At 40.7% G+C, this 121,625-nt stretch overlaps 1 protein-coding gene across 20 annotated transcripts; it reads right to left on the bottom strand.

Moving 5' to 3' along the window:
* Positions 1–5,549: 5,549 nt before the first annotated feature.
* On the bottom strand, positions 5,550–107,305 carry CDC42BPB (CDC42 binding protein kinase beta). 20 transcript variants are annotated; one of them, XM_041122051.1, is made up of 39 exons: positions 106,784–107,303; positions 77,498–77,589; positions 64,097–64,180; positions 60,512–60,607; positions 55,905–56,053; positions 52,004–52,097; positions 48,626–48,826; positions 46,548–46,796; positions 45,481–45,560; positions 44,329–44,495; positions 44,110–44,229; positions 42,117–42,250; positions 38,533–38,775; positions 36,749–36,859; positions 36,058–36,302; positions 35,773–35,878; positions 35,069–35,193; positions 34,187–34,292; positions 32,410–32,558; positions 31,696–31,790; positions 31,529–31,608; positions 30,066–30,116; positions 28,843–28,932; positions 28,327–28,416; positions 27,815–27,920; positions 25,202–25,338; positions 24,479–24,618; positions 23,265–23,288; positions 22,838–22,919; positions 18,724–18,940; positions 18,267–18,329; positions 14,142–14,738; positions 11,400–11,497; positions 11,206–11,290; positions 10,933–11,050; positions 10,724–10,841; positions 9,528–9,639; positions 9,365–9,435; positions 5,550–7,306 (listed from the first exon to the last, which is right to left on the bottom strand). In XM_041122051.1, exons 1-39 carry the CDS (start codon positions 106,959–106,961, stop codon positions 7,175–7,177), a joined length of 5,235 nt encoding a protein of 1,744 aa, XP_040977985.1. In that variant the 5' UTR covers positions 106,962–107,303; the 3' UTR covers positions 5,550–7,174. The 20 variants fall into 20 exon arrangements, 18 of the variants coding, with proteins under 18 accessions (XP_040977985.1, XP_040977991.1, XP_040977984.1 ...); XM_041122057.1 differs by lacking the exon at positions 23,265–23,288 and adding an exon at positions 9,771–9,809 and having other exon boundaries at positions 10,933–11,053; XM_041122050.1 differs by having other exon boundaries at positions 10,933–11,053; positions 106,784–107,042.
* Positions 107,306–121,625: the final 14,320 nt, after the last annotated feature.

The raw sequence follows: 121,625 nt of genomic DNA, 5'->3' as shown, positions 1-121,625 counted from the left end.
TCCCCATGGCGAGAGAGCGCATCTTCTCATGGTACAAGGGGAAAGAGGTTGGGTGCTGGTGGCAGGGGTCCCCGGGGAGGGATGCAGGCAGGAACCCGACGGCTGGGGACAGTCATGCTGGCCCATCTCTAACGAGAGTTGGTGTAGCGGCACCGAGGGGCCTTGTAAGCTGTGGCATTTGTGGCCTGGCGTGTGTCAAATACCATCAGCTGCCCGCAATGTCAGGCAGCGCTTCATTACGGGAGCAGGTCTGATGGGTGAGGCTGAAATTATGGAGATGTATGCAAATTTATGCAAATTTACACTCTACTGGGTTTCCAGTAGGGCTTGTTGGCATATTCCATAAGGAAGAAGCTATTTTAAGTTTATTATATTTTGTTCTAGTCTCTGGAAGACATAATCCCTTCTCAAAGGCCTGGGAATTCATCATTAGGTGCATCAGAGCCCTGATGAAGGGTGACGGGCAGCATGCGGCAGTGAGTCCGGCCCTGCTACCCCCCTGCCCTCAGAGAGACCTGAGGACACAAAACACGAGCCAGGCAGGGAACAAGACCACCTCCACGGCCCTGGTTGCTGCCATCGCTTTGCAAGCGGGACAGAGCCGGGGCTGGGAGGAGGTCTGTGCTCGGGGGTGCGCCGCTGGGATTTCACCACTCGCATCTCTCCTGAGGGTGTCCCTCCGGCAGGACTGGGATGAAAAGCCACTTGTCCGGGCAGGAGCTTCTGCTGTGGCTGTCAGGCATTTGGTGTTCAATGAACTGGTCATCAGGCGGGTCAAAAAGCAGAAGAAGCCATCGGCTGCTGCAGGCAGTGGCTGACACCGGCAGGTTGGGAATACCCAAGTCCCACCACCCCATGGTCCTGCAACAAGTGCATCTCTGTGGAGAGCAGTGACCCAGGGCCAGGTCCCCAAAACTCATCCCACAGCACACAGTCACCCCCATGACATAAACCCAAGGGAGACCCCAGCCCCCCCCCCCCACCCCAAGGCCTCATCCGGACCTCATGAGGCCGGACAATACCCTACGGCCGGGGGGGTCGGTGCAGAGACGGAGGAGCACGGTCAGCCCGTGCGTTGCTTGCGGGTGAGGTGCTGGCGCAGCGATGTTACCATGGTGCCTGCGAGAGCAGCCGCGGCATCCGCCGGCCCTGCACCGCAGCTGGGTCTCGCTGCGAGGGGGAGGCGTTCGTATCTGTACAGGTGTTGTACTTGCTGCCTGTGAGAGTCTTTTTCGCTCTTTTCCCCCTTCAGATCAGTTCATCGCCAAGTGACTGAATCTCCTCCAGCTTACAAGCCTTTGAATACACATATACACATGATTTATTTTTCCATGGCTGAGGCCAATGCGGTGCTGCACGCTGGAGGCCATTGCACCAGGCAGTCCATCACCCCAGAGCTGCCCCGCACAAGAGGAGGGCTCAGGGCCATCCCCCAACGACCCCCTTGCCGCTCGTCCCGGAGCGAATCGCTTCCCTCCCTGTGCTATTTTTGGGCTCCACGCTCCAGGATCACGAGGGGTCTCGGTGGCTGCAACCCTGCGACGTGTGCTAAAGGCGAGAGGCAAGAGCATCCCGCGGCCACGTGCTAGGGGAGGGAAAAGACAGCCCGCTGGCAACAGGCGCCATTGCACAAGATGGTGGCAGGATGGTCTCCTTCCCCTGCGAGCAGGCAAGGACCTCAGCTCTGCGTCCCGCCTGGGCACGGGGGGGGTTCAGGCGTGTGCCCGTGCGGTGGGACAGCCTCCGGGGACGCGCAGCTGGCTGCAGAGCCGGCAGGGAGGGAGGCAGGCCGCCCTGCAGCACGGCTCACCGCCTGGTCACCCCTCCGTATTGGGGTGTATGGATTTGCTGCTGGCGAGGCTTCATTTTTAAAATGCATTAGCAGCTCGAGGTCACTTACAATAGAGGCTTTAATTAAAGTAGAGATCAATTTTTGTCAGCGTGCTAGCAGAGCACAGTCTGTACTTTTCCTTCAGGAGCCACGTTCGCTTGCTCGTACAGAAAGCATTGCAGGGAGGGGGGAGCTCTGCAGAAAAAACTGAAGCACCAGAGTCAGTTTGCGACGTCGGGGGCCGACAGCTGCTGGAAAAACAGCTGTATCGCTACCCTGCGCACCGACACATGCAGACAGCCCGCGGTGCAGGCAGGGTAACGCAATGGGTTTCAGTACGTAAGGGTCTCTCCTGGGATCCTGCCTAACCAAGGACTTTAATTCGCAGACATCTTTGGTAAGCGGTGCATTAGATGGGTGGTTTATACTGCCGAGGCTGTTCGCGGCACGGCTGGGCACCTGATGGCTTTGTTTTGCTCTTGGTCCTGAGAGTCAAGGGTCCCCCGCTGCGGCAGACTAATGCAAAATGCATTAGTGTTAATGGCAAGATCTTAGGAGTCATTGCCTCCCAGGGTCTTAAAAGAAAAGGCAGCCTGCACACTATTAATGGACACCAACTCGTGTCATTGTGCCTTCCCTCCACATGTGACAGCCGCCCACAGAAGTTGTGCAAAGCCGGATTCAGACAGTGCAGCAGGCAGCAGTGCTCAAAATACCGCTGAGCCTACAGACAGACTTGGGCCACTGCATTTTTTAATTTTTTTATTTCTTTTTAGCAGGAGGTAGCAGCAGCGAAAGGGAGGAGATTTGGCAGCGACTGGCACCACTGGAGTGCGGGAGGTGGCCAAGACGCTGCGGGATGGCAGCGGAGCTGTGGCCATCTCCTCCATCAGCACGCAGGGCTCCGCACTGCTCTTCCTCACGGGACCGCAGAGCAGGGACTGCGTAAGAAACTGGAAAGCAGGCGATGCTGCGAAAAGTCTGAGGGTTTTATCTATGAGAAAACAACCAATAAAGCTGCATAAACCTGTGTAGTCAGGTGACAAAAAAGCGCTGCAGCTTACTGGGGAGCAGGGAAAATATTTGCTGCAAGGACGGGGAACCGGCTGATTCCTGAGTTCATGTTCCTCCTCTGGCTGGAGCGCAGCATTGCAGCTCTCGCTTGCTGGGCACGTCCTGCTGTCTTCGGCTCCTGTCCTCAGCTAACCCTGCCGGCAACGCCAGTCTGAGCATCATTCGCCACTGGGACATGCTCTGCCAACGTTTGGCTTTCCCTGGCATCCCGCAAGAGGCGTGCAGCTGAGGTCCGGTCTCGCCATCACCTCACGACCCCAGAAACACGTTTAGAAGGGCTTTGCAAGGGAGCGCCGAGATCGCACTGGCTCTTTCCAACCACCGTGCCTTCCCTCCTGCCTCCCCGGTGCGGTTCCTGCGCCCATGGCACCCCTTCCCCTGAACCAGAGCCCCCCCGACCCCGCGCTGCTGCAGTGCCCTGCCGGCGGGGCGCTGAGCCCAGGCCACGGGGCAGCAGCTCTCGAGCCCAAGGCTGCCGAGGGGGGATGTAAGGGGAAATCGAGAGGGGATCCACAGTTACAGGAGTGCAAGCAGACAGGAGAAGGCGGTCCAGACCTGCTCCCACCCTAACAGAAGGCAAGGGCTGGGCAGGTGAATGCTACTTTTTGGTATGTCCCCCTCACTTCTGCCTGCCGGAGCTGCTTCGTACAGAGCAGGCAGAGCGTAGACTGGAACATGAGTTGCTCCAGGAGCCCGGCATGCAAGAATACCATCTCTTTTTTTTTCCCTTTTCCTTTTAAAATAGGCTAAACTCAGCAGCAAGACAAGGTTTGTGGTCGTGATGTGACACCTTCCTTTGACCGTTCCTTTGCTTAACTGCCCCTAATGGTGCAGTTCAGTTCCCGCAGTCACATCTCCCTCAAAGGCTTCCCTGCTTCTCAGTGCTTTAGACTCCTGTGCCAGCTCTTAAGATGTGTATGCATCTGCTTTCTCCCAGGGCTGCCTAATCTGGTGTTGTGCAGAACAAGGGTGCCTGGACCTTCAGCATGTCCACCCTGAAGACCCCTCTCTGTGACTGAGCTGTGTTAAGCACTCACCCTGCAAACACAAAGTGAGTGTTTACGCACCCCCCCAGCAGATGGCACCCATTTAGGAAGCTGTTTATTTTCAGCACATGTGCTGTAGGCAGAGGTGTTGGCAGATGTGTTTAGTTCTTGCATAGCAAGTGACACCAGGATGTATTCCAAAATATGCAGCCTTTTGGGGCAAAGATCTGTGCTAGAAGTGACCAAATTCTGGTGAGTATACCCATCGCCCCAGCTTTGGGACCTGATGTAATGCCTCCATGAAAATGGAACGGGCAGAGGAACGCAGAGACCAAATTATCCTCATTCCTTGCAAAACTCAATTCCTCACTTGTGATACTAGACTGGTAGCCTCCAGGGAGAAGAAAGTGCACCGTCAGAAGAATATTTCACATCGAGTCTTGAATTTCTGCATTTCTGAAAGTTCTCCTGAGGGCTTAGGAGGACTCTTTAGGTAACCGGAATCGGAAGCCTTAAGGGAAGAGGTTTGCAAAGGGCTGTGGTACAGGACTTGAGGAGGAATTCTGCTTGGCCAGACTTGAGGGGGGAAAAAAAAGAAAAAAAGAATAATGTATTCATACTAAGCAATTAATTTATTTTTCTAGAAATGTTCTCCTGCTTAAATTATAACCTAGCACTGGCACTGCTGAGTGCTATGATTTAATACCCCCATAATTAAAGACTTTGTTGTCATACGAAGTCCTCACTGCACAGAGAAAAATCAGCTCAAGAGCAGTAGAAATGTTTTTTAAAAGTCAAAGGCTGATTAGCATGAACACTTGTGAGAAGGCTTCCAGCACACAGCCCTCAAACCTCCTGTCAGCTATCACCCCAATCCCCAGGGCAGAGTGTGGGTGCACTTTCCCAGCCCGCCCCACTTCAGCCTGCTGGCCTTGCCCAGGTGGGTTTGGTTGGTCAAGCGAGGAACAACAGCGTCCATGCCTTTCGACATGCGCCTAGGCCTTCCCCATTTAAATAACCTGGAGTAGGATGGGCAAGACAAAGCAAGAAGTAATCCAGGAGCACTTAGGCACTCCATAAGGCATGAGGGACGCTTACCCAGGACACACTAGAGATGTTGGCTCTGTTCTGGTACAGTGAGCTCTGCGGTGCTCAAATACTGGAGCATGAGGGGAGCTTTAAAAAAATCCCCTCTATCAGGGGCTGCACCATTCACACATCAGTCCTTGAAATGTTCCTAAGTGTTTCTTTGAGACTACTGCTTTGACGAGAAGTCAAAAGTCTTTATTGTTTTATCACACTTAAGTTGCTGGAATAGATCCTGCAGCGTCCTTACTATGCTTTGGCCATAAGGAAATAGTCACATAAATAATTTGAAAATGAATTAATGGGGCCAGCGACTCGATGAAATGACAACTCTAACACAAACCGAGGGCACAAAATTTCAACACTGTATTCCACCAAAAGGACTTCCATCACTCCTGAACATGCATTTACGTGCAGAAACACACACCTTTCTCATAGCATTCAGGTATGGAGCTTCAAAGTATCTTTCAGTTTATGTAAACTGTCCATGTGAACAAAGTGAATCTACCATGAAACTAAAGCAAGTGTCACCGGTGGACTGTTTTCACATGTCAAAAGAGACGACTATGAACTTTAAAACCTCCCTCTTCTGCTTTATTGACAGGTAAATTGTTCAAAAATGTTCTCACAATTCAATAATTACAAAGACTTAGACTTACATTAAAAAAGTAAAAACCAGAAAACCCCCAAAGCAGTAGTGTCCAGCTCTAACTGAGCCCCTTTATCAAGAATCTGAGAAAAAGAGCAAGTACTGTCGAACACTTAACATAACAGGATTAAATGTTGACTAGAACACTCAGTTTAAACTAAAGATAAGTGCACGTCCTATACAGTGTTTCAGAAAAGAACATTAGCCATTGGTATATCATTAGCCCATTTAAACCAAATTTTAAATAAGTGACATCCAACTGTCATAAAATTGGCACAGAAGGCACACTAGTGTGACAATGACAAACTGGATATGCCAGCCACTGAATTAATTACAAGCTTTTAATGAAACATGGTCACAAATCTTTGATTACTAAATGTATAATACATGGAAGCATGAGATTAAATATACACGCAAAACATCACCACTGCACGTGGGCCATAGCAAAATATACAGGAGTGTGTTGTGCATTTTTCTACATGATCAATACTTGATTAATAATCATGGGGTCTTCATGCAGGTGAGGATACAATTAATGAGAAAAGCAGCACCCCCAGTTACACATCCTTCACGTTCCACTTTGGTAACCAATACAACAGACTGATGTTTTAGTGCGATACAGTCCCTTAGATCAAGCAGACTTCGAGGGCAACGCGTCCATGGGAAGGCTTGCTAGCTAAACAATGTAGTGTGTCCTTACACCAAAAAACCCAGGAGAAACAGCTTCTCAGAAGGAGATAGGCAGGAACTAGAAGTAAAATTTTTTTCACAGCAGTATTTACCAATATTTTGAAAGCCCTGACTAATGACTGATTGATGAGGACTAAAAAGCAGGGTATGGGTAAAAGATAACTGGCAGTAGTCCTATGTACAAGACTAAAAAGTTGGTAGAAAGATAGAAAGACAGTTATGCAGCTGTATATGTAATGGCTAAATGAATTAAAAGGCCACAAAACTATAACCAACTTTTTTTTTTTTTTACTTCCTGGTGATTCTATTGATGTTGGAAACGACCTACAGCTTCCTAGCATTCTCCTTAAGATTTAGGAAACAAACAGTTATGGGAAAAAGGGAGAAGTGTATTCATCTGAGGATGTAACTAGACCTGCTCGCATTTCCTATTTAGAGGTCCAAATTGTGTCTAAAAGGATTTCCTGCTAATGAGACATTACATCATTCTATAGAAAAATAATATTCCTGATATTGTAGCAACATTATCAGTATCTCTCTCTATTTCTTCTTCAGCATAAGAATAAGACTATTTACTGGTGGCCTTAAATGCTCCTATGCAATAAAACTGTCACAGCTGTGCAGAAAGGAATCAACCGTAACTGAGCAGTGAACAATTCTGCATAAAAAGCTCAATCGCTATTTAGTAAAGAATTTTCTTCAATAGTTGTATCTACAATCTGGATATATAATTATTCTTGTACAACACTAGAGATTCAGTGTCAGTCTTGGCACTAGCATCTGAGACAGCTTTGCCCTGCTCTTGAATACTCCAGGGAGTAGTGGATGATCGAAGCCAGAACGGTGAAAGCGGTAGTGTTATGCGTCACAGGTTGACTGGTCCAGTCCATCTAGTGTAAGCTGATTCCTATGAGGAGAGTTGGGACTTGGGGGACCACTTGGATTTGAGCTGTTGGATGGAGTAGAGTGTTTCGTGGAGTCTGAATCAGGCTGTTAACAAGAAACATAAAAAAAAAATTATGCTTACTTAAAATCAATTTTTTACACTCAAAAGCTTTCAAAGGCACTCAAAAATTAGGGTGAGCAACACCTACGCAGCAGTGTGTATTAGATTCATTTCATAGCTAAATATTCATGCAAATACTTCCATTATCGTCAATAGGCTGTAGTGCAGTCCTGAAGGTGACCTTCTGACTTCACAGGAATTATGGCAAAGTATGTGGAAATTGCTACATCTCAGTCTCCTCTCCTTTAGCCATTGCAAAGCTTTCCTGATGGAACACATCTGTCTGTCCATTGTTGTTCTGGGTTTACCTGCCTGTGTTTTTTAAGCAATTTTTATAGCCCAGGAGTAGATTTATCCGCCCATATAAACATGTAAACAATTACGGTCAAATCATCTTCACTTTGGTGAGAAGGAAGGAAACAAGCATATGAACTGTTTACAAAACAGCAACAGTGGCAAGCATGTGAAGTGCCTGACAAAAGAGTGAAGGTTGCCAAGTATCAGGCTGGAGATCTGGAAACAGAATATACTTACTGGAGACTCCCTACGTCAATATCTAATAAAGACAGTCTATCTACAGTTGTTTCCCCAGTGTTAGACTGGTTGTTGGATATTTGCCTTCACAGACTCCTCTCACTTCAACAGGATGGCTGGCAAGTTTCCCTCTATTTTGGTGAGTTACAACTCTGAGCACTGCACACGTTCACAGCTAATGAAATACTGCACAGGAAAAACTGGAAAATAACTTGCTGCGATGGTACAAGAAAGGGAATATATATTTAATGAATAGCTTGAAAGGTAACATCCTTCAAGAATGCTGTTCACAAGGTTTTGCACGGCTCAAACAATAATAAGATCATCTATAACAGGATTATCCTAACATGATCCACTTCATTCTGTGATAAAGCCAAAAGCCATGGGAAAAATAGTATAAAGCCAAAAGGTGTTATTAGAGCCTCCTTTTTTTAATTTAAGAAGTCATAAGAAATTCTAAGATCTACCAAAAAAGAAAATGTAAAAACCTCAGAATCCACCACTACTTGTGCCTATAAACAGCAGTTATCATTACAGCATGGAATGTAATGGAATTTGGGAAGGATGCTGCAGAATAAGTCAACTGACATAGTCCGTCACCAGCACCTTTGAAAATCAAGACAGTTTTAAAAATACCTGTGTTTAGAGATCCCTATTTTCACATGCTTTTAATGGCTTACTCAAGGTGACAAAGGAAGTCAGAGCACAGCTGTGATCAGAACTCTGGACAAATGCTTTGACTTGGGGTGTACTAAGGCATCCTGCAAAGGTCTGGCTTCAGGAAAACACCCTTCAAAATCCAGACCATTACATGGGCATATAGTTGGGTATGAAAAAGCACTAAAAAGATGCAAAGATCTTGATCTAGGAGTTTGCTTCCCAGGAATGATTCCTAACACTTTCCTTGCAGAGGCAGTGCTTGAGCAAAGATTGGAAGAAGCTACACCCATGATAAATCAAGGAAACAAAAATCATACATCTTCTCCCCTTAGATTCAGGGACACCAGTTTTGTACAGCCAGGACACTTTCAGTTTGGTGACTACTGGCACATACTTTTACTCTTGCTAAAAGCAGCTTTACGTGTTTTAAAATATGATTTCTTCTCAAGTTACATGACAAAAAGTCTTCCTTAAGGCAGCACAGAAAATTACTTAACTAGTTGTATTACTTTGCTATTCTATGCTAATAGCCCAGAGAACATTTTTAGGAGCTTTGAGGACATTTCATCAATTAGTCACATTTCCCTTGTCTACAAAGCTTAATCCAAGACATAATACACTTCTTAAAATATCACCATAAAAAGATCTTTTCACAGCTTTGCTTTTTTGCTGGCATATCTAACTTGCAAACATGTATTACAGGCTGGGGGAAATATTTGTGGAAGGAAAACATCATCAAAATCATGGTCTTTATGAGGTATTTCCTCAGAAATTTAATTTATTGGAAAAAGAAAACCATCTACGGCAACCAGACATCGTCAGTCTCCATTTAATAAAAGCTACTTTACCTCTTTGTCAAACTCCTGGTCAGGATCGGACATACTTCGGGAAGGCATGGCTCCTCCCGCATCACTGCCACCTATAGAGAAAGAGGGAAAAAAGGCAGGTTTACACCTCTTGTTGAAGCCATAAATTACAGCTCAGAACTGACAAGCTTGCTTCCAGCCTTACTTGACGAGGGCCATGAAATATAGGTTTTGTTTCTCTGCTGCTGCTGTTGCTGCCGTGAGAGGTTAGCTGTAGGTGGACATGGTTTTTCATCCTGTGCAGCAGGTAGGACACTCTACAGTTGAAATGAAACACCTTGTTAGCCAGCAACAAAAGCTATCCAACTAGGAGTTGTAACTCATGAAAACTTTACTGTGCTTTTGAAGCTATTACAACCCAGTGTTGGTAGAAAAACTCTGAACTTACTTGACCACATCCACATATTTTCAGTAACAGACACAAACCCTGAGAAAGACAGAGAAAGAACTAAGCCCCATAGCAGCCACTGGAACCTGTCAGCCAGCAAACCCTCTATGAAGGGGCAGGGACTGTACCAACAGCGCTGCTTTCCTTCCTCCTCCTGCTGAAAGGACAAATACATTACCCTCATCTGGGCTAGCTGAGAAGGACAAAAGAAAGCCTGACTAGCAGCTATAAAATGGAGGGTACAGAACATAAAAGTGTATCTTCACACCTTCCTCTCATGGATTTAACACTGAAATAGCTCAACAAAATGCTGTATTTTTAAAATACAAAATAAAAATAATGCTATAAAGCACTGCAACTTACATGCATCTTAGTTACCTCCACAGCATTAGTTTTTTCCCCTTTGTTTCTGCTCTAGAATTGGCGAAGTGCCACAAGCACACCATTCCAGTTCCTAACAGTTTGTAGCTACTCCTACCCTTGCTAGGGAAGCAGAGGAGGGACAGGAAGAGGAAGAAAGCAGAGGGGAGCCTTGCAGTGAGGAATGGTCACTCTGGAGAAGTGTGATAGACGTGCTCAAAGCCTGTTGGAGGTGATATCAGAGCAGAATGTCGAGAGGATGAGGGGGAAGGAAATTCATTCTGTTATTTTAAGAAGACAAACAAGAAAAAGGAAGGAGGAGAGACTGATTATTTACAAAACTACTAACAAGCTGTTGGCAGTGATATCTATTTCTTTCAGTGTCTCATTCATAAGTCAGCTATAAGTCAGCAGTATTTCCTTGCACAGGATTTAGAAGCATTGCACCATCAGGAAGGTTCACCTTTCTCAGAATGATTAAAAGAAGAATTTGGTACAGAGAGAATACTTGAACCCCATACAGCTCAGCTTCACAGTTTTTCTGAGCACAAACAAATGCACATATATCTCCCTCCCTTTTAAATGTATTTTACCAGTGGGAGATCCATGAGAACCTGCATTCCATCTCCTGGTCCCATATGAGCCACATGGTTGAAATTTGTTGGGTTAGAAATCATCTTTGACCTTAGCTCAGGGTCTCTAAGCATTTCCCTAAAAGAACAGAGTGATTTTTACTATTAGTATTCTCAGTGTCTGCATGTCATCATGTATATTAAGTTACATAGCACTATTAAATTCTTACCGCCTTTGTTGTAATCGCTCTTCCTCGGGAACTTTAAATACAAATCTTCTTTTGCTCCTAGTTCGAAGCATTTGCTTCTTGCTATTGTCAGATGTTTCTGGTACACTGAGGACAGCTCCTGCTGCAATATCACAATGGAATTTTACATACATAGGTACATGTTGACCCAGATGCATTCAATACAAGTTTCATCTCATGCAAAGGTAACACTGCTTAAAATTACCCAGTTAGCTTTGTATCATTTTCCTGTATCTCCCCTTGCTCAGTACTCACCTGCAAACTTGTTCTTGAAATATATTAGTCTTGGTGGCTCGCAGTTAAGGAGATTCAGTGTGCCGTCCATGTTTAATGGTCTGATCTGTTTTGAGAAAGGAGACAGAATTAACTTAAGCCTAGCATACACACTGAAGAAACATCTCATTTGGAATTAACCCAGTTAAGTTCTATATTCAAAGAAAATTACTTACCCTTCGCAGGCCAATAGTCTGGACCCATTCCATAGTGTTAACATCAAATACATCAACACCATACTCGCTATACACTGTTACATATGAAGAATTGCAACCTGCACAGATTAAAAAAAACAGAAAACCCTAATATGGTTTCGGTAGTCCAGAACTACATATACGTGAGCAAATTTCAATAGTTACATGTTTTCTACTATGTGCAAGATACATTTTAAAACAATTTTTTCCAGCCTCACTTTCAAACAGATACTTTTGTGATAATAGATTTGCTAACAACAACTGCCAGCATCATGAAAGATTTAAATTTGACCCTTTCAGTATTTCTAAACTTCAAATTATGATTTCATGAAATTGCAAAATGGCATCTGAAGTTTTCAGATGCATACAAATTTGCTACTTGGTAGGAACTGAGCAGCTAGCTTTTCTACAGATGCAGATTACTTCATTTCGGAAGCTGCAAACTAACTATACATCTGCTGCGTGCAGGGGATAAGAGAGGGCCACCATCTGTGAGGTGGGTCATGAAGTCATGATGCGGATCTGTTCTCAATTTCCTTCCTCTTTTGCTAACAATTATCTAGCTTTAGATATTCATGTATGGGTTGCTTTCATCAGGTTAACAGAAAAATGTCAATGCTTAAAGCCCACAACCCATTTTCTCTTTTCAACTTTTTTGTTTTTAAAGCATAAAAGGCATCAGCAGACAAGTTCATTTTAGGTCAAACTAAAAGCGGAGATCCCTGGAGCTTCATATCAACACACTTCTGCTCATGTAAAGACTGTGTCCTGATGTAAAGAGCAGGTACTAGAAATTTATGTCATTTAATAAAGAACTGCTTCAATAAACAAAGGGAAAATAACCCAGTAGGATACTAAACACATCACAGAATCTTCTTGTAAGATCTGAAGTAAGGTTGTGGTGCTATTTTTAAAATTCATTCACAGAAAGTCTTGGACAGCTATCATAAATATGCATCCCAGCAGTGATTTATAGTCAAGTATTTATTACACGGGGTCACAGTTGGCTTGGATGTCCAAATCAAGGGAGACCACTGAGCATCAGACAGAAACACCAACTGCTTCTGCCTAGCCAGCTTGTAGCCAAGGCCAGCACTTACCAGTCAGAGCTGATGAGCTTGATCAGATCTCAACTGATTCCCAGACAGACACGTCAGTGTCTGCACTGGGCTTGCCCACGCTACAGCTTTGAGACCCACTGGCTCCAAGTCTTTGCACTCCACTGTACTCAAGCTAAGCAGCCCCACAATGCCTACACCGACTCAGAACAGAAGCAGCACATTAAGCTGGTTTAACTGCAACCTAGACAGGCCACCCAATGTAAGAGAGTTGACTGTCTTAGTGCAGACCTCGGCCTCTCCTAGCATGAGGGGACTGAATGCCCTAGAGACAAATTCTCCACCATATCCTAAAACCTCTCTACAACATGGTCCTTTACCACAGCAGAAACTGCAACGGGGGAGAACCATTTCCACTTCAATGATGTCCTGATGGGACAGTTAAAAAAAGTCACCAACACTAGTGACAGATACCAGGACTAAGGAGGGAGGACAAGGCTAATGAAAAGGGAAGCAATCCAGTTTCCTTTGGTAGCGGAAAAAGTTGCTTTTTCAAAAACAGCCCTAGGCCAACACCACTCAGGATTGCACATACAAGAATGCTATAAAATCATTTACAGTAAGAACAGCTTCTAATAATAACAGACAAAACCATTAACTAGCAAGCCTAGTTTGCTGAAAAGCAAAATACTGTAAAGCTGATAAAGGAAAAGGAAACATTAGCTTTGGCTAATGGTGTTTTAAAGTAGATTTGCAACTACATTGTTTCCTTGGGCCTTTGCTTCAGACTCCTGTACAGAATTAGGTCAGAGTAAAGCAAGCAAACAATTTCAGTTCAAGACAATTAAACAAACTGCTATTAGAGCCTGGCCTGATCAAACCAACACGCACCTAACTGTTCACTGTACTATTTAAACAAAAAGCTATTTCTTGCCCTCAATCATTCAAAACATTTTAATTGCTATTTGAAGTCCAAACAGAAATCCCCGTTTTATCATGAACTGCCTTTGACTACTGAATACTGAAAAATGCTCTGCATGTACTTCTATCCTAACTAGCTGATAAACCAATGCTCCCGAAACGAGCAGAGCAGTTGAAAAGTCACCCTCCACCTGCCTATATTATTTTTGGAAATTCTCCCCCTAAAAATAAAACTGAAGGGTGAAAAATTGCTACCAGTTCTGCCAAAAGCAGTATTTTTACCTGTTACTTTGTTATCTTTATGAACCTTTAGAGTCACAGCTACACCATTTCTTCAACTTTCTATTGTACTTTGAGTACAGGATACAGAAGACATCCTACAGACAACTAGACATTTACACTCTCTAGGGGAGCAAAAATCTTTACAGAATTTCACAGACCGGTAGTCTTGCACTGTCCTGCATCCAGGACTACTCTCTGTAAAAGTTATTTTGCATTCCATTATTTGTTCTTCTGTGTCCTGTAACAAGACAGAACTTCTTCTCTTACAGCATCCAGGATCTCAGCCCAGGAGATCACCAAGTCCAAAACTACCATCAGGAAGAACTATGTATGCTGCTAACTCATCAAAACTTGAACTGTAGATATTGAAAGACAAACCGAAGCAAAATAGAATACAGTGCTGATTATTTTTAGACAAGTAAAGCAGCAACAGGGATATGGCAACAGAAAAACATATACATACTACAGGCAACAGGAGTTGCAGGCCACATTAGTTCCTGCATGCGTGACCTTCGACCTTGCGAATCGACGTATACTCCCATATGGCTGAAGCAAAGCAGGTATTCCTCATTACTGAGCTCCACAGCACAAAGGGCATCAAAAGACTGCTGTGAGAGGAAGATAAGCGAGGGGTCATTAGGATTTACCAGGTTTATAGATTGTCCATCTCCCTGGATGGTCAACAGAGAGAACCCAGACTGGTAGCCAACACAGAGCTTGTCCTTGAACACTGCCATCCACTGTACAGTTCCTGGAGCCTGAATTTCACCAAATTTTTTGTGGAAAGGTTTAGTTCTGTGAATTTCATAGCAAAAAACCTGTCGTTTGACAGCCACAAACAAACAAGTTGAAGAACTCTTCTTTAGTGTTCCAGTTGTAATCAATTGGCAGCCTTTAGTTTCTGTAAGCTTAATGTCAAAGTTTCCTTCTGACCCATCCAGAGAGGCCCAGGGGTAAAGGTGAACATGGTGGTTCCGACCGCAGATGAGGATGATAATTTTCTCTTTGGGAGCAAGCTCTATCTGGTACACCTTCTTGCAGTCAGCAGCTCGGACTATCACTGCAAAGGAAATAATAGCTGCCGTAAGTTAAACAAGAAAACCATCAGGCCTGGAAACACCGCAGTGTTACATACTGATGTCTGAAAGTGACTCTAAACACATACCAGATAAGAAAGAGCACTTATTACACATTTGATGCTCTGTTATTAATTCTCAGAACAAACAATGAAACAAAGCATTCCTGTAACTCTCTCTATGGATGGATAAAAAGTCTCAGCAACACTTTTCAGGAAAAAGCTGCTTAACATCTGGGATAAACAGAAATGATTTTTTATATAATAAGATCTGTACTATCTATACACTGTAAGATGCTGCACCTTCTGAAATGGGTCCCACCTTCAGGAAAATATCAGTATCTTCAGTAAATTACGGAGGAAGACCAAATTAGCAGAACACAAAGAGAAGAAATATAAAGTATTTAATGCTGATAACTGAGGATACAATGCTGTACTGTTGGGAAATGTCTCAGCCAATAAAAAAGCAGTACAGTAAGCGGGTGTTAAACATTTACATGGAAAGGCAAAAAATTCTGTGTGTGATGGGGAAAGGATAAGAAGGAAAGGGCTTAAGCTGTAGGAAGAGAGGTTTAGGACAGGCACCAGGAAAAGCTTTCTCACACTAAGGACTAGTCAGGCTACCCATGGAAGCTGGGGAGTTTCACTGTTCCCATGGAAGCTGAGGAGTTTCACTGTTTGAAGGGTTTTTTAAAAATGGGTTAGAGGCAGCTAAAGGGGTTAGGTACAATGTGTTCTGCTTTTAGGGTCATGGGTATACAGGCACTTTGAAGAAAGTAGTTAGTATTTCATGGGGTACAAATAGAAGAGACTAAGCAATTCCAAACTAGGAAATATAATACACATAAGCCAAATATACTAAAATGTCACTTTCATCTTTCTGTTAGCTGAATGCATTAAAAATATTTGTAAATGATAGTTAAAAAAAAAGAAATATTAACTGGAGATTATATGCGTTTTTTCAGTAATAGTTGAGTAACCTAGCCAAGTTAGCAAATTCTGTAAACTTTGTAACAAGACTTTAGCTGTTTAGATCACAAAGTCAAGTGCTTTTGTGGCATCCCCCCACTTGCACAAATAGATGATATGTCTGAAGAAATGTTCTATGAAATAACCAGCTGTTGGAACTTTGCCACAGAGACAAGATTTTTTTTCCCTAACTCCAACTCCAGCTTACAGTTTAGTTTATTTGTCAAGAACTAAGTGATATCCTGACCAAAGACCTTTGATATAAGCAGCTGGCAGTTAATTAACACTGAAAATTACAACTGCCATAAAATGAAAAAGAGATTACAATTTATAAAAATGGTATTAACACACAGGAACCACCCACAGAAAACTCCTGCAAAACATCCTTTAACTTAAAACCAAAATTGATAAATTATTTTCACATTTACACATGACACGGTGATGCAGATAATCATTCCTTTATGAAATGACCTTTCAAATTAAATGTACAATTTTCTTTTATGCAAGAAGCTGTACTGGAATCTCTGGAATTATCTGCATCTAAAGTTATGTTTATATCTAAGTGCTTACAGAATTGTGACCACTGGAAGTTTACTCAAAGGAATGGCATTTATTACTGCTAAAAAGAATTTCAAGTATCTGCTGTCTCCATGTATAAAGCAGTTTCTCCTGGAATTGGGCAATGGCTTATTCTAAGCAAGAGGAAGCAATAATATTTTGCTTTTTGCCCAAAACCCACATCCCTGACTTCATTTGATTTTGAAAGTCAATTAAGTCTTTAAAAATCTGTATTCACTGCTTTATTTTACATTGAAATCCAAGTTTTAGCGTAACTGCAATCCAACTTTCAAATAGCCACAAACTAAATTGCATTGAAAAAGGAAATTCAAACTCTTCCATCAAGGCTAAAATTGAAGAAATATATTTTTTGATATTTGAGTGACAATGACTAAAAACAATCAAAGGGATATTTCAGGAGCATCTCAGTGATTTTTCCAAAGTTGGAAAAGACACCTTTTAATTTTACAAATCTGTATCACTGACCTCAACATCCTCAACACCCAGATAGTTAAGGACACCTGAAGAACGTACGCTCAGAGGTTATAAATATAGGTGAAGAAAGCATTAGGTATTTTATTAGAAACAATCCTATCAGAGTGCCAAGACTGTTAGCTCTTGTACTACAAAAAGTATGGATTTAGAGTGTTGTCTAAATTTAGAGTGCCTCAGGATTTATAAGAAAGCACAGATTTCACAAGGTATGGTTGGTGCTTTTAAAGTCAGAGAGAAAGAAATAACTAATATTTCCTATGGTAACTTGGAAAAGGATATAAATAGTAGTAGATTATTGTATTTTAAATCTGGGTTGCTTCTTAGAAGTATATTACTTTACTTCTACAAATTCAGTTTAATTCAACTAGTTTTTTTTTTTTTTTTTTTTTTTTTCATTTGTTTGTTCAAAATAAGAATACCTTATTTTGGAAGCAGATTGAAAAATTAACCAGACTTGTTCTTCGCTTTTCTATGTTTAAAATTGCATTTTGTAGGGATTGACCCCAAACTATCCCCATGCTCATGTCCTAGTAATCCTTTGGGCCTCCATGCTTTCCCCACCATACCAAGGCACATCTCCCATTGTTATTTGTGTTTGTGCTCAGTATATCAGGTTAAAGGGAAAAATGCTTCCCTTACTCCCTAGCTGTGATGCCTAATAATTCAACGATAGAGGGATATGACTGTGCTGCCCAGTGACTACACAGCACACACTTTGCTGTGGTACCTGGAGCACACTCTGTGTGAACTTCTGGAAGGGACACGGTAAGTCTTCAGAAAGAATAGGCTAAACTGATCCCATTTTTCCCAAAGCAGAGGGCAGAGTGTATTAAGAACAGGAAGGAAAAAGCAGGTTCAGGAGGAAACATGGGATCAGGGAAATAAAGAGATAATGGAAAGGGGAAAGCAAGGCATTTGCTTTGGCCATCATCGGTCTGAAACAGAACGTGAGTGGTTGTCAAATTTCTGGAAGAAACAGACAACAATATGTGGTGGCTTTAATGGAAAGTCTACAAACTCTTATGTTGCTTGCACTGGCTGTCTAACTTCGAATTCATGGCAGTTTAAAGTCCTCTGATGGTGCAGGTCAGAACAAGTCTGTTTCCATGTCAAGTTTTTCTCATTCAATTCAAGTTCTATTTAGTGAGTGCCTGACAATTTGCTGTGCATCAACTGCTGCTGTGTGTGCTGTGCGTGCTCTGTGTGCTGAAACATTTTGCTACCTGCTGTGGGAACACAGTTAAGGTGAGAATGTACCAGAATATGCCCAGTAACTCATCTCTTTAATTTCAGCCAGTCAACTGAATGTAATGATAATGACCAAATTAGTGCTTGTATCTCACATTCACTTTTTCTTCTCATCAATTAACTGAGTGCTTAATACTTACTATACATGAAGGGCTGTTGTGTAACCTATATTATAACAGCACCAGAAGTTATGGAGCTCATTATTCTGTATGTAATTACTGCATGCATTATGGCCTAACTTACCGTCACGGGTCACCTCTATCACATACAGTCCTTCTTCTGAACCAATTGCTATTCTATCTCGATCTAAACCAGGAAGGAGAAAAAAGGCTATTAATTCAGCTACACTTAATCTTGTCTCTAAAACAGACTGTTTGCTTTGAACGGCTGGAAAAATTTCTGGACAAACAGATTTTCAACAGCAAATCAATTTTGCTTAAGTTCACGCAGTCTGCCAAAAGCATGCTATATACCATATTGCTAAAACAACCTATTAAACAACTAAACAGTATTATTTACTCCAAGTGGATGAAGAAATTTGAATATTGATGCAAGATTAGCACTTTCCCCCCCCATTATTAAATTCCTGTGAAGGAATTCAGCTGAGGAATTTATTTCAAGGTGTCAGTGCTCTCATTACAGAAGCCCATGTAAAAGCTCCAACAACCCTCACACACTTAAAAAGTTAAAACAAACATACCTACAATAGCAGCAGCTAAACTTGCTTTAATAAGAGGCAGCGTACTGTCATAGGCTTCTTGTGGAATATGCACAACCTGGTTTTTCAGTCTGTTTTTGTGCAGGATAGACTGCAACCCTTCTAGGATTCCAACCCACTTTCTCTTCTCATTCTCATTTTCCGTCAGGATGAGTAGAGAACAAGACTTTGAAGGCAAACCTAAGAGAGAAGCTGTCACCTTTTAACAGATAGAGAAGGTGAAATTAATAAGAGTAATAAAAGCCCTTTTTGTCAGTATTATATACTTCAGAACTGTGAAAGTAAAATACACTTTTTCATAACAACGTGATGGTGTACCTGAGGGGTATACAACACAGCACGCAGCTAATATGGCCACAGTGCTTCGAAAAAAAACCCGCACAAGCCACAGTGGTTTTGTCAGTTTTGCTTAATCATCCTGAATCCTAAAATATGGGCAAGTAATGCTACATTCTGTTGTGGTTTAACCCCAGGCAGCAACTAAGCACCATGCAGCCGCTCACTCACTCCCCGCCCCGCCCCCCCCCCAGCGGGATGGGGGAAAGAATTGGAAGGAAGAAGGTAAAACTCGTGGGTTGAGATAAAAACAGTTTAATAAAAGAGAAAGGAAGAAACTAATAGTGATAATAATAATAATAAAATGACAATCATAATAAAATGGTTGGAATATACAAAACAAGTGATGCACAACGCAATTGCTCACCACCCGCCAGCTGATGCCCAGTTAGTTCCTGAGCAGTGATCCCCACAGGCCCACTCCCCCCAGTTTATATACTGGGCATGACATCACATGGTATGGAATACCCCTTTGGCCAGTTTGGGTCAGCTGTCCTGGCTGTGTCCCCTCCCAACTTCTCGTGCCCCTCCAGCCTTCCTGCTGGCTGGGCATGAGAAGGTGAAAAATCCTTGAGTTAGTCTAAACATTACTTTGCAACAACTGAAAACATCAGTGTGTTATCAACATTCTTCTCATACTGAATCCAAGACATAACACTATACCAGCTACTAGGAAGAAAATTAACTCTATCCCAGCCGAAACCATGATAATTCCTTTACTACAATAATCAATACATGGCAGTAAAAGGCTCCTTCCTGCTCTGGAATTTCAGTAGCATGCCATAATTTGTCCTGATCCCTCCCCCCACCATCATCTAATAACTTACTGAAAATGACATACATGTTTTCTGAGTCAGATGCATTTAAACCCAATGGCATTGCTATGATCAGTTCTAGATTTTGATTTTCCTGCTTGATTTTCAAAATATTTGTCCGGGGGAAGAACACGTCACATCTGCATTAAAAGCTCTGGAGGAAAGCAATGTTTTGAGATTGAAGTACTGCATTCTCCCACTTCCCCATGTTAAAAGAAAATCACTATGGCTTCACTTAATTTTCAGGTAAATCATCCTTTACATCTCAAAGCAGAATGTATCCTGAATAGAAAAACTATCCAGGAACTTTCTGTTGCCCAAAGTATGCACTTACTAATTCTTAATATTAGTTTTGTGTCCTGTATGAAGAGATCAAAGGGTTTATGAGATCACGGGAACTGTGGCTTTCAGTCACAGACAAACAGGCCATCAGCCAGTATCAGCCCTCACAACAGACTTTTAGAATAACAACAGTTAAAGAGAAAAAAAAGCAGCAGAAGGTGCAAAAGTGCAAACCTGAAAGCTGTAACTATTCATGCATGGAATAACACACCTTCAGCCTATACGCCTTTATAAGAAAATCACGATAAAGATGGATGTTGTGGTTATGCAACATACACTTTCTTAAAGAGTGAATTGAGCAATAACATTCATCTTAAAAGATAAAATACATCTGAAAATAAACTTGGGACAATAGGATATGAAAGACAGAACTCCAGAAGCAAGAGAAAAGTGAAGAGCAATAGGAAAAGAACTGAGTAGCCTGCAATTGCTCAAAGCTCTTATTACTCTGCATCAAGCTTTGTTCTTGTCTAAACTGTAACTAAGCATTAATATTTTAAAGATGGATGGAGGCATAATGGATAATATTTCTAAATTTGAAAACAAAACCAAACCAAACCAGACTTCAGCTATGGTTTTCCCTTTGAAGTACCACCATGTATTACTTCTCAGTCTTTTGAAGGTGGCATCTTACATGCAGTCAAATGCAGAAAACATGGGAGAGGTTGGTCATAACATACCTAGCATTATTCATCATACAAAAATCCAGTATTTACTATGAAACTCAAGGCTTCTTAAATTAAACTGCTAAGCTGTGGAAGGACTCCACTACAGACACTCTTACACTATTATCAAAAAGGTATTGATGGCAGCACTTAGAATGTAGTGTCTGGATGCCAGGATGGCCTAACATCCAGCTTTAAAAACTGGTTACCAAGGAGAGAATGTTGGAGTCTGAGACAAGTTCTTCCTCTTCCTGATTTCATGGGGGGTCTGAGGTGGCAATATTTTAGTGCTTGGCAGCATTCTGATACTGCTTTCTGCTGATGGAAGATCCAAAAGAAATTAAAATCTGTCTTTGGTGGGCCACCAATATCATCCTGTGTTACGTGAAATAACAGATATGAAAGAAGGACCACATTTTTACACAGATGACAAAGAAACAGTTTTAATTGTTGTGTAGAAGCCACTCTATGTCATTATGTCAGCAAGATACAAACCTAGAACTAAATGAAATTGAGAAAATAGACTCTCTTGCATCAGATATTAGTGGTTTCCAGTTTTAGAAATTCCTTCTTTTGAAGGGGGACATAAAACTGAGAAAAGAGATGGACTTTGGCAGCACCTTCTCTAGTCCCTGTCAACAGGGTATCTAAATGGATATACTCACACACCAGGCTTCCAGTTAATTCATCAGATCCCTTTAAGTAGGGGATAATCTGATCAAACCGCGGAGACATTTTGTCATGTCTAGCCACACAAATATTCTTACATGGGGATATCTGACAAAAGTTTTTTCTTAGATACCCTTTCAGTTAAAAACTGCAGGCAGAAATTAGAGCAGCAATTAGCAGAAATTAGGCAGGCTAAACTGTATGGATGCTTTTTTCTTAAGCAAATCAACCACCATTCTGCATAGTTCATTTTCTCTCCTCAGAAGTCCTTTCCCACAGTATTCCACATTTGCTAATTTGAGAAGAGAGCAGGCAGATGGGAATAAAAAAAAAAAAATTAAAAATACATTTAGAAACAAGTAAGAGGAAAATTAAGGTAAAAGCAGTAGTAAACCAAAGGACGAAAATCCACTGCAGAAAATATTTCTACAAAAAAGCAGAAAAGCAAAGCCACAGAAGCATTCAAACACCCAAGACATTACCCAAGTAAAACCCTAAAGGACCAAATGATTGGCACTGCATGTGACTGTCAGCTTTTTGGCTTCCATGTTCCATTGACTTGATTCTAAATGACTGAGGATCAGAGATGCTGAAAACAGTGAGTTTCTGTATTCAAATGCAAGGGATTATAGATATTGGCTACTAACATGCTCTTCTCTGTATTTTATAACTCCAGATTAAATATAATTCACATAAAACCCAAGAAAGAAGTTCCTGTTGTTAAAAATAAATACAGCATTCAGATATAATATTCTCTTTGATGTATGTTCTAACTAAGCTAATTATTTTCTCTTAAATTTTTTCTACTATACTTAAATATGAAATTAAGGAAACTAAAATTTCAAATGTATTTTTTTATACAAGACAATACATGGCAAACTAGAATCAGTGAGCACAACCCGGCTTCAGCCTACTCTGTTACAGCATCAGTTCCTAAAGCTAGAGTCCTCCAAAGCTAAGAAACAAAAAACAGGATCTGGTAATACCAATGGAAGTGGAGACAAAAATATACTGAATTATAATCAAGAAAATAAAAAAAGCCAAACTTGATATACAAGGAAGCAGCAAAAGGAGAACTTTGTTCTTTACAATTCAGTTATAAGAGAAGTATCAAATTATTTATTCTTCTACACATTTCAGCACCCCTTGTAAATTCTTATACTTCTGCATAGCCTAATGAACATTTAATATGGATAACGTACTTCACTATCAAAACAAAACATGGGTATTTAACTTGTATTTTCTTTAAGAGCAAATTGGTAACCATACCCTGAATATACAAGGGATGTCTTTACGAGTTGCATGTATTACATCCGATGCTAGGACAGAGCTCACACAAAAATCTTCATCTCTAGTAAGAAAGAGAGCAAGAGAATCACATACATGCACACACTAACATTATTCAGCAAAATCTAATTGATACCACAACTGTTTCAACAGCCTGCAATCTCCTAACACCGCACAGAGGTCACAACTGCCATCACTGCTTTATTATGCTCTAACCATCCTTGACCCAAACAACTCACAAGCTTTAGTTATGTTTCTACAGCATTCAGTACATGTAACTCAGTCCACCTGAAGTTAAGTGGGGTGGCTTTGTGTAGTTTTGGTTTACCGACCACACCTACTCTACAATTAGCAGCAAGAATATTGCTCTTCCAGCCCAGCAGACACATTAGAAATGAATAATTCATACCTTAATGTGTAGCAAGAGAGGGGCCTTTGGAAAAAAAGAAAAATCACATAAAAAGCTCTTGGCAACATAATTATAGTTTGTGGGATTCAAATACGGGTTTTCAAAACAGCTAGATTTTATTCTCTATTACAGCAAAATAAACAGACATCAGAACTTCTGCATTTCAGTGCTCCACCCCAGAGGGCTTGTCTACACAAGACTTTTTAAACTGAATTTGACCAAGTTGATCACCATAATTGCCAATTTTAGTGTAAAGATGACACTAATGCCTGAAACTTGCCCATGCTATAATTCATAGCTGTGGTGGTTAACGTCTATTAAAACATCTAAGAATCCTTGGAAGACAGACTCAAAGAGGCAGCTACAATAAGCAGATAAAGCATGGGACAGTTGGTATAATATCTGGCTGAGTTGCTTCAAGCAATGTACCGATGTGAATGCTGTTATTTGCAATACTTCCACGCTTCTGCTCCTGCTGCCAAAATGTCAGAGAGAGCTGACACTGATGGTTCTCAGAGAATAAATATGAGAACAGAACAGCAGTACTGATGCAACCCCACGGTACTACTGTCTGGAAAAAATATATATCAAGGTGCTTGTGAATGCAAACTTTATATTCAACAGAGATAAAAAGTGCTGTAACATGAAAAGGTATTACACTTTCTTGATAATTCCATAAATTGAAATTAAAAAAATTTCTTGGTTACTCTGATCAATGTAAGTCTCAGAACTTTTGTAGACAGCGTTCAGTGGTTCAAATGTTTCACCATGAAAAAACTCCTGTGAGAAGGCAGGGTCAGAGCCACTGGCATTGCAAATTACTTGGTGCTTTTCTGAAGACTACTTCAGTTTTTCTAATGTTCCTGAAATTACCGGCTATGGGATGATCTGTGACTCAATGTTGAGGTCAGAGTGCAGGGGAAAAAACAATCTACCAAATTCTATTTGTTTTCCATGTGTGCATATGGAATTCTGGGAAGAAGCATGCTAATACTGTAAATATTAGTGATTGTAATATAAGTGACTATAAAGTCACTTAAGTGACTTGTTGAGCCAACTTGTTCAGCCTAAACTTAGCTGCAGTCTATATACATAAGACAGGTCTTCTCAGACCAGAGCTCTCATGATCTTCAAGTTTCCTGTGTACTATAAATATATATTCCTGTTAGCAAAAAAAAACCAGAGGATATCTACTCTGTCATAATAATACAAACCTGAGATCCAAGACTTGACTTGCAACAACTCCAGGCTGGGTGGATTTTCCTTCAGGCACATCATATAAGAACAGTTTACAGTCACAGACAACTGCATAAGCCCTCTGCCACCCTTTCTTAACTCCTGTAGGCTTTGGGACCTGTGTATAAATAACTGATTGCTTATTAAATGTAAGAACATGTAGTAGACACAAAAAGCAGGGACATTTAGAAAAGCTTATACTTAGATCAACGGAATTAGAACACGTTCTACTTGCCCTTCAAAACGGAGTGAAAAATGTCAAGTAATCAAGCAATCATTTTTCCTCCCTTAAGTTCAACCATTCCCTGTTACAATTTAATAAGTATATTAGGCAGCATTAGGACAAACAATGGGGCTTGTATATTCCACAAATGCCAAAATGGTAAGAGTTTACCTTTTATATTATGCTTACATCAACACTGACAGAAATTCTTCCTTAAAGCATGCTTCCCCCCACTCCCCTGCTGCTTATGAACATTGTAGCTACTAATCTACTAACCTTTAGCTCTTGTAGTAAAACCAACCGTTTCTCCCACATCTAAAGCAACGAAGGTTAAATAAGTTACATAAGATAGCACACAAAGCCTTACAGCTTTAGCACAATTCAGGAGATCTGTTTAAACATACTTGGAGGTTCCAAGCTGCATAGCTGTAAGTGAAGTTTAGTATTCTTCTCTTGTCCAAGAGCAAAAGACTATTACCTTGACATAACCTTTATAGGCGGTTCCTATTCCTCTTTGCACATCTACTCCAAGAGGCCTTTTGGCTTGCTCAGGGGGTATGGGGCAGACCTGAGGTGCGCTATCCTTGCAGGAAACATGGCATGCAAATGAACACACTAAGTACAAAAGAGAAAATTCACAGTGAAATGCATGTATGAGTCAATCATAACAGGAGATTAACGCTGTCTACCCTTACGCTCAGCAAATTAATTAACTAAATAACTAAATAAACTAAAATAGGCAGTCAAATATTGCAATAGCCCACTATGCTAAAGGAGTAGGACCTATATATTGTATGAGACCCTCCAAAGTGCTTTTATTTTCTCTTTTAAGCCTATTACTTCCATAAAGGGCAGGAACTGAGCCCACATTTCAAGGCAACTTATGAAGCACTGTCCAGAAGGAAAAGGAACTGGTCAGCCTCACTGGTGTTAAGCAGAAACTAACCCAGTCACAGAAGCGAAAAAGTATTAATAAAGGAGGAATAAAAATAACGGGGCAGTGATAGGGAACAAGATAAATACAGTAGGTGTTTAATTTGATCCAAGTATGCAAGAATACTGCAAAGACAAAGTAACACTAAATTGACCAAAAAATTAGAAAGTGTTAAAATAAAACACAGGCAATAGACTTGAAAGCATAATAAAGTAGAAGCCAAGGGACAAGGACTGAAATGCTGTGTGGTGAAACGGGTATATCTATCTATCTATATATCTCAGAGTTCAAATAAGGAGCAAACATCTATACTAATTGTTGCATTCTTTCTTACCATTTACACCACTTTGTATCACTTTGTGCTACACCAGCAAGGGACGGACATCTCTAAGTCCCTTATCTATACAGCACTTCACACAGAAGCACTACACAGAAAAAACTCAGAATATATGCTACTTTACATGAGACAGACTACTAAGAACTGCAGAACGAATTGACATGTTATATCGAGGAATCTGACCCACAGTTTATTGACCAGATCTTTCCACAGAGATTTTGCCTGGTTTGTCCCAGCTACCCTGTTTCTACCAGTAGGCTTGGGAAGGCAGTGGGAGAGTGGCATGGCACTGTGACCTATCCTGTGCGTCCTCCTAACCATATTCTCGGAAGTGAGCATCTGGCAGATACCCTTTGCACATATAGTCCCATTCTTACAAAGGGTCAAAGGATTCCAGAAAACCTGGAAACAGCCTGCTTCTGCCAGAGCCACAGACTGGGCTGCAAACCAACCCCTCACAATGCCCAAGGGAACAGCCAGGAGAGAGGACAGCCCAGAGCAGGCTGCCTGGCTTGTTCTTTGAGGTACAGTTGCTCCCATAAGAACCGCGGTTACCAAAAAGTTGTGCGTGCAAAGTATTGTAGGTGCTCCCCAAGACCAGATAATAAATTCAGCTCTTTCAGGAGGCATCATAATTATTTGGGACCATGCATATCAAGGCACACGCATTGCAGAACAGGGGAAATCCAAAAGATATAGCCAGTTTTACAGGCCTCTGGAAATGCAGCTCTATTTTACTGTAGTCTCCAGCATTAAAAAGAGGAGGAACTGGGAAAAGCAAGTCATTGGGAGTGGAACATGGCAAAGTTTTGTTCTACTGGAGTCATCTCTGTTCTTATGTCAATGTGATTCTAGTTTCTTCTGTAGCTGTCAAGATCTGGAGTAGAAGAGGTAAACTGGAAAACTAATGATGTAGAGCTTAATCAAAATACATGAGGAAAAAAAAAAGACCTAAGTTGATAGCTACACTAAAGGAAAAAGACCATTTCAAACTTGCAGAAAGAGATGCAAAAACAAGAGTTCAGAACTGCCAGCAATGGGAGACAAAAGGCAGCCCCAGGGCAAGTGCCGGCAGAACAATAGGTGCTCCTGGGGAAGAACTGCCACCAGAAGATCTGCCAGGAAAAAAGCCCTGAAGGGCAGATGAGGCAATCTGAATATGATACTGAAGGTGTCACTGGAGAGGGTGTCACTAGCATGAACTAAGCTAGGCACAGAAATGCAATAAGGTTATATATACTGCAGTGTCTTCAACAGATTTGTGGACTATTTACTGAGTTCATGTGTCTAATCAAGATACAGATAAGTATTTTCAAATAAAAATACCCCCATATACTCAAACATGAAATTCAATAATGACACATGCATCAAAGAAAGCATTTTAAATAAAACTAATGGACAGCAAGACAGGCTACGGGCCCAAAAACCTAGCAAATGGTCCTTCCAACATACAGGGTTTATGATCAGGATAGCATAAAACAGACAGGCTCAGATTCATGTTACCAGAGCATTCCCATAGTCTGCTCCAGTATGGAAACAGAAAACAGTCCTGCCTGCTCCACCTCCCCCTCCCAACTCACACTGTAACAGCACTAATGGTAGCAGAATTAATTAATAATATGAAAGGGAACCATGAGGGCTTACATTAATTCTTTGACTTTAGAAGTCTGATGATGATGCAAAACAAAGGAGAACCATTCAGTGGCAGCCACCCCTCTTTCATGCCCTCCCCAAAGAAATGGTTGCCTTAAAATACATTAGTGTTTTGGGATGATTTTTTCAGGGTCTTGCTGAATATATAAAAAGTTTAACTGACTCACCGTCACAGGCATAACCTTGTCGAACTAATCCCACCATAAGAGAGGTGCAATGACTACACTGAGTAGGGCTTGTGAATGACTTGATATTGAGCTGGTGAGCTTTAGGCTGAAAGATACATTCAGGATAAAAAAATAACTTTTCACTTTCTGTACTTAGGTAATGCAAGCATCCCCCTTCACCACCCTCCAGTATATCAGAGTGTACATTATGAAACCTGGGCTGCTTTTAAGTAAGTGCAGCTTGAAAAAGGCGCTGCAAGACAATAGTAAGAGTTTTATTTCCAACTGCACAAGACACTCAAACCCAAACCTACAACCAACTATTTTTTGTCATTCCTTCTGACAAATCAAAACCCATCAACTTGTATTTGGAAACATTTGATTAAAAACATAGACCTAAACAAACAAACACATGACAAACCCAAACAGGACAAGAACAAACATGGAGGGCTAATTTATAAATGGTATTTTTTCCTTTGTTCTTTAGAATAAGGTTAGCACAGTCCCCCTACCTTTGGTACAGCTAGAGAAATGGATTGAATGGTGGGGGAAGGAGCAGCAGGCATCCTCTGAAGCCGAATTGGTTCCTGAATCACAAAAAACTGTAATTGAGCAAAATGAGGCTTCAAGAATTTGTTTCAAGATTGGGGTGGCAAAACTTACTGTTTTCTGATTATTTTTTTCTTTTTTGAAAATTATAAAAAATGTAATTGTCATAAACATCATCATTCTGCTTTAATAGAAACAGATTGTGTTTTAAAGCACTCACAGGAAAGCCTGAACACTAACAAACAAGCAGCAATACAAAAAACATATGAAAATGAGGTACATCAACATACACAGAGCCAGCAAAAAGGTTTCATTTGCAACTGTCCTCAAAGCAGGTGCAATTAACACTGACACATTGCAAATAAGCAACATTCAATACTGCTTATTCATAATGAATGCTGCAATATGTATTTATCATGAACAAGACAGAGAGACTTTCTAGTGAATTACTTTTCAGGGTAAAATAATGGGTCTCTTACTTCTTGTTGTTGCTCTGCAGTAACAACTGAAGTAGATGGTGAAACTTCTGACTTGGGACCCTGTGTTTCCTGCTCACTAATAGAACTGGTCTGCAAAAGTGACAGCAAACATGTTAGATTAGATACCACAGATCTGATGAAGTGTTCCCATGTCAACAAAATGGAAACAAAAAACAATGGTGATTTCTATATGCAGTACACATACATCTAACAACTTTCCACTCTGGGGAAAAAAAAAAAAAAATATCTTTTCTCAAAACAAACCCTGCCACCTGACGGAAAAGCTGTAAAGCTGGAAGTACTGAAATGCAAAACCTCATAGTAGGTAGCATAAATGCTGTAACAGCTGCCTTCTCCCAGCAAGGCTGTGTCTAATCTCTTGCATGCAGGTATGGAATGATGTTTGTGAAGCTTGGTGATCATCCATAAAATAGCTTATTTCTCATGGTACTTACTACACTAGGATTTTTCTAGCACACAGCATCCAGCAATTCTGCCACAAGAAAAATTCTTAAAGTAGTACTACACAATCTTTCAAAAAGTTGTTTAAAAATGGTTGGCCTCTGTCATTAAAAGAATCATGTCTACTTAATCACATTGTCTTTTATTTCACTAAAATTTAAAACTAGCATCCATTACAAGCCTTCTATTAATTTCACACTTAAATTAGCAACTACTAATTGCCAGCACAAGGGGGAAGTATGCTACAATTCCAGAGCTAAAGAAGCTGGGTGTGGAAGTAGGATACTGTATTACTTTACTCTGAGGACATCATGAAAATCATGATTAACAAACATCAGATTAGACTTCACATCAATGATGTAATTAGCACTAAAGGCAACAGTAATGAATCACTCACTTCCCAGCCAGCTTAGACAGGAAGATGGCTCAAGTTCAGTTAGCTCATTAAATATGTTCAGACATTTGGGGTTTTTTTTATTATGAATTGATTGGTAGGGCTGGGCCATTTAAGATCAAATTGTACCATTATGTAAGATGAACTATTTAAAAATGCTAAGTGTGATTCAGCTTTAGCCATATAGATAGTCAAAATATATAATAGTAAGCCTGTGAAGAGGTATTAAAAGAAAATTAAACTAGCTCTATTTAGTGGATTAAGTTACAGAGAAGTTAAGGAAGTAAAATATCTAGTTTTAGAAGGCCATTTTTACTATGACAGGTCACAATAAAGTAAAGAGACAAAACTACTAGCAAAAACTTACTTCTTCCCAAAAGGCTAGCAGAGAAGATGTAGACGAAGAAGAAACAGAATCCTTTGTTGTAACAGATATGAGGGATAAAAATGATCACTTATCACCCACAGGAAAACTTCAGCTAGAGTATTAGTAGCCTAGCTAAATAAAATGTTTTATATGGCCAAATGATATTTATTCAAACTAAATTAACCCAGAGCAGATGACATGGACTATCTTTATAAGTACACATGAAAAAAATTGTTAATGGAAATCATTAAGTACAGTATCAGCAATTTTAATGTAATTCATCAGAAAACGCCACCTGCATTTCCATAGCGACTACATATTTATTGCAGGATCTGTAGAACAGAATCTTGATTAGTTATGGGCTTGATATTCTACATGCTAAAGTATATCTGGTACTTTTTAAAGCATATTTTAAAATATCAAGGTCAGTAGATAAAAATTATTATTCAGATAGTAGCATATATCACGTTTCTCTCTCTTCCCTCCACCTCATCCATATAGCACATCTTACTGCTTCACCAAGAAAGGCAGCATGGACATTTTGTGACTGGGAACAGCACATACACAAAGTGTATGCAAATATCACAGCATGTCCATAGGCTTTCTTTTTAGCCACAGTGACAATTGGGGGGGGTGTGTGTGTGTACACATTTCAGATATAAAAATCTAACCAGACTGATGAGGTTTTAACCTGAGCCCCTTTAAATCAGGTCCATAAACATAACAGATTATTCTTTTCAGTTCAAGCTCTTGGTTTTATCCTAAACTGTCTGTATGTTTTACAAAAAAAATATCCCAGAAAAATCTTCACAGATCAAGAGTTCACGAAGTAAGGAAATGTGATTCAACGTTGCATTTAACAGTTGCTTCCTTGGGGAATGCACAAACCTTTTAAAGTGAAATGCCCACTTGGAGCTGTGATTTGTATGGTTAGTTTTCGAAGGATCAGAGGGTGTGTCATGATAAACTTGTTATACCAACATCTGTGCCTCCTCTGATTCTCTTCCCAGTTCCTTCTACTCTAACCACTCCATTAAGATCTGGAGCCAACAATTTTACGTATCTGTTTAAACGCTCCTTGAACTGTGTGAACACTTTTCCTTGAATTAACCAGCATCTTCCAACTGCAAAGCTTTTAATCCCTTATTTGTAACAGGGTGTCCCAGCCCTTCCAAAAAACCCTGAATATATTTTATTTAGGCAAACATTTGAGATTAACCTAAACAAAGAAGTTAGAACGGGTAATAATTAATGTGAAATTCTGGGAATATTTCCCAAAGGTGACAGCTTCTCTACAATATACCAAGCAATCTGACATCTACTGGGCATCCAATTCTGTGTCACACTAATTTCGTTAGTATGCCAGATCCAAAAGTGCCATATAGTGCCCAAGTATTACTTTTATATAATAAAAATATAATTCTGTTACCATATTTTTATAGTTACTTTATGTAATAACTCACTCTGAAAGTCAGATCACGTGCAAGAGGAGACGTGTTGAAATATTCAAAAATGGAATCTTGAAAGTCTGGAAGTTTGAGACCTAAAACCCAAAGCAGAACAGGCTTAGCTAAAAGGCAACATTGCAGGTGGTGTTAGAACTCTGTTAAAACACAGTAACTTTAATTACCTGAATCTGTTCTGTATTTTTCTTCCAGTTTTTTCTTCAAACCTTCCATCTCTTCCAACAGTTCCCTATTTTTCGCTTCTGATTCCTTTAATTTACTAAAGCAACAAAATATGATCAAAATGCAATCTGAAATATCTCAAAGGCAGCAATGCCAGTGCACAGGGTTGTTCATTTCTGGTCCTACATCTCAGATGTTTGGAAAATGCCCTTTTTTTTTTGAGCAGTGGTGGTATTTTAAAAGATATATTTTTTTTTTAAGCTGATTAATTTTATTTTTCCCCTGAATAGGCACCTCACTACTTGACAAGATAGTGAAAACTATACTTGAGACTCCTGATATCATTGCAGATATCTGCCAAACAAAATTATTCTAATAGTAGTTTGTCTTTTAATTCCCAATATGTCTACTCTCCAGTTTGTCTAAGAAAAGGTATTGAATTTGCTTTGAATTTGGTCTTATGTTTTTTTTTTCCCTCAGGTGCCCGAGATCTGTATCTTATTACCAAACTATTCACAGCAGTGAAATGTTTACTTGAAAATATTTTTACAGTTCTCATTTGACTACGTAAGAAATGTGTAGTCTGTAGAATGGCATCTTTCTGGCAAAGTCAAATATCCCAGGCACAAGGGGCCATTTTAAGAAAGTTGTTACTATTCTAATCAGCAGTTTAGAGCAGTACATTAAAACACAAACAGAGCCAAAGCCCTTATTACCTTTCAAAAGATATGTTTGCATCTTTAACTTTTCGTAGTTCTTCTTGAACTAGTTGTTTGGCACGAATTTCTGCATCAAGGGCAGATTGTAATTCCAGCCTAGCTGACATATCCAACTTCTGACTGCGTCGCACTTTCCAAAGTGGATCCTGTCGTAGTAAGTTAGTGAATATTAATATCAACTGTCTAAAGATATTTCTGCTCTTGTTCAAAGACATAAATTAGCTTTAACAATGGTTCAGAGAATGCTCTTTTAATTAGTTATGGACAGCATACCTGCAGCATAGAAATCAGTCAATAGTCAGACTTCGTTACACAAAACTGAAGTAATGAGCAATTTTTATATTGGTTAAACCACTAACACAATATGCTTGAAACCAAAATGCTGGATCACTGAGCATGGAATTCAAACTGAGAGAACCCATTGAAAATGCCTAGTGTTCTTTGTCTGATCTAGAAAAGAGTATAAAACTTGCACAGTGACACACCAGACTTCCAATCATGAGATAAATGTAATATTTAATGTAAAACATACCAATCTAAAACATACCAAGAGTAGCAAAACCATGAAAAAATGAAATAATTCAGGTCTTGAGATACCCAAGATATCTAGAACGTTTGCCTAAACAACTCTTATGCTTGCTAAGTAGGATACACTATACTTCTTCATACACCATGCAATTCTACCCTACTACCCTCAAAAGCTAATATTCCGAGCTGTTCAGGCATTTTTCAGTGTCGACTAAATTTTTTATATTCCCTAATGGATACCTCACTAGTCACACATGAACTTGCAAGTAACAGTCATGAAAATGAAAGGAATTTTTCATGTTGAGAAATAATTGCCTTAGATCAGGTTCTGCTGAAGTTACAAAACCAGTTGTAATATAAAGAACAGACAGCGTTCTTTATTCTGGCAGTAGCTAAGAGGAAAATGCCAACTACACGTGATCCGATATTTCTTCCTATTAAACCTCTCAATATTATAACTGTCTCTTGATGATGTAGGCAAATGTTAGTGATAGGAAGTCATAACTTTCTCTTATTCTCTCCTATTCATAGGTTTGGAAGGGGCAAGTAACTTCTTATCTGTATAAACCAGCAGCAGATGGACTCCTTGCATGGCAGACTGTGCTGACTGGCATTGCTAGGGATGTGAGCTTCCATGCCTAGCTGCAAATGGCTCTCCCTTTCCTTATGGCAGGTATTTAGTACCTGCCAAGGCAAAACAGTGTTTTTGTCTTTGAAACCATGCTCCTTTGTGAGAGCTGTTCTATTTTGCAGATTTTTTCAGGGAATTCGTGTTACTACTGTATGGGAAACTTATGGCATAAGGTCTCATTGTTCTGCATGTAAATAAAGCTACATGCTCTCAGCATGTCACTAGTTTGTAACAATATCAACCAGCTAATACTTGTTCACAAAAGAAAACTAACTTTGTTATCTCACTGTAACAGCAATTAAAATTATTCACTTGCTTCTAATGTGGTGAGGTACATTTCTGTACTCCCCTTTAATGGTTTAAGTTACTGTTTCTTCTCTCCTCTGTACTGTTTGAAGCAGTTTATGATGGCAGATTAGTATGAAACAACCGCCCCCTGTAATTATCAAATTCTGATCAGATTACCTAGATGGATTTCACAAGCAATAGATAAAAACTAGACAGCAGAGCAGAGGATTTATTAGAAAAGAATTCTGATTGTGAACAGATAGCTGAAACTAAAATCTATCATCTTAGACATCCCCAGGACAGCCTGAATGCTTGCTATTTTCTTACCAGTGTTCGTGACCCCAGACTAGAACTTCTCAATGATTCTAGTTCTTCTGTCATCTTGGAAGCTAATGCTTGGAGATAGCCACGAGCATCCTTCTCATCACTTACCCTGTTGTGCAATTACAAAAACCTGTTACTTAAGTTTCATGGCTCATAGCACCAAATACTGTACCACCAAATAATCAGAGTGTCTGCACTGGATTTAGGGATGTAACAGAAATGGACAAAGCAGGGAAAACTCCCAACAACAGAAAACTGAATACATCTTAGTTTGTCTGCTTTAGATTTTTCTTTTATCTGATCCTCTTGATTGTGGCTGTTGCTAAGGAAACGAAGTTTCCCTTCTGCCATCAGCAAGAGTTCTGCAGAGATTCACTGTTATTGTTTGGAACATGATCTGCATATTGCTCGCTCAATTTTTATAAGGGCTACCTTCAAGTCCTTCTTGTCTCGCATGCTGAAAATACTTGCGCACAGCTTGCTAAAACAGCAAATAACAGAGGGAAGAACTGACCTGTGAATTAAGTTCAAGTGCTTGTCTAGTACAGCTAGTGAGGTTCTTCTATATGTTAACATGGATCTTCCTGAATGAATTTATCAAAATATTCCAAATTGGGTGATTTAATGATCACTTTAGAGACTGAAGCAAGCTGACACCAAAACCCTCTCCTTCGTACTTAATAGCATCTGGCAATTTCACTTGTCATTACTACTCAGCAATACTAGAAAGCAGAAGAGAAACAGCTAATCAGCGCTCAGAAGTACCATGCTTTTGTTGATCCCAGACAAAGAGAAAGGGCCTAGCTATACACTGAAAGAAAAAAAAAAGCCAATCAATATTTCAAAAGTTGAAAGTAGCCATCTGGATCTCTAAACAGCACATACCATTGAATAATTTCTGCAATCTGAGCTTCCCAGTGAGCAACAGACTCCTTCTTTGCTGCTAGGTCTTGGAGCTCATCTTCTAGCTGTCTGTTCTGTGCTGTTAATTTGTCCACAAAGGAGCAGAGCTGAAACAAAAGATTAATTTCATCTGTGACTTATGTCAGTTTCGGACTTTTTACATATGTGTAGGTCTACACACCTACAGAATCTGAACAAACAAGACCACTCTGGGCTATCTGGAAGTTCTAACACAGACCAAAGAACTGGAAGGGGTTCTTTTTTTGTGGAACTGGAGACTAGCTCCTGAGCATAGAAGAATATATCGCTAGTTCACACAAAACAATCCAAAACAAAGGAAAAGTAAATGTAGAGGTCATCGAGAGGAATGAGGTTTAACTGTAAGCCATCAGGAAGGCAGGCAGTCTTTGTAAATGCTTCTCTCTCTGTGTGGCCTTCATTAAGAAATCAGAAGGTGGTGCCCTCTGAGTTGTGGGAATCAATCCCACAAAGAGCAGTACTGAGATGCTTAAGTTACTATTTAGCTAGATCTGTGACATTTATGTGGCAAAAATGACATTTGTTTTATTCAGATACTGCCTGAACATTCACAGATCTTGTTCTGACCAATGAGTACACTACTTCAACAAAAGAAAGTAATGAAGTAAGAATATATTTTGCTTAAAAATGTTTCCTGAAATAATTACCCTCTCATTTTCTGTTGTCAGCTTTTTGTTATCTTCCAAGAGCATAGATCTTTCGCGCTCGTATTTCTCTTTCATTGTTCCTACTGCTTCCTCCATTTCACTGTGCCTAAGGAGAAGGACAAGAAATAGAAACACTTATACTGTAACATTGCTGAACCTGTAGACTGGATTTTCAAAAAGGAATAAACAGAGTTAAGGTGAAATACCAACCTGCACAGATACCTATGCAATGCAATACACAAAAAAAAGAAATCCATGGTTAATGAATCATGCCCAAAAGCTTACCTCTCTCGCTTTGTTTTCTCTAATTTATCCTTTAATATCATGATCTCTTTCTGCAGTGCAAGCTGATGGCTCTCTGAATCATGTACTTCCTTTTTCACATTTTTTACTTCCAAAACGTGTGATGCTTCTCGTCGGACCAGCTCCTCTTCATAAAATAAGATTTTCTTTTCCAGCTCAGACTTAATTTTGGAAAGCTCCTGCTGATGTTCTAGTGTGGCACCTGCTGCCCGGCCTCCCTGCTTCAGCTGTAGAAGAAGAGAAACCATCAGGAAGAGACTATGATCTTTATATTTTGGTAATATTATTTAAAATTAGAATTGTCCAACTGGTGGCACCTGGGAAAATTTTTATTTGGGCCCTAAGTGATTTAAAAGCTGCCTGTCTCCAACCATTAAGACATGTGCTTACATGACCCTAATAAGGGGTTCAAATGGGTTGCAGAGATAACAGATTTGGACCACATTGGTTTAGTATCTGCTTAGAATTTATATAAACTGGACATTTTCAAGACGCTCATGTCCAATGAGATATTAAAGTCTTTCAAGCAAAAAAGCAAATAAATCTGAACAGGTTAGGTCAGGTTTCTAGTAATGCTGTTGTTTTTAAGTTTCCCACAGGTATCAACAGTTGTGCAAGCAAAACTATTGCAGCTCCTGTGCCATGAGTAAACATTTATGAAAAAACATGTAACCTTTAAAGCTTCCAGTTCATTTTCCAGTTGTTTGGAGAAGACCTCACTGTGCTCCCGAAGCTTGCGTTCTTTTGATGCTTCTGCTACAACTTCTTCAAGTTGGGCTTCCAGCTGTAACAGAAGTAATTTTAAGTCATTTCAACACAAGATAGTGTATTATTTCCTTTCCTCCATATGGACGAGCAGCAAGTTTTCCTTATTTCTATTTTACGTTACACCACTATAACAATCATCTTAGAATGTCATGATAATTGTTTTGCCTTCAGTGATCCAGGCATCTGTCTCATGCAGTAGAACTATTACTATATGACTTTTGTACTGATATGAACTACACCAAGTATATGCAGGGAAACTGCTCAGCTTCTGTTAATACTAAGAGAAGGAAACGACACTACGAAGTCATTCCAGTTGCGAAAGAAGAAAGTCTCATACATTTACAGGTCAGCTCCATGCCTCAGTATCTACTAAGGCAGCTTAAAAATCCCAACCTTTGAGCCAAACTATTGCAAAATACTTCAAATTTGAACACTGAACACTTTTACCTTGCAGTTATAGAACAAAATAAGCTTGATCACCCATTTATTGACTTCAGAAAGCTTATCAGAAAGACAATTTATATTTAGAAGCAACTGTTGCAATTCAACCAATAGTGGCACAGTTTTAAAACATGACAGGAAGAGTAAGATTTGTTTTTCTGCATTCAAATCCAACTAGCAAAGTTGTTTTTAAAAGGACTGTATTTACAATTGTGGGCCAAGATAATGAACTTACAGACTATGTTCTGAATAGAAGATTGATACAGCTGTTAGGAAAGGGAGAACAGAGGAATTTGGGAGAACAAAGACAGGAGATTATAAAGCCCTGCATGGAGATATTTAACTGAATAAGCAACAATACTTGAATACCTGCTGCACTCTACTGTAGAGATGAGGTGCCACAGCCCCACACATCAAATATGGTGCCACAGGCCTTCACCTTTCCCAATTAACTACTACTTATTCACGGATAAAAGCCTGAGAAACTTCATCTCTTACTACATTTTCATAGACTGCCCTTCAATTTGCTAGAAGTTTTGTAGCAATGTTTATAAAGCTCTTGAATTTCTCTTCTACACTTCACCCAAAGAATATATAAAATTTAATATTTTTCCGTTATTAAAACACTCCAGGTTAACTACAATAGCTGTTTCTTCTGCCCTCTTCTGGTTATCTACTTCATCTCATGTAAAACTATAAATTGCCTAGAATACTAATTGGAAATAAATTTGCTTAAAGATATTACAGACATTCTCTACAATGACTAACTACAGAGGAAGGAAAACCATGTATTTAGTCTGTATCACTATTCCTCTCTCCAGCTGAAGAGAAAAATTCAGTTTAAAAACAAAAAAAAACGAACTCAGAATACTCCAACCTTAAAACACATGAAGACATTAAGCTTTCTAGGTTTCAAGCTGACTATGAGTCAGAGTCTACAAGAATCAAAACACAAGAACTAAGAAGCTGGGCATATAGCAAGAATAGTTTCCTCCAGATTAAAATCAGCATGAGTACAAATAAAAAAAGAAGACTCAGTTTCCTGCTACATCAGTAAAACATTTAGAAACAAATTCAAGATCTATTTTGTGACCTGTAGCAAAGTCATATGGAAGAGTTACTGGGGTAATTTCTTACAGATGGACAAAGTAAATTATCATTAACAGTCCCAATTTTTCAATACAATCACATATGAGATACTGGATAAACAGCAGCTAAAACATGTTGTTAGCTATTTTATCAAGCTACCTCTTTTCTGATCTTCTCTGATTTACGGATGTCCTGTCGCATAGCATCAATTTTCTGCATGCTCACTTCCACCTCTTCTTCTTTGTCACGAAGTTGCCGGGACAGCTTCTGCTTTTGAGACCGCAAGTCTCCCATCCTCTCACTGAGCTCAGAGAACTCCTGCACAGCTAGCTTTCTTTGTTGGTGGGCATCCCTCAATTCTTTGGATTGCGTCTTTAATCTCTCTGAGGCTTCTACAAGTTGCTGGTTTAAATAAAAAAATGTAATAAAAAGAGTCATTTGAACTTCATATATTCTTTCCAAGAACAAAGGAACTGCACCTACATAAGCATGACTTGAAAGCTCAACCACCTCACATAACTTCTAAATATTATTTCTAATTCTTAATTTACACATTTTTTTTTTTTTCCTGGCTAAGCAGCTACAGTAATATACCAAGACAGCAGTTATTCTGCTTCTAATGTGGCAGCTCCAAAAGCGTCTTTGGTGTTCCAGAAGTTTTTCTAATAAATCTGACTACACAAGGCCACCTCACTTCTAAATAACTTAATTTTAGATTACCACCATGTACCTGCATAATAGTAACCTTTTTTAAAGGAATGTTTTAGCAGACAGCACATTCAAGGGACATATCAGATGTACTGTACCAACACTGAGATGCTGCAGCAAATCTTGTGAAATTCTTCAGAAAACTGAGGAAGATTCCTTAGAACAAACTGTGAAGCTCTAATACTTCAACTGAAAGTATAAAAGCTGTTTCTTTTAAGCAAGTAGTTAACAAAAATTAACAAGATTAAAATAAAAATTGAATGTTCTACATAAAATCATTTGAGAGTGGGAGAAAAAAAAAATAAGAAAAAGAGCAGAACTAGACAACAGAATAAATGTATACTGGCCAAGGGACTTCTAAAAATTTCTGCCGTTAGTAGGAGTATTGCAGGAGCATTCATTAACTTCCCAAAAGGCATGTGTTCAAACCAGAAGGAGCAGATTTGCCTTCTTTGCCACTTATACGCTCTGGTAAATAACCCTTACCAGTGGTTAACAGACAGAAGAGAGGCTGTTAAATTCTAGTGGACAAAAACCCCAGAGATTTTGGCCCATGGATTACTTTTGGGTCCATCTAAATGCCACGTGAACAATACGGCTGCTAGACTTTTCTAAAACTAGCTCTTTGAATAGATATAGTTTTCTCGGTATTATTGAAAGTGGTATGTAGTATATGCAAACCCATATTTACTTTACTGCAAAATATTTTGCTGACAAACTAAGATACTGTTACACTTTAGGAAGCAAACAAATGTGTAATTTAGACAAGAGTAAATAAATCCAGCAATTACATAAAAGTCAACCTCAGCCTTTAGCAATAATTAACCTTTTGGTATTACAAAGAGTAAGTGGGCTCAGGCTAGAGCAGTGACCTAGCTCTATTAACTCTTTCATATATATATGTGCTTTTTGATATCTACAGGACTGATGACTAGCCATAGATCCGAGTTTATCTCCTGTGTATATTGTCATAGAATCATTTAAGTTGGTCGCTGGGCACCTGAGGAACAACTGGTCTTACTATTAAAGACTGAGACAAAGTAGGCATTAAGTACCTCAGCCTTTTCCTCCTCCTTTGTCACCCTGTTTCCCACTGCATCCAATGAAGGCTGGAGATACTCCTTAGACCTCTTTCTGTTGCTAATGTATTTATAGAAACGTTTTTTATTGTCTTTTACAGCAGTAGCCAGATTAAGTTCTAGCTGGACTTTAGCCCTTCTAATTTTCTCCCTGCATAACCTCACAACATCTTTGTAGTCCCCCTGAGTTGCCTGCCCCTTCTTCCAAAGGTCATAAACTCTCCCTTTTTTCCAGAGTTCCAGCCAAAGCTCTCTGTTCAGCCACACTGGTCTTCCCTGCTGGCTTGTCTTTCAGCACATGGGGATGGCCTGCTCCTGTGCCTTTCAGATCTCCTCTTGAAGAATGTCCAGCCTTCCTGGACTCCTTTGCCTTTCAGGACTACCTCCCAAGGGACTCTGTCAACCAGTCTCCTAAACAGGCCAAGTCTGCCCTTCGGAAGTCCAAGGTAGCAGTTCTGCTGACCCCCCTCCTTACTTCTCCGAGAATCAAAAACTCTGTGTGATGGCTGTGCCCAAGACAGCCTCCAATCATCACATCACCTGCAAGTCCTCCTCTGTTTGCAAACAACAGGTCCAGCGGAGCACCTTCCCTAGTTGGCTCACTCACCAGCTGTGTCAGGAAATTACCTTCCAACCACTCCAGGAACCTCTTGGACTGTTTCCTCTCTGTTGTATTCTATTGCCAGCAGGCATCTGGTAAGTTGAAGTCCCCCACGAGAACAAGGGCTAGCGATTGTGAGACTTCTCCCAGCTGCTTATAGAATATTTTGTCTGCCTCTTCATCCTGGTTGGGCAGTCTATAACAGACTCCCACCATGACATCTGCCTTGTTGGCCTTCCCCCTGCTTCTTACCCATAAACACTCAACCCTATCATCATCATTGTCAAGCTCTGGACAGTCAAAACACTCCCTGACAGGGCTACCCCACCGCCTCTCCTTCCTTGCCTAACCCCTTCTGAAGAGTTTATAGCCATCCGTGGCAGCACTCCAGTTACAGGAGTCATCCCACCGTGTTTCTGTAACAGCAACTATATCATAGTTTTCCTGCTGCACAATGGCTTCCAGCTCCTCCTATTGCCCATGCTGCGTGCATTGGTGTAGATGCACTTCAGTTGGGCTACTGATCCTGCCACCATTTTTGGGGGAGAAGCCCTAATTCCTACGTGACCATCCTCAGGCACTTCTGTGGTTTCTAACACATCAATAACCCTTGCATCTTTGCTGTCACATGGCTCGCCATCCCATACCTCCAATGTGATGGCAGATTGCAAGATCTCACTAGCACACCATCCCTCAAACACTGGTGTGCCAACCAACAGGCTTATCTCTAGCAAGCAGGTTTTATCCCTTTCCCCCTTCAAATCTAGTTTAAAGCTCTTTCAATGAGCCCTGCTAACTCCTGTGCAAAGATCCTTTCCCCCTTTGAGACAGGTGTACCCCTGTCTGTTGCCAGCAGGCCTGGTGTCATGTAAACCGACCCATGATCAAAAATCCCTAAATTCTGCCCGTGACACCAGCCTTGGAGCCAGGTATTAATCTGCTGGCTCTTCCTGTTTCTTCCCACATCATTCCCTGCAACTGGAAGGATAGAAGAGAAGACTACTTGTACTCCTGATCCCTTAACCAGTCATCCCAAGGTCCTGAAGTCTCTCTTCACTGCCCTCAGACTTTTACTGAAACAGTTGAGAATAATTAAACAGGTAAACTAAAACCATTCTTTAAGTGTTCCATCTAGCAGAACACGGAAATAAAAGAGATGACTATCAATTTCCAAAAAACCAAAGTGTGCTGCTTTGGAAAACTACTCTGTTGCTAATGAAATTAACAGGTTCGCTAACATCTCAGTATAGTTTTAAAAAGAAGCATTTAAAACACTAAAATTGCAATCACAACAGAACTGTTTTATAACTACTTTACATGATCATTTTTAAACATATCTGTCTTTGGATCAATACCTTATGAAGGTCCTCCTTTTCTTGCCGCAGTACTCTGCACTGTTTTTCTAGTCCTTTCAACTTGTGTATAGAGTCTTCATGTTCTTGTCGAAAAGCCACTGCATCTGCAAGCTGTCCTTCCAGTTTACTTATATCTGTAGATTAATACATATTAAAGGTAACTGGTCCCAAATTTACACCAATAAAGCAAGCAACATTACTCAAGCAAACTGGCATCACTTTGCTTGGAAAATCAACTTCTTTCCCTTTCCCATGATTTTAGACTGTTTAAGGTAATATTGGGGCACTGACACCCCCAAATAATTTTAATTTTCTCAGTCTATTAAAGAAATCCTCCCGAAGACTGTGATCTCTGTAAGTGAAAAAGCCTTAGCACAGGGCTTTGGTTTGAGGAATGCAACTTCTAGCCCTTTAAAAATTGATACAAACTTGAGTTGTTCTAATTCTAGGTCTAGTAATTTGTCTCCTAAATAGTTTTCATTATATGACAAGCAAGGCTACAGTCAATCATTAGTGCATCTAGCAAGACATGAAAGGACTATTTATTTCCTAGAGTAGACAAGAACTAACAATCTGGGAAGGAAATACCATCCTGCATGAGGCAGGCTGGAGACCCAACTGCCCATATTCCTGGCAGCATGTTCTCCTGGTAGTTCTCTCTTTACTCTCAAAGAAAATTAAAGAAATTTGATTTGAAATTATCATCTTTAAGCACAGCAAACTAACCACCTTTATATATTTCTGCTCAATCTTAGAGCTGGTAAGAAAATGAACTGCCATTCTCCATTTGGTTTTAATTACTACTTCTTTTAATCAAATAAATAAGAAATTGCACAGGGAATAACTTTCTCAAGTTCCACTGATGTCTGTGGCAGAACAGGAAAATTAGACCTATGTATTCAGGGATCCCAAGCACTGCTGTAATGATTAAAGTATTATTCCTTTCATCACTTCAGCACAAATGTCCTCCCACCCTACATCAACCAATACTACTTCTTTTTAAAAATCAGTCCATACTGCTAGTTTTTATATTTAACAGGACACCATTGGCTGAAGAGCTAGATAAACATGAACCATTTGCAGAAGTAGCACCTTAATCTAACTATTTTGACTCAAACCTAACTCCAGAAAACACAAGAATAGCTTTTTTTGGAAGGACAATCTACATAGGAGAGCTAAGCTGATTTTTGCAATGCATGCACCTACAAAGGGAGTATATTGCCAAACTGCAGTTGCATCAGCAACTTGGCATCTGAACTCACTCATGCTATACTACAGGCCCCTATAAACCTCTCAGCCAAGTCATCAGGATTCAAAACTACAATTTTATCACTGATTCCCACTTAAAAATTAGATGCTAATAGGTTTGTATGGATAAACTAATAGCATTGTCAAGCAACAGATTTTTAGTGATATGGATGAGTCAGTCTTCTCTCAGGACAGATGCCAGTATTTGTTTTTCTGCAATGCTCAATGCTTCCTAATTAATGCATCACCAGACAGAAACACAAAGGGAGCAGGAGCTCAGAAACGTTTAAATCTGAACTATTATTATACATCCTCCCCACCTATCCCCTTATGTTACTAAAGAGCAACTAGTCTTCTCTCCCCACTGCCTCTTACACCTGCCTCCAAGTAAAACCCCTCCAAAACAATACTCCCCCCCAAAAGAAGTAAGAGAACAGGATCTCCTGAGATTTTTAGGGAAATAAACACCACACAAAATATTTAACTGAATCCATCCATACAATTCATCGTACTCTAGACTCCCCATGCTAGTATATGCTATCAGGCCAAGCAAGTGGAAGAAAAAGTTAAGTGCTCATCTTGAAAAACTGAAATGCCTCTTAATATTGAACGAGACTTTAAAAACCCTTTGGTTTTTTAGCACCTCAAGAACATCAATTTTTCTTATTGCAAAACCACAATACCTAATGTTACCAGGAGTAGCAAAATAAATTGCATTACTATAATTACCATGCCAGAGGCTTACCTGTTAATTTGTTCTTCAGCCGTTCGATTTCTTCATTTAATTTTTTAATCTCCTTATCACGGCTTGTATTTACTGTAACACACACTGGACCTTGGAGGTTCTGCATTGTCTGTGTAGATTCTTAAAATCAGAAGAGGAAGGAAAAGGTTTTCAATAAAATACACTCCAATTCCTCCTAATGAACAGAACTAAGAATCCAAACAAATATAAATCACTAACCTTGCAGTTTTCTGTTCAAATCCTGCTTTTCTTGCTCTAATTTCCGTATTTTCTTTTCATAGCCTTCTATTTGTGAAGTGTTCTTTAAGTCACGCTGTACATCCATATCTTTGGTTACAGTGTCAGACTGCATCGCACTCTTTAAAGTGCCTCTATCAGATAAAGAGCTGAAAACAAATACATAAGTTAGAACATTTTAATAAATACTCACAGCAGCCTATAGCAGTGACATGCTGCGATTCCACCAAATACGCACCTTAAATTTACATGAACAATTAGTGCACTAATTGTTACTGTTGAGACAACTGTCAGGGTAGATAAAGTTATTATTCCCTAGCTACTGTGTATGCTGCTGTAGAATGAAGATACCTGCATTCAGGACTTCAATGATGTGGACGTATATTCAGTTTACAAACTGCCTAAATAATTGAAAATGTTAACTCTCCTATGCCAAAGGTTACTACTACCTGACAGCGAAGTAAGCAGGTAAATGTACCTGCACCGAGAGCTGAGAAACAAACCCAAAAGCTTAAAGTGTGACAAAGATGGATTTAAGTTAAGCCACACGGTCTCACTCTGAAAAGGATGAGTGTACTGGGTTCTTTCTGAAATAGTATTGCATGGGGTAACAAACCCCAGCAAAGGGAAATAACGGAATAACAAACAGAGCAGAATAACCTTAAGATCAGAGACAAGTATATGTTTGAGGGATCTCTGAAATCAGATGGAGGCCATTTCAAAGATGTGCAAAGTGAGCCACTTTGACCATGCTCAGAACCATCTATGTTAACTTAGACTACCAGCAGGACTTTGGAGCAATGAGCTAATCCTGAACTGTTCCTGGCAGATGGGCAATGTGGACAAGACTTGCTCTCAGCCTCTCAATGCAGGAATAGCTACCCAATTGCAAGTGACGTGTCTAGTCCCTTAACTTTCCTTTATTTCAAATAGATAAAATATTAAATACAAAAGCATCTAATCTTGACAAGCATGATCAAAGTATGTTCAGAAACCTGGGGAAAAAAAAGGATGAAGGTTTGTCATAGGTACACCTATGGACATCAGCCTTTCTACATGTTTATAAAATGAGAATTTCCTAGAATTAGCTGCATTTGGGAAACAAGTTTAATGAACAACATATCCTTTACTTACCTATCAGTTGTGTATGTAAACCCAACGAATGGCAAATGCAATCCAGAAAACCCTGTATGAGAACTTGGTGGCACCACTTCCTGCATGAAAACAACGTGCATGAAAACCCGAAAGAGAACCATACAGAGCTAAAGGCATTTGATTTAGCCTCAACAGTTAAAGAGAGACAGCTAATGGAAAGACTTTTCTTAGCGCATACCAGTTGACAATTGGCAGTTATGCTTCATTGTATAGCCTTCTATTGTCCCTGGATGAACTTTATTTCAGATTAGGTCACTTAATATAATGACCAGAATTTAGGAGCCTCTTGAACTGGCACTTGGAAGGGCAGCATTTCAACAAATTCAAAGCACAATGCAACCAACAAAAGAAAACCTGAAATTTCAAGTTCCTAATTAAAGGTGACCTGGCACCAAAATGCATGCTGTTAGTTTTAGTATGCTAGTTACTGTTAGATATGTAATCAAAAAAACATGCCAAAAGCTCTTCATTTCTTGGAATACAAGCTGATGAACAAATTACCACATAAGCCCTCTGCTTCTCCTGACCCAAATTTGTAAACTGCTACACAACAGAAATGGAGGAGGGGAACACCAATGTCCCCACTCCAAAAACCAACCTCCTGGTTCTTACGCAAGTGGAGAAACAGCAGTGTGAGTGCTCTCACCTGGACAGCTCTGACTGTAAGCTGCATGGAGAATATATGTGTATTTCTGAAGACAGATTTTTTTTTTTTTCACCTTTGAAAAGGAATAAATCCAAATACTAGCTCCTTATAAAGGTAAACTAAAAGGGCAACTAAGGGTTTTTTTCGCCACCTAAATATGTTTTAACTTTGACTGACCGTGTAACAGTAGTCCATTTTGGCAAGTGCTACCATTTAGAAAAGCAGCTCACAATTTCGGATAACCCAAAATGCCAAAGACATGAAAAACTTGAATTTTTCATGTTTGAAATGACTTATTTTTCATTTCTTACATTACTTATTTTGAAATAAGTTCTCACTACTACCTTATAGTGCAGCAAGGTTGCATATTTGCATTAGTAATATTTAAAACCAGACTCACTGGATTTCTTAATACATCATCATCTACATCAAAGTTTGAGGTGTCAGAAGGACTGCTAACATCTGGAATGTAAGGTGCTTCTAGGTTTCGGATGTTATCCCAATTAAGTCCTTCAAAAAATGCATGAGACTTAAAATCTTCTATTCCATTCTGTCCCAGTCTACGCTCCCTACTGCAGATAAGTCGCTGAATAAGATCTTTTGCTTCTTCAGATACATCTGTAACATGGGATGGAAACTGAAATCGTTCCTAGAAAACAAAACAAATAGAGAAATTTTAAGAGGAAGAATCCATTCCATAACTTTCAACAGTAGTTTCAAAAAGAACATGCTAAGTTACACCAATAAAACTGGAAATGAATAGTCAAACATTGCTCTTGTTCCAGCAAGCAGCGGCAAAGCACAATGCAATACATTCAGTGTTAAGACTTGTCTTAAAATGGATTTCGAGGACAAGTAATCATTTCTCAATTTGTTTAACACAGATCTGTTTGAAACTAACTGCAATTACAGTAACTCTATTTGGAAAAGCAAACTTCTTTTTTTAAGACATACAGGAATTTTGACACACTACAATATATTAAAGATCATACAATAAAGGCAGACTCTCACTGGTATTCTTAGTCACAGATCCACTGTTCTCCTGAAGATGTACTCCTTGAGATTTTATTAATTTCAATTCTTAAAAAACCCATGACAGTAGTAAATTCTTTATAAAACATTGTTCTATTTAAGGATGTATTTTTCTAATTTATAGGTTAAATACCTGGTTTTCTTACCAAAATATAACCTACATTTAGCAAAGATTTACATTATCATAAACAAACAGAAGATCTAAAAATTGTAGTTACCACTAACATCTGAAATTACTTTAGATAAAAATTGGGAAAACTTTTTCTGTATTTTAGCTTGCTACTACTACCACGGCATAGTCAAAAAGGGCTTTTTGGTTTGGTTTTTTTTCAATAAAGGACAATAGCATGCACATATATATACACACACACACACACATATATATATATATATATATATATACACACACACATACATACATATATATATATATATAAAACCCCCAACTTTCCAAGTTTAAAATGCGATCATTAGGGACCAAACCAGCATAATTGAAATTAAAGTTTAAAACTTCCACTGAAAACCACACAATCATATTGATTGTGTGTCCAAATGAGATTAAAACATTAAGTCTGCAGGACAACAGCTTCAAACTTCCTCCCAAATAGCTTAAGAGCAAGGTAGCCAGAGTTTACACTGGTTACATTTGCAACCAGTTAGTTCGTTGAAGAAATTAAAGCAAGAGAGAGATTAATATTCATCTCAGCAAGGGTGTCAGCTCTGGCAAGGATTTCACATCTTATCCATCACTGCTTCACTATGAGAGCACACCTTTGTAAACACCAGTAAACTGCACTCATCCTGGGGAGAAGAAAATGCAACAACACACCCTATGCAATAGCTTCTGGCTACCTAGGATGAGTATGCACATAAACACATCCTCCTAATACAGCTCTTGAAAGGACACCATGAACTGGTGTTCTTACTTCTCTGATGTTCAAAATGCACCCAGAAGTTCCAACACTTGTCTACCACTTTGACCCTGGACAAACCCCCCTACCTACCTCATGTTCTTCATGCAGCTCATGTCTACACTGGTTGACTTGCCTTTTCCCTTTTTTGTACTGTTACCAGTGTGACAGGAAATGTGCACAGCTGTGTAAATAATGCATTACTTCATTTCTTTTTCACAGTCCAGAGGAAACTTTCAATGGGCCCAACATGAGAGTTGGTTTTAATTTCGATTTTGTGATGACTGCTTAGGTTTTCCAACAAGAACAATGTCAGCATTTAGAGAAAAATTTCAATTTGACAAAGAATTCAATTTCTGCAGTTCAGAGAAGCAAATGTTCCTATAAACCTGAACCAACAAACCTACACAATATGGTTCTAAAACACTGTGAAAAAGCAAAGACCTACTATCACTTCAGTATCTTTCAGTGATAACAGTTTCTCTGTAAACATTATAAACTCAGTGAGTACACAGAGATTTAATATAGCTCTTACTTCATGATTCATAATCTTCCCATAGGTTTCCACTAACGACTCTGCATAAAAGGGTGTTTCACCATACAGCATTTCATACATGCAGACACCCAATGACCACCAGTCACATTCAGGCCCATATTTTCCCATTCCATCTTCCATTGCTTGCAGTATCTCAGGAGAGATGTAGTCAGGTGTACCCACTGCTACTGATGACTGTACCTTTAAAAATAAGGCAAACAATAATTCTTGTAAGATTTCAGGTTCTCTCAGCAACTTCCTCACTCACACACTAGTATTTATGACAGAGACACCACAACATGATTTTGGAAAAGGAAGAGATTTATAAAATCACTGCAACAACATAAAGAAAATATTAAGAAAGTAGCAAAGACTGCAAAGATTAAGTTCGGATCTACTTCTACATAAAATCAGTTGATATGTTTATTCTGAACACAGTAGAAACCCAAAATAATCACAGCTACTGTGAAAGCAGAAAGACAAGAGAAGAATATGTTTTGCCTTTGTGTCTGTTTATACTTCAAAATTGCAATTGGCTGCCAGAAGTTCAACTGAAAAATTAGTAAGTAGGAAGTTCAAGTCATATGCCCAAATTTTACAGTTTCATTTGAAGATCACAAAACAAGGTGCTTGGGCAAGTAGTCCCCTATTTTTAGTATGACAGAAATTGGTTTAATGCTTATTGCATAGTGTGCAACTGGTTGCAATACAGGGGTAAGGTGGGGAATTGTCGTGCACCCAAGTACTAGGGAAGCCTGGACCATCAGGGCAGTGGCAGAGCAACTCTAACCTCTAGGAACGTGTTCTCAGGTTTCACACAGAGTTACAATGGCTCCTTCCAAATTATTTTGTATGTTATATGGTAAATCCTTGGCAGGCATTTTATGGCTAAAGAATGTCACCAAGACCTGAGTTTGTGCCCAAATTGGTGAATGATGCTGCATGCAATACCCTGGCAGGACTGGAACCCCTGGAAGCACCCAAAACTAGGCAAAACAAACAAAACCCATCACGAGTGATTTAGCTTTTAGGGGTGTATCCAATCTGGTGGACAAGATGGCCACTTACCATAACGTTGCTGTTCCATTTGTAAAAAGCATATAAAACAAACCGTTTAATTATAGAATCATAGAATCATTTAGGTTGGAAAGGACCTTTAAGATCATCAAGTCCAACCGTTAACCTAACACTGCCAAGTCGACCACTAAACCATGTTCCTAAGCACCACATCTACACGTCTTTTAAATACCTCCAGGGATGGTGACTCAACCACTTCCCTGGGCAGCCTGTTCCGATGCCTGACAAGCCTTTCAATAAAGAAATTTTTCCTGATATCCAATCTGAACCTCCCCTGGCACCACTTGAGGCCGCTTGTTACTTGGGAGAAGAGACCGACACCCACCTCGCTACAACCTCCTTTCAGGCAGTTGTAGAGAGCGATAAGGTCTCCCCTCAGCCTCCTCTTCTCCAGGCTTAACAACCCCAGTTTCCTCAGCCGCTCCTCATAAGACTTGTGCTCTAGACCCTTCACCAGCTTCGTTGCTCTTCTCTGGACACGCTCCAGCACCTCAATGTCTTTCTTGTAGTGAGGGGCCCAAAACTGAACACAGTATTCAAGGTGCAGCCTCACCAGTGCCAAGTACAGGGGGACGATCACTTCCCTAGTCCTGCCGGCCACACTATTTCTGATGCAGGCCAGGATGCTATTGGCCTTCTTGGCCACCTGGGGTACACTGCTGGCTCATACTCAGCCAGCTGTCAACCAACACCCCCCGCTCCTTTTCCACCAGGCAGCTTTCCAGCCACTCTTCCCCAAGTCTGTAGTGTTGCATGGGGTTGTTGTGACCCAAGTGCAGGGCCCGACATTTAGCCTTGTTGAACCTCATACAGTTGGCCTCAGCCCATCGATCCAGCCTGTCCAGATCCCTCTGTAGAACCTTCCCACCCTCAAGCAGATCAACGCTCCCCCCCAACTTGGTGTCACCTGCAAACTTACTGAGGGTGCACTCGATTCCCTCATCCAGATTGTTGATGAAGATATTAAACTGGCCCCAATACTGAGCCCTGGGGAACACCACTTATGACCAGCTGCCACCTGGATTTAACTCCATTCACCACCACTCTTTGGGCCCAGGCACCCAGCCGTTTTTTTACCCAGCAAAGAGTACGCCCGTCCAAGCCATGAGCAGCCAGTTTCTCCAGAAGAATGCTGTGGGAAACGGTGTCAAAGGCTTTATTAAAGTCTAGGTAGTCAAAATCCACAGCCTTTCCCTCATCCTCTAAGCGGATCACCTTGTCGTAGAAGGAGATCAGGTTAGTCAAGCAGGACCTGCCTTTCATAAACCCATGCTGCCTGGGCCCGATCACCTTGTTGTCCTGTACATGCCGTGTTGATGGCACTCAAGATGATCTGCTCCGTTACCTTCCCCGGCACCGAGGTCAGACTGACAGTCCCGTAGTTCCCTGGATCCTCCTTCCGGCCCTTCTTGTAGATGGGCATCACATTTGCTAACCTCCAGTCAACTGGGACCTCCCCAGTTAGCCAGGACTGCTGATCAATGATTGAAAGTGGCTTGGTGAGCACTTCCACCAGCTCCCTCAGTACCCTTGGGTGGATCCCATCCGGCCCCATGGACCTGTGTGTGTCTTAAGTGGTGTAGCTGGTTGCTAACCATTTCCCCTGGGATTATGGGGGCTTCATTCTGCTCCCCGTCCCTGTCTTCCAGCTCAGGGCGCTGGGCACCTGAGGAACAACTGGTCTTACTATTAAAGACTGAGACAAAGTAGGCATTAAGTACCTCAGCCTTTTCCTCATCCTTTGTCACCCTGTTTCCCACTGCATCCAATGAGGGATGGAGATACTCCTTAGACCTCTTTGTTGCTAATGTATTTATAGAAATGTTTTTTATTGTCTTTTACAGCAGTAGCCAGATTAAGTTCCTGTTGTGCTTAGTTATGTCCTCATTTTGGATGACTTATACTTCAAGTCTGTCACGGCTTCCAGGTTCCTGGTCACGTGTGATTTCAATACATAATTAGTATCAAATTTCTATCCTTTTTGAACAAAGGGTCTTTGGACAGTTCATAATAATCTCATGAGAACTGAAATGGCCAGTAGAAGAAAACATGAAAGACAGAAAAACATAGCAAAGGATAACTTTAAACGGTAGCAACCTGTAAAACAAGGCGATGAAGACCTAAAAATGTTTTTGACAAGTATGTTGAATTATACTCTTCCCTTAATTTTTAGCATGTCAATAAGCTTACAATCTGTCACCTCCCTGATGCACGCTGACAATGTCTAATAGCTTTAAGACCAGGAACTCACTCACAAGGTCCCACTACCAGTGACCCGATTAAATTTTGCTTCATACATACTGTGCCATCTTCACTCATTTTCAGACAGGACCCAAAGTCTGCCAGTCGTATGTGACCATTCATGTCCAAAAGAACATTATCAGGCTTTATGTCCCTGTTACAATAGAAAGAAGTGAAAAGATTTAAATATATAGTATTAGCTCTGCTTGTAAAGATTAATCTTGCATCAGAAGAACAAAGAATTTTATGTTGGATATCCACTGATGCAAACTCTTTTTACTGCACTACTTATGACCGTCTCCTCCTGCCCAAATTAAAACTTTGCCCGCAATATTGAAGCTTTAGATTACATCAGTTTTTCAAGCTCATCAAAGCTGAACTCTGAATGGTCAAATAACCAAGCAGAATAATTACAGTGAGTCATACTGACTGTAAAAGATAGGCAGTTTACTTCACCAACATAATTTCAAGATTATATGCATCACAATATACTGTTTACAGGCAAGATAGATAAAAGAGAAAAGGCAATCTTTTAATCTCATGTTTTTTACCAAGACTTAATAACTAACTCCTAGCTTCTTATATAGGAAGATTTTTTTTTTTTACTGATTCTCTAAATTTTGTCCAGCATTTCTGATGGCCAGTATTTTTCATTTGCTAGTCAAGACTTTCTATACACTACTGCACAGCACATTTGGTTCTATGGATACCTAAAGACTTTTGCATCCCATCTACATGCAGCAGTTACTCTACAAGCCACTGAATTCCCCCAGCTCTGGGAGAAGGGCAATGCCATTTCAACAGGATACAGTAACATTAGAAAGTCTCCAATATCAAACAGGTTTTTTCCTATTCTTACACATATATAGCAGGTTATAAAATGATATACAGCATGCTACGGCTACTAAATGACATGGAACTAAGATTCCAATTTAATTCTAGCTCATTACTTGATATTCTTTTTGATATCAGGAAGGTAGGCAAAAAGGATTTACTAAAGAGCACGTTAATTGAATTTAGTCTACCGATTAACCACATTTTATTTCACCACTTTGTACTCAAATTCACACAAAGTAAAGTATCAGTAAAAGATCAATCATCCGGACAACTTAATAAGACAGTCCCAATACATATTATGCTGTTTGGGTTTTTTTTTTTATTAATAGCTTCAAAATATCCCAAATGGTTTTAAGAGCACCTAGCCAAGATGTTGGGAAGGTGACAAGAAAGGAAGAGAGAAGAGCAAGTGCAGAAAACAAAACCAACTCAGTTATGCACCAATTCTGCAGGCTAAAAAGGAGAACATCCATGTCTTCCAAGGTAACATATACCAGTCTCCTTCCCTTTCTTTACCCAACACTATCCAGGATCAGCTCCCAACATGGCAGCATATCATCATGCCATTCTGAAATATTATTATTTATCTGAGATAGCCAAAAAGGATAACCAAGCCTATAAATGTGTTGATTTGGTGGGGTTTTTTAGATATCATATTTACTTAAATAATGCTATCTATTAGTAATAAATAAAACCACATGTGGTTTACCTTAAACCCACCAGTCTTGTTGCACCATAAAAAATCCTGTATTTCTTTTAAAATGCTCAAAAACTTAAAAATTGTACAATAGCTTCAGCTTAATTTTTGAGAGATTAGAATTACTAGGAACAAAGAAAAAAAAGTGCTGTAATACACCTTGCTACATAGACGTGTAAGTTGACAATGTCTGATTTTTAAGATGCTGAATTACATAGTTTCACACCTGAGGAGACTTATGAGAAAAACCACGATAGGTTTAACAAAGGGTCCTCATATGTGTAAAAATCCTGCCAATCTGATAAATTTTTCAAACACAAACTTGGATTAACACTTTTTAACCAAGGGCTAATGCTTTGAAATTAATTACTGAAACTTCACTAATACTGTTGCTCATTAGCCGTATTAAGACAAAATAGTAAATGCTAATCTATGCCCGTCAACATAAATTAAATGCATACTTACTTGTTATAATACAGAAAAATATGCATTAACACAGAAAATTAGACCATCTCACTATGCTTTCCCGATAAACTCTTTAGTAATTTTCTACTGTTAAACTTATTCCATACATTTCAGTTCCAGATATTGTCAACATTTCCTTACAGGCCCATGACCACAAGTCAAGCTCAGTAGGTGCAGAGAACTATTAAAGGTTATATACAACTATACACCAATTTGTTTGTTTGTTTTTTAAAGAACACCGCTCACAGTGCCACTCCAAGCATGAGCCAATCTCATCCAACACATCTCCTCTTTTCTGCTTTGCATGCAGATCTCGCTTGCCTAAGGGAACACTGTTTCTGTTCAGAAAAGCTTAATGCCTCATCTCTGAGCTCCACTGTTTCCTATCTACAGCTAACAGGTCATATAAGCCTTTAAAGGGTCCTTGAAATCCTCTCCAGAGCAATCATGCTTCCTCCTAATCCATTCCAGTTGCCAAGCAGTAATTTCTTGGGCATTCATGTATCTCCTATTCAAAGTGTATGTTTTGGCCTCAGAGCCATTCATTCCTATTGCCACAACAGACATTCATTCAGTCTCATGCAAAGATGTAGCTGGTCAGTTAGTCAGGCCACTTTCCTTGGAAATGGGTGCAATGGTGCCTCTGGTGAACTTCTCTGCATCTGTAACATTTTTATATCTCCACATATTGTTCACATTCACTCACAGGTGTATTAGAGTTTATGCATCTTTTCTTTTTTTAATTTTTGAAACAGTGATCGAAGTCTGAACAGAAGAGTTCAAAGTGTTATAGTCTGAGAATTCCCTGTGTCTTTTAAACAATAATTGTAAATAAAAATCACCTCAATTACCTAATGGTTTTCACCCATAAATTTCATAAAAGAGACAGTAAAACTGTCCTTATTTCACAGTCTAAGAAATAAAGGCATAAAGAGGTAAAGGGACCTGGCCAAGAGGGACCTGCCAAGTCAGATACAATGCTAGTATGAAGTCCACTTCTCCTGAGCTGGGACTTTCAGTGACCTACTGTGAACCTACACGTACGGCCATAAGCAATATTCAGTTAACTGAAAAACCTCACTGCTCTCACACTCCGTATTTTCTAACTTCTCTGTTTATTGAAATCAAGCTATAAAGTCAGCACATAGAGAGACAACTGCAAAGGTTTCCAGAATTAGTATAATTTTGCTTTCTAACTGACATCTCATACACAACTGTTAAATCTGAAAAGCAAACAAAGGATAGAAATTCTCCCCTGATCAAGACTCTTACAATGATGAAAAAATATTTATCAAATGCCTCCCTTGCACTACTCACAGCTCTTCTAAAACAGCTGTTCCAAGAAGCAGCCAAAAAAGCATCATACAAAGTGTACTCTACCTTCCTGACCTGTTTCCTCTGACAGAGAATGAGGAATATTATATACTCTTAACTACTACAGAACACAACCTAAGCTAACATGATGGTAGGCACTGATCCGGAATATAAAACCTGTGCACAGAAACAATTAGACCAGCACATGCCACTCATTACAAAAACCGTTTGAGGATGACCTCAGGTGAATAGATGCATTAATGTTATCATGGGCTTACTGTGCGTAAATTTTGCAGAATGTCTAAACATTTGCAGAGAATTCAAACTGCCTCGAACTTCTAGGCTGGCTTGGACAAAGGCAGATAAATATTCATGAAGTGAATTGAGAATAAGTCAAGAAGCCTGATTAAAAATAAAAGCTTTAGTAAAAGCTTAGTCAGATAAATGTCACTGCTTCTAATATCAATCCATCAAAACTTGATATTTAAAATGTAATAGCTTATACAGGTATTTTACAGTATATAGTAAGCAAGTACCCACAGTAGTTTGCCTGTGGCTACTGTGTCCATCTGTATACATAGCAGTATCTTTACGATTAGCTTCATATAACTGTGCGTGTATTTTTTGCCAAGTGAGACGGTATTTTACCTGTGCACATAATGCAGCTCATGTATGGAATGTATAGCAAGCACCATTTCACCAATGTAGAACCTAGCCATATCTTCAGGAAGCTTGTCTTCAAACTTACTGAGAAGCGTCAGTAAGTCACCACCAACATAGTAGTCCATCACTAGATACTGAAAAGGGAGAAATAAAGCAGTCAAGTACTGAGAGACAGCTGGTAAGAAAAAAAAATTAAAGTTTATCAGTTAACCCCTGAAAAAACCCCTTTCACTAATTTTTTTTCCATACCTGGGGAAAGTAGTCAAAATTAGTAATCTTTTGCATTACTTTTATTTGCTTGTTTAGTTTAAAAGATATCATATTCCTTTAATAATAACAGTAAGGATGACACATCAGCATTGAGTTCTCACCATAAAAAAAAAAAAAAAACAAACCAAAACACCCAAGATACAGCAGCAACAAACAAGTAAATTGGGGTGAGTTTATTTGTCTTAACTACAGTGTCACACAAAGAAAATGGTCTAACATCAACAAAACTACTGTAGGTTATCAACCCTTAAAGTGAGAACTTCCAGAGGATGCAGGAAGAAAAAACTATATTTAAAAACAGTACTTGATGCAGCTTAGTATAAAATATACATTTCATTACTCTTTTTAGTTTTGGTACCATTTCAATACTACTAGTGGTTCCAAAAGTGGAACTTATCACATCAACATCTTCAAATATTCATCTTGGCACATGCCACATCAGGGATGCATAATATAGCTGGCAAGAGCTTGATGACATGATACATTAGGGATGCCCATGGCAAGCCAGAAGCACTGTCAAGCCAAAGGCACTACAGTGGGAAATTAAAAAAAAAAAAAATAAAAAAGAAAAAAAAAAAATCAAACATTAATGTTCTTTTGAATATATTTCAATGAAAAAGTAAACAGCCTCCTAGGCCAATCAGCCATTATCCTCTCCATGGAAAGAGCCAACACAGATAGGGTAACATGAAAGAAAAGGACTCAGACTTGCTATTTGTTTCTTATACCACAAAATGAGGATTGCAGTATAGTTATTTCCTAGCAATATCCACCTAAATCCAGACCATCACTTCAGGTATAATGACTTTATCAGTCTTGAGCCGTTTTGTTCCATGCTTCCCAAGATGATTTGATAAGTGGTTTTAGGAATAACTTTGCTTATTCTGGAATTAACTTCCCAAAGCAGTCATCTTGTTTTTCTCCTCGAGGTAAAGCAACCTACAATCCACTGTCCCTCCCACAGATTCATCTTCCACAAGGGAAGCAAATTAAAGAAGATAGGAACCCAAAGGAACATAAAGCGGAATACTATCTCACTATCTTTTGGCTTAAAAAAGCAATTCCGAAAGGCACAGGTTGTGATATTTTCTCCATCTTACTCAAATTATAGCTTAATCTGATAGGCAAATTTCATCACTTATGTTGAAATCAATCCATTCATATTGCACAACCCATCAAGGAATTTTAAACGTGTATTGGAACACTGTAGACATGCAACAATTACATTTGAAAACAAAAAGCTACAGACAGGAACCACCAATGTTTTAAAAGGGATATTGTATTAAAGTATTTTCTCTCAAATTCAAGGATAAGAGAGCTTATAGAGGCTTCTGTGGGAGCTGAAATATCCTGCCTGTCAGAGACAAGGTAATGCACTTCCCTCAGCTCCCACAGCGTTCATAACTTGGCAAGAACTCAGCTGACCCATGAAATGAGGCACTTGGATCAGAGGAAGGTTGTGAGACCTCTTCTGTAAGAAAGTCAAATTTTATTCATCTTCCAATTCACAACGATCTTCTTGCCAGGAGGCACTTCTCCCTTCACATGGGGTTAAAATAAAGGCTACTCTGATGCTGAAATCTAGCAGTATTGCATTTCTTCTAGGGAAGTGACTACATCAAATAGGGACAGTAGTTGGAAATCAAAGGAAAAAAATACATCATAATACTCTTATGAATACTCAGATGCCTTTAAGAAGCTGACAGCAGACAAACACACATATGCCCTTCTTCATGAATAAGACTGAAAGAAAATTTTTCTGGTAAGTCACAAGAAAACTAAAAGATTTGAATCTGGAAGAGATTAAGAACTTCAGGTCCCATACATGTTTCTAATATTCATGGACTATGTTTCACCTACACCATATCTGCTTCAGCAAAATCACAAAAGGTTTACTGAACCCATCTTGACTCAAACTGTCTCTACGAAAGCTTTCTAAGAACCAGAAAAAAGCCATGCTAGCATTTCCATGTAATGTCATTTAAGAGTTGGCTGTTTAGAAAACAGTACCACATGGTGTATTTGCCTCTAAAACATTTTAAAACTACAGGAGCAGAACCAGAAAATGAACCCCAGAACATATACATTTCGTAGAATTTTGTGTTTCTTGCTTATACTTAAGTTCTGCATCATCACATATTCTACTAATATTAAATAGAGGCAATGAAACCTCAATTAATTCTAGACTCTCAAGGGCAGCTACTACTTTTCTACCTTAACATCTTACCTTCTTTTTATTTGTCTTGTTCAGAACCCTTTATCATACAGCCAGAGGAGGATGGCAAAGCCCTACGTGTGGGAATACACCGAGGTCCTCTCTGCTTCGGGGTTAGCTTATGTGGTTTTGCATTTAATAATCACTAGCTATAATGCACAAACATCACTGGGAGCAGATACCAGAACCTAGAGCTTTCTCTTTCAGAGGACCGATGTCCACTCTAGGTTGGAGAACCAAGCTCTGTTGCCTGTTCTTATTTTGTTCTCAACTTTACATTCCATTCTACAACGATCAAGGATGCACAAGCACAACTGAAAAATAAACCCAATCTGCCCAGGTTCTGTAACATGGCAGCACTCTCCCAAGATGTGCAAAAACGTGGCTATAAACTTTTTCAAGATGAGTAGAGATCTTTTAGCCCCTGGACAAGTGAACCACTAAGATGTTATGGAAGAGAACCTTCTCCCAGGTTCTTGGATGAAAGTCACTTCCTAACGTGTTTCACCTTTTCTTTACACATCATTTACAATAGAGTTGACTGAGATGCAGACACACTCCATCTGTGAGCACCAGACATTTACATGAGATGGATGCTGAGTAACAAACAGACCAAATTGGAAGGCAGCATCTCAGCACACACAGAGCCAGATCTCAGGCAAGCTGGGAATCTGCTGACTTTGGCTGCTAGGCAGAGTTGTTGCTTTCTGAGATACTGGATCTTAAATTAGATGCTAGATGTCTAAATTCTGCTGTCAAGTGAAACTTCAACATCTGAATGTCTTTGGGAACTTGAGGAAAAGAAATGTATTATACTACTATAGCTTCTTGGAACAGATTTGTATGAAACAGTATTAGCAACGCTAGATCCGTCTCTATACTGTCATTGCTACTGCTTGCTATCTTGCACAGTTAACAATTTTTTGTTAGGTAGCTCCATTCTTACAAGCTGCTTGGAAATACATTACAGGATGTCTTAGGTTATTTTTATGCAAGTCTGAAGGCTGTTTGGTTCCGAGGGAATTTGAAATTATGAGCTATCTTCATGAGGCAGTGCCAGAGATGACTAAACTTTGAGAGGTTGAAAATCTGGATCTATCACAAAGCATTCAATAGACATAGCTTGCAAATGAGGGTAAGACCCGACTACTTATTTGCTTACAATGTGCTTGTTATTCTGAAAATACTTTTAACATGACAGTCAAAATAATTTGTTTTGTTTCAGCACCTGTGAAAACGTTTGAGTATCTCCTAACTCTTTCATATACTCAGTTCCTGAACTCGCTGACAGCCTTTTATCAATACATTTTTTTTCTTATTTATAACCATGACTTGCTACTGTGGTACCCTCCAAAAAGCGTTAAGAAGGTGAAAACTTTCACATTACAACTATGTCAGTTGTTACAGAAATAGCAGGTTTGCAAATGCAGCCTCAAGTAACCACATGGAAGCTGTATGGTTCAGTATATTGCAGTACGTTGGGGCTTTACTGACTTTGCTCCTGACCAGTACTCTCCTGATTCCTGTGACTACAGTGACATAGCTTATATGTTATGGTTCTAGTAACCCACCATTAAAAAAACATAACAGGAGTAATGACTTTCTTTATAAACATATTTTATTTAAATACTTTTAAGAAATAGGCTATTTTCTTTTCCTGAGGCCTTTAAAATACCAGTTTAATATTTTTTAAATAAAATTTTAAATTACTTTTGCCATTTTTAAACAAACTCTTGCTGCAAAAGACATTCTGAAAGTTTAAAATAAAATAAAAATATTCTTTACTTTCACAGGGTTAACTCCTCTCAAATTATTTAACTGCAATGTTATCCAAACCATTAAACTTAAGCATGACATATTTCATGCAAGGGTAGATTAGTTGAAGTGCTTAACTAAACCTCTATATACCATAGTACTACACGACTTTCTCACTCTCCTGGAATTACAGTCAGTCCCTTTGAAGTTTCTCTTCAAGGAGAAAACAAGTATGTTGAAACACTTTTGAGGCATGAGGTGGACTGATCTATTGCACAAATATCCTTAAATGTACCGAAAATAAAGTTTTTTCATAACCTAAAGCTTTTATTTGCTGATGAATCAAACATACCAAATAGTTCTCGTCTTGAAAGGCATAGTGCAACGTAGTAATCCACTGACAATCTCCATTCACGAGGACATTTCTCTCCTCTCGGAAGCAAGCTGTCTAAAGGAAGAGAGAGGGAAAAGCCATTGTCAACATCAACAAGTAGTTTTCACAGGATGCATATATATGGATGTTTTATGGGATTATTTAAAATTACTGAACAGAGGTCTCTATTCATTGGAATTCAGTCTGCACAAGTGACAAGCCAGGGAATCTGCGCAGGCTTGTAGTCAGGCATTCAGTCACTCTAATCCTGACTATGACCTTAAAAAAAAACTGAAACAAAACAAAACCACCCAACCAACACGCAACACACACCCACCAAAACACCAAAAAGCCCACAAACCAATTTGAGTCAACACTGAATCTTTGTTCCATAATGTATTTTTAAAAGCCAGAAAAATGGTAACTTGTCACTGCAATCTGTAGCAGAAAGATACTGGCTCTAAGAAAGTAAGCCTGGTGGTTCTGAAAAAGACCTTTGTGAAAATAGAGTTTCATGTATACTTTTCTTACATTACAGTTCCAGTTCCAGACACTGCCAACACACTACAGGAAATAAGCAGATTTTACTATTACTGTCTTATCTTTGTCCACTATAATACATTTTCATTTTCAATAATCTTTACTTCAAACAGCACACTGCAACACTTCAGAGAAGCAAGCTCTGTGTAACAACAGGTTTTCTCAGCATCTTTACATAAAACCAACTTTCATAAACTTCAAGCGAGTCCTCCTTAATAAAAATATATTAACGTTTTTATTGGATCAGAACCATCAAGATGCAGACCTTGGGACTCTTACACTACTCTCGATTCAGAGAGCCATTATTAGGATATTCTGTAGCTGCAGATTCAAGTGTTTGGGTTCTAGATAATAATTGTTGGGTTTTTTTGTCATCGCCACTTGTCCAGATGTCGTAGAAAATGCACTATGGAAGACACATGCCTAGGAAGCCCAAGCCTTACCATATACTGATTGCACCTTATAAAGGTATCTCAACCATTTTTCCCCCTAAGGAAGCAAAAGTCAATCTACAGTTCTACTGAAGACAACCATACTGTGGCCACATTGTAAAGTCAGCAATTATTGGTGCAAAGAGATGTAAATTGTAATTAAATGTTAACTGAGAGGGGTTTAACCGTTTATGAATGCAAGGGCAAAGTATCACTCTACAAAAAGTTTGGCAGCAACAGCAGCTCCAAGAAATCCTATCGCCTGCCTGCAGGACCAGAGCACAGGACTTTGCAGTTTTTCTGGCACCACAATGTGAGGAGGCTGCCAACACAGAAAACTAGTTTGTTTATTTTCGAATACATCAGTTCCTTGATCCAGTTCACTGTGCAACCTCAAATAGCGAGGGAATGTTATGAACCCTCCAAAACCAGTAATGCTGCTGAACACTTTGCATCATGACTTTGAAGTATAAAACTCTCTTTCTCTGCTTGCACTATCTTAAAAGGCCTTGAGATGTGCCTTGAAAAAGCATGACAGGCTACCTAATCAGACAGTCAGGACTTATTTGGAGCTGTCAACAGTAATACACTAATGACTATGTATTTTGCTGTCAGAACAACGAATACAAATGGTCCACCTTATCAACATAAATGGCATGCCTATTTTTGCTTGCAACCCATTTAAGGATGTCAGCTGATATTCACTAATCTTTCCTGTATTTTAGTGGCTTCCGACCATATGTTTTTTTCCTGCAGCTAGTGCACAAATAAGCAGTATTTAGATAACTTTTTGCTATTTTTAATAAGTCATACAAAACAAACAAACCAGTACAACACAATGTGCTTCTTAGCCCACTCATACAGTGGATAAGAAACCACCTGAAGTCTGCTTTTCAGTGGAACTGCCCACTTAAGAGGCTACTGTATTCTTGCAGGCTTAATTTTAAAAACTAACAAGTTTTACCACATTTGAGAAATTTTAACACACAGATGTTTTATGAACTTGATATGCAGGTTATAAAGTCTTGCTTATCCAGAAAAGCCACATCAAATAGCAAACTTTACTGGAAAAGACAAAAGGGCACAGCAGAGAAGACAGTTCCTTTATTGCCCTTTGTAGATGGGGAAAATCAGTGGAAGGAGAACTTAGCTGGACTGTTACTTGTCTGAAGTGTGTACTGGGAAAACTATTTCTCATTATACATCTTTCTTGGTGGATAACCCTCTTCCACCTCCCACCTGCCTGAGAGGGTAAGAGGAGTTAGTTGCATAATTTGAAGACAACTTGTAAACAGCTGTCTTCTCAGGACATCTCTACATGTAAAAGTTTCAGCTATTTAGGTAGGCCATTTAATTAAGTCACTTTAAAAACGACTGAAGTAAGACAGTGTAGCTGTATTTTCATTAGAGTTTGGGAGCCCCCTACAAGCATTTGGGTTTAAAACAATTCTATACTGACCAATGAATTAACCCAACTGAAATCTGTGTAGAAAGGGCACCAAATTTCCCCTGTACAGGGGAAGGCTTAATGCAGAACCACTGATGCAGCACAGCCAAGAGTGTGAACACTCCTGACAGCTCAAAGAACAGCCGAGTGGCAGTGGCTGCCGCCGCTTGTAAAGAGGAGCATGGACCGATGGACAGAGTGTGACTAAATTAAACTTAACAAGAGGGAGAAGATTTATTCACAGGAAAAGAGCTGGCACTGATTCACTGAAAGGAAGGGAGGGACTAGGAAGGGTAGGCTGGGGGGAGGAGGTGTCAGGAAGAGGACAGAAGAATGGGACAAGGAAGGGTCAGCAGGCTCAGTCCTCAGCAAGCAGCTAGCCTTCGCCCCTTAACAGAACTGCTGCAAGTATTGATGTACTAAATGTATTTTCCCCTCAAATCTACTGCTCATTTACCTGCAGACTTATGTAATATTACATTTGCCATAACGTTTTCCTCTACCATGCAAGAGTAGGTATCCTAGGAATATGCCACTTCCCATGGCATAGTCTTAGTAGGTCTCTTCCTAATCTGTGAAGTACCCATTCACATTTACATAATTTGTTGCGACAATGTACATATCCTTTAATCAAAAATACCCTTCTGAAACAGATTTACCTTCTTAACACATTTTGTTTTACAGTTTGAATCTGTGATTCCAAAATACTTAGTTGTAGTTTCACCAGTTATATAAATCCTGTTACAAACTGTAGGATGCAAAGCTCCTTAATGTATGCTTTCTGAATGCAAGGCAAACAAGACCTTTTCATAACGTTTTTGTATACAGCTGTGAATGTCATAGTAGCATCAATCTCAGCTTTCATGTAGTCTTTAACTTGCCTTTATTGTAAACAAAAATCTGGCCAATAAATTCAGGGTAAGAACTAGGGCAGACTGTCTGGTAAACGAACACACAGTAATGCTGAGAACAGATGCCTGGAAGGGACTGTCAGACTTGATTGCATTAAAACAGCTTAAGAAAAAAAAGAAAAAAGAATGAAGCTCCTACGTTCATGAAATAATTCTTCCTAATCTGGAAGAGCTTCAATGTAATTTTCTTAATACCATTAAAAAATTCTCTGCATTAAAGAACCATATTACTTACCTCTGCCCTTTTAAGCATTTCCCACTTATTTAGAATTTTCATTGCATAAATGCGCTCTGTACACTTCATTTTAACAACTGCAACCTGAAATAATAAGATATCTTTATTTAACAAAAGCATGGTCAGAGAAATACAATTTTCAAACAGCTTATTGGTCATAAATTAATAAAATAAGTTACTAAGGAGTCATCAGCGATCAACTCACACATTGATAAACTACAGCTTGAGTCTTTGCTCCTTCTATATTCCTCCTCCATTATTACTATGTGCTTGATGCACAGCACACCATGTGTGGTCAAGTGCTCATGATTAAGTACACTGGGGATGATACAGGAGGAGCATGAAGCTTTTCATATGAAGATGCACAGTAAAGCTGCATTGTTTGCCAAGAACAAGTGATGCTTGTACGTCATGCCTTCAGCCAATGAGGCAACATTTAAAAGGGCAGCCTAAGAAAACAAGAAAGACTGCTGTCAACAGAAATACACTGCCATTTGACTAATTTGTTTTCACATTTCAGGTTTCAAAAACTTGAAAGACATTTGCAAATTAACATGCTTTTGTGTACTGTATGCAGATATTTAAAAAGAAGCAAAAACAGTATTCATTTACTTATTCATCATTTTGCTTGAAGCATTTTACTATGCATCCTGTGTATCAGACTTGCTTGGACTGGTCTATTACAAACAGTAGCTGTGCACATAGTTGTACAGTGAAAGAAAAAACAGAAGACTACAAAAACTTCAAGGCTTAGGAATGCAAAGACTGTATTTTGACCAAGACTTGTATTCTTCAAGACCAAAACTAATTCTTCTTGTGGTAAAGCCATCATTTCCACAAAATTCTTCCAGCTGGCAAAAGAAAAGCAGGCATCACGACTAAGACAGCAACACTTTCACAGGACTGACTATACATGGACTGCTGCTTCTCAGCTCATCTCTATTTCAGAAGTAGAAAACCCACCAGCTTTCATTGCTTTCAACAGGGCTCTGAGTAGCAGTGGGAAAAGTAACAGCTTGCCCCTTCTGTTGCTTAAAAACTCTTGTCTATAAGGGATTCAGGAACTCCAGCAGCTCCAAGAAGACACTGACTATAAAACAAGGTTGGAATAGTGCATCAAACAGAGCAATACTATACAAAGTCAGAAGTTCTGAGGAGGGAAGAGGGAAATACACCACCTCCCTGCACCTTATCAGTAAAGAACTTCAGATGAGGGGCAGGGAGACAACTGCTTCTCCAGTAACACAAGAATGGGATTTTCACAGTCAGACAGACACCTCACTCTGCAGATGCATACCTAAGCCTTCCACCCCTCAGTGTGTGAAGCTGCACTCACCAGGTCACGTCACAGGTGAGCGACACCTAGTACACACCTCCACACAGAGTCATGCAATGGAAACAGCTTAAGAAAAGGACTAGCAGGCACCCATCACAGGAAAGACGAGGCAACCTGGCCTTAAACGCAGCCGGGAAAGACACTAAGAAGCAGCTTCTGTAAGCAATGCAGAATATCCACGGCTACGTTACATCCCAGTGTCTCCTGGCCTACAAACACCTCCCGCAGACACTGCTCATGCCGTGGGGGAAGGATGAGTAAGACAAGAAAGTCTCAACCAAACACATGAGGTTCCTTGGCACATAAGAAAGTGCTCAACACTGACTTTCGGTAATGGCCTGAAATGTTGAGCCTTGCTCCTAGCCTCATCACGGCCTTGCAGTTAAAAGCCATTGTAACAACCTCTCTCCATACACTTAATTGAATCATTACCCTGATACAGCTGAAGGCACACTAAGTCAAACTGCAGATTAAAAGCTTTGAGAAACTGCAAGATGCTGACATTACCCGCTATACATTTTAAACTCTGTTCCACACAGAACATGATGACTAAGGAAATACCCCCATTTCCACTGAAGGGACAGACCAGAATTGAGCGCAATTACCTGCTGCAGGCGAACAAAAGCTCTGGGGCAGAAGCAATTTGCAAGCATAGCTCTGCAAGCCCTGAAGTAGCAACATTCAAGTTTCATTACACCACAGCACTAGAACTGCTCAGCCATTTAAGTACAAATACAGTGCACAAATCAGAACCCAGATACGCATCTACTGCGCTTTATCTAAGGCCATCGCTGTCTGAAAGCACTGCAGGATGGTGGAAGTTTGAAGCCTGCTCAACTGCTGAGGAATGATGTGAGCCTGGCATCGCCGAGCACATGCACAGCTGAGGAGCTGTGCAAACGTTAGAACAAAGTAGTAAATGAGAACAGGCCTGGAAAAAGAAAAAAAGAAAAGAAGGAAGCCAAATCTGTAGGACCTATTTAGCAATTCCCCAGTTGCTATCTATATCAGTGCTATTTATTTTCAACTGAAAGGACTGCTTAAAAAAGCCCAATTTAAACTTTCTGGAGGAAGATAATTGTCTTCTGTGGAAGAAAAGTAGAATTAATAAAAGGAAAGTTGACTCATTTTCACATTAAGGGGATGTCAAGTTATGGCACCAGTAAACACACTGCTGCTCTAGTTGTAAGGGTAACAGTGGGATAGATTCTTGTGCCAGTAGAAAAATTCATGCAACCATACAGCAAAACAGGTAATTCCCCAAGAATTTTACCTCTGAAAAGAAACCTGAAAAGTGCAGATGATGCCTCACAGAAGGAACAGAATTTTGGCCTCACTGGACCTGACTCCTCAACCCATTCTAATCATTAGAATTTTTTTTTTTTTTTAAGAAAACAAACAAAAAGACATGCACAACCTAAACCTCACTGATGCCTGAACTGAAACAGGTAAGTACAAACTAAATTATGCCTTGATAAACTCAGTACTATTATAAGAAAGAATATTTTCGCAATATTGCAAAAAGTCCTACACCCTTTGTTCCATAAAACACCTCAGTGTTTCCTTGAGTTAGCTTTCTTTCACTTTCTTTGTCAGGTGGCAGAATTTTTAAGTTTACATTTTTCATATAATGCTTTGGCTGCTTCTGAGATGCCACGGTATAGCTGTTTTTTTTTTACTTTTGTATTAATTCCTCTTTCTCTGGCATACCTCAAATTCAATTACAATAACCACACTGACCACTTTGCAAGATCAAACAGAAACCTCTTATATTGCAATTGTACTAACCATGCAAGATGTCAGGTTTTAAATATGATGGCTCCTATACTACATACCAATCCACCACATCTACTAACGTAAGAAAAAATACTCGGTGTTCAGAGGTATTCCAAAATTCCAAAGGATGCAGATTTGTACACTGCTGCAAATGCCTACTTTAAGAACAAAAGCACTGCTTCTATTTTCAAAGTTTAAAAGTCTACTGGCTGAACAAGTGCTCATGTTATGCACAGGCTGTAAAAGACCAGGATTTAATTTTGACGCTCACTCTTCACTTCCAAGACTATTACAACTTACACTGTAACAGGAGTTAAAAAAAAAAAAGTATATTAAGAATAATGAAATGAAAAAAAGGCACAAGCAGAGGTATAAAATAACTTCTGAAGAAGATTTAATAACCTAAAACATTCCAGGCCTGGAAGAGATAACAGCTATGATAGGCACACAAAACCACGAATGTTGCAGAGAAGATGAACAGAGAACAATTATTTGCTGTTTCTAGCACAGAAATTGAAAAGCATCAAATAAAATAAAAAGGCAGCAAGATTAAGGAAGTATTATTGTCACACAACAGTTCTGGAACTCAGCCACAGGCTGCTGTGGACACCTTAAGTATTCAGGGAGTATCTAAATACATGCTTAATAACCGAGTAACGCACATAGAAGAAGTCTCAGTGACTACTGATCACGGAGTTACAGGTGTGGTTAGGGAGTCCCTGAACCCTCAGCTGCTGGGAGGGTTCAGCTCTGCTCCGTCCTTGGAGTCTTTTCCTACACCTCTCTACCTGGCCAAAGGGATGGCATGTGGGCTAACTAATCCACACACCTTTGACCCAGAACAACTATCTTTGATACCTGTGTCAAATTAAGGAAATTAAAACTTACTCAACTTGCATCTCATTATGCTAGGCTGGAATGGAGAATCAGGGGTTCTGAACACTCAACAATCACAGAGTGGTTCAGTAGAGAGATTTAAGTGATTCTGTTTTACCAAGTCTTAAAACACTGACAACGAAAAATTCCACATGCAGGGGTTCCCCCACCACTGCAACTCCCGTTCCAGGCAAGCCTGTATGGGTCTAATCTGTCACCAGCCAATTTGATTACCATCACTGTGACTTGTCATGCTCAAGATTCACGGCAACAGGGACACTGCAATAAAAATCAAGTATGTTTCCTCAAGGACCTCAGAAAGCCTAATGAATCCTAGTGTCTACAGTTCAACCAACTTTAGACATATTTACATCAAAAAAATGTACAAGAACTGGGGCTAAAGCATAAGTGAGAGCCAGCTGTGGTAACTACATACCACAACACCCTATCAGATTTGTATTACTTCTGCTATCCATTTTCTTGTCCTGCTTTTTGCCTCAAAGCTCTGTTTCACTTGTACTGCAATAAAATAAAAAAAGAACCAATATAGCTAAAATAACATTTTTAGAGTTTGGCAAGAGCTAGTATTTTGCTTCTTGAATTGTTTTATAGAATTATTTTGCTGTGTTTTGATCTTCAAAACCCACTTCATATTGACATTTAGGACAGTAATGTACAAAGCCATCCTAGGCCAAGTTCCGCCTTTCTTCATGCCCCGATGAAACCTACAGGGTGGGAATCTGAGCCAAATCAGCCTCTACAAACATGACAGAACTTCCCACCACTGTACTCTGCCCTTTGAGTGACATGATCAGCATTAGTAAGCAGCATCAAGTTACAAATTATCTTTTATGTAAATGATAAGTATGGCACAAGAAAGTGCAGAAACCATTTAAATGCAAGACTGGATTTCCAGAAAACAGTTAAGATAGTTAACAAAAAGACTTCTTGGAAACCATGCTGGCATTAATTTCAAAGCAAAGATAAAAAAGCTAAGTATGACACTATTCATGCTCATGGCATGTTAAACTTATGTTGCAAGTAAAACTTATCCTCAAGGACTGGACTTTCAGGAATAAGGCAAAACACAAATGCAAAAAGTTCTCAGCTGAGAAGAGGAACACAGACAGGTGATAACCCTCATGCAATCAGCTTATAACAGCAGGTAGTTAAGACAAACACAACTCTGGAATTCATAGGCAGATACACACCACTAGAGATGGGTAAACATTACTGCCTTGTAGAAATACAAACTCACCGGAAACTCCACACACAGCCACACCTCAGAGAAATAAACTTTATCTGGAGCAGATGTCAAGGAGGGCTATTGAGATGATCAAGGAACTAAAGAGCCTCTCACACTACTGTGGGAATAGAAAAAGCTTTACTTGTTAAAAAAAAAAAAAGTGGATATGATTGCTGCCTACAAATAAAATTGAAAGGAAGGACATCAGTAATAAGGATGATAAAAGATAAAAGATCTGTTTAGGCTAATAGACAATAAAATTACATGGATAAAATAGTGTAAAATTACCATGAATTAACCTTTGGCAGGAACTTGGAATGGTTCTAGACATTTGAGCAGAGATTTTAGACAAGCCTTTCAACCAGGAGAAGAGCTGAAATGTCATTTCAGATGTAAACAATTTATCCATAATGTCTTATTACCAGATTCATAATTGAATATTACAGCCATTTCCCTCAGTTAAAGCTTGTATATGCCACTTCTACTCTACTATTTCTGTCTCACGCTATTGATACCTTGGTCACTAGCTACTGAAAAAACACTGCAGGAACTGCTTTACCCTCCTGATACTTCAGATATGAAAAGTCTTTGATATATAGCTCATTAGTTAACAGTTTTAATACTACATCTTTGAGGAAAAACTGGTCTGGACTGCTTTATCAGTTTTTTCATGTCTATTTTACATTTAAAATGAGCAACCAGAGTGTCTTTTGGTAGGGTTCATATGCCACAGTGCACATTCCCAAAGCAAAATCATATTTTTGAACACACAGTGTGGATCTTCATGTTGTGCAAATAAGAAATCACAAGTGCCAGCCAGAAAGGTTCTGCAAAAGAAGAATAAAGGCCCCGAATAACACCTAAGCTCTTCCTCAGCAATCAGGGGATTGCAGAGACAAATGGCTGGTCTCGCAGCAGCACTACAATGAACTGTGTCTCTGCAGCTCCTTGCAACCTGCCTGTCACCATAGTAACTTGGTGCTGCCATACAAACAGACACGGAGCTGGGGAGGACTAAGATTGCAACCAGCAACCAGTTTCAAAACAAAGCAGCTTCTTTCTTTGTCCATTTCCACAGCAGAAAATAGCTTGCTTTGGTATTTTTCTTGTGAAGACCACACTGTAGAAAAGCAAAGCTAATAAAATATTTCTTCTGCATCATATTCTGAATGCTCCAGCTCTTTGAATAGCTGGATGAAAAGTGTCATATGTTGTGTGCGATACTTAGGAATTCAGTTAATCTACAATGTAGGAGGGTATAGTCCCTGCTGGGTACCTAATACCAATCACCAAAGCTTCTGAATAGGTGAGACAGCCTTAATTGCAGTCCGTAGGCTCACTGTGCCCCAGGTTAATTTCTAGAAGTACAAAAAAACATTAAACTCGGTAGCCTACAGCTGCGGGAAAAGGCACAAAGAGCTCTGCATCTCACTGCCAAGCACAACCGTCCACAGGAAGCTTAGGGTTTGCATATTCACTTTTGAGTCTCACTGCACCCTTAGCCAGTATATCTCTCATTAGGAACCACATAATTTATCAGAAACCGGTGGTACACAGGGGATCATCTTGTTCTCTCAACCATTATTTTTTGTCTTCTGGAAACACTTTTTTTTTTGTCTGTTGATTCCAGCTCAGACTCTGACTAAGCATCCTTAGTCAAGGTAACACATCCTATTGCTGAACACTACAGAGATCAAGTCTGTACACAACAGCATTTATATGAAAAGGTATTTCTAATCCATCCAGAGCAGTAATACTTAGGTGGGGCACATTAGGAGTTTTAGTTATTTTTGTGCTAAGCAAGACCAAGCAGTTCCACCCTTCCGCTGGAACCACAGTAAGCGTTGCTCATTCAAGAAATCCTTGCTAACAAACAAGGGAAGGAAAACAATTGTTTCAGTCCCATGCTGCCAAATTTCCAGGAGGTGTCAGCCACGTTATACAATCCAAGTTCTCAAACAAGGTACATCGTGACCCGGTTCTTCCTTCAACAACTGCTCTTCATTGAAATGCGTTAATCTACAGCAGTGTGCCTAAATTGTCCTTTAAACAAAATGAGGAAAAGTGATCTTAAAGACTTACAAGTACATTACTAAGAGGTCAGATAAAGCTTGCAGAAAAGCAAGCGCAAGTATTTAGAGCCAGACAGCCCCCGTACCCAGGATCCTCCTCCCATCCCTCTCACCATACTGTAGCACTAGTACTCCCAGTTCCTTTGACATGTAGAGGCAAACACCAAGCACACAGAAGGCACTTAGGCTGGCATAAGTTTCTCAGGCAAGCACAATCCCACCCAGCCCAGGTTCTCAGGACATTATTTCATTTCAAATAATGGTCCACAGTATTTCCAGATGGAAGGAATAGTCAGGCACTTGCAAAGTTCAAGCCACAGGTGGTTTGGGTTCTTTGTTTTGGTGTGGTTTTTTAAAGGTCTAAAAGCTGGAGGAGTTTTCCATTCCATGCTCATATTATTTAAAGCTTCTCCTAAAGAATGTGTATTTTCACTGGTTAACAAAAACCTTCACCCTACATAACATAATCGTTCTTGTCTACAAAGACAGACTTCTACATTAAATTTATTAATAGAAACCAGAATTAAGATTACAGAAAACCATTTTAGTTCTGATTTTATTTCAGGGGGATTTTTAATTATTATTAGTTTTATTCCTCATAGAGGTTGCCCCCCTATACATGAGCTATCTGCCTATCTGACCCACAAAAAAGAAAGACTGAAAGTAATATTGGGGCACTCATGAAAATGTTCCACCCAGCTGGGTGTATACCCAGGCGAATACAACATAGGAGACAGGGAAGAGTCAGGAGTAGTTTATCCTTCTTACAGCTAGCATTTCAAATTATATGCTATTCCAAGTGTCATGCACTCAAAGAACATTTCAAACTTTTCTTTGTAACTATGAAACTTCTGAAAGTATTAAATTATGTTCTCAAGCCAGTAACTCCAGGAGTCAAGAGCCTTAAATTAGGTATTGGGTTTGCACAGCAAGGTTTTGGTAGCGGGGCGGGCTACAGGGGTGGCTTCTGTGAGAAGCTGCTAGAAGCTTCCCCTATGTCTGACAGAGCCAAGGCCAGCCGGCTCCAAGATGGACCCACCACTGGCCAAGGCCAAGCCCATCAGCGTCGGTGGTAGTGGCTCTGGGATAACACATTTAAGATGGGAAAAAAAGTTGTGGCAGGCACAGAAACTGCAGCTGGAGGGAGGAGTGAGAACATGTGAGAGAAACAACCCTGCAGACCCCCAGGTCAGTGAAGAAGGAGGGGGAGGAGGTGCTCCAGGTGCCGGAGCAGAGATTCCCCTGCAGCCCGTGGGGAAGACCATGGTGAGGCAGGCTGTCCCCCTGCAGCCCAGGGAGGTCCATGGTGGAGCAGATATCCACCTGCAGCCCGGGGAGGACCCCACACCAGAGCAGGTGGATGCCCAAAGGAGGCTTTGACCCTGTGGGAAGCCTGTGCTGGAGCAGGCTCCTGGCAGGACCTGTGGGCCCGTGGAAAGAGGAGCCCACGCTGGAGCAGGTTTTCTAGCAGGACTTGTGACCCCGCAGGGGACCCACGCTCGAGCAGTGTGTTCTTGAAGGACTGCACCCTGTGGAAGGGACCCATGATGGAGCAGTTTGTGAAGAACTGCAGCCTGTGGGAAGGACCCACGTTGGAGAAGTTCATGGAGGACTGTCTCCTGTGGGAGGGACCCCACACTGGAGCAGGGGAAGAATGTGAGGAGTCCTGCCCCTGAGGAGGAAGGAGCGGCAGAGATAACGTGTGATGAACTGACCCCAACCCCCATTCCCTGTCCCCCTGCGCCACTCGGGGGGAGGAGATAGAGAATTGGGCAGTGAAGCTGTGCCCAGGAGGAAGGGACGGGTGGGGGAAGGTGGTTTTAAGATTTGGTTTTATTTCTCTTTGCCCTACTCTGATTTGATTGATAATAAATTAAATAATTTCCCCAAGTCAAGTCTGTTTTGCCTGTGATGGTAATTGGTGAGTGATCTCTCCCTGTCATTATCTCGACCCATGAGCCTTTTGTTATATTTTCTCTCCCCTGTCCAGCTTAGGAGGGTGAGTGATAGATGTGGCTTTGGTGGGCACCTGGCATCCAGCCAGGGTCAACCCGCCACAGTTGCTGTAAAGGATATTCAGACTTTGAGTTTACCCAGCATGCAAAGTGGCTGGCTTAGTTTATGAGAAAAGGAGAACGGCGTGTTTTGGCAGGTGGCTAGAGAAGAAATCTCTATGTTCTCAGCTAGGCTATTTGTGTGCTAGCATAATAATGAGAACTTTAAGGAACATTTTTTTCTCTTGCTTTCTCAGATCTCCTGTGCTATGAGAACTTTCACTCAGGTGGGTTTGGATTACCAGTTACGTTTTGTTCTCATATTGCTAGAGAAAGTGTAAAGAACCAGGCGCAGTTCTCCTGGTTTGAAAAGGAAAAAGAAAGAAAAAGGCGCTGACATGCCAGTACAGATATGTACCGGTGATTATATTAATTTGCCTTACATTAGATACTGATTTAGCAGTTGTGTTCACAGGGACAAGCTCACATGTGGTCTCAGTCCTCTCTCCAGTCAAAGACCATGCTTCCTTGGCTTATATGTTGTGTGGCAAAAATTGACCACTGATCCTGACAAATAACTAATATCATGCCTTTATTTTGTTTAAGCTATCTTTCTTCAAAAGCTACTGATTTATGCAAAAGTTCTTTGGTAAGACTAAAGCCCCTGGCATTCTCCAAAAAGTCCAAAGTAGCTAAACTGGGAAGAATGGAATGTAGTTTTCACCCTTTTTGAAGTCTGCCTTGTTTAGCTGTTCAGCATTTAAACTACTTAATTCTAATAGGAGTATGTTTAATTTAATTCTGATTAATTTCTTTACGCATTCTAACAAATATTTTATAGGTATTTTTAAAATGTATTTCTAGCAGATAGTTGTGTTTGGGTTGTTTTTTTTTTTAAACAAGAACTAATGAATAACTTTATAACCACTACAATCTCATCAATTAATTTCTAACATAGCTCCTATGTATGTGTGAACATACTATGGAAAAATTACAGCTCCTCCATTCAGTTTTCTCAAAGTGTTGCTTTATACCACTCAGATGCCAGAAGTCCCTCTCAAGAAACTAGATTTTATTTTCTTATTATGGAATGCCAACCTTTTTATAATTACTATCTTATAATGCCTACAATATTTGGCAGTTATAGCAGTGTAGTATACACAACGGTCAAAGGATTCATTCATAAGCAAAACCCACGAAATATTCTCTGGCAAGTGGGATTAAAGTATAATGAACTTAAAATCAATGACTCCTGCATAATTTAAACTGATAAAAAGTTTCAAGCTGCTACAACTATAAACTAAAAGTTTTATAATTAAAAGATGAACAAGACAAGGTGATATTGACAGATAACTAACACCACTGACTTTGTGAGCACTCACAGCTCTAACAGAAGGATGAAATTCAGGTACTTTCTCATTTCACTTCTGTGAAATTTCATTTCCACTGGGGGGGGATGGGATGTACAAATTGCTTTAGTTAAGTTCCATGCTTTTCCAAATGAAAGAATATGTAAGACGTTGTTGATTCAGGCACTCCAAACACTATTAATACAAGTTTCCACCCAGAATTTGTATCTTTTATACACCTTAAGACTCTTGATCCAAAGCTAAGAAAGGGCATCCTAAGCGCCCTAGCAAGTATAAACTGAAGTCTCCTGAAGTTCATATAAATACTTCATCTGCTGTTGTAGTGAGATTTCCAGTTGGTCAATCCCTTAAGTGGAAAAGAGCATCTTTTTGAAAAAGAACAGAGCAAGTACTATGGAAAACAGCCCTTCCTTAAAGTTACACTGTGTGAAGGAATTCCCAACACTGACTCCATCTGCAAGTCACTATAAAGGGTTCCCTTGACCTGAAAGCATTTTTGATAGCTATAGCATTCACAAGTCTCGCTCTGAAAAGATCCAGAAACCACTTCTAATCCCACAAAAAGACAAACTGCCAAAACACTAATCTAAAATTCTTTAGATATCAGTGGTCACAGCCACTATAGCAAGTAATTTGGCACAGCAAGACCAGAACAACAGATGAAAGCAGCCTGTGCTGTTCTTTCCCATCTATACTGTATGCAGTTCAGGAATTTTGCTTCAGACTGTATCTAGCCTAGTCTCCTGGACCAAACATGCTTTGAAGCTGTTAGGAGAGTCAAACCCAGTGATTGATTCTTATGTACTCCTTGGGGCCAGAAGCACATTTGGTGCACACCTGGAACAGAGGTTCTGGCTTAGTTTCCTCCAAAAGAAATCCAGCTCATGCATAGCAAAATCATTCCGCAGTAAGTGGGGGCAATCTCTTCAAAACCGTGCTACTGCTTTGAATTAAAACCCTAATGGAGAGATAGACAGTTACCTACTACTGTCTTGATTCTCTAGGCCTTTTATCTATTTATAAACCTCTTCGCTCAGACCTCTTTTGTGGACTTAATTTGTAGCTTTCAGCCCTTCCTTAGACTTATCTAATTTTTTTTCCCATTTCTGCTTTTTCCTGTCCAACTCTCTGTAGTAACTTTTCTCTCTAACAGCCATGTTCAAATAATACATGCCAGCTAAAATCAAACACTCAGGTGAAAGAACCAACTGATTTTCATGCAGTATTTCTACTACCCTAAGATAACACTTTCATTTTTGTAACAAATGTTGCAACTCATCAAGTTCAACATCCACTAGAAAGTGAACTTTTGTCTTACAGGTCAAGATGTTACTATTTAGCTGGACATTTTACTTAAAATGCTCAAGTTCCTTCAGCAGCTATGCTCACAATGATTACATGTGAACTACATGTTACCCATCACATCATTAGATGATGGCACAGATGAAAAGATGTTCTCGAAACACTAATTTCTGTCTTAGGTGTCCACCTTCCTCCAAAGCAGTCTCTAAGATAGCTTAAAATTATGTGGATATGAAGCTATTCACACACTACCAAGTGCATATACACATAGAAACTTCATTGCTTTCTGAACCTAGCTCAAGTAGGGTCCTGGCATTTTTCTAGCTTAGTTTCTGGTCTGCCCCTGATACCTCTGTCCCACAATCAAACCCTATGAGAAAGAGTTTGAGGTGTCCAGGGCACACCACGCCTGGAAGGAGAGCCCTGCAGAGCACACAGTCCTGCTCTCTGTGGAGAAAATGGGAGATGAAGATAAGGAAGCCTAGCCTTAGCCATTGGCGGCAGAAGTTGTTACAAAGTGCTAATGGGCTGAAGTGAGCCGCTAATGGCTGTCACTGCATTTGACTTTAGTGTGGGACTACTTAAAAGAAGCTTCCTGAAAGAAATCTAAGGGGTTTTCTACTTACAGAAATTCTCTAGTTAATCAACTCTTTTGCTCACAGCTATGGCTTTACTTACACATACTTAAATGCTGAAAGGGTTGTCTTTGAGGTTCTCCAGAAGTCTCAGGTATCCTATGCCTACTGGAGGGGACATACTCATGAATGCTTTTGCCAGTGGCAAGCCCTATCAGACTTCTGTGACTGGTGAGACTTTCATCAAGTATATTAAGAAGTAAAGCTTCAGTCCAGGGTCCTGGGACTGGCGAGTCCTCAAAACACAAGGCGTTCCTATCATCCCAGCATGATTCAACTTGCTGTCCAAAAAACAGATCCAGCAGCCTTTGATCTTCAAAGATGACAGGGAACAGCCTTTGAGGCAGCCAAATGCGTCTTTCTGCATTACCAGATTGCTACAGAGACAGGCAGATGGGTGGAGCAGCCTCCACGTTCCTACCATAGAAGCAGCCCAGTTCTGTGTTAAATTATAGCAGCACAGAAGAGTACATATGGCAAGTGGGAGAAGAGATCCCAAATTCAGCTGTGCAGCTGCTAGGTGGGACCACCCTGTTCATACACACATTGAAGAGACACTTGTTTTGCTACACTGAAGTCAGAATGAGCCAGTCACAGAAATGGCAGAACTGGACACTAAATATGCTGCTTCAAAGGGACCTTTCACTAGTACCTAGCTACATCCCACATTTGGCAGTATTTTAACACATCTGTGTGAATCTTTTGTCTTTAGGACAAGTACAGCTCAACTGTAGCAAGAAATCAGATGCACAGACGATGAAAGTTACATTACTACAACATTAAAAATCTCTTACCTCACCAAATGCACCTCTTCCAATCACTTTTATAATTTCAAAGTCATCTCGATGCAGTTGCATTTCCTTTACCAATTTTGTAAATGGTCTTGCTGTTTAAGAAAAAAAAGAATCAATTATGAAGAGAAATATTGTAAGCCAAAATAATCCATAAACCAGAGGTCAAAAGTACTCGTTGTATAGCCAGTGCAATAATATTTTTTCAACTACTATTAGAACTATAGAAGTAAAAAATATTAATTACGCTATTTAATTAACACTTAGAATTTTTTAAAACATTCAATCCTATGATTGGTTCTGCCTTGCTGCCAGTGAGTAAAGAGCAAAGTAGTCTTTCAGAATGTTTTCCCACCACTCCCTTTCTTTAGGGTTTTGTGAATCAGTGAAGGACCATGTGAAAGGAAGAGAGCTGATTCCTTATTGGTAAACCCTAGAGAAAATCTGTCCTATCCTTCAGTCACTAGAATAATTCTCTTCTTAAGCAGAGTTCAGCTTTACTTTTTATTATTTCAGCTAGTACCAGCTAAAGCTTTAACAACCCACTCTCAAGAGATAGCTGTATCTACTCAATAGCAATGAAACCATTTTCTATAAGATCTGTGGCTAATTTAAGATTCTTTACTTTGAACTATCTTTCCTGTTAAGCAACATTCACCACATCTCAATTAGACCAAGTATTGAAGGGTTGCAGCCTAAAAGATGTCCAGCAATTAACTAACCTACACTTACTTTATTGTCATGGTCCCACTGGATTCAAGACATTTCTCAAAATACCTGGTTGATAAAATTCCACTGTACATGCAGATCCTATCAATTTTCTCCTCTCCAGTTCCCATTCAGAATATTTTATTTATTTCTAGCATATCACAGGGTAAGGATTACTGTTTACATAAAACATTTGTTACAAATCACTACTCTGATTATGAAGACCAAATCAATAAGGAAAAACACTGGTGCAAGCTAAATTCCACAACAGCAAGTATGGTGTCTACAAAGTAGCAGCTTACACTTCTAACTAACCACAGAAAAGATTGCTCTTCTTCACCTCATCACAAACATCATTAGACTAAAGAGACTGAAGTTTTTAAACACATGTATTTTTCCCATTTGCAACTGAACAAATCATCACAGAACTACTACTTGTAATTCAGCTCAGACTCCCGTTTTACCTCACCTTACGTTATGATTAAGCTAATGAGTTATAAGCCAAACAGAATTCCTGCAAGAGGGGTCACTGCTTGTTGATGTATTTCAGACACTAACACAAACAAACAAAACCTTACAAACACACAGAAGATATGGAAGTCTGAACTGGAGATCACAGACTTCATACTAAGTCTAACCAAGAAAGCCTGAAAACCTCTCAGCAAAAATTCATATAACAGCTAATAAAATGAAGAAATAGCTGTACTGAAGAATAGCCATGCTGCTTCTTTGTACTTAGGAGAGGTGTTATTGAAAAGGTTTCCCCCACAAGTAATACCCCTTTCACTGGATGTTTCTTTTGTATCTGAAGTACAAAATTTAAGAATGAGACTCTACTAGATTTTCTGCTAGATTCCTCATTTCAGCTGGGCAGAAACGCCTACCACGTTCTGCCCCACCACAAGGCCATTGAGACTACCATCCCCAAACCCCAAATTGTTTCTAACAAACTTACCCAGCAACACCAACTGAAACCAGTTAGAGACCTATACTAGTCCAATCAGACATCTATACAACTAAATACCACTGCCAATGGCTGTGATATATATCCATTATTTTGCCAGGTTCTCTTGCCTTCTTCCCTTCCCATCAAATCAGGACAGACTGAGGAAACACAGCTACAGATAAGAGATAAATATGAAAGTTCTATTATCAAGTTATGGATCGGTATGACAGAATGCAGGTCATTAGACTAATTTTGCAGAACACCAGCTTCTGTTATTAAAATTCAAGCGGAGGGGAAACAAAATCTAGTAATTTTACTTCTGGGGGATACTAATGCAATTTTTTTTTTTTAAAGAAATAACCAATTTTAGCAATAATTCTGGTCAACAAACAGAATACCAAAATAATTGTTTTAAGTATTTATAAAAAACCCTGCTGCTGTAAACTGATCACAAACAACTTTCAAAGCAGGAGACACAAACCTACACAAGCTTAAGCTGTCTTGTACACTTAAAAAAATCACCCTTACTTCTTACATTTTTCTTGTTTTGTCAACTGGTGACAAAATATTTTATTATTTTGTCTACAGTTTTCCTTGCTTTGAAGTGTATCAAATTTCACCTCGCTAAAATTGGGATTCGGTTTAGAAATGCATTAAGTTGTATTAAAGCGAGTGAATCCAATTAGTTTTCTATTTTAAAAGATAATAAATATTATGTATCAAGCAGAGCATGTACTTAAATTTGAGTAAACAGAAGAAATAGTGTCTGCAGAGAAAGGCATTAATGCTATATTTCTAGGAACTGTATCCTTCAGGAAGGAAGGATTAGCAGACCTCATTCTCTTTACCCCTATTTCAGTTGGAAAACTGCAAGAGTCCTAGATTGGTCCTGCTTTTTCGAACTCAATTGGTCAACTGAAGTAGTACATATTAAAATGAATTAGTTTAATACATGTAAATGAAAAAAAGTATTCCCTCCTAAAAGGAAGTTACTATTTTTACAAGCTATTTGTGCACTTAACTCATGTTGGCTTTTATTATTTAGCAGATGTGTTGGTGTTCAGAACCACTGCAGCTTCAGTGGTCTCTCTCTTGGAAAGCTAAGCATCAAACATGAATATTTGAATGTACAGAAAAACTTTACATTGGATAGGACTTCCACTGAAATGCAAAAATTCGAGTCTTTGTCAAGGTATCTAAGATTCCTTAAAAGTAAATAAAATTTGAAAAGAAAACCTAATATCCACAGAATCTCATCATCACAGAGACTGCATCAGAGCTCATGCAGCAGATCAGAGCTCACGCAGCAGATCAGAGCTCAGAGGAGGCAACATACCATTAATTCATTTAAACTGATATTCACCTTATTGGCATTTTTGGAGTAGAACCTTGTTTACACCAGGATCTGACCTGCTGCTTTTAAGCACTGGATTGCACAATTTTTACCTCTTAGTAAGTTAAATCAAAAAATATTTCCAATTTGCTTTCCTGCTCCCCCCTCAGGAGGTTGCTGTTCCTCAACACTCTCATATCCAGATCAGTAGCATGTACAGAACTGGCACAACTGAGTGAGCAGAAACTTGCATCAAAAAGTATCAGAGAGCTGTGTTCACTGTGCTTGCCAAAATGATGCCAAGTGATATATCTACCACTACATAACTGGTAAAAAGTTCCAGCTTCTCCTTTTACATATCACTATTTTACAAATAGGGAACTCAAAGCAAACTTCTCTCCATATAGTGGAATGGATAATTACACTTTACTCTTTAGTTTTGATCCCAATATTAAAAGCAGGACTTATGGAGTTGATTTAATACTTAATGAAAGTATTTCATCCTGGCAAACAGAAGCATTAGCTGTACTGGGGGTTGTGTTGGCAGTGATTACTGAATTTTGTTATATATACACTGTTGTCAGGGTAACATTAGCTGAGAGTAATTGCAAGAGTTTGTTTATTCGTGACTGTGAGGCTGTAATCAGAATTTGGGATAGGCCTTCTATGTGCAATATATTTGTATGCATCACTGCCTCTTCTCTCAAGCTGATTTTGCATTATTATACTTACACTTGTCTGGAAGAAGGGTATTCTCCATAAGGCCACACAAGAAAAAAAACCTCAACTAATTTTAAGGAGCCAAGAAATGCATGCTCTCAAGAATATAATACAAAACACTAACAGTCGATGTTTTGATCAATATTCATAACGGGAAGTGAAATACCAGCATTTATTTCTTCATTGAAAACCAGGTTATGTATTAAAGACATAATTCTCCACCCACAAACAAATTCTATTCCGATCATATTCTCCTCTTCCCCTGATAGATGGGACTACGATATTTTGTTTGCACAAAAAGAAAACATCAATTTGAATAATTTGAAAACATAATTTGAAGCGCAGTCATACGTAAACAGATTTGTGATTTAGGTTTGTAAGCTGGTGCATCTACACTGAAGTCAATTAGTATTGTGCCACCTGATAAAAGATATTTGAAGACTGTTTCGGAATGACTAAAAGGTGCAGGAAATGCCAGCGGAGATGATCTGATGCATCAGATTGGGCACTCTGCACTGCTACCCCAGGAATGGGTACATGCTGGCCTCTGTCAAGGTCAGAAGCATATGTCAAACTTGCTCTCATTTCTGAAAGCAGGTCAGGGAAGGATGGTAGTATTGTCAACATCACCCTCAAAAAATAATAGGACAACTTTTCCCAAGCTAGAATGTGGTTAAAAATGAGAAGTGTTGAGGTATGTTTTGGATTTTTACTTTCTGTTCGGATTCTGAACCATTCAATTTATGTCAATAATATACTATCTGGAATCAACAAAAGCTAGCACCTTTATATTACAGTGGACAAAAGACTACCCGCTGGGATTATGACAACTATTGCTTCAGCGGTGGAGCTACCCAATGGCTCTAATTTGAGGACTCCTGAGAATTTTGTCAGGCAGTGCAAGTTTCCAGAAATTCAGAGTCACAAAAATCACTGAGTCAAAGCTGCCAAACGTTCAAGAACATCTGATGTTTTGTATTATTGGCAGCTTCAAGTTTTAAATAAATGTGACAACTGCAGGAAAATAATACTTACAACAGACTTACAGGTCTCTCTCAACAATTCAGGTTGAAAGGGACCTCAGGAGGTCTTTAGTCCAACCTCCTCCTCAAATCACAGTCAATATTGATTTCAGACCAGGTTACTCAGAGTTTTGCCTGGTCATGTCTCAAAAACTTCCAAGGATGGAGACTCCATGGCCTCTCTGGACAACCTATTCATATACTGGACTGCCCTGCACCAGACAGTTTCACAGTTTGGAACTGATCGTGTAAGTGATTTGGGGTTTAAGTCATTATATAACATGATGATAACATTCAGGTATATCTACCCAGAAAGTATGTCCAAACTGTCTGGTCATACAGAAATTCATCTGCCACCACACTCCCTTTATCTACTCATCCCCTTTACAAAACATTGTGGTAGGAAACTATGCGAATTGCAAAATATTAATGTCAGGGAAACAACAAAATGACGCAGATAATTGTCTGTGGAGCCATACTCCCACCAGGCAGATGCAATATTTTATTTAAGATGTTTTCTTTGGAGGAAGAACATGAAAGAGCAGCAAGTTTTACCATTTCCCTCAACTATTCCTCTTAACTTACATTCTAGAAATCAAGTAACTTGTTTGCCCTTTGTGCACCCTTTTCAAAGAAACAGCATTCCTGTGATATTGCTACTAAAACAGTAGGCTGACAGGTTTAACAAGTTAGTGCTTGTATACATGTCTTGGGAGATACCCACACCCAGGTAGCCCCAACCTGCTTACTAGAGTGATAAATACCAGTTACAACCCACACTTGAGTTTTAAAGTACAATCCTCCTGCAACCTGATTGTGAAATTTTCCCTGTATTTTAGAAATGTAAATTTTTGTTAATTCTTCCATCCTTTGTTGACTCCAGTCTTAATTTTTCCAATATAAATTTTGCCAGTAGATCCTTGCCTCCCTTTTCCTGTGCCGGCCTGTTTCCTCTTACTGCCTACCCCTGTGAATGTTTTTTTTTTCAGTCTGGTTTCCTAAGGAAGTAAGGTATGTGTGATCATACTGTTTGGCAGTCTGAGTCCATTCCTCCTGCCTGCTACCTTCTGATCCCAGTGAAGACCCTTAATATCCCCTTTACAAAATGTCACTGAAGTTGTCCAAAGATATCAAGTTGCTACAAGTTTTATTAAAAAAAAGGCAGTGAATAGGAAAGCCACCCACAGTATCATCTCCACTAAGGGAAAGGCTGCAGCAGGAATAGAGCTATCACCTGCTTAGCTGGACAACCAGCACATACTAAGGTGCAAAGCAGACATACCTTGCTGTCCATAGTCATGGAAGGACAGTAGAGCAATACTGACACAGAAGAGGGAAGAAAAGAAGCATACAGCAGAAAAGGGAAGGTAGTACAGTGGGAAGGGCAGGAGTTTATTCCACTGAGCCTCGTAAAGGAGGCAGATCCCAGTTCTGCAGGAAGCCAAACTTCACCAAGTTCTGCTGTTTACAAGCAAAAGGTGACACGTTCTGTGTTCTCTGACACATTTTCTGCCAGGCCTTTGACTTCTGCCATGCCCTCCCTCCCATTTTTATAACATACATACACACGGTTCACTTACGCTGCCTCCTGCTCAATGATCCGATTCTTCATCATTCATCAACATCCATTAGACAATAAATTCAGTGGTGCAAGACTTTGATTATCATTAAAATGACACAAGCTCCACTGGGTAAAAACCCGAGAAGCACACCTGGTTACCTTTTGCAAAGTGCTTACAGCCCTTGCAGAACAGCCTCTTGATATGGGGACACTGCTTCACACACTGTCAGAGTCCCCTGTCCATCTAGCCAGTGCCTGCCTAGTTAGTACTTCCCAATTTTAAGATGTTCTCGTCTAACAGTATTTATCCGAACTGAAATGCCAGCAGAAACAGATATATACACTAATACAACACCAAGAAAGTCTGAATCTTCTTGAGGCTGATTACCAGCATTTTTCAAGAAAGTGGTAACTATTATTAAATTAAATATTGTATTGTGATACTTAATCTGGTATACAAATGATTTCAAGAAACCTCAAACTTTTCTGAAAAAGTAGCACACAAAGATAGCCATTTGCAGCCATGATTATGGATTTTGCTTCAATTTATGAAAGCCTTCTGACATATGCAAAATAGAGTGCCTGACCACTTTCAATCATATACCTTGCTGGTATGAGTTTGGACAAGATTTGGATTAGATAATTACATGTGAAATCCTCAAAGGTTTAAAAGGATAAAACTGTCATTACTTTTAGGCATAAACCAAGACTGAGTGCTCATAGCTTCTCCATTTTGCTCCACGAGCATCTTTATCAGTTACAGAAAAACTGATCCTGGCATTTAGAATTTGTATGCTAGTTTGAGATAACTGCATGAAAAATTTATCACTGTGCTAAAGGGTAATGGCATCGGGAAATGTTTTGAAGAAAAATATTGAGTAGTAGTTCTGGTGCTGAACCTATTAGCGTCACTAAATTTGCCAGCAGAAGAGCAAGGCACTTACCTTGAAATATCATCCATGTTCACTGTTATTCTTTTTGTGTGGCAAGCCCCAAAAGCAAGTACCACATAGGACTAAATCCGCAGCAATATGCTACCATTTGCCAGCTCGTTGATGAATGTTACCACAAACACTTAATAGCTGGCTATATGCCTGACTAGCCCATTCACTGCCTTTCATGCTTATAATGAAAGGACACCAAAGATAATACTCAAGATTTGTACAGACAAGTACTGAGGAACATGCAGATGGTTCCGAGTAGTCCAAGCAACAAAACATGTTGCCAGTTTAACTGCTGTCAAAGCCACCCTTCCTCTCTTTGAGAGCTAGACAACAACAGAGTTCTAGCAGGCGAGAGGAAGTAAGTGTTGGCTTACATATCCAAGAACAAACAACAAATTACTATTCTCTGTACTCATATATATATGAGTATATATAAAAAAAGACAGTAGCTTACATTTTTATATATATATAAAAGACAGTAGCTTCCCTACGGAAAAATAATGGTCAGGTAAAATAAAAACCACACCCAAGGGTAATGGTATACACTAATGCTACAATGGATGCAAGTCCAAGGAAGACGAAGCTTGTATCTGAGATCTAACAGAGGAGGAAGCTCACTGCCCAATTTCTCCTCTTCATGTTGTGTTACTGTCATGGAATGATCCATAATTTAGGAAAGTACAACTTGGTCTCTAGAACCAATTCAGGCAGGGTTTGTCTTTTTTTTTTTTTTTTTTTTTAAATACTGAAGTGGACCTTGGAAGGTGGAACTATTAGTACTAGGACTGAAAAAAAATGTGACTGTGAATAGCATTTAGTTTGGGAAACCCAGAAGTGACTCACCATCCACACAAGCTTGGTGCAGCCTCACAATACATAACATTTTAGCATAGAGCTGTCAGGACACACACAGACTTTTTTAAGAAGGATGACACATTCTGAACAAGAAAACCTGCACCTTTATTAGTACTAACCAGGGCATTTCAAAAAACACTCAGCAGCTTCTAGCCCAACTCATGGGAGAATTAAGAAAGCTCCTAGAGAAACTGTGTTCCTGACTGCAGTTCGTAGTCCAGTTTTTCATGCCTCTTTCCAACTTGTCACATTTGTTTGGGAGAGGGAAAGCTGCCAGGCCTCTCTAACCTTTTCCTAAGGTTCCCAGCTCTTTCAGCAGACTATACACCAGCAATGGAATCCCTGGTGGTCTATCACCCTCTTCAGCTTTAAAGACTTCACTGACTAATCTATTGTGCAGAAGCTCAGTAATGTCTGCAAGTTGTCACTTTCTGAAGAGACTGAAATACCAGATCTTCTACTTGAACTTCCTAAGGTTTTCAAACATGGTTCTTTCCTTCCTCTTAAGCCTTGCTAAAAGAATGTAAAGTAAAGATTACTGTTCCACAATAAGAATCTTTTCTGCTCTTGAATAACTGTCAATATCCAATGCCTTCTTAAGCTTCATCTTCAGGCCTTTTATTTTCCTCAAGACGATCATACCCAGCCCAGAAGACACATGCACATCAAGTCATATACAAGCTCTTGAATTACAGATTTTTCCTGGGACTGTCTGACATCCCAGACATTTGAGACAGCTGAATGGGGAGCTACACAACCACTTTAATCCAGGAAATCCATTCTGCTGCTGGAAGAGCTCCTCGTTCCTTCCCACCACACTCCACCACTCCATTGCCTGGATCATCATTAGTGTTCACGTGGTATGTCAAATCAGGAAACATTTCCAGGTGAAAGCTAACTTGTCTATCCCATCCCCTCCCACCGAACCATTCACCCAATGTGACTCACATATAGCTGTGACACTGGAGCCGCAGCCCAGGCGGGCAGCAGGATGAGGCTGGAGAAGGGCAAAATGGCCTTTTTTGGAATTGATGTGGATCTGCCTCAGATTGCAGTGAGCATGGGAGTGCTACGCTGTTTCTAGCCAACCTACAGCACATTAGGACAGGATCTTCCAAGATACATGTCAAAACATTGTAAGAAATGGATGACGACAAACACCACAGAGTACAACCTCCGTTTAATACAGCTTTATTTGTACCTGAATTTTTCTGTATTCCTAGTCCAGGGCCAGATTTTGCAGGTGTTGGGAGGTCATTTAAGCCACATCAAATGGCGATCACATATTGAAGCACATCAGTAATGGAAAACTTGTTTCAGGCTTCTACATGAATCGCTAGTTCCAAACAGTAAAATTTCAATGATTCAATTTCTCTCATTCCATAATGAAGTTGTAAATATTGCTAAAATCCACTTATTTTACTGCATGATGAATAATCTAAAAAGCAGAGTTAATTTTTTTTGTAGAATAGTTTGAGAATTAGGACTGCTCAGAAAAACCCTTTGATATTGTCACTTATTTTTTCAGAGAGTTTCAAACTAGAGATTAAGAAAATCTCAAATTTGAGCTCACCCAAACTTCAGTAACAATGTATGAATGAATCTAAATTTCATCAGACTCTGCACCTTTTGCACACTCTGCTAAGAAATAAAACAATTCCAATCTGATGACCACACTGTGCTGATATAAGCTTACATACACTTACATTAATTAAGAAGCCACCACTTACATCATCAACACATAAGCAAAGTTCTGGTTTTCTGACTGCCTGCTTCATTTCATCTTGAAAGTAAAACTTAGCAAGACAAGCAGCATAACTGTTTTATTAATTATTTACAGTAAACACATAACTTTTGTTTTCTCCAGATATATGGAAGATATATGGAAGATGTTCTCTCAAGTTACTAAAAACTTAATACGTGCATTATGTAACAGAACAATTCATACTTTACATTGGTACATTTACCACGTCACCTCCTTTATTTTAAGGGTTAGAGGTTTCTATTAATAAAGCTTTTCTTGACAAATCACCCTACACAAATGCACTTACAGTGACAGGAGAGAAATCCACTTAGGAGGCATCCCTTTTCTCTGCTTATAAATTTAGAGTGAAGTAAAGATGTAGTTCAATGACACGATTGAAATGGATCACTGCGACCAGAGGGGCAGTTACACAGATCTGCTCTCTTCCTTACATCAGCTGTAAGAAATTTGGCTGGCCTCACCTCACTGACCCGATTCTGCTCACTAAACCAGCAGAAACCCAACCTACCAAGACACATAATGCAACTATCATCCTGTGGCCCAACAAACTGAATCATCGTCACTGAAGGCTCGGAAGAGGCCGCTACACCAGCGCAAGCAAGCAAGCAAGAAGGGTAAAGGAGCGCAGCTCTTTTTCAGAGGCCGTCATCTTAAGCAGCACAGACCACGGTGAGATGAACTGCCCACGCAACGGCCTTCACGGCCGTCTAGCTGCTGCAGAGGTGGCCTGCCTTGGTGCTAACACCCAGGCAGCTGCACGGCAAGTTGGGTGAGGGAGCAGAGTCAAATGACAATTACCTTCTTCCTGATACTTCAGTTCTCAGCCAGATCAACACCACTATGGTGGAAACAGGAAATATAAGATTAAGGGGATGGGGCATTCCATCAGCTTACAGTGCTACAGAACTGCACCTGATTTTATTTATTTTTTTTTGATGGCTCAAGGCTGTAACACTATGCATATAAACACCCTGAACTGTTTTTCAATTTCAAGAGTTCAGATAGCAACAGCTACTTTAAGCACAGGTGTGGCACATCTTTCTCTTCATTCCACTTCCTTTTAAATGGCAGCGGGCAGGAGGACATTTTCTCAGACATTACTCACCCTGTTTCAGAACCTCCCTGGAGCTCCAGATCTAATTAAAAGGTCAATGAAAGTCAGATTTTGCCATAGGAAAAGGCCACAAAGGCAGGAGACAAGCAATTACTGTAACCAGGCACTAGAATATTTGGAGTAGCTCAAGCTACTCAGAAGCAGAGAAGAGGAGGACTGCCTTTAAATCTGCAGAGAATACTAACAAGTCCTGTACTAAGATTTGCTACACATGATAGTGGAAGGCTCAGAGTGGCTTTTTTATTATTATAAGTACTTTCATTTCTTCAGGTCCCTCTCTGGATGAGGAATTCTAGCCCTGCTCCTTCCAATGCCCCTGGCTGGGAGCAATGAAGAGGAAGACCATTTACAGCACCACTATTTTCAATGACTCAAAGTGCTGAAAGTCACTACCAACAAAACACAAGGCAAGCAGGGCATTAGGAGCATGGTCAGCCACCTGTAACAGAAAAATCCCTGGGTTTTGGGGTATTCAGAAGGCAAGCACATCTCCAGAGGGCAGGATGCTTCCTGACACTTGCTCAGAAAGGATGTAAAGAGAGTAGAAAGGGAAGAGAAATACATCTCTCAGACTTCCAAGGTGTGATGAAAACTTTATCCAGATAAAGCAACGTGCTTCTAATTTCACTATGTAAGCTTTCCTTAATGTCCAACACTGACTCAGCACACTTCAAAATATGTCTATATCTATCCCCACACTTTCCATATACTACAGTTAAAATTTAAGTTGAAAAAGGGAAGTCTAGCTTTTGCAGGGGGACAAAAAAAAAATCTGCTGGAAATCTATGAGGAAATCCTAAACCTGGCCTTAGATGTAGATTTCTAGAAATGCAGTCAAACTGTGTGGTACATGGATCATTAGCAGTACAGATTTTTTAAAAGTGCTCATGGATCCAAGAAAAAAAGACAAAAATTGTCATTATTAAGAAATAAACCAAGAAGCCTGCAGAATTCTGGTTCATAATTTAGTTATCAGTTTGCTAAATAGCATCAACTAATTGTTCTGAAGTTTCAAACTGACCAAAATCATAACACCTGCTATTAAATAAGAATAAAAATCTATCTAAAGCTTGCTTGGGGGGGGGGGGGGGGGGGGAAGGAGTTAATACACACTGAAAAGCCCTGAAAGAAAACATTTTGGATAAATGATAATTTAGAATATTAGACACATGACAGTTTATACATGTTCAAATTTTTAAACTCTCCTTTAAATCAAACAGCCATCCTTAAGGAAGTCAAACCCTGGAACAGTTAAGAGTAAATTTTTAAAATCCAACTGATTTAGAGCACGATTAAGGAGCTTTAACATTGCATGTATATGCAAAGCATACGCAACAAGAATCTAAAAACAGAACACCATGCCTTTTCCTAGAGACATTTCCAAGTCTCTGAGCATTATAAATTCAGCTTTCTCTAGTACAGTTGGGATAGAGTTCTTCTTCTCTTCCCCTCATTCTGCATTTTTTTCATCCCTTCTTATACAACTTCTTCCTAATTTATGTACAGTACACTGAATAAGCTCTTTCCCCTTATCTCAGTATTTTGTGTATCAAAGAACACACTTTTGCTTTTGTTTAGTATTTTTAGCCCATCTTTTCCTAACACCTTTGCCCTGATGTCTTTCAGAAATTCTTAAATCCAGCTTCTGGATCATGATTTTAGACAGCGAGCTCTCAACAGACTGCCAGCCCACATGACACACTGTTTAATGGACATGCTTCTAGGCATTCCCAAACCTCTTGTAGGCTCCTGGAAGCTTGTATCTCCACACCACCATTCCAAACCAGAACATACCTCCTGTTACTGCCCACCCCAGCATGATCAACAGTAGCCCAAGCTCCCTGGGTTCTAGCTTCTCCCTCTTTCCTGCATATGCTTAAAGCCAGTAGGAAACAAAAATCTCCTCATTGTCCTTAGCTCATACCAAAATTACTGCCATTAAAATATGAAAAGTATTTCAATCATTACACTCACAGTTGCAAAGACCACGTGGCACCTTTACATCTTGCTCCTCAGCTTTTCAAGGTAAGCATATCAAGCGAGGATCATCCCAGCAAGTTTTTATATCAGATGCAGTATCTGATACAACATTCTGCTTTTAAAAATCATCATTTTAAACACAACTTCTCAGTTTTGTACACTCCTCTTCACTTGAATTTAAGAGTAAGATTATCCGCATGCTGGTTTTTTTTTTAATAAGCACTACATCCATAATCCTTTTGCCCTAAGATTTATTTCCACACATTTAAGTAGAGAATTCCTCTTCCTTCCTCATTTACAGCCTATCTAGACAGGTGTGTTGATTTGAAAACAGAAAATCAAGTACCAGGACATACAGAACAAGCTTGTAGTAGGCTGGCAATCTCAAATCTTCACCTATACCTCAGGATCCATTCTGTTGGCTCCCAACCTTTTCCTTTACTCATACTTGAAAATAACAACCAAACGTTTAGATGCTCCAATGCGACACTGGGATGAGCACCTGCATGCCAGTACAGATGCAGTTGGAAAACTCTACCAGTGTAGATGTGCTTTTACAACTTTCCATTTCCAGAGTAGGAGCCAGTGAAGATGCATTAACTTCCTTCCAGAAATCTTCTGACATACTACATGGCCTCTGAGGTCACAAACAGATGAAGGAGGAATTTCTGCCACTCTTCAAAATACTTCAAGCTGTTGCAATGTAACTGCAAACTAGTATAGACATTGAGTCAACCATTTACACAGAGAAAAGCCAAATGGTTGCCTTCCTACTTCCTTACACATCATTTTAGCTATATCCCATTCCCTTCTCTTTTTCCATGCAGAATATAATATTTTCCTTTACCAATTTATCTCCAGTGTCATCTAAGTAAACCTTAGCTACTTTGCCCATTCAGTGATTGTTTTAGCTCTTAAGTAATATTTTCCACTTGCATTGACTCACTTTAAAAAAACCATTCAGTCCCAAACCACAATCTTTTAAAGGCTGTCAAGCTCTTCATCCTTGATACTGTAGTTCAGACACGCTAGTTTCATTTTTTATGCTAGTATTGTGGAGCTGAGGCTACGTAATCCTTTTGTTCCATAAACTTCTTTGGAATTTTCCAAAGGAAAAGTCTGGAAGAGATGTAATCTTTCTTTTTTTTCTTTTACTTTTTCATCTCTTAAGATTCTCAATATTTATGCCACTTACATCTTTTTTTTAACCTACATGAAAAAGGTGCTCAGGACTGCTTGTTTAGTAACACATCATTCCATCTCTGGGTTGCCACTGTGAATCCAGCAAGGACATGAATATTACCAAAAATTTTTTTAATCTCTTGGTAGTTTCATGGCCTTTAGAGTAACACACAAGATTTGATCTGATTCTTATGGGCAGGTACACACACAACACAAGTCTTTGTCAATGGTCTCCAAGACAGAGATAACCATGCAGCACTGAGGGGAAAGAAGGCTGTGCTTATAAAGCTTGCATTTTTGTTTTTCAAATCTTCTGTAAAGGAGTTCAAGTCTTGAAGACTGTTCTTCTGGCAACCATCTTAATGTTTATACCCTAACAGACCAGCAATTTCACTATTATCATAATTTCTTGACGCTTAACTCATTTTCTATATAGTTTGAATTTTAAAACCAAGTGCATAGCAGCATCATTAAAAAAAAAATCTAGGTCCACAAAATCTTTGAAAAGAAGTATCAGGAACAGCTATGTGTTGAACTATTCCACTGTATTATTTGCATGAGCAGCAAGTGTCACTTTGTCACAATTTCTAATAGGGTGCTCAGACTGCACCAGTAGTTACTCTTACACAGGACAAAAATGTACCTAATTATTTTAAGAAATTTTACAATAGCTGAGTAGTTCGGGCAGTTGCCTGCAAAACTTCACCCCTGATTGACTGTTCAGTATTTTAAAGGAAGGAAAGAAGCCAGGAGTGTTTACAGCTGTATTATACGAAATCAAAATTTAAGAAGTTGTCCTTTTCTGAAGAGCTACTCTATAAGAAACACATTTTCAAAGAACCAAGAAGTCAATCTGGAGTCTCATCTTTCTTATGTGAACATATTTTAACATATCAAAACCCCCAAAAGTCTAGTAAGAATCTTTCAGTTATCACATATGAAAAAATTTTTCTTTGAGTATCATCGGTTCCATCTCTCTCCTTCAACATCTTATTTAGCAGACATTTTAGTACATAAGCTCAACTTAGAAGTTTTCCTTAAAGTACAGGCTATCACTGCTGGAAGTACCAGGTAAAGATGTCTGGCCTAACCACAGTTTGTAGTAGTACTGCAGATCAATATTTAGAACTTTAAGTGATGCTTTGCCCAGTCCTTTTCTAATTCATGTACCTGCTTATTTTTTATTCCAGTACTGCAAATTTTAATTCAAATACCGTGAATCTTCAATAACCTATTTCTGGACAAGTGTTAAAAGATTACAAGTAGACAGTGTTGACTTCCTCTTCCACAAATTGTTATGCACAGCTGAATTTATTTCCTTGCCAATTATTTTTTTTAATTTTTTTTTTTTTTTAAACACAAAAGTGATAACTAACAGTCTCCACCAAGTCCCTCAGAAAACGGAGAGGACAGGTTCTTAAGTGTTATATGGCACATGAGGGGGGAGGGAGAGATGAGGGCAAGGAGATTGAAGTAAGAAGTAGGTCTTGCCCATGCCTCTCTCTTGCAGAAAGATTATCCATTATCTTTTACCAGCTGTCACCCATTTCAGAGCTCCCCACAGAGCTCTGAAGGTAAATTACTGGAGCACATTTTCCAGTAAAGTCTCTGTATTATTTATTCTGTAGCTATCAAGCACATACTTGAAGTAAGAGCTATTATTACCAACATGCATAATGACCTATTACAGCCACTGACGCAAAAGATCATTGCAGCACTATGTGTACAAACATGCATTGCTGTTTTAAAGACAACACTGCAAAGTGCCTTCTCTAAACACAAATAGGAAATAAGAAGTAAAAAGTCTGAACAATGAAACAAAAGAGGAAATTAAGGACATGAGAGGAGGGGGACGATATTTCTCAGTAGTTTTAGTCAGCAAGACTCAGTTCAATAAAGAAGTTATTGCCATTACTTCACAATCTGCTGAGGGCTCACAACCACAGCATCTGAAACAACTATACAACACTTGGAACAAAGTTTCTTCTGAAAAATTAACACGTATTATAAACTGCTCACATACAGTCCTTGCCCCCGAAGGGTAATGGACCATTACATTATATAGTACTGTCAATGAATGCCTTCATGACATAGCCGACAGCCTATGCTCTCTGGCAAGGATGTCTACCAAACTTGTGGGCATTTAGGAATCATGAGAATTTTGAAAAATCTTATTATTTTCCCAGGAATTTGCTGCAAGCAATGTACTCAAAAACACAGATATGAATTAATTGCATGGAAAGTCAAGTGTCACTTAAGATACCCTATTAATAATTACAACACACCACTAATAAAGGATTCAGTTCTTTGTCCCATTTGTACATTGTCATCCTCATCATTGATAGCACTTCCCGTGCTATTTTCCATATATCAATATGATTTTGAAACACTGAATTTGTTGTGTGTTTTGGTTTGTTAAGTGCACTATCATCAGGAAAGAGTGTCAGCATTAAAATGACGTAGCAAGTCCAACTTCATGCAAGTCATACAAGTTCTTATTTTAAAGAGGAAACCAAAAAACAGCGAATACCTTCCATTAGATCTTTACAACTATGAGGAAGATTTGCTTCACCCTGTTATTAGCAACTGCTTAGTCAGACTCCTTATAATGTCCGATATAAGGATATTAGGAACCCTATTACAGATCCCTTTGTGATACGAGAGCATATCTAGCAGAACAGCTGAACCTGTATTTTTCATAAAGGATGATTCAGGCTCACAGTCATGCAGGGACTGCAGGCTCTTCTGACAGCTCCATGGAACAAAGCTTTAAAATACTTCAACTGCTATCAAGGCTAACAACTAGACATAAGGAAGTCACACTTGGGAAAAAGCAGTAGACATAAAACACAGGTTCAAAGTTCTTGAAACCTGTTCTGGAAATTCTCTTCCAGGAACATGGAAACTGGTGCTTTCGTTAAATATATGGCAGAACATCATGAACAAAATTTAGTTTCCCATCATTTACAAGCCTAAAATTTAGTTAAAAGCTTGTCAATACTCTACGTTCAGACTACGTGGTAAAAAATGCCAACCAATCAGGGTAAACATCTAAGATTACCAAAAAATGAATAGTAAATTTATACAAGTTGTGTCAACTACTTTATCTACAACAAGAAGATTCTATTTCACATATTTCTTTTCATTCTGAGAAGTATGGAGAACAGCTGTTTTCTATTAGAACAGCCATGATGTTAAATAAATTTGCTAACACAGGAGAAAAAAAAACCCAAACATGATACTGAATGACAAAATAATTTTAGGTTGGAAGGGACCTCAGGAGATCAGAGTCCAACCTCCTACTCAAAGCTGATACAAAGTCAGAGTTCAACCAGGTTGCTCAAAGCCTTGTCCAGCTGAGGTTTATCTCCTAGAATGAAGAGACTACCACCTCTCTTGAGTGCCTCTTCCAGTGCCTGACCAGCCTCAGGAGGAATTTTTTTTTTCCTCTTACACATAGTCAGAATCCTCCTTGCCATAGCCTGTGTCCATTGCCTCTCCTTCTTGGCAGTACACCTGAGAAGAGTCTGCCTCTGTGTCCTCCCTAACCACACACCTGGCAGTTGAGGATCATGATCAGATTCCCCTTCTCCAGGCTCACCAAACCCAGGTATCTCAGGCTTTTCTTGCACATCACACGCTTCAGGCCTCCAACCATCAGTGGTTATCTGCTGGACTCACTTCAGTTTCCCAGTGTTTCTTCTGTACTGGGAAGCCCAGAAATGGCCTCACAAGTGCTGTAAAGAGCAGAATAACCACTTCCCTCAACCTGCTGGCTACACTCTTGCTGATGCAGTCCAGTACACAGGCAGCTTCCATTTCTACGATGATGCACACTACTGACTTTTCCAACTAATTGTTTACCAGGATCCCCAAATCTTTTTCTGCAAGGCTGCTTTCTAGTTGGTCGTTCCCCAACTTTTACAGCTCCACAGTGCAAGACTTTGCACTTAGTCATGCTGAACTTTGTGAGGTTTTACAGCGTGAAGGAAATATAATGCTGGTATGCAAAAGGTAAAGTATAGAATGTAATCTCTGCTATCCCTGCCCTGAAAAAGTGCCTGAAACATTGAACAAAACCTTTACAATGTTTAATACTACCCACAAGAACAGGTAGTTTATAACTAGACTACCTGTAGCTCTGATTCTATCAAAATGAACCAGGGCACTTTTGCTCCTGGTTTGAGCCACTCCAATGCATGCACAGCTTTAACATTGAGGATAATTACTGCAAAGCCCTTTCCTAAGTGCAGTAAAAGCTTCTGCATCACTGATTTATTTTTAAAATGAAAAATCCCTCCCTTCCCTCCTTCTCAAAGTGTCAGGTATTTTGTCTTTACAATTCACATCAGACACAGTCAACTTCAGGATGCACAAGGATTGATTATTTCTAGCCACGGATGTAGACTTGCCTGGGTCTTGCATGCCTGGGTCAAGCCTGACCAGTATAGCCCTGTTGGTTGGTACAGCACTACATCCCATCCAGTAAATCCTGCTGGCCCGCAATAACATACACAGAGCAATAACCACAGTTCAGTTGCCATAATAACCAGCAAATACTTCTAAGGGCAAGATAAAGACAGTCTGTGGGCCTGATACAGCCTCCAGTTAGGTATCCCCACTGGATGTTGTCCTGTATTATGTTATCTGGAGTACTAGGTCAGCAGAACCACATTTTAAAAACAGCTGTTTGATATTGTCATTATTCCCAACTTAAATAATAACTGCCCAGGAAACCAAAGGCTGAACTTACCGGTAAGGGATATCTTTTGTTACATAACAGAGTAAGTTAACACAGTCAAACTTAATTCCTCTGTGCAGCGACACCATGCCACATGACTAAGGCATTTTGCTACAACTAGTTAAAGCTGGTCTGGAAGGAAAATGTGCTTCTTCCCCGTGACACAACAGGCTAACTCATCTGCAACTTCTCAGAAAGTCTGCTCTGAAAGATGAACTGTTGTGAGTTTAGGAAAAATACCATATTACCCATAAAAGGCAGAAAAATTAAATACCACAGACTCCAGACTTCACTCTGCATTTATAACCCAACATCTAGCAGTTACTAGCTACCAGTTATTCCATTAAGACCTTTAGATCACTTTCAGCCATTTGTACATGTAAAAATTTTATTCTCCCAGCCTCCTGTAGTAAGTCATATAGGGTGAGGTTCTGAATCACAAAAATGTAGTTTCCTTTTTTTAGGTGAGTAACTTGAGAGGGTTGCAGGGCAACAAAGCCATCCTACAAGGAACCACTAATAGCAAGTATGCAGTGAGATCCCCTCCTTGCCTTAAAGAACATACAAACTAAAAAGAAAGAAAATGTGGACAGATATTACGTTCCCAATTTACTCAGACGCAGTGCAAATGATCACAGACTAAATAACGGAAACCAAATTCCTTAATTTAAAATTTGCAATACAAACCTCTTACTCAAGCGTACCTTTTGTACCTTGTGTACAAAAAATACATTTGCTACTCGTCTTTGGATCCACCACCCAAGAATAGCCAGAAGCCTGCAGAACAAAGCCTGCAGAGCATGCACACCAGGCATCCATCTCTCAGCGCTAACAAGAGACAAGGAGACCATAGCCACATAGCCACCATACACAGAAACAGGGGTGGAGGGAACGACGACACATGATAACCTAACTAATCCTATCAGAAAAAGAGCTAAATTTAAAGACTAAACATGCATCTTAAAAAGCAAACCCTTGGGAACATATTTCAAAATGATAATAGGATCTTCATGCCTAAAGTCACCCTCCTGCTGTTTCTACTCTGCTTTAATTACAGTAAAATAAAAGACACTCAGAACAGTCCAGCTTTCAGTATTGATAATCCAAGTCACATGGGCAGCAATAAAGCCGGCAGCACACAGAAAAGCTCCGTGAAGAAGCCAACTTTTGAGGAAGGATGTGCAAAATTAAGATCATAGAAGTCATGCTGTAACAACAGCAGAAATCCAAAGGCATGCAAGGCAATGGAGACGACCCCCACCCACCCCCAAGGTACACATGGATCTCTGGGAGGGGGGGGGAACCAGGGATAGAGGAGTTCCTCAAGAGTAGGAAAAAGGTTTCAGATGCCCCAGAAGTATTACTAGAAACCTCGTCCTTCCTCAGATGAGGAGAGAGATTTCCCACACCTCACTTGGCACAACTCTAAAAGGGATTCAAGTTTTTAATGCCTTCAATTAAAAAAATGGGTTCTTTGCTGGGAGAGGGTATTTGTTGTCTTTTTTCCCAGTATTACAGGGTCTAAACCAATTTAGAGCATGATCTATTTTTATGTACCTTTGGAGAATTTCTAGTGACCCAAAGCTTTTCCTTAAGTCTCATCTATCCAGGGAAGGCATACAGTTTAGTTCTTAGGCTAAGGGACCATTACTAGCAGGAAAATCACAATATACTAAAAACCCACATACTTCTATAGGGGTTGCTGTATTTTTGGGTAAAGTTACACCATCTATAAATAGAGTGGATCTACATCCCACGAACTACACAGTCCCAAATAAAAGTACAATATTGCCAGAATAGCTGCAACACTCCTTTAAGACTGACTTCCACACATCTACTTAAGTGAGTTTAAAACTGGTTTCATCTTATTTCTTACTTCATCTTTCACTGAACTTTTTGATGAAAATTAGAACAATATAACCTAGGTTTAAGCTGAATTAAAAGTCCAGACAGAATTTTGTATAGACTTTTCTAAAATCCTGAACATGCATGTCTCACTAAACTAGCACAAACACATTTCAAGTAGGACTTCACAAAGCAATTATCCATGTTTATTTTTATGTTGCAGAACAATTATAAATGGTGAAAAGAATTTGGGATATATCTGGAATTGATGCTGCTTCTGATCTTTTCTCTTCTTGGCCTTTTTAGGAAAGGCAGCTATACATATTCAGCCCTCAACAGCACTACACTTAAGCAAATTAAGAACTATACCTCAGCCTTCATTAATGCACACCTGATTAATAAACTCCATACATTTTCAATCATTCAATATTTGGTGAAGACTTTTCCACCATTTTCCAAAGCTCAGACTCCTTTATAGAGGTCTCATGCTGGGCATCCAGAGGTACTAGTCACATTTGAAGCTTCAGGCCACGGTTAAGTAATAACAGGTTTCAGTGTTAAGACCCTGACGACATGAATGACAGAAATTAAGATCTCAGGCACTTCAGGATGCCTAAGGCCTCAGCTGGCAATGATGGATGCACACACTTAATCTGAATGCACTCTAAGTGTATATACAGACATGATTACTGAGGTCTATGCAAAATCAAGGCTTAAGAAAACAGTGTGCAGTCTCCTATTGAAGAGAGCTACATTCATTATAGTGAATAAAGATCTTTATAAATGAAAGTTTGCATTCTGGAAATCTGCATATGCTGATGAGAAAAATAGAGTGGAGTATTTCAGTATTAGGAGACAGCTAAAATGAACACATCACATTGAACCACAGACCAAATGTACTTAGAAATTTTTAGATGTGCCAAAGCTTTCAAAATTAAATCCCTTTTCTTAAAAACAAAACCAAAACCCCCCAAAAAACCAACCCTAGAGCTTCAGTGGGATACATCGGTGGGCATGATACAAGGTCTTTGGTAACTGCATCAAGAATATATTGGAATTCTCAAGTGTACCTTATGAAACACTTAGAAATCTCAACTCTGTTTAAAGCATTATCAAAGGCAAAAATACAGTAAAAAGCTTTAACAAGTCCCTTCTGTTTTCCTAAACAGATTTGCGTGTGGTCCATCATCCTATTCATCTTTTCAGACATGGATAATGAAAAGGATGAATCCGTAAAATTTTTCCTAATCCTAGGCACTATATTCTGTTAATGGCTGAAATAAATTTGCGATTGTTTAGGTAAATATTATAATTCTTCCTTTTTGTAATACACATCTAAAACAGCTTGCATGAATTGCCTCAAATTACCAGCAAGGGATAAAATGTAAGTTTCATAAATTTGAAGAATCTGTAGTAGTTTAACATTCCCAACTAATCTCAGCTACAGATCAACATTTCTAAAACTCAAAACATTAACATATAACCATGAAGTAAAAGCAACTTGGTAAAAAAGCTAATGAAACAAGTCTTTTCAGTTCTGACTCACACAGTTAAAATCATTTGTTTCTAGTAGGTGTAGAAGAAACTGACTCACTCCCACATGTGAATTATTTGCAAAAAAATGTTAGTTCAACTTCATTTGTTAAAAAAGTTCATTGCACTGAATCTGCTGACTAAACCAACATCGAAGTCATTTCCACTGATAATGCATAACTGTGCCAACCACAGAAGTTTTAAGGATGTAAATTACTTTTTTTTCCAAAATACTATATTTTAATATTACCTATGAAAAAGCAATATGAAAATAATTTAGATTTCTAAGTGAAACAAGTCAGAAAAAACGTTAGATTTATGGATGCTTATGAAACATTACTTCTGCATTCTATCTATACCTTACCATGTACCATGAGTGAAAAACTACTAGCTGCACACATTTTTTTCTATATGAAGACAAATTTATCAATGACTTATTTACCCCTTTCTGAGTTTTCATATATAAACAAAATTAAAATACAAAATACAGGTCACAGCCTTTAACATACTGCATAATTCCTCAAGCCCTCACTAAAGACAGTTGCTATTTATTAGCAACTTTATCCACAGGAGAAGAGATATCGACTTCCTTCTACGGAACAAAAGACAAGCTTCACACTCAGGATGTCTGTCATTTTAACAGCACATGCCAGTGTATCTCTCATCCTCCAGACCACATTGCTTTCCCACTCTCAAAACATGACTGTGGCATTCAGTGCCAATGTTTCACAGCATAAAGTTTTACAGAAAAAGTCATTAAAAGATATCGCCTCATTCTAAAAATAACAGATTAGAACAGATGTACTGTAAAGTGTCCATCATACATACAGCAGCAGACTTTGAACCTCATGCCTTCAGATCACTCACCAGCCCTGACTACAATGCTATCAAAGCTAACATGGGGGTTTGGGCTACTTAACACGAATTAATCCTAACACATATTTTTCGAAAGAACAAAACTAGTCTACTCAAAGCAGAGAACGCAGGAAACTGGGATTCAGCAGTCATGCTCACACTATTCTGCCAGGTGACCATAAAAGACTTCATTAGCAAAGGCGATGCAAGCTACCATGCCCCATCTCTGACCACAGGAAAGCCTTCAGGGAGCAGGAAAGGGTTCCAGCTGCATCCACACTGCACTGTGCACAAAGAAACCATGGCCACCACCACCACTGGCCTTTCCAGAACCTCTGCAAGGCACCTGTAGCTTCACCCTGTCCCAGTGGGCCCTCATCCACACCCTCCTGCCGCTAGCTCTAGTATAAGGGGTCGTAATAGGCTTTGGTAGATACAGGATGGAAGTAGAGGAACTTAGGCCGGAATCTGAAATTCAGTTTTCTTGTTCATCAGCTGTCTTCATTATCCAGCCACACTCACTTCACACATGTGCCCAACAGGCTTATCGCTCACTGCACAGCTTTTGCCTGCACAGAGAAGGACATTATACAAGCTAGCAGAGCCTGAGGTCCCTTCCTGGCTTTCTATGTGTGTTTCTGCAAGCAGCGGAGGGGGAAGGAGGGCTAAAGGGAAAAAAGAGAGGAATTTAAGCCCTCAAGAGATACGCCATGTTATCAAGAGACAGTTTTTCCTGGTGTAACCCAAAAAGGCCAAAGAAAAGATCCTCATAAGGAACCTCAAAGTCTGACAACTCTAAAGTAGTCTCAAAAATACTCAGGGATAGTTTCTGCCTCCTATACTACCACCCCACTCAGCCACACATCGTGCCCCCACCTTTACCTAGCACTTTTTCCAGTACATCAGTGCCTGTGGCAGAGGACTAGGTCTACCCTGCAGCTAGTTTTCGAGATGCTCTAATGCAGGCTGGGAAGAACTTTTCGCAGGTCCACATCTACGCTTCTGAATACAACTGCTTTCAGGCTGAGAGAACAGGCTCTACACTCTTCTGACAGAAAGGCCACCCTGCAAGGTCCTCCCTTCCCTCATTACATTTTTTTTTTTTTTTATTTGAAAGGTTAAGGTGCCTCTTTAAGCAGAACTGGAAAGAGAAGAAAGTAGGTCTGGGAGTAGACTTTCAAAGTTCACAGAGCCCCCCCAACAGCAAGATCCAAATTTGAAGCACCAGTCCTGACAGTGACCCAAAGTTGTAAATCACTGCACCAGCAGCAGCATGACAGCAACCCTTTCTGGTGAACTTTCTGTGCATGATTTTTCCTTCTATGGTCCAACCTCAAGTGTAACAGATATATATCCAAAAATGGCAGCTCGAGTCTAGGCTAGATAGGTTGCTTTGAGTGCTCTGCATGCACGTTTTCCCCTCCTTTAGCCCAGACTGGGAATATATTGCTGTTACTACACCATCATCCACTGCCTATTATGCCAGGCTGTCTTCCAAGGGCTCAGCAGCAGGTGCCCAGTCGGCCAACTTGTGCTAATCTTCTGCAATCTTCTTTCTTTTCCCCACATCTTCAGCCCCCTCAAAGTTCCTCTCAGGAAAAATAAAAACAAACACCCAAGCAAAAAAAACCACCACCACCATCCAAAAGCAGAACACCAGTCTAGCTGGGTAGCAAACTCTGCACAAACTAAGAACACAGAAGATAAGTCAGCATTCAGACAGCTCATAACACATCAGGAGAAACAGTCCATAGAAGTATCCCGCGCACCTGCTTCAAGGAAAAAAAAAACCACATTTCAGATCAGTCTAAACTACTCTGACATTGGTTTTGAGGTGTTCTCACAGAGAGGACTAGCCAGTACATAGTCCAGGAGTGAGACGGACTAACTATGTGGGGACATGTGCCATCTTGCCCTCTGTAGCATGCCAGCGGTACAAAACAGGGTCAGAGGAAACAAAGGCTGGAGCAAGGGAGTCTATGCAGCACCAAGAGCATTTGGAATACAAATAAGGCCCATTCCTGCTAGACTCTTCTCTGAACATGCTTGCCTACTGGCTGCAAACTGTGCCAAGTAGCTGTTCAAAAATGGAGCAGCCGGTTGTGCCAGTCCCTGCTGAGTGGAAGTAAGGGGCAGTAAGCACCAGCCACAGCCAACTAAGGTAACTCCTGAAAAACAAGGTGATGTCAGACAAGCATGAATGTGATGCCAGCCAGCAAGGTGCCCTGCAAGCAGCCATTCTAGCACAGGATTATGAAAGATTCAGATCCCTCAGTATGACAGAACAAGGGGCTCCATAGGGAGGAACACGGGGTACCTGAAAGCCAAAGGATAGGTGATGCATGGACACCTAAGCTGCAGCCATACTGCTCCAGCACTCCTGTACTTCTCTCCTTGTCACATGAAACACGGGACAGCACACATTTTTTGCAGGAAGAGTCTCTTAGGAGGTCCCTCTGCAGTGCATGGACAATACCACCCCACAGCACCCAAGTACTGGCGTGCACCATAATCTAAGTCGAAAGGCCACGCAGCCTCCTCTGTGCTTGCTGAGAGCTTTAGGTAGTCTTCACTAGTGGCCTAGGTCAGCTTTACCAAGGGAAGTACCTCCATAGACTTCCAGAGCTATGCAGACTGTTTTACAGGCTTTCTAGGACGCAGGACTGTCCAGTTAAAGCATCTCCCCAGATACCAGCCAAGTTGCTCCCCTGACAACTGCAAGGATGAGCAGAGATGGTCAAGCAATTTGGCCTCAGAGGCACAAGGGCTGTAGCAGCCCAGTCTCACCAATGACTTTCAGAGAGGAATGAGCAAGTATAACTAGAATAAACAGGACTCCTCACTGTTAGGATTCCTCACTATTTCTCACTCTAGCAGCAGCAGATGTAGCAACAGTTTAAAAGACACTAAGCACAAATTTGGAAAATTCTTTCGGAACATGTAGACATAGGTCTGCTATCTAACAGACTTGGATTCAATTCCCACTAAGAATAGTGAGCATTACTTCAATATCTATTATATAAACAATACAGTGATAAACAATTGGGCGAGATGTTATTCAACAGGAGTTATAAATAAAAATAACTAGAAGACTTTTGAACTCCTCGCAGCTCAGCTAGCTCTTCTCCAAAGACACCTGGCATAAAGATACGTGTATTACACTTCCAGTACAGGGAAAAAATATAGGCTGTTTGAAAGCTCCATTCACCATGGGAAAGCTACCATCGCCAAGGTTTAAATGGCAGATTCTTACAACACTTCTAAAGCGATGGAAGCCACAAGCTGCCTCAAGGCGAACAGCCACACCCTATGCTCTTCTATGGTTAGCAAATAGGAAGAAGATTTTGAAGAAATAAGCCTGTGGCAGGACTGCAAGGAAGCAGCAGCAGGATTTATAGGACAGAGGCGACGAGATCCACCATTTGGGGCTCACCAGCCTCTGCAGGTGAAGTGCAAGGCTTCTACAGATGTTGAACAGGGAGAAGGTGGCTTAAGTCTCACAGGATAAATGTGGGACTTAAGTTTTCTGGACTCCCCACTTCCCTTCTCCCACAGTCACGAGCTCCAGAATACCAGCAGCATCATGCTGCTGTCAAAGAGCAGAGATGTCCACATCCAGCAGCTATACCACACAACTCAGCATCTCCTCTGCACCCCAAAGCCAGGAAACAACTCTGCCTCAACTACCACGCCTGAACTCTGTTTTCTCTTGGCAATTAAAAATGCAAGCAAGTCCATTAGCCACACTGAATCATTTTAAGGGAATTTTACGTGTGTGATACCTCACACCCGGTTTTAAATCCAAAATAGTAAAGAAATGCTTGTTATATAGTTCGGTTTAATTTAACCTTAATACCTATGCAGCTTATTTCCATTGCCAGTGATAAGTCTCCATTTTGTCAAAAGGAAATTCCTTCTGTCTCCAGCTGATAAAGAAACAGTGATCTTCAAAGTATATCCCAAATATTTAACTACACTCTCATGCTTTTGCAGACACATAACAGCACACAAAACTTGTGCACATCAATCCAGAATATCTTCTAACAGAGAATCAGGCTGTAATTAAGACTGCACATCATGACATGAGGAAGATTAGTGTGTTTGGCATGATATTCTCCTTATTAGCTGGAGGCAGAAACAAGTTCCTTGTCAGTGGAAACATACTGTGAGGGCATTAGGACACAGATAAAAGGTGTCTCGTTGTTGGCATTTATTTGTTTTTAACAGCTTGAAGGAAAGGGAGGAACACACAGTATCAACTGTAATTGCTTTTAAGGGTATTCCTTGTTGATGGAACACAAATATACAGCAGTCCAGATTTAGGCCATCCCCTTACCATCAAGGGCCTGGATTATAAACTTTTATCCCCACTCCGCAGCACCAGATGGTAGCTCACATACATTTCAATTATTTATTGAATAGGCACTTTGTTATACTAGGGTAATCCCACACTGCAGTAAGAACTACACACTGTTTTTATTGCGAGCTATACTTTTCATCAAGTCAGTAACCTTTTCACATTCAGTGAACACAATAAATAGAATTAAAAGAAGCAATTTTATAAACAATTGGATAATCGGCCTCTCCATCACACAGAAAATGACAACGCAGGGATCAATGAGTAAGACACAACCACCAGCAGTGCTATAGAAAAAGCATATCATTCTTTGGCCTGCCCCAAATCCTCTCCTCAACTTCAGTGCTCAAAGTACCGTTGTAGTCTGATCTATCACATTTAACAGTTTGTAGGTGCTCACTCGTTCAAGCCATCAGCTTGAAAACAAGAATATAAAACCAGACTGCACTTTGCAGAAGACGTACAAAGCTCCCACCACAAAACAAATAATCAATGTTCCCCAGGCTGCAGCCTTGCGGGGCAGATGTGATAAAGCGGTTAATTATTCAGTTGGCAATCGCATTACTGACGTCAATAGAAGAGTCCAGGAAGTGAATCCTCTTAGTTTGTTAGTGTATGACAAAGAGTGGTGGTCCCCACAGAAATTAAGGAAAACCAGCTGTCCCTACATGTTAGTGCTCTGGTCTATAGTGCTAAAGACACACATTTGCATTTACTGAAGTAAATCGGCCCCTCCCTCTCCCTTAGGAAATCCTTTGTTTTGTTTCTTTTTTTTTTTTTTTTTGAGGGCTCTTTAAAAGCCTAATTAACTGTACATGCATGGAACAGCTGATAAACGGGACAATATACTCATGAGCAATGATCCCTCCTCCCTCCCCTCCAATTCTTATTCCATGGAGAAGTTAAGTCACCTCCGTCACACATTATTATTCATAACTTACTCAGCTGAATAAACCAGTCAGCCACCATGGCCATTTTAACATAATTTCATTTAAGCATGCAGCAGGGAAGGATCTCTACTATCCACATACCTGTAGTCAATAGTCTTAGCTAAACAACACTGGACAGAAAACTTTTATCCTAGGCGTTATCACAAGTATCCACGTTTTGTCAGCACGCTCCGGATTATTGGAGGTTCTCATTAACAGGCTGCTTAACAGTAGGAAACCATTAAACAAAGCTGTTATAAAGGCTGCCTAGAATTGCTCTGTCCTTCGGGGGCATGCCCAAATTAAAAAGACTGCATGATGAACGGTAACTGTTGTTCCTTCAAGACACACACATACACGCCCTCTCTAGCAGCAACGAATCCGGCACAAGAGCAGCGTTTCAAAGCCTGAGCCTGCTGCTCTCCCCCTCCCCCAGGTAGGAAACCCTCCGAGGAGCACGGGATTAGCCTGACATTTCGGGTTAAGCCGAGCAGGGTTGCAAGCAAAGGACACTCCGGTGCTGCTCCTGCTGCCGGCTGCCAAGCGGTTCGCTTGGGACCGAGCGGAGCTGGGAGGAGACCTGCGAGGGGTCAAGGCCCGGCTGGCGGCGGGGGTGTTCCCCAGGGAGGCTCCGCATCCAGGGGCGGCGTCTCCCCACCCCGGCCCGGCCCGGCTGCAGACGGGAGCGGCGGCGGGGAGCGGACTCCCGGGGCCGGGCCGGGCCGCTCTCCCGGGGCAGCTCGCCGCCCCTCGCCCGGGGATCAGGGCGGCGGGGATCCCCCCCCCCCCGACACACACCCCCGCTATCCGGGCCCCGTCCCTCCCCCTCACGGCCCCGGCCCGGCAACGTCGTCCCCCGTCCGTCCCCCCCCATCCCCGCGGCTCGTCCCCGTCCTCACCCCACTCGAGGAAGTCGGAGACGTATCGGTCGCGGCGGAGCGGCGAGTCGCGGCTGCACTCGGCGTAGACGCCGACCAGGAGGTCGAGCAGGGTCTCCACGCTCAGCACGCTGTCGTGCCGCTGCGGCCCGTCCAGCACCAGCTGCTCCAGCCGCTTCAGCCGCACCTTGGCCGACATGGTGCCGCGGCGGCGGGCGCAGGGCACGGCAGGGCCGGCCCGGGCCGAGCCGAGCCGAGCCGAGCCGAGCCGCTCGGGCGGCGGCGAAGCCGGCGGACGGCGGCGCGCAAAGGCCCGGGGCGCCGCGCTCAGCCGCGCCGCACCGCCCGCACCCCGCGCCGCCTCCCGCCCCTCACGGCCGCGCCGGGGCCGAGCGGCTCCTTCCACGGGCTCCGCCTCAGGCCCGGACGGTCCATGGGCCGCACCCGGCCACCCCCCCCCCCCTCCCCGCTCCGGCCTCTCCCCGGCGGCGGGGAAGGGCTGCTCCCGCTCCTCCTCCTCCTCCCCCGGCAGCGGCGGCCCCGGCGAGCGCGGCCCGGCGCGTCCCACGGAGCAGCCCCGGCGGCGCCCGGCCACGCCCACCACGCAGCGTCCGCGCGCTCCGACGTGGGCAGGGCCGCGCGAAGCCGCGCAGGAAGATTGGGACGAGCGCCGCACCGTAGCGGCGGCGGGCGGGAGGGGGGACGGGGACGGGACGGGGCCTACCCGCTCCGTGCAGCGCCTCGGCAGATTCGCCGCGGAGGGCGTGAGGGGCGGAGGCAGCGCGGGCTGCGCGTTCCCAGCCGCACTTTCGTCCCCCAGCCTGTGCCACCCCGACAGGGTTTCGGGGGCCAGGTCTCCTCCCCGCCCGCCCGGCCGGCCGGGACCGCGGCGCTCTGGAGGCCGGGTAGCCTGGCCCGAGCCACCCCGGCCCGTAGCAGGCTGTGCCAGGCCGTGGCTTCCCTCGAAGGACAGGGGTGACCCCGGGGGCCGCCATCCCCACAGGCCTTTGCGGGCTGCTGCCTGCCCAGCGCCGATGTCGAGCTCGGGAGGCTTCTCCGGCCGCGGCTGGAGCAGGGCTTCCCCTTTCCCTGCCTCGGCCGCAGTTCCCTGCTGTCTGGTCAGACTTGCTTCGGTGGAGCCCCTGGCAACAGGCACGGGGCTGGCAGGGTAGGCAAGGCCTCACACCACGACATGGCATCTGGAAGCTGTGGCTTTCTGCACTTTTCAAAACCTACCTGGTGATAGGGCTTTATTTCAAAGCAGTGGCAGCAGCAGCTAGCTTGGGCAAATAGAGCCATGTGCATTAACAGCTGCTGTTCACGCTCCCTTGAAGGAGAAGGGAGCTGGGTGTAAGGCACTCAAACTTTTTGCTGTGCTTTTTTTTTTATTTTTGCATTACAACTTAGTCTGAGAACTGTTCTCTCCAGAGGCTGCAAGCACCTTAAGGCAAGATGCTGAGTAGCTTGAGATGGGAGTTTACCTCTCTAGGAATGCAGACAGTCAGGTCCTGATGCAAAGCTGAACTGGGAAAGATGCCTTTTCCTTGCTCGTCTCCCCTGCAGAGTAGATGGAGCGCTGTGTGCTGAAAATCATCACACCGGAAAGAGAGCCAGCTGGGTGCTGGTTCTGTAGAGCTGGGAAAACCCCTGCCCCCAGGAGCTGGAGCTAGACAGGGGTTTGCACCGTGGTAGCTGCAGTTGCCAGGGGTCCTCCACAATCAGACATGACATGTCAGTCGTCATTGAAAGACCATAATGTTCTCAACCATCACCTTCAGGGCCAGTGGCTATGCCAAACCCGACCAGTGCTGCATACAGGGAGCTGCCCTTTTCAAAAGGGCAAGAGCATAACCAGACAGAGCTAGAAGGAGTATTGCGTAGCGGAAAGTATTGCTCCCAACATGACAGAGAGGTCCAGCAAATGATTACAGAAATACTTGTTTCTGGGAGCCCTTGGCCCTCAAGCATGTCTGATAGGTATCTCTTTGACACCAAATACCTGTTAGAGAGCTATTCAGGTCGTAATAATACTGTGCTGTGCATTTGGACCTGCTACCTGGATCAAGAGGTACGGCTGTGTTGGGACCTGTTAATTCTAAAAAGTGCAGTTCGATAGAAGATCCCATGAATCATACTTTTATACTGAGAACCTATAATTTCAAAACAAAGAAAACCCACAGTGGACTAAAATAGTTTTGTTCTGTTTTCTTTTTCCTAAATTACTTCTATCTCTTTGTACTTCCTTCTGCAAACATCCACTTGAAAAAAATATTTCACAGTGTATCTTGAAGTTTTCATTGTTTCTCTGTGTTCCTCCGTGGTTACAGTTGTTTCATCTGACCTCAAACTGTTTAATATCACAGATACATTCATTTGCAGGATCCTTAGCATTTTAACAATCCCAATTGTTTTTCTGGTGCTGTTGCTTTATTTTAAAGTAGAGTTTAACATTTTCCGCTTATTACCACTTTGGAGACTCATTTTTGGGCAGTTGACCAGAGTAATGGCTAGGGAGAACAGAGTTTTAAAGATCCTGTTACAATATCTATCTTTCCCCTTCTTATCTGTTCCTGCAGATGGTGATTATCACCACCTCCTTCAGCAAGGAAGAGATTATAAAGGAAACTGCAGCTGGATGAAGAAATAGCCATTTTCTGCCTACCAATCACTCTAATGTTTCCAGTTTCCTCAGTCTGTTTTACATTAGTAGAATACAGGGATTTCAAGAGCAATTCCTGACTTACACCAGTCACAGGGAAGAATCAGGTCCTGTGCTGGGAAAACGACAGATGGGTGACAGATGATATTGAAGCCTGCTTTAACAACTATGGAAGGTTTAGTATATCAGACCAGCACATGCAGGATTATTTATGAGCGATACTGTAGGTATTCCAGAATTAGTTCAAAGATTTCAAAAACTCTTGCAAAGAGTTAAAAGCCTTGTGTATTGTGAATAATGCTGGGTTTTCACAGCAACATTTTCAGTTACAAAAAACCTACCTAGTTGAAAAGTGACATTTGGTATACATACTAAAAAATGTATGTAAGCTTGAAAATGTAGCTGAAGGTATTCTGCTTCTGTTACTCATCTGTGCCAATTCCATATACTAACAATAAATGTGGTCTGGCTAAAATGAATTAAATGATCCATCTTAACAGTTCCCTTTTCCTGTGGCATATTTCAGTGGAAAAATACATCCCCTTTTTCTGGGACTGATCTGATTTTAAAAATCCTCTCTTTTTTTGTGAGAAAAAAAAGTAAGTGAATGGGTTCTCACTTATATATTTTCTGGAATCATTGTAGAGCCACAGAACTGAAGGCACAAAGTCCATATGGCTACTGGAAAGTTTTTTCAGATCCAATCAACTTAGGTCTCCTTTTTTTTTTTTTTTTTTTTTTTTTTTTTTTTTGGCTGTACTCCAAGTAACTTAGTAACTAGTAGAGGGAGAAATTCTGTTACAGAATTTTGGTGGCAACAGGAAATAGCTGTGTCACCACTTTATGACTTCAGGAAAATCCACCCACAGATCATTTTGGAATTGAGAAGAATGAAGAAATATGAAGAGTATGGACAGAAATTGCAAACATAGCTCATTGACAATGAAGACCCCCATGCTAAAAAAAAAAAAAAGCGAAGATGTGGCAAATATTTACTTTGTCACAGTCAGACAGATAATTCTAGAAAAAGAGAAAAAAGCATCAAGTTTCGATCTTTTATTTGCTTTTTGGTTTAATCGTTTTTACATTAATAAGCAAGGGGAGACTCTGAACAGCTAGAAAACCTAGCTAGAAGACCTAAATATATTCTACTCATTAAGGAAATGAGCTGAAATTTCTAACTGAGAGGGGAGCTGACTAATGTGCAGCAAGGGAGGAGTTTTCTAAGGATTCAGAATGCAAAATATAATTAAGTTGAAATCAGGAAATCTCATAGTAATGAGTTCCAAAGGTAGAATATAAGAAAGAGTTAAACATGCTTAAAAGCAACATGACTGGTTTATATCTTGTTGTTATCATAGACTTTCCTTCCTGGAATTATTTTTTAGGAAACTGTCACCTTTCCAGCTCTGTTTGTATTTGGCAATATTCTAAAAAATTCCTTCTTGCCAAAAGCAGTGTAAATCTACAGCTGTCATCCATACTGGGAGCCAAAAATAGTCTATCAGTGGGGGCTGTCTTTGATGACCTTGCATCATGTAAGTTTGAGCATTGAGCTAATGTACTCAGTATTAAAAACAACAGCAGCTAGGTCACCATTGGTGTGATGTTAGCCATGGTGGGAAGTACCCGGAAAATTTCTCGAAGACAAGGTCTCTTCTCTTTTGGTGATGAATGCTAGAACTCTGCTTCAGCTTCCAGGGAGCTCTGTCTGCCTCAGCTCACTGGTAATGCACTAGCTGAGCAAGGAAGTTTCACAAATGCTCTTGTCTTTGCACATGATGATGAGTGAAGTGGGAGGAAAGAAAGGGCAGTTGTTCACGGAGAAATGCTGGGAAGGGCTAAGACTCTAGTCATTTCCAATTTTCATTTTCCAAATGCTTTCTCATAACAATAATAATAAAAAAAAAAGCAGCAAAGCCATTTGGCAGGCTACCTTCTGTTAAGTGCATTCTGGCATTAAGTGCATTTGTTGACAGTTCTTCTGTTTTGCTTTTGTGAGTATCTAGATTTTGGTGATGGTATAACCCAACATTTTGAACTGAAGGTGAGGCAAACTGGGATACGAAACGATTTTGCACTTGGTGCATGCTTTCTTAAAGAGAAAAAAACCTAAAGAAGCAAAAAATCTTTAGGTGTATTAGTAGAGACATTTAGGGATATTATCACTTCTGACTCATTTGCTTTGCAGGATTTAGCAAGTGGAGTGCCATCATAGGCAAAGAAACCATGCTAATCCCTCACTTCTTCCAGTCTAGATGCAGCAGGTTCCCAAACACATTGGTTTTTACTTCAGTATTTTTTCTCACTCCTATAGTTTTCTTACTCAATAATTTATGCCTATTTAAAGTTCACCTGAAAGAAGGGAACTTGCCTCCCTGCTGCTGTTTCAGGAAACCGTCAGTCTTATTGATCAGTATGTTTCCTGATTACAGGCAGTTTAACACAAGAAGCCTGAAATGGATCACATCAAATTAACGGGCTTCCCATTCCATTCACGCTTTGAGAGCCGCATTAACTGAAGTGGGCAGCTGCTTCCATCAAAATCATTACGAGGCCACTTGTTCTTTTTTTTTTCCAGAATTTGTCTGAAAAATGACTGAAGTGTAGGAAACTAGGGGTTTAGATGAGGTCATTGTCATGGACATCTGGAACAGAATGTCATCACCACATTTAGGCAACACAAGAGCTCATTTTTATTTTAGTTCTGATTTGAAGTCCACAATATCCTAAGGAAAGCATTGGCTTAATGATCCAGTCTGTTCAGGCACACGGCAGTGTTGAAAGAGTGACAAAACAAAACATACCTCCCCCACTTAGGCTCATGCTACTTCAGGGGTCTTAAAGGAGATGGAAGCAGTGGTACAGAGTTGATATTAAAGAACCCAAATACTCTTTAAAATTATGGCATCTTGCAAGTAGCAGTACCACGTCTTGCTCTCTGTGCAGCTGCCATTTTGTCATTTAATAGTGTTGTGTTACTGCAACTTCACATCTGCCAGACTCAGTCAGATCAATCTTTGTACGAAGTGTGAAAAGCATCATGTTGCTAGAGGCAATTTTTTCGCTTGAGTTGATGCTAGACTAAGATTATCCGATTTTGTTTTGTGGGCTTTTTTATTTTTTGCTAGGTACTCTGGCACTCTGGTTCAGCCAAGCTGACAGTAGTACTGTTCGTTGCGGAGAATAAGATGAGTTTTAGGTGATACGTGCAAAAAATAGAAAGGAAATGTGTTCCTTTTCTTGGCTAATCTGTAGGATTAGTTCTCTTGGGTTGCTGAGAGTAGCAGTGTTATTCATATTATATTTTATATTAATACTGCATTTTATTAATTTTTTTATGTCTTGAGAGGAATGACTGGAGATGAAAAATAAAACTTCTCCAGTCTTCTCTCTTGAACCTTTAAAAATCTGTCACTGACTTTAACAGGAGTGTTCCCATGGAGATAAGCACAACTAAGTCTACCTACAAGGGAAAGAAATAATCTGCTTTGAATGAAATATTTTTGCATTTTAAGTGATGTTACTTTAATACACACTTCTTTCTTCTATGACAAAGTGCTCTTTGATTTTCAGAAACTATATAATCAAAATAAAAAGCAAGTTCTATTGTATTCTCTTCCCTGGTTCCCTCTCCACAATGGACAATCCATAGATAATAATTGTGTGGCAATGAGAAGTTGAAATCAGAAAATATTCCAATCTATTTCTAAGATACATTCAGGAAAAATACAGCTGTACAGTGCCCTAAAAGCAGCAGGAGATATTGTGCAGAAAATAATTTTACTTCTTCAGTAATGACGACCTGGCAAACCATTCTCAGCTGATGGTTCTTTATTATAAATTTCCAAGCACTGTTCAGAAAGGCAGAGGTGAGACCAAAATGGCTTCAATTTATTCACAGTATCCTGGGACAGTGAAAAAATAACTGTACCAACTTCAGCATCAAATATCCTGAAAGGCTGCTCCTGATAATTCTCACTTTTCTGTTCGAACAGAACCTCTTCCAAAAACAAAGTGATTTTTCTGACAATGTGCAAAAAAGACATTTTGCTCCTATTCATTTGCTCCGAACAAAGATTGTACCCAAGCTCCAGGTTGATCTTGGCTGCACCATTACATATCCAGAGGCACTCAGTCTGGATTTACACAAACGCGACTATCTTTGGCTTCTGCCTTACCCCATCTCAGCAGAGCTTCGCAGAAGCACTCGGTCTTACATGTTATGCCAGCAATTACCAAGATTTGTAACAACATTGACAGCAATTCAGAAGAGACCTGAACTTCACAGCACTGCAGGCAAGTGTGAATGCTACCCCTGCCTGACTCCCCTTCTCCCAGCCACTGCCAGTCCCCCACCCCATGGGAAATACTTGATGCCCCCCCTTCCCACCTTCCTGCTGGGGGCTGGCTCCCTGTCATCCTTCATGTTGACCCCCTTCTCTTCGGGACTAGCGATGAGCTACTCATCGTCCGGTAGCAGATGCTGCAGGAGTGGGTGGTGGCACCCAGCTGGACTCTTCAGAGGTCTGGGGAGATCATGCAGTCTGCAGGTATCAAGGGGAAGGGCAGACAAAAAGCCAGGGAGGACCCTGAAGAGCTGGATATGTACCTGCTGATTTGGGGTTGGGGGCTGAATGGTGGCTGGCGGTGCTCCTGGGAGGGCATTCACCTGCCCTCGGAAGGAGTAGCAGCAAGCCTCACTCTTCCACCTTCAGTGAAGAAGGAAAGGACAACTGCTGGCCCTGCACAGGTCTCCAGCTGGCTCCATAGTTGCCAGCCCTCAACCACTCCTGGCAATAAAAAGTTATCTGCAGTCCCCACTCTTTTATCTTGTTTTCTTTTTAGCTCTGTATAGTTGTCTCCATACAATGTTGAAATGATCCGCACATTTCAGAACAACTTGAAGTTTTGAAAATCAAATCTGCGGTGAACTGCTTCAGTTGTGATTTCAACTTTGCAGACAAGATGAACCGCGACGTTACAGGTGTGGGTGCAATTCCTACTAACATGGGGGGTAGAGACTGCATCTGCTAGTGCGTGAGACAGTCAAACATACACTTTATGGCATCACACATGTTTTATCTAAGCCCTGTTTTCAGTGACAAAAGACCAGGCAGTAATTACAACATGGTGCCAAGAGGCTGTAGACCCAGGCGAGGAGGTCCTCCAACCAGCAAGCACCAAGGGAGGAGCAGCAAGGAGGGATTCCTCAAGTAGGCTTGGGTTCAGAGAGCTGCTTCCCTGCTGTGAGATATAAGGGCAGATGTATGGTGTAAGAGGAAGCAGCTGCTGTGATTATGACTTGTTGTTCTGAGTCTGTTAGCTGTGACGGGGAAACGGAGACTTTTCTGAGTGCAGAAATGAAGAATCTACAGTCGTCATTGCCACAGGCTGAGTGCTCAGGCTGGACAACCCAGAATAGCATGAAGGTGTGATTCCTCTTTCTGAGAGGATCACCTCGAATACTGTGTGTAGTTCTGGGCCCCACAATTTAAGAAGGATGTTAAGGTCCCTGAACGCATCCAGAAGAGGGCAAAAAAGCTGGTGAAAGGGCTGGAAGGAATGCCATATGAGGAGCGGCTAAGGACTTTGGGCTTGTCTCATTTGGAGAAAAGGAGGCTGAGGGGCAACCTTATTGTATTCTACAGCTTCCTGAGGAGGGGAAGTGGAGAGGGAGGTGCTGATCTCTTCTCCCTGGTATCCAGTGATGGGATGCATGAGAATGACTCAAAGCTGCGCCAGGGAAGTTTAGGCTGGAGATTAGGAAGCATTTCTTTACCGAGTGGGTGGTCAAACACTGGAACAGGCTTCTTAGAGAGGTGGTCCATGCCCCAAGCCTGTCAGTCTTTAAGCAGCATTTGGACAATGCCCTTAATAAAATGCTTTGACTTGGTCAGCCCTTAAGTGGTCAGGCAGTTGGACTAGCTGATTGTTGTAGGTCCCTTTCAACTGAAATATTCTGTTCTCTTCTGATCTGTTCTATTCTGTTATATTCTATTCTAAATGGATACTGCTTCTGTTCCTGACATTAAGCAGGAGGGGGGGTAGATCCCCAGCTACAGTAAATTGTCATGACTTCATTGAAGTCAATAGCAAATTGCAGAGACTCACTGTCAATAACTGAACTCCCCAGGGCTGATCTTCAGTTGGTAGAAATGGTCATAACTTCATTGAAATCCACTGATGTCCAGCTGACCCTGAGGTTTTGCTATTGATTATGCTGGGAGTAGGTCAAGATCTAAATTTAATTTTGTGATGGTCCAGGAACAGGATACATTATTTCAAAGCATCCATCATTACTGCAATTAATTGGTGCCTGTCCTGGGTAAGGCTGTGTCTTTCAATCATTGAAATGCTGCTTGCCAATCTATGATTTGCCCTGCAGATGTGAAAATCTGCACTGACATAATATATGTAAAGCAGAAGGGGTTTGACTATTTCAGGTTTCATTTAGGTGTGTAGCCTATGGTTGCCTCAGGTAACACTGAGGTACTACTTAATCATGATAACATGATTAGGATGCAAATCCACATGCCTAATTCAAATACATTTGTTCTCTGAACCATCCAGCTGGGTGTAGTTTCTAAGAGTAAATGCAAAGTACTTGCAGCAGGCTTCAGCTCAAGCAGAATCTCAGGGACAGCTTCCAAATGTAATCACTCATTGTCATAGTAGAAAGTTGAGGTCACCTTTTTAAAAGTGCTGGGAGTCCAGGTGTTACACATGATCTTCACTGCTTGTATTACAGAATCACAGATCACAGAATGGTTGGGGTTGGAAGAGGCCTCTGTAGGTCATCTGGTCCAACCCCCCTGCTCAAGCAGGGTCACCTAGACCCAGTTGCCCGGGACCATGGGCAGTATCTCCAGGGATGAGAGAATCATAGAATGGTTTGGGTTGGAAGGGACCTTAAAGATCATCTAGTTCCAAGCCCTCTGCCATGGGCAGGGACACATTCCACGAGACCAGGTTGCTCAAAGCTCCCAATATTTCCAGGGATGGAGACTCCACAACCTCCCTGGGTAACCTGTACCAGTGCTTGGTCACCCTCATAGAGAAAAAGTGTTTCTTGATGTTCAGATGGAAACTCCCAGGTTTCTGTTTGTGCCCACTGCCTCTTCTCCTGTCACTGGGCACCACTGAAAAGAGCCTGGCTCTGTCCTCTTTGCACTCCCCCTTCAGGTATTTATGTATGTTGATAAGATCCCCCCAGAGCCTTCTCTTCTCCAGGTTGAACAGTCCCAGCTCTCTGAGCCTTTCCTCATAAAAGAGATGCTCTAGTCCCTTAATTATCTTAGTGGCCCTTCACTGGTCTCTCTCCACTATGTCCATGTCTGCCTTGTACTGGGGAGCCCAGAACTGGACACGGTGCTCCAGATACGGCCTCACCTGTGTTGAGTAGAGGGGAAGGATCACTCTCAACCTCCTGGCAACATTCCTCCTACCGCAGCCCAGGGTACCTTTGCCCTTCTTTGTCACAAAGACACATTGCTGGCTCATCTAACTGCCACCTTTTCTGGGGAAAACAGGCTTTGTGCAGGAGTAGAGAGGGTATCACCCCTCAAGCCAAGCCTCACAGAGAACCTCCTGAGACACTGCTCAGCAGGGCTGATACAGTCTCTCCTCTGAACATAACAAAGACTGCTCTAAGCTAACAAATGGACCTACCTTGTCAGGTCCTCACTAGTCATGTCCACACATCTATCTTGCTCCAAAACTATCTGGTGTGTTACTACTGAGAAAGCCTCCTTGCGGACCAGCCACCACTGAACAGGCTGATGTGCAGATCCCATTGTGGGATCCTGCTGGACCCCTAGCAAAGCACGAGGATGGCCTTGGCTGGTGGCACACACAGGAACATGGGGCAGCAACCCAAGGTTTGAGCCACACTGAGCCCTGGGTGGAAACCTATCCCAGGATTTTGACCCTGATGTCATGTAGGCAGCCTCATGTATCTAAAGTACCTTGTAGCAGCCTCCGACTTGCCAAGATGCAGCCTGGTCAGATTGGCCATTGCCCCTCTAGCATTACTGGTGTTGCTGTGAGTAGCTGTCCTGCCTGTGTGGGACAGGCCGTGACATTGGCAGTGGATTTGGCAGTGTTAGGTTTACAGTTGGACTCGATCTTAAAGGTCTTTTCCAACCTAAATCATTCTATGATTCTATGATTCTGTGATTCTAATGCAGTTGGCATGCGGTCTCCGGTCCTGTTCTGCCTGCACCTCCTCCTGCCTACTGCATTTCCCCTTGAGAATAACTCCTGAGGCTACAGTGAAGGTTTGCTTCATTTTCACTACCTTGAGGCAGGGCTGTGGGCCTCATTCATTACAAAGTATGAGCTCTAATGGTGTTTTAATGGCCCTTTCTAGTTAGCGTATGACCATGCAGAAGGGCTTTTGTATTCCCATGGGCACACAGCTAAACCTCTAATAGTTTTGCTTGCAGACTGCTTCCCCCATCATGCTGAAGGAGAGTGGCCAGATTAAGAAGCCTGGTCCTTTAGACTGCAGGCTGGGCATATGCTTAATATCTCTTTCCTATAAAAGCCCTGATTTGCAAGAAACTCAAATACACTTTGGGAAAGCACCATTTATAATATGTGCAAATGACTTACGATGGAAAAGGACTAGAAACTTGGAACGTGGAATGTTTTGATCTTATGCAGTTCAGGCCACCTCCAAAATACAGCATTGCAACCAGAGGAGCGTCACAGCCATGCAAAAGTTGAGAGAGCTGGAAGACTGTCTTTTAAAAATGAGCAAACCCACTGTTTTGTAGCAGAAGCAAGCCAGCTAGATATGCAGTGTAAGCATGTATTATGATAAGCCTCAGTTATTAGCAGTCACTGGTTTGGAAGCCGTCAGTGAATAAATTTGCTGTTTCAGGATAAAAAAGAGAGCACGGTATCTGCTTCGTCAGTAGTCACTGCAGAAGTGAATGACGAAATAATAGGAACAGTCCATGAAGGACTGTACTGATGCATGCTGGTTTTCTCAAGTTTGATGTAAGAAATGGGCAAGAGAGCTACAGTGCTAAAACAGAGGAAGAAACCAATCACATGGTAAAACCGTCTTTGGGCTATGAGTAGTTATAAGGGAAGGAGATCAGCTAACTGTGCCACATTTAAAGATACGGCTGTGCAGAACTCCGGAGATCAGGTCACTGTTAATCATGTCAATCAGTTAGTCAGTATTGATCCAGGATGGAGAGGGCACATGAGCAGCTGAACTAAGGAACCTTTTTCCATTGGATCTGTGCCCTGTGCACTAACGCTCATTCCTCCACTCGTCTTCTGTATCATTTCGACAGCAGCATCCTCAGATCTGCTCTGCATCCAGCTCTCCAGTCCCGTTCCCACCTTTCCCGCTCATGCTTCCCGTGTCCCTGTCCTCCAGCCCTGCAGCATGCCAAAGTGTTTACAACTTCCTTCTGGCTAATCACAGTATTTCCAGTTCCCCTCTTGTTTCCCACCCACCTCTTGTGGGCTCTCAACCAAGTGCCGGGAGCATCCTGGCTGTGTTTGTTGCCAGACCTGGTAGGTAAGGGCTGGAGGCAGCCTTGCCTTTCTCTCTGGGAGGGTACAAATGCAGCATCTCTCTCCTCTATTAAATCATCCATTTGCACAGAACTTGCAGGAAGACAGCGTCTTTGCTATTTCTGTGCTTTTGCCAAATTTGGTAGAAATCGGGTTCAGTAGTTACTGGTGCAGGGAGAACACCAGACACATAACCAGAAGACAGGCTGCTAAGTATATCAGAAAAGACCAGAACACCAGGCGCCTGAGGAGCTCTGACTGTGACTTGTAAGAATGCCGATAGCAGAAATACCTGCATGATGAAGCAGCAGATGAAGAACAGCCATAGAAATACCCCGGAGGCTTTGAGGAACCTAAATCTAGATAGGGACGTCACAGAAATGCTAAGAGTTTGAGGTTTTGACTGAGTGTTGTATGAGAGTTATGAAAGATGTTGGTATCTACAAGATAACACGAGGAAGATGACACAAAAGCAGCTGAGGATTAACATGCAGCGTGATGGACTGTTTGCATTCATAATCCAACTCAGTCTCTTGCAGAGGGTTGTGATATTGCTGAAAGTGGGTACAAAAAGCTGTTAGGATGAAGCAAAAGATATTTCTTTTGTGGCTTGCCGGACACGATGGGGCAGAGTGGAAGTCCTAACAGCATGTGAGCATTTTACAAAAGTGGCAGTGAAAGGAAGATAGCAAGTGGGAGTGAGTCCAATAAAGACCAAAAATGGGAGCTTTTAGTTCTAAAGAATTCAATTGCAGAAAGGCAGAGGAACACTTTAATGAGCTCCTTAACAGAGAGGTGGGCAAAGGTGAAGAGTAAGTGGCCGTTTTCCAGACAGCTGAGCTGTTTGCAGCAGAAATTTTGAAAAAAAGATGCAAAAGATGCTTGGGAAGCTCAGGACCAACAAGGCATCAGGGCACAGAGTGTTCCTGCTGAATTACTAAAAAATGGGTGGTGGAGATAAGATGAAAGCCATTACAAGCTATTTTTATTGGCTTGGAGGTTTGAAACAATAATGGAAGGGTTGACCGTGACCTAAATTGCATGCCCAGTTTCGAGAAAGGAGGAAAATGAGAGTGTGAGAATGTCAGAAACTGCTCTTCAAGGCCTGTAAAATGGAACTGTGACACCCAGGAGAGGCAGACCCCTTGCTGCAGGGAGCTAGTCAGGCTTTCCCAAACACAGGACTCAAGACAGTCCGAGATGGTTTTGCTGCTGACAGCTCTGGAGGCCTTTCAGCCCGTGCCCTGATCCGAATGAGCAGCTCTCTGGGTTCAGGCACGGCAGACCCAGGGACAACAAGCCCCACACGCTCCCCCCGACTGCTGGGGCTGTGTTTTTAATGTATCTCCTTGTGTCTGTTTCTGGATGGCCTCTGAGTTTCTTCTCTGTCTCTCAACCCTTGTCACTCAGCTCCAAACACTACCCAGACAAAACCATGCTATCCAGAACCGTGGAATTCCTGAGCAGCCTCCCCTATATGAAACATATGTTTACTGAGTCTTAAAGATCCCTTAAATGGAAGAGCAGCATAGAAACCTACCATAGCTCTAGCTCATGAGATTTAACCCAGTCCTAAACCAGCATTTATGGAACTACTGCTTTTGTTTTGTGCTGTAATCTCAGCAAAACGCACCTACCACAGGCCATATGGTGCAGATTCTGCATTCAGTACCACCAGTGACGGCATTATTCCTCCCAGTTTTATTGCAGCTACATACAATGCTGACGAGCTCGAAACTTTTCTGAATAGGACTCCCGAATACTTGGCAGTGTATTGCATGACAGTGCTATTTGCAGCTTGGCACTTCTCCCTGATTTATTGTTTCACATTAGTCATCAACATTAAAGCCCATCTCTCCTTTATTGGCTTCGGGTCAGAGACTGATGCCCTGATTCACTTTGAGAAGCACCCAACTTTACAAATATTCCCACTGACGTTCAAGGATCTCCGGTTCAGTTTGCAGAGCAGGTGGTTATGAAACTGTCATTTGCTTGTACATGAAATATAACCGTGTAAAAAAATTCCAGTATGTAATTTTCACAGTCACCTTTCAGAGTAGAGCTGTATTGCACACAGACCAGCTCCCTTCCTGCTTATTAAATTCAACTGTTGTCTTAACCTGCAGATTTTGGTAACTAATATTTCATATCCCAACCTAGTCATTTAAAAATACAAGGCATTACAGATAATTAAAATCTTAAAATCAAATGCTTGCTGGTTTGCTTATGTCCTAGCCTTCCCTCATAAGCTGTTTTTAAGCCAGTTGTCTATCTAACTAGATGCTTTACTGCATTATCATACCACAGCCAATACTTAATTAATCTTTAACTTTTCTCTTTATGAAGTGCTTTTTAAAAATCTTGGCACAAAATATCCTCTCTATTTTCTTTTACTATCATCCCACTAACAGCTTTGAAACATTGCAGTGAATTAGTTATGCAAGACTTCTCATCATTTCACATCGCCTGTCTCATCATTGTAAATAAGGCACTGAAGCGCTGATTTACCAAGACCTGTCTCAAATAGATTACTGCATCCTTCAGAAATAACAGTATTTTCTTCCTAATACATGTTTGTGTTGGGTTCCCCCCCCCCCCATATTTGACTGCATTTTTCTTTTGGGAATATTGTCTCACTCTGATAGGATCGGTTCAAGTATTTTTGAA

Source organism: Aquila chrysaetos, chromosome 2, assembly GCF_900496995.4.
Source record: "Aquila chrysaetos chrysaetos chromosome 2, bAquChr1.4, whole genome shotgun sequence".
Classification (NCBI taxonomy): domain Eukaryota; kingdom Metazoa; phylum Chordata; class Aves; order Accipitriformes; family Accipitridae; genus Aquila; species Aquila chrysaetos.
Note: the sequence above shows the minus strand (reverse complement) of the source record. Positions and strands in the feature narration are given on the sequence as shown.

Bases quoted from the DNA above. Each gene is read 5' to 3' on its own strand.
- CDC42BPB (XM_041122057.1), bottom strand. From the start codon at position 106,961: ATGTCGGCCAAGGTGCGGCTGAAGCGGCTGGAGCAGCTGGTGCTGGAC. The intron at 38,776-42,116 runs GTATTGATCCAA...TATTTAAACCAG, and splicing joins AAAAGGAGGACCTTCATAAG to CAACTTGTAGAAGCCTCAGA. The intron at 36,860-38,532 runs GTAGCTTGATAA...CTTCTGTTACAG, and splicing joins CAGAGAAGATCAGAAAAGAG to CTGGAAGCCCAACTTGAAGA.